We start from the raw sequence: 144,179 nt of genomic DNA, 5'->3' as shown, positions 1-144,179 counted from the left end.
AAAAACTGGAAATCAAAGAAATCTTGCCACATCAATCATTGGACAGATTTATTTTCAGAACACATTTCTGTGTTTCAGAACACAGGAAGCAAATATCAGCCTTTGAAGACACCCCATTTTTGACATTTCTAAATTCCACAAAAACATAACTAGAAGCCTTGTACATTACCAGATACATACCTCCCTCTTCCTTATGTAAAGTTTATTTATTTTCTTTTGCTTTTGCCCCTACAGCTATCACTTTACACATGCACATAGCCCTATCCACACTCATTTATAACATGTTTCCAAACCAAACTCCTCTCCCCTCAAACACTCTAACCATGACCAACTAATGTGAATCTCAGATCATTCTACTCAATCGCTAATAATACGTCCTTGTGTTTCTCAACTGTCTTGTCTCTCTGTTGTCTGTCTGTCACCTTGTTGTGTCTTATATGTTATGTGTTACACTCTGGACGTGGTGCTATAATCTCCCCTCCCCCTATATACCGGGCCAAAACAAAATATATATTTTACCTTGCACGGCAGACTATGAAAAATTGTGTTACCCTAGCCTAAGGTGACATCTAAGGAGCATGACTGAATGACCACAAACCAGCCTTTATGGTTGCCAGGGTAGATGTCATTTACGCAATAATTTACGCAGTATTCTTCAATGCAGCATTCTCTCTCCCCATCCAAAAATGGCTATGCAGACTATAAGGAGACTCATCAGTATAAACAGGTATTCTTTTGTAACACAACTTTTGTAGTTTACAGACTTGAGTGTGAGTGTGCAGAGATTATACTTCCTGCAACAGCTAAGGAAGTTTAACCTGCCTAAGGAGGACCTTTCATGGACAATATGTTAATTTTGAGCACCAGCATTACCAGCAACATGTTTCAAAAAAAGTTGGGATGGGGGTAACAAAATGCTGGAAAAGTTGTGTAATGATAAAGAAAACAATGATATGATGATAAAGCATCCCAGAGAGGCAGGGTCTCTTAGAAGTAAAGGTGTGGGGGTATGCATCCTGTGTGCACAAATGATTTTTTTAAATTACATTTTTAAGATAAAATTGTTAAGTATTTGGGGAGTTTATCATGTACAGGACATAATATTATTAAAACATTCAGAGAATCCAGATAAATCTTTACAAACAAGGGAAAGAGCTGAAAAACAAATTGGATGGCCATGGTCTTTTGGACCTCAGATGGCACTGCATCAACACCAGACCTGTTTCCAGACCTGTCATTGTATGGGCTCAGGAAAACCTCTGATAACCATTGTCTATGTGCACAGTTGATCAAATTGATATTCAATTCAAAAACTGCAGCCAAAATTGTAACAGCCAAAACAGCCAAACTTGTACTAAGACATGATACAGAAAATACCACTGTCTTATCTGGGCCTAAGCTTGTTTAAAATGGACTGAGGTAACATGGAAAAAGGTCCTGTGGTTAGACCAATCAAAATTTGCCATTCTTTTTGGAAATCATGGACTTATCTGGGCTAAAGAGGAGAGAGCCTATCCAAGTATCCAGCTATCCAACTTATTTTAGTGGTCAGTTCAAAACCCAACATCTATGACGGTGTTGAGTGCCTACAGCATGGGCATCTTGCACATTTGGCAAGGCACAATCAATTCTGAATGATGTATACAGGTTTTGAGCAACATATACTGCCATCCAGGCAATGTCTTTTTCAGGGAAGACCTTGAATATTTCAGGAAAACAATGTCAAAATGAATTCTGCATATATTTGGACAGTATTTCTCCATAGATCAAGAGTCCAGGTGCTAAAATGGCTTGTCTGGAGTCCAGATTTGTTCAATTAAGTGAATAATGGAATGAAAAACATGACTAAGAATATTCCATACTGTCGAGCAACTGAAATCCTACACTGGGGAGAAACAGGACAACATTTCATTCTCAAAACTCTAGCAACTCGTCTCCTCAGTTCCTAAACATTTACAGAATTCTGTTAAATGAAGAGGTGAAGCAGCACAGTAGTAAACATGGTTCAGTCCCAATTTTTTTTAAACATGTGACTGGCATCAAATTCAAAATTAGCATATATTTTCCATGAAATAGTCCAAATGTTCATTTTCAACATTTGATATGTTGACTATGTGCTTTTTGCTGCTAAATATGGGTTTACGAGACATATACATATTGTCACATTCTGCATATTTTATCACCCCCCACCCCCGGACAATTGCACTACACTATCCCACCCATAGTATTCTATTTATTTACATATGTACAGTACATACTGTAGTTACACTTATACAAAGCCATACTCTACTCATACTATTCATCCTGCACATACACTTATTCTCACTACAGTATTTTTATATCTCTTACTGACCTTTCTGTTTTTAATTTTTTATATGTTAAGTGAGTGTTGTACTTTTGAGAGCAAAGATTAACCGGAGTCAAATTCCTTGTTTGTTTCGCAAACTTGGCAAATAAAGCTGATTCTGACTTCTTGAGTGGCGGAACTCAAGTATGCCTTATGGACCAAGAACCTCCAAGAGGGGGAGACTTACTTAGAACCCTTCTCCAACAAGAGACATTTTGGATCAGCACACTCAAGGTCACATGTGATTTCTCTACCTTTTTGTGAATTGTGCTTGCTATATAGCATGTCTTTTTTTTTAAAGGTGCATTGTGATATGTGTCTTTTAGACTGTGGTTTGGACGGTTTTCTGAATTATTTATGATGATCTACAATTATCTCTGTGTCTGATCTGCTTGTTGAACACATTACCTGTCACACAAAAAGGAAGGCATCACCCATCCATTCAACACCTGTGGGTGCCTTTTTAAACCTTGCCCTGCCTTCTGGCTCTATGCCCAATATGGTTGCATCGTGTAGGCCTATGTGCTTTTAGCCAGTTGCCATATTTAATAAAGGCTTTTTTTCTATTATTTTGAAAATAATAGCCTTTATTAGCCTAATAGTGCCTTTATTACTTTCTTTTAAGGAAATATGAATGAAGAAAAAGAAAATATTAGAGGGGGATACAGAAGGGGGGCAGGAAACTCCCACTAGGAATTCTACTGTACTGAATGTATGTGGTGTTTCAAAATACCCATCTTTGTGTAATCACATAATTACATAAACATGAAATTGTGACCTGTTACAGAGACACATCAGTGGCACACTCACAACCTCATCTGCAAAGTGCTGATACAGCAACAGGAAAATCCTCCACTGCTAGCCCTGCTCCTTGTTGCCTTCATCCTGTCTTTTTCAACATATTTGTTACAGTATATCTATAACCATAAGTCTTTAGTCTTTAGTAAATTAGCAAGCTACCAAGCGAACAATTAGAAAAGACTGGTGCATTCTCTCCTATGTACATGCAATATGTGTGCTTGATGTACATCTGTTTAAGTTCTTTGTATCCACTTTCCTTTGCCACCTAATCACTCCAATATTACTATTAACGTTACATAAGTTTAGAGGCACCCGTGTTTATTTTGATTAGTTGCGTCACAAAACAATAGGCTTTGTTAGTCTACTTTTCAAATTATAGTCAGGGCTACACTTAAACCATTTGGGGCTAAAGCCACAGCCTAGGACTGTCAGAATAAAATGCCAAAAAAATTATTTATTAAATATAAAATCATCACAGATACTCTCAGGGCACGTTTCTAGACAGAGTGGAGAAATAAACCAATTATATGTTTTATGAAATAGACAGACAGATAGACAAACAGACAGACATATATATGTCAATCATCCCTAAAGGGACATTAGAGTAAATTAAATAAAGTACATTAAAGATGTTTTCCAGATCAAGTACTACTACCCATAAATTGAAAAATGTAACAGACCTACAACCGTCAATTTCTAATATTCTATAACTGCCCATTCTAAATACACCATTGGTTGCGATTGCTGCAATGTTGCTTGGACCCCTGTGATTGCCGGTTTTGGCTATATTTTAATATAGAAATATTTGTATCAGAAATATTATAACAGATTATATGGCTATATGTTTTAGTCATTTACTGAACAAAATATTTCATTTTATTTTTGAAAAACAAATTGTAACATGATCTTTCAGCAGCATGTGCTGTCCTTCAAGCCCAGAAAAGAGATACCTAGGTAAGTGAATTACGCTCAATGATATTTTTAGTAGTCCAAATCATGCTTGTTTCCCAAATGTGATATTTTTAAAAGCCACTAATTCCATTTTCCATTTGTGTGTGGTTCCCTGAAACATCTTACATTACCATTTCTTTTTGTTGATAAAATGGTGCCTTTAATGAATTTATAATGAGTTAATTTCAGGGACTTTGTAGTAAACTCTATCTGATTAGCACATGTATAAGCGGTGCTTTCATTATGAATACTTACAGTACAGATTCACACGATTCCATATCTAAATATATTGCAAATGTAAAATCATTCAAAGCACTGAAAATGTCTCCTGTATTTCATGGAGTTTAAATATGATTTTAATGATAGGCTACTGTTATTGATGTAAGTAGAAACTGTTCTGCGTTGATACCCTAAACAGAACCTTTCTGCAATATGTAGCCTTACAGAGATTAGCTGCCAGAACCAACTAAGGGAAAGAGAGCTCGTGCAGGGTCTCATGCTCTGCATTGCTTGCAATGTCCTTGGTGATTGGGAGATGAGTGTATAGTACTGTATACATGTGCTGCATTGCCTGCTGCAAAGAATGATAAATTCATAAAGCAATTGAAAAAAAATAAATAAAGCACACATTATAATAATCAATGCAACATCGCATGCTCCAATAGAATTCCATTGTGATTGAGATAGTGTCTTTTAAGTGATTCTACATCTGTATTCCAAAACACTGTGACTGATTAAGAGAAACCATTTTCTGTGTGTCTGGGAGTTGGCCTTCTCAGTGGGGCACATATAGGGGAAACATTTTCATTCTGTAAAAACAATTTCATATACTGTGATGTATCTTATTTGTTCAGTTTTAGATCTTGAATTCAGATCATTCATTTCCACCACATACCATAGGAACCTTTTACACAGTGATGATCCTCTCAGGTCTGTGTGACGTACAAACATGTAGTTGTGTATGTGAGAGAGTTCTAAGGCACCACCAAACTGAATTCTAGGGAAACACCTACTGTCTCCCCCATCAGCATGTCTTTCTCATTCACTCCACTTAGTAACATGGACCCCAACTTGTCAAGTCACAATTGGGACCCATAATTTGGACTAATAATTACCAGACCTCACCACAACATCAGTGTCTCAACTTCTTTGGGCTTAAGTGAATTTTAATACATTTGGAAAAGGTTGGCCGGAGGCAGGAAGGGTCTTACACTTATGGGGGTTGGGAGGTTACATGGACATATGGAAGCACTTTCTAAAAAGTGATAAATGATTTGAAATGCACCATGCACTCCAGAATGGAAATTAGGATGAACAGGTGTTAAATGGGAAACACTGGTGCATTTTAATCAGCAGGGAAGAAGATTATACTTCTAGAGCCAGATGTGGCTATGCTGTACTGCTGTGCATTTTCTAACAGTGCTCCCTAACTTTTCCAAAATGGTACGATAGTTGTTCATGTTTACCCTTATCCCAGAGGACCTTTATCTTGCCGTTACAAAATTTACACAGACATGTATACTCTTCATTAGGACCACTAGATATTAAGCCACTTTTTTATTAAATCCTAAGCCAAAAAGCACAGTATAAATATAAACAGGATAAATGTACCTGTATTATGTTTATTTGTAGCCTTGCCTTGGTTTCAATTGTCAACCTCAACAACTAATATTTTAACATTTTACATATAATTGCTATTGTTTCACCAATATCTTTGGATCATAAGTTGTAATTACGAATACGAAAATTAAATATATAACATTCCAATTATATAATGCATACCTTAATACGATCACCCTGTCAAGGAATCACTTAACTGACATTACACTTATGCCTTCATTAAATAGATGCCTTTTACTCCACATTTTGGAATAAAAGGTTTGGGAAGAAAACAAGGGTGGGGTCACTATTGACATGAGTGTGTTCAGGACCATTATACACACATCATTTAATTTAAGGAAAGTGCTTAATGTTTGCTTAATTCAGATGATCCCCTGACACTTTTACACACTATTGTCCCTTGATGCTGTCGATGAATATTCTCTCCTGATTATGACCATGTGACAGATTTGGCCATTGGTTTGACTATGTTTAAATCCTTTTTCTTTCCTGTGCTCCTCTGTCTCTCACCACTCCACACAAATACCATTTGGTCTATTTAACGAAAGATGTCTAAAGCTCAATGATTCACTTGTTTTAGATTGAAATGTTCTCAGGTAGTTTTGCCCACCTGTCTAAACAGAGGGACTACATATGATAATCGTTTAGGGGTTGGTCTGATGACGACATGTCATATTACCCCCAACCAACAGCTGCCCTACAACGACCCCAGAAACCTATATGTTCTGTAATCAAGAGCAGAGCCTGAGGCAATGGACAACATGCAGGAATAAAACTATTTTCATCACTTACATAATGCCAAGACAGAAACTTACTCTGCCTGTATTTACAAATAACCCTACACACCCTACACATACATAGGACTGCATTTAGGTATAATTAAACAAATCCAAAAAAATTGTGGAGGACATTAATCTTGTTGTAGGCTTTAGCATCAAATAAGTTTTATTCATGATTAACATATACATTTCTCACTCTAAAACCAAAACATGCTAATCTTATTATTAGGCATAAGGAGGATAAATGAAATAAACATTATAGTCATGTTAACATCTATGCATGTGGCTGTAAATTTGGAAAATACTAGTCCGGTGAATATCTGAGGTCAGAATGTATAACTGTAAAAAAATGTGAGAATTGTAACTCTCAGGGAGCTGAAAAGTCCATTTAATTCTAACTATCCTGGTAAAACAACTCAGAATCTGGGCCACTTTCTGTGTTTTTGTAAACATTTGAAGCCATGTATACATATGAACAACTGCTAAAGGGCCTTTAGTGGGCCAAACAGACCTGCATTTTTCCTTTTCAGCATTATCTATTCCCACTATGTTACAACATTTTATGATATAATTGAATGCACAATAACCTCTCACATTTCTCTTATTTGAAAACACCTTTTAATTGGACTTAAAATCCTGTTTCATTTCCAACTCAGGCATATAATCTCATTGTGGTAATGAGCTATTAATTAATCCAGGGCACCCATTGCCTTGCTGACAATCTAATAAATAAGAATTGTTGATTTTTGACTCCCTGACACCATTAAATGAATCAATATTGGGTTTTCAGTTTACTCTATAGCTAGTTTTCCCTTGGTCTTTTTCAAACAGATGTACTGAATACTAATGAGGGATTTAACAGCCACATATTGCGCTTGTGTTCCATCAAACAGATCTTTATCAAGGGAGAGAGAGGAGACTCATTTGCATGGGAGACTTTACTTTGTTGGTGAAGATTTCACAATATGTCATTCATTATGCACTCCCACCCACCCACCCACTCCCCCACCATTCTCTCTCTCTCTCTCTCTCACACACGTGCACACGCACACAGAGACACACACACACACACATGCACACACACAACCTCTCCACTACTTCCCCACTAAAAAACAGCAGCTACCAACTAGCATGTTGCTGACTGGGATGCAGGGGCTGGCACATCTTTCAAATTACTGCCTTTCATCTCGGCTCAGTGTTTCACTTTTTTTGTCTTGATATTCTTACAAGGTCTATCCTTTCTTTAAAGCAATTCTGATAGTGTGTTCAGACTATAGCAACCTTGTTTGCAACATCTCTAGACCACCTATAATCTCATACAAAACATCATGTTTAACGTACACAGTGTTTAAATCATCCATTCTGCTTTGTGGCCATGGAGAGTCAGCCACAGCGTTTGTGACACTGTCAGTATAAAGGCCTTTGGTGGTTTAGTGTTAAGTCATATTGTTGCTGAACATAATTATTTTCCTCTGTACAGACCCTGTTTGACTAACATTAGCTACGTGATTTTGTTAGTCCTTTATGTTTTGACAACATTTTATGAATATTTATTGTTCAGTTACAGTTCAGTGAAAGAGGTCCATCAATGAAGTCTCTACCATAAAGAAACCTCACATAAGTCACAGATATCATGAATAATGTCCCCTCCCTTTTCTAAAATAATTATCTAACCACGTTTTAAGTTTCACCAGGTGTACTGACAAGGCCAGAACCACTTATTAACTCTACCACAGTACACCGTCTTCCCTTCAGCTCCTCTTCAGATGACTGCTCTGGTAAAGTGAGTGACAGAAGCGCCCTGTTGTCTTTGTGCCATGTGTGTGGTCGCTCTATAGAACAGTGCAGCAAAGTAATACAGGACGAACGACTCTGCATCTTTTCTCATGGATGGATCAGAGCACAGAAACACCCTACACCTTTCCCATAAAGCCAGATTAAGTGTTGTTCCAGGAGGTTACCTGTCTGAAATGTGTGTGTGTGTGTTTGTGTGTGTGTGTGTGTGTGTGTGTGTGAGAGAGAGAGAGAGAGAGAGAGAGAGAGAGAGAATATAAGGACCTCTAAGTTCTGAGACCACAAAATGACATAAAGCCTTTGAGGGTGGGGCCGTGTCTACCCACCTCAAGGATGCCTAATGAGGCAGATAACTAGGACAATACGGTTCCAATCTTGTTGTGTCTGGGACTAGATCAAAGAGTGATTTCTGTCATGAGGTATGAATGATGTATGCATGAAAAGCAATCACTTAATTAATACAGATGATTCTTGAAAGGATTAGTTTAAAACAGTGAGGCACATTGGAAGAATGTTTAGACTTGATAGATGATTACCATGGTATGTACAGAATTATTGTGCTTTAGGGATTAGCCACTACAAAGTAGCAGACATTTTGTGGGACATGGTCTCTCTCTTGATTGATGGTCTCTCTCATGATTTGATGGAAATATGAAAATGGTAAAAAATAAAAAATAAATAAAAAAAAGACCAATTGTTTGAATAATATTGGTCCAGAATATTTTTCAGCTGTTGTTATGGACTCATTTCCCATAATTTGTTTCTGTATGTTTAATTCCCATTCCATAGCATTTGTTGACATGGTGGCAATAGTTCACTGCTTGGCGTGGGCAGCTCTGGTGGCGTGTGCTCCGTCTGGAGCATGCTTCGCAGGGCTAAATGGCCCTCTATCTGCCCACTTCCGTACCATTAGGGGTGTTTTCACATATAATCCTTTTTAAACTAAACTTAGCCCTCTATAAGTGGACAAGAAATGGCCCCAGCCAAAAAAGTTCTGTTTTAGGGCCATAATTGCTCTGGGTTAGCTGTGCAGACACTTTTATACGAAGCGACTTGCAACGGTGGGTTGCTTTTTTTTATTTTGGGTGGCATACAATTGCCATAATCAGAAAAATTGAGTTAGCATGTTGTCCTTCGAGAGGGGTCATAAAGTTGACCAGATTTGGCTCCCTAGTTAACATTTATTTTTCATTTTTCAACTTCAGACATGTCCTGAGGGGATGGTAAAAGAGAAATCTAACACTTGAAGTTGTCTACAATATAGAATACTATTGCAAAAAAGAATTGAAAAATTGGGCTTGCATTTCATCCTGCCCTTCCAAGAGGGTGATAAAATTGATGTTTTTTAGAAGAAAAAAGGCATATTTAGGCCAACTTTAAGGACAACTAACCATCTCAAATTTTTTTAGGTAACCCCTGAATGCAACCATGGTGAGGGGTGGGACTCAAGCCAATCAGCTTTAAAGCTACAGTTGGCAAGATTTTTTTGATCATATTCACTGAAACCGACATTATGCTCCGACAGAACAACATAAACCAGTTTTAGAAACAAAACGCACTTCTACCTCCACCTAGAGCCTGTTATTTGTTTTGCAAAAATCCACAGCTCCCGGTTTTTCTGGTCCAATCAGAGCAGGGCTGTGTGAGATCTGACTGTCAATCACAGTCTGGTGCAGTCTGGTGCGCACTGATGAGCACAAACTCGATGAGAGGGTGCTCGGTGGTAGTGGGGGAGGGGCATGAGAGTTGTAAACATTCAAGTCCCCTCAATCTGTCAGACTTGCCAACTGCAGCTATAATTTCACTCAGGCACTTAGACTCTGCCGTTGCTTCTCCTGGAGAATTATTCTGCTCATGCGCAGTCCTACTGCTACTGACGCGCGATCACAACATTTTGGAGGTAAGCAATAGCCCCTGCATGTCGCATTGATGGTGCCCTTTTCGTCACACGCTCAGCTAGCACCGCATGCAGTATGCACGCGGTGCTAAACTTCCCCAGTTTGTTATTGAAACAGCACGTCTACATAAAAAAGTTACTTTAGCTAATTCAGCTAGCTAATGCTAGCTACCAGCTTTCTGCTACCTGAATGTTTCACCTGATGCCGTTTTAACTGACAGAGATTTTCCTGAGACCTGATGCCTTTTCATCTGATGTCTGACATCTGATGATGTCCTAATATGCAGAGGTGTAAAAGTCCAACTTCAGAAAGAAAAAGTCCTGCCACATTTTAGTTCCATTGGACCATTACATTGAAATGTATTACATATTTGTGCAAAATTAACATTCTATAAAAGGTAGACTATTTTTTAAGAAATAAAACACTACTCTTTACTGTGCTTGTCTTTGCACTGTGTTTACAGTACTTTTATTAATATTGTGAAATGATTGAACATCCATATGGCTGTTTTAGGTAGTAGATATACAGTGTATCTGAAGCAATCAAAATCTTTGAAGAAAAACATATGGAGCAATTCTATATCTTTCAAGAAAGTTATTTGCATCAATATGAATTAAAAATTAATATAGAAAACAACATGCCCCTATAACATGCCCCACATTCTTCAAATTGACACATTCTTCAGTTTGGAAACCATATTGTTTAAAATGTTTTGTGCAACACAATGTGATTCTAAATTTAAAGTTGAACACATATTAAAGAATAATAAAATGAATATTCATACAATAATACAGTATACATAAGTAATAAATAAAATATGAATACAAATAGATTTGATTGAGCAATGACAATTGGACAATTCAGATTAGCTAGTAGCTCCTCCTCACTATGGATCTGCACTGACAGAAGCTCAATACTATTGCTACTACTACTAAGCCCCACTATTGCTCTATCTAAAACAATGTTACACTATGCTGTGGCTAGATAGTGAACTGCAACCAGCCTTTGAGTCAATAGAACGTTGAGTCAGAAAAAAAGTCTGACCTGACCAAAAAACTCTTAAGCCAGGTAGATAACTGAAATCACCTGTGTTAAACGCACAGGTAGAACCAATACATGGCAGGACTGTTACAGCTCTACTAATATGTACACTGTATATCTGTCAACCAGGGGTGCATTGGTAACCGTGGTAAGACGCAACTTTTGCTTAAACAAGTGTCTAGAAAGTGTTGTTGTATGTTTAAAATAATAAAAAAAATTGTCCAGTGTTAATGACATCAGGCTATAAGTTGATGGTAAACAAATAGGCCTGCATATTTACCAGACCATAGAGCTACATCATACCAAGAAATTGTTGATGATGTGGACACAGTTGTGTCTAACCACCATTGAAATCTCCGTTGTTCCACCCCTACACTCAATGAATGAATTTAAAACGTTCAACAGTCAATTTTGTCAAACTAATGCAATTAAAACTTTGACAACTGCAAAATATTCATTAACAACTTCAATGGCTACTCTCGACCTGTCATTCGAGACGCCAGACTTTTTGTGAATGATCATTTGAATGACCCTTTCTGGAAATACCAGATCAACTAACTACAAAGATTGCAATAGAAGTTAGCCAATGACCCTTTCTTGAACCACACCCCTGGTCAAAATGTGGCGGCAACGTTACGTTACCTCACGGTACCAAATGGCAATGTTTGCAAGTGACCATGGCATGACATCGCAGCAACATTATCCATTGTCCATTGATCCATTATCCTCGGTACCAACTGACAACATTATCATTTGACCAGGAGTGCGTTTCCCATACAACTACGGAGGTTAGCTTTTTACTAACGTGGTACGATGCATCGTTCAACTAACCAACATGTAAGTGATGACTGTTTCCCAAAACTGCCGTACTTACATAGTACTTTGTAAGTTTGGACCATGATAACAAATAGTACAAAGTACAACATATAAAGTAACGAGTTACAGTAACGTAACTACTTTTTCGAGGAAAAAGTAGTGTAACGCGCTACTACTGAAAATTTGGTAATGTAAAGTAGTTCCTTTTTCATATCGGCGCAATGTTACTTTTCCCAGGGACAGATTTGACAGCGACGCTGCTTTCTCAGCTGCGCGCTTGCGCAATAGGCACGAGCTCCACACGGCAGCCTACGTGACAGAGGCTGGTAGCATGAAGTGCAATTATAGCTCCACACAGTACGTGACAGAGGCTGGTGGCAATGAAGAGCAATCATAGCAAGCGAGACACAGCCAAAAAGCGTCTTTGTGTGTTAGGGTGTTCAATTTTCGGTAATCCACGCAGAAGCGCCAGGAAGAATCCTTCTTCTTGACCAAAACAATTGGCGCCGTCCAGGGGGAGGAGCTTTCTCGGATCACCCCAGACTCCAGCATGCCCTTCAGCAAACTGCGAAGTTCAAGGTAGAGGCTGGGCGGCACTGGCTGTTAGCGCTCCCGGCTGGGTGGTGCGGAACCAGTTGAGATCTGATGCTGGACGACCCCATTCTGCCCAAAGTCTTCTTCATGCTTTGCAAACACAGCACTCCAGGTGTCTATCAGGTCTTTGGCTCGCTGCCGTTGTTCTGCGGTTATGCCCTCACCCAGCACCAGGGCTTGAAAACAAAATAATTTTTCAAACGTTCCGTTCCGAACGGTTCAGGTAGGCCTATGTTTAACGTTTTCGTTCTTGCATGCGTTCCGCCACCAACATATCGGTCCTGAACCGGTTCGGAACGCAAAATATCGTTCGTTCTTAAAGTTCCGGCAGTGTTTGGCGGGCCTATCAAGTCTATTTTTGTGGACTTTAGAATAGACGTACTCATTATTTCCCCTTGATTTAGCCTATACCGTAGCTATGCCCAAAAATAATAAATCACAGGCGGCATCCAAAAACATTCAGATGGGCTATCCATCCCATAGCCTACAGACTTAATGTAGGCCTAACCTATGCCTATAAATCATTTCTTATCAAATAAAATATTTCTGGATACGTGCTAAACTCCTTACCTGGTTGTAGCCTAAGTTTTGCATATGGAGATCTTCAAAGGCTTGCGCTATAATTCCAACCCTGTTTATAAACGAACCTGTCTGTTGCTGACAAGGCCTATCTCAAATTTCCCGTTAATCCCGTTTGCATAGAATAGGCTATAATTGCGCAAACATTTCAAATCCCGACTTTAAAACGACAAGGCGTGGACAGGCAAAATAGGCTATTACGCATAGGCTACAAGCAATTTCCAAATCAGTTTCAGTAGCCTACGCTACGAGCTGGCCTAAGATCCGAAGTGGCAGACGGATAGGTTACATTACAACAGCAAGACAAAATATACACATTTGGACCAAATGTCCATTTATTTGGGGTTTTTTTTTCAAACTGCAGAAATCAAATGATTAGGCTGTTCGCCTACAATCAAACGAGTAGAACACTTAGGATATGCTTTTGTGAAATTTTATAAAATATATAGAGAACGAAAAAAAACATTATTAACCGGTTTTGTGGATTTCAGAATAACGTTTCTGTTCCGGAACAGTTGAAGACCATTTTGTTTTCGTTTCCGTTTCCGCTCCTCGTAAAATTCCGTAAAATTCCGTTCGTTTTCGGTTTTCGTTTTCGTTCCTTGAACCGGTTCGGAGCCCTGCCCAGCACTGGGGGATCCAGGAGGCCATCTGACTAGCAGGCCTCAATGTTGTGGATGGCGACCTCTACTGCCCCATAGTCCTTTCCCTGCAGGAGAAGTACCCGCTGGCCCTGAATATCTTATGCCGACACTTTGTGGAGTTCTGCAAGGATCGTCCTGGGGGAAATCTTAACATCTTAAGGGTGGGGATTACACAGGCGGACAGGCACATAAACCTCCCCAGTGGTCACTAATGCTCTACCCACCCGCCATTCTACATCATGTTGGAGTACAGGTTCCACCAGCAGGGTGCGCCCTGAGGATGGACACCCCTCACTTGTCCGTCCCCACACTAGGATTTCGGATTCCACAGGAATAACAACAGTTTCAGCTTTCAAAAGCCTCACCTGTCTTTGGAACGGCGGGGGAGTCCCCATGCTAGCTTGACGGCACACAGAGAATGCCCTCCCCCATTCTCGCTCCGCCTTCGGTGGCAATTGGGCACGGGAAGCGGCTTCCCCGGGATGAAGCCCAGGCATCAGCACCAGCTCCTGCCCACAGCCAGCGCTGACGTTCATCCCCAGGATTGCTCGGTCAGCCTAGGCGCGAGTGGCACTTTTGCGCAGTATGCACACGGTAGGCCTAGGCTATAACTTGACACACGCACACAACAGACAGAGATTTTTCATAGAAATTGATTCCTTTTTATTTCAACATATTATTGATTGCAATAGTCCATATTTCATTTCAATTTCACAATACAAAGAAATAGACTAAACAATTTAGTCTAAGTACCATTCTCAATTTCAATTACAATGTAACTAATTTGAACCATCATCTCAGATAGGCATTATCCATTTTACATCAACCGTTTTATGTCTTAAACTAATACAGCATAACCATCTGGCAAACTGAACAGCAATACATGGGCTGCCATACAATTTGACAAGTATCTTAAAATCTTTACTTAGTAAGCCTATTTCAGTATATCGACTATCTGACTTAATACAACCTTTCCGAAAAAATTGGGATGTTCAGTAAAATGTAAATAAAAACAGAATGGAATTATTTACAAACATGTCAGCTTAATATTAGATGAGAATAGTACAGTAGAATAGTATAGTAAAGACAACATATCAATTGTTGTAATGTTAGTGTTTTTTGGGAAAATATATGTTCATTTGGAATTTGAAGCCAGCAACCCATCTCAAAAAAGTTGGAACAGGGGCATGTTTACCGCTGTGATGCTTCAATTGTTCTTTTAACAACAGTCTGTAAATGTTTGGGAACTGAGGAGACCTGCCAATGGAGTTTGGAAAATGTCTAATTCTTGGCATCTATAGGAATTCAGCCGTTCATCAGTCTGGATTCATCTTAATTGTGTTTTTGGTTCCATGAGGCACCCGATGTGACAGGTCAGGGATACAAGCAGGCCATTTTAGTACCTGGTTTACTTCTATTCAAGAGCCATTTTGTTGTAATATGTGCACAATACAGTTTGGCTATGTTTTCTTGAAATGTCAGGGGTCTTTTGGCTGACCCACCACTGTTTGTGCTTAGGATCTTTCTCATTGTAGCAATGTTTAATGGATAAATGCCCCATCAGTCAGCATGAAAGGACATGATACATGATACAGTGATTTTAGAACAGCTCAGGGGCGTTTTTAGGCACGATGCGCAGTAGAGTGTGAAATTATATTTTAACCTGCAGAAATGCCAACCATTTGTTTTGCACAAACAAGTCTCAAATGTGCATAAGAATGCTCATAGATTTCATTCTTACCTAAGAACTAGGAAACATTGGTGAATGCCAGTGAAAAGTGGACACATTTCTTTGTTGGTGAATGAGGCCCATTGTTCTTATATTCTTGCATTATTCCATTAGAAATTATTTGCCCACACAGATTTTGAAAAAGTGATGAATACCTCCACATCTTTACTTCTGAGAAGACTCGGGATGCTCTTTATATACCCAATCATTGGTGGCCAGTTAACCCTCATTCATCCCTGTTTTCTTTAGCATTACACAACTTTTCCAGCCTTTTGTTGACCCTGTCCGAACTTCTTTGTGACATGTTGCTCACATGAAATTCAAAATGAGCATACAGTTAGGTCCGGAAATATTTGGACAGTGACATAATTTTCATAATTTTGACCCTATACACTACCACAATGGCTTTGGAATGAAATAATCGAAATATAAACCTTGAGCACTTCAATCTCTACAGTTTGTATTTACCATTTAAAAGTAGCTTTCAGTTGTTTGGTTTAATTCACTTTTTTCCTGCTGATTTGATTAATCTTGCTCCCATAGTATAGATAAATATGACATTGGTATGCACTCTCTTTCAGAATGTACGGTCTGGACAGCTCAGCTGTCTCACCTAGGTAATATTTGGAAGTTATAGTTTACTACGATTGCGATTCCGATTTCTTCATTGTCATTGTACAATATACAATGAAATTCAGGTGCACTCAAGAACCAGGCTCAGTATAGAGTAAAATAGATCAAATAAATAATAAAGTATAGTCAAATAGACAGTAAAATAAGTAATAAGATAATAAATACTCTGCCTCCATTTACTCATCTTCCTATTTTCACATCACACATACATTTATATATCACACTTATTCATGCCAATACAATTAAAAAGAGAATTATTGTGATGTGTTCTAGTTTGCTTTCAGCTCAGAGTTATGGTGATGGCTTTGGGATAAAAACTGTTCATGAGTCTTGTGGTAAGTGTTTTATGGTGCAAGATAAGGTATAGGTAAACTACTCTGAAACCCCCCACAGACATGCATATGCTCACATACCATTAACACATAATGTTAAGTTGCAGAATTGAAACAGTTCTTAAGTTGCAGAATTGAACAGATATGATCACTGTGATAAGAAAAAAACATACATTTATCAGGTCTACCACTTGTTAAAGAGGGCTGTCTCCTTCAGGTGACATCAGCAGAAGGTTGCAATTGGAAACAGGTGTACAGCCTTGTACCCGCAGCATAAAGCACACACACTCCTCCACGCCTCCTTGAGATTAGTGAAAGGTTGGAGGAGTCTAAAAGTAATGACAATTAAAAAGCTTTGGGTCAGTGTCTGTACAATGGATTGGTCTGATAAAAAAAATCCACCACAGGATGTTATACAAGTCCCTAACTAGAACTGAATTATTGAGTCACAGGAAATTAAAAAATTCCTGCAATACCGATCCACCTCTCAAAGCCAATCTGTCCTGTTCAGGACTGCCCCTTCTCTGAACTCAAGCCATTGTGGGGCTATTTGTTCAACTGTTCATGTTGGTTAACCATTCATACCACATATATTCTTATTCTTCTATTGCAGGTGGGACTCCTCTTTTCACATACAGCTGTAGAATTTCAGTACCAGAATCATATAGTTACTATAGCTTTATGTAACTGTTTAATTTGGCACTATTTACTTTTGCAACTACTTACTTTTACCGCCACTTTAAAAATAATTGTGCAATAGTAAATGAAAACTATTTCAAAAGCGGTCGCAGAAATTCAAAATAGCTGTGTGTTAGCTTGAATTCACTTAACAAATAAGCAAGTAGCTGACTTAAAAAATCGCTTTGAATTGGTCTGTATAAAAACTTAAATGTTATCCTGCTGTGTCACTGATGGGTTGTCTTGTAATCATAACATCATGCCTGGAGGAAAGTGAAACCACCTGCTTTCTATTAATGTCAAGGGTGGTCTGAAAATATCTGTTCACTGTTCACAAATAAAGTTTTATAGAGTAGGCTTTAGAGATGATTTTTAGAGATGCACTTTTTTTCCTGAATCTGTTTTAAAATATTAACATCCATATTTTGCTTGGATGAGTTAAGAAAAGTATGACTAGTCTATATTTTCTGGGATAACATTACATACTTTGTTAATCTAGGTCTCAATTAAGTGAAATGTAGACATTTAAAAGGGCACAGACATGTACCATGTTATTTCCTTCTGGTGAATATTTCATCTCACTTTCATCAAATAATCACTAATAAGTATGGTGTGCTTTCAAAGCCGTGGTCAGTCTTGTCAATTTTCCCACAGTCAAACATACCATACCACACTGTACCCTTGCTGATTTTGATTACCCTTCTGTTGGTACCATGGTTAGAACAGGTACTACAGTAAACTGTAGTATAGGCAGAAACTACCAATTATGAACTGGTTTTCATTCTGCTCACTTTAATAAGGGCTGTATTCTCCCATTCAAGCAGGAGGGTTGTTTTGCGCTCCTCCACTTACATACATTTCAGTTCCACATTAGATGAATGAGTTCTACATATTATTCCCTATGGGCTCCGATCGCACCCACAACTCTTGGCTTCAGAATAAAGGTGGGTTCATGAAAAAAAGTAGAAGCAAACTTCATTTAGTTTGATTGTCACATAAACTAACAATTAAAATAACAAAATGACATATTTGCGAGGAGGCCTATTCATAAAAAGGTGTTTGAGGTGTTGAGATTCATGATTTAAACACTCATTGTTGAAGGGAAAACTTGCCCCATGTTTGCCATGCCTTTTATTCACAGCACTCACTGATGACTGAAAATTATAAAAGACGATATGAACATCATAACTGTCGTGTTTTTAATTAAGGTTGACTAAAAGTAATGTATATTTTAAGTTAAGCAAGAGCAGCCTCATATAACAGGCGGGGGGGGGGGGGGGGTGAGGGTGCTCAATCACCTGCCCCATTTGCCTTTTTGAGAAGGCCTACCCGTGACCATTTCATAATTAGCGCAATAAGCTGTGAACGTTTCATACAAATGTATAATTTATAATAAAAAATACCTGGCTGCCCCCGGTCAGTTTATATCACATCAACATGAGCTTTTCCTTGCTTGATGCACACTGGCGACGGACGTCTTGGAGGAGACGTTGAGCAGGGTAAGTTCACTTTATTGAGAAATGTCTGTTAGCATAACAGCAGCTGATGTAGAAGATTAATCTTCTCATAGTGTCATTCTTTGAAAAAGGCTATATGCAGCATTGGCTTGACAAGACACATTTTAAAAGGACCTGACAGCGTTATCACTTTATTTCTTATCCATCTAAACAGCTAAACTCTCAACAACTTTTTGAAATGGTAAAGGGAAAGCATAGTTTTCAAAACATTCAGTTGCTAGTTAGGCCTACATTTTGTCATAGGCAAATGGGTTTTCAGTCCATTCCTCGCTGGCAGTAGTTCAGGGCAACAATGTATCCCCTTATCATTGGCAGAGGCAGACAGAGTACACAGCTTCATTACTTGAGTAAAACTACAGATACCCTTTGCTAAATTTTACTCAAGTACAAGTAAAAGTACAACAGTCAGATGTCTACTTAAGTAAAAGTACTGAAGTACTTGTTTTTAAAAGTACTTGAATATCAAGAGTACAACAGTAGCCTACATTTTCTAAATATTGCATTACTACTGCCATAGTGCTTACATTTATGTATAGAAACGTCCTACATGGAGTAATGAAAAATGTTAATGTTAATACCTTGGCGAATGTAAAAGGAATTGAAAGTAAAATCAAGTCATTTTCATCTTTTTACCATGTTGCCAGGGATGGGCAGTATTTCTAATACATGTATATAAAATATGTGTTTCAAATACAAAATACAATTTTGTAATTGAAACACTTGAAGTCCATGGTTTCGTCTCTTATCTAAATCTGACCATGGAGTTGACTTTGGCGGAAAGCTGAAGGTTGTCCCAATCAGTGGCGCCTGCACAATCCAATCACGTTTGAGAGGGAAACAACAAATTGAGGGTTTCCGAGATTTTTCTTTTTTCCTTTTTTTTAGAAGACGCAATGGGTACTCACGGTTATGGATAGATATGTAATGGAGTAAAGAGTACAATATTTTCCTTTCAAATGTACTTGAGTAAAGTCATGAGTACTCCCCAAAAATGATACTCGAGTAAAGTACAGATCCCTCAAAATTGTACTCAAGTACTGTACTCAAGTAAATGTACTCTGTTACTGTCCGGCTCTGATCATTGGTAAGCCCTAAGCAGGCTAATGAAATTAATTTCTTCATCTGACTGTTCCCTTTGGGTTGGTGGTCCATACATCTATACACTATATTTTGAGAAAATAATCTTAAAGCATGCTATCAGCTTTTGCCAAAGACAAAGCTATAAAAAGTTGCAGTTTACATTGTTAAATTGTGTGTTGCCGTCATTAAGAGTTCTACAACAGCTCAAGGTAAGCAGGTTTTCTGGCCCTTTGTGGCATTGGTTTATTACAGTCTCAAACACACACACACACGCACAGGTTAGATAAAGATTTCACCTGTTGGGGTACAATTATGGTATGATGTGGTTTGTTGTAAAATTCTGTGTTGCTTTTTGTTTAAATATGGGTTGCTATAATTCAAAACTGTAAAGGCCTGCTGTAGGCTATAGTTTGACTGACTGCATGACCACATAAGTAGGATACACTTGCTTTTATTTGCCATCACAAATAATGGCAATTATTGCCAGCCAAATCTGTCAATTACTGCCAGCTGAGTTTGCCAAATATAGGCCATCACAAATAGGCAAAAAACTTTTGTCTTTGTTACACCATATCTTAAAAATAATTTAATCTTAAAGGTTGTATCAGCGATAGTGGGGATATGTCACTTCTGTTGATGTTCAAACAAAACAGAGCGCTAGCTCGTTACTTCCTCCCCCTCCCCCTCCCTCCTGTGCAATTAAAACTCTCCTAAACGTGCATCTTGTCGGTTATTGGTTGAAACACTTTATTTTGCCTTTGAGGGGTTGCCAACTCTTGTTGGTAGCAATTGTTTTTGTGTACAGGTCTCGGAGCCTAGGCTGCCTATAGAGACGCGTTTTTTTGACGACCTGCTTATGGGGCAAGCAGCTAGCGGATCGTTAGTAAAGATTAGATGAATGTGATCATTTATGTTTGGGCCTTTTTTGGGCCTGAAATCGCTGATACAACCTTTAATAGGAAAACATAAAGGACTGAAGATCACTTTGTATTGAGGTAGTTCAAATTAAATTGACTCCTTGGACGTGTAATACAGGAAGGGTCAAAATTCCTGACACTTGTTAAACAATCCAAAAACTTTTGTCCTCCAGAGCTCAATGCTCCATCAGTCCCAAAGTCAATGTTAATGAAACAGTTCAAATGTAAATTTAGCTCCAAACAAAAACAAGATCTTCCCGAGAAAGTCAGGCTGCATGAATGGAGAATAGAGATAGACAGTGCAGGAAAACTTGAGGACAGAAGAATTTAAAATAAAGTTAATTGTGCTTTTTGGTAATAAACATGCTCCTTTTTCAAAAGCAGTTTTATTTCTTAATGCAGAGCTAATCATAATAGTGGTAATAAACAGTCAGCATATTTACAGCCAATAGGAAGTTTGTGGGCCCCAAGTTTGGCAGAGATGTCTCAGTGTCATAAAGGCTTTTCTCCCGCTCAAGCGGGGTTCACATTGTAAGCCCAAACGGCAGCACTGCGCTATGAAACATTATTTTCAATGGCCTGCACGCAAAAGAACCAAAAGCAACCTAGCAGCAAAATGTCTCTGGCGATATCAGAAGTTCGGGAAAAGCTTTGTCAGGTGGGAAATGGGTGAGACCTCTCTGGTCAAGTGAATTTGAATAAACCAATCACATGCAACAGCGTTAAATTATGATCTAGTCTTTATCAGCAAATAAAACATCCCTTTATGGTAAGAATGAGACATTCTGTTGTCCTATGTATGGGATTAACGCAACAGAAGTACACAGAATAATGGCTTTCACTCTTGATAAGACTCTTGTTATTTGAACAATGCATCATACCAGGGGCATCCGTGGCCTACTGGTCAGGGAATCGGACTCGTGACCCAAGAGTGGCTGGTTCGATCCCTGACTAGAAGGGTGGGGGGAGTGATTGAACAGCACTCGTCCACGTCCACGTCCACGGAGGAGGTGCCCTGGAGCAAGGCACCTAACCACCAACTGCTTCCTGAGAGCCTGATCAAGGGCTGTCCACTGCTTCTAGTGTGGGTGTGCTCGTAGTGAGCTCACTGCTCTGAGCGTGTGTGAGTTTTCACATAGATCTCCATTTCTCGTGGTCACCAAGTACTGTCAGTAAGAAAAAACCTGAAAACAATCGGTTTTACCTCGAGTTGCTGCAGCCAACAGCTTATCCAACCAGGCAGCTACAGGGCTACACTCTGAGGGCATGTCCGTGAGCACCCATCTACCTGCCCACAGAGAGTAGTGCTGCAGCTGCCTGGTTGGATAAGCTGCTGGCTGTAACAACTCGAAGTATGTGAAACCGATTGTTTTCCTTTGTTTTCATACCGACAGTACTCGGTGATCTATGTGAAAACTCGCCGGATTTCTCCTTTAACTCATTGAATGCCAAGCTGTTTTCGGGAGCTTTGTCCTAGAGTGCCAGCAATCTAGACCATTGTTGATGATTTTTGTACAGCCACAGCATATTCTGTATTATAGCTATGAACACATACAATGGCTCGATTAAAAGGTGAGACTTTAAGCTCTCGGTGGGTGCAAACCGTGTATTTCTACACGCCTCTGTTCCTGAGAAATCCCAAGCTAAACAGTGGCTAGTTTTCATCAAAATCACTGTTTTTTTTCTAGAAATGGAGATATAACGTCTTTCATGAAATATGAAGTGTTGCCTGTTACTTACTTGTGTAAACTTTCCGGGAAGTGATCAGCGAGACCTGGCGAGACTGCCACCTAGTGATAGACCCACGAAAATGGCCTGGTTTTGACCTGACGTGCATGCGTCACTGATTCGACCCAAAGCGGCAACCGAGTTATGATAAAATGTCCAGATAAAATGTCCAGATTGTGTGTTTTCATGAGTTTTCGATCGTCATGTATTTAATTTCCATTCATCACAGAGTTCCCAAAATCACATATAAGGTGTGTTAGAGTGTCTAGTTTCGTAATTTGAAAAAAAAAAAGCTAAAAACGTAATATTATGTTTTTGGAACTCAACGCATGGGAAGGAAAAACTTAATATTACGTTAATATTACGTTTTTGGCACTCAATGAGTTAAGGCCTCCTTACACTCAAAGACTTTGCAAAGATTCGGGGGGGGGGGGGCGGGGGGGGGGGGGGGGGGGGTGTGGTTGATTGATCCTCTCACATCAAAAGACAAGTCATCGAGTTTTGAAGTCACAGACTAGTTAAAGACTATGATTTTGACTAAGGAACTAGCAGGGTCACTGATTACAAGACTGCCACTAGATTCCTTTAAATTATTTTCCATTGTGCACTAGATATCAATAGGAACTCAAACGATAGTTATATTTTAATGCTTTTGCAGCATTGTTTAATGTGTGATATCCCTAACCTTAGAGTTGTTCTGTCACATGGAATAGCCGATTAATAATTTACAAGAAACGAAAATAACAAATTATCATATTCATGGGTCACAGGAGTATAAAATCAAGCACCTAGATTATGAATGCAGACTGCATGGTGCTTGATTAAATGGAATTGGTGAGTCTCAAAGTCACACATTTTTTCTCCTTAAGTTTATGAATGAAATGTTTTTCCAGATTCCACTCAGATATATTGGTAGCTACCAGGCTACCAACATTCAAATGCAAGAACAAACTAAAATGTCAAACTGGTCATTACATGCTTCCATTAACAAAAACAAGGTGATTATTAATATAAAAACGTATTAGGACAAGGGAGACTATTCCTATCTTGTGGTAAAGTATGTAAACTCTTACCCTGTAAAGACTCACCACCCCCCTTACCTGTCTGTCTTTCTGTCTTACAGTGTATGTACAGGTACAGTATAGGTGGTGTTGGCACTTTAGTGCAAAACAAAAAAGCAAAACAAAGCAACCAAAAGAAACTCAGGGCAAAACAGCAACCGGCTGATGGCACACCTGCACACGTCAACATCAACAGACACAAACGCGGAAGTGGGGAGGCTGCCAGTCATCAGCAAAGTCATATGTGATCTGATAACAGGGAGAACAATGCAATGACAACAAAGCTCTATATGGTTTTTGTATAAAATAGCAACATTGTGTTGTAAACATAACAGTATGTATTGTGTAATATATGTACATGTTTTGAATGTACTTATTGATTAGTGCAGTGGTTTTCAAAGTGGGGGCCTCAGCAAGTTGTAAGGAAAAATAAAAGCAACAAATACATTTAAAAAATCTAAAATATACTTATTACTATGAGGGTTCTTATACAATGCCATTATAATAATTTGTCGCATATCTGAACATTATAGGCTATTTTCCATGATAATGACTGGGAATAATAGTAGAGTGATAGCTCTCATATAGCAGAAAGCCCCAAATGCAATTTTTACACACTGTATTCTATTCTCGCGAGGTACTTGTGGCTAAAGTAATTATTAGGATTAGTTTAATGTATTTTCTTTACATTTGCCGTAGTATTGTCGATGGGTTTAATAACACATCAAGGGGCCCTTGGCCAGAACCTAGTGGTATTTGGGGGGCCTTGTCGTGGAAAAGTTTGGGAACCCCTGGATTAGTGTAATGCATTATCCATGATATTGTATTGTGTATTGAGGGTTAATGGTTGCTTCTGGGCTAGTGAAATCCCCGTGTTTGAACATGGCTCTTCACTCAGGGTAACTGCAGGGTAAGCTAGAGAGAACACCCCAAGACTCAGCATATTGAGCACTGTTGGTGCACATTTAAATTTGAGTCATTGAGTTAATAATTGATTTATGGTTTATTTACATTTTACATAAAATGTATTCATTTAGCAGACGCTTCTATCCAACAACTTACATATGTTAATTATATTACAAGGGCCGTTGTCCCCAGAACAACGTGGGGTAGAGTTCTTTGCTCAAGGGCACACAACAGTGGAAGCCAGGAATGGAACGCACAACTTTTCATGATAGCCCAGCTCCTTAGCCACTACGCTACCACTGCCCCCATAATTGATTAATTGGTCTATGACATTTTATTTTTCTATTTTGAGTTAAAGAGAAACTATGCAATTGTGGCCATTTTTTCACTGTTTTCTCGCTTTTTATTGGCAGGTTTCTCTGCAGAGCGCCCCCTACAGCCTCAGAGTATATGATGATTTACGACACTCCTCAATCGCTTAGCCCGTCGTTTTCCTCTTTCCTGTTTCCTCTTCCCTCCGACAACGGTTTACTCGCTTTCTGCTTCTTTTCGCTGGCTCTGCCATGACACATGTCTGAGAAACTCCATTGCTTCCTTGTTCTAGCTGGTGCCTGGCGTGTATGTGTGTAAATGCAGTGAAGCAATTCGTTACACTCGTTATACTTCCTGACACTGAGGCCGTCGGCCCGCCGGCCCACAGTTGCAAGGGTGGTTTTTCCGCTCACAGGCGCTAGGGGGAAGCAAGACGGCCACCATTCAACCCGAAAAAAGCCATATAACCATTCCAATGACTCCGAAGCTGTTAAGTTAAGGTAAATTAAGCTAAAAAACCTTTTTAAAATACCTTTATCATTTAATTCAGATGGAAGTTTTTTTGTTTGTTTTTTTTTCTCTTCTTTCCTGGGCTGTCCCTGAACCCTCATTTTGGCATCCATTCCGGCACAGTTATTCTGTTATTTCCCACCGCATGCTCATCAGACTTACAGGACTCTATACGTATTCATCTGTCTCTCTGTACAGGAATTCCCTGGATCAACATGGCTTTTTGACATTTACACACATACATGCATACACACACACACAGGTGTGCACACAGAGACGTTCATTCAAGCACACACAAGCACACTGGCAATGCACAAAAGTTTGCACACAGACAGACACAGGCACACACACACAAACGCACACACGTGCACGTACACACAAAATGCACACTCACACATGCACACAGGTATAATACACACACCAAAAATCTACACATACAGCACAGTGATGCGGAATTTGACTGCCGCATAATGGTAGAAGTAGTGTACTTGTGCAATGCTAATACAGACGTGCATTTGGGTGTCAACAGATATATAGATATGCAAATCATATAGAAGATTTGCAAATCGTGTAAACTCGTATTTATTTCAGAACAATGCAAAGACAACATACCAATTGTAGAAATTGAGGGAAAAATATTGTTTTTTGGAAATTACATGTTTATTTTGAATTTGATGCCAGCAACATGTCTCAAAAAACTTGTGACAGGGGCATGTTTAGCCCAAAGTTGGAGACCATGTAGAAATTTGAAAAACAGATTGCTCTGGAATGCTTCATTTGGAATGCTTTACATCTTTGTGTTCGGTAAGGTCTGCTGTTTATTTTGATATACAGTTGCCATGTGTTGAGTGAAGAGTTCAAGATGGTGAAGATATTCCACCGAGAGTAATGGGTATGGACACAGAGCTGTGTGCAGAATGTAAATATAATTAAATTTCACATATATTCAACGTTAATTTTCAAAGCTATTTTGAGCCTTAGGCTCAGAGAGCCTTCATTCGCCCCGTAATGAGTCATTTAACCATATACCGATTTACGAAGATGATTAATTAACACGAAAACGTTGCCTGGTGTCCCTTTAAATGAGCTTGCACCAGGGTAAGACAGACATTTCTGGATCATGTCTAAATATGATTTATTCTTTTCATGGTAGTGTTTTAACCAGCATTTGTTGATGGAGCATAAAACTGAATTCATAGACAATGGTCATCAGCAGTTTTCCTGAGCCCATACAATGATTTTCTTTACAGGAATAGGTCTGTTTTGACACAGTGCCATCCGAGACCCAGAAGAACACAGCCATACAATATTATTTTTCAGCCCTGTTCCTTTGTTTAACAAAGATTTCTCTCTGTTTGAATATGATATGCTATATATGATGAAATCTCAAAATTCAAATTCAAAATGAGTTTCAAAATGAAATCAGAAATTTGACTATTTCATGATTTTTCATGAAATAGTCAAATTTGTCAGCCATTTATTGGCTAAATGCTGTTCCATCCTCTGTCGCTTGTCAGTGTGTGGTGGTAGCTTCAGCACTGATCACTGTGCTTTTAACATCAGGCAACTTTTTAAATTGAAACTTTTCACCTACAAGCTCCTCACAGTTCCTCTCCATTTTCAGCTAACTCAGGCAGTAAAATAAACTCTCTGGCTTGCGGCTTAAGGTTTTGCGGCTTCTGTTACGTGACATCAGCCCCCCACAAAGGAAGTAGGTAAACAAAATGTGTTAATTCCCTGCTGAAAAAAACAGCTAGAAACCAGCTTATGCTGGTAGCTGGTTTTAGCTGGTCTTTTTCCAGCTCTTGCTGGTCTTCGCTGGTGTAGCTGGTTGGACCACCAGCTGAATATGCTGGCGTGACCATCTGAGGAAGCTGGTCATGCTGGTTTGACCAGCCTGTCGTGTGGGATACAGCTGGTGCAAGATGGTCATGCTGGTGACCAGCCTGCCAAGCTTGACATTGTTGGTGTAAGATGGTCATGCTGGTTTGACCAACATAAGCTGGCACGGCCAGTTAAACCAGCAGTGTAGACCAGCAACACCAGCTAAAATGACCAGCTTGAGGTGGTACGACAAGCAAAACCAGCTGAATTACCATCGTTGGGTAAACCAGCTAAAGGTATGTTTTCGCAAGAGATTTGCTGGTCTAGCTGGTCAACCATCATAGGGTGGTCAAACAAGCTTGTCAACAAGCTGGTCAACCAGCAAACCACCTTTAGCTGGTCAGGCTGTTTTTTTTCCAGCAGGGTTGTGTTAATATTTTGTAACATGTTATGTATTTCAAAATTAATCGTGGCGATTAACGTGTTCATTTTGACAGCCCTAGGCCTACTACGAACATTATCAGATCAGGATGCCCATTAGTCAGGTGGCAAAATAGGACAATCTTGGCCGTGTGATTTATTTAGGTTCTCATGTACACCAGACGGCCAGTTTTAGACGTTTTAGTTCGGGTCTAAAAACAGAAGGACAGCTAAGTTTCACAAATTTCACAGCACAGGTATGACTCAAAGGTGTGAATGGTTGACAGATATGATTTACAAGCACGGTTCTCAGTATAGTTCTCAGAATAAGTCTCAGTATAGATTTCAGAAAAAGTCTCAGGATAATTCACAAAATAACTCAAGATCTCAGGATAAGTCTCAGTATTGTTCAAATCTATCTGTACAGATATGGTTTGTGCTCAGATATGTTCAGTTATGATGAAACGGTCACAGATATTGTCACATATGTTTGTAGTTATGCATGTTAGAAGGTATGTTAATAGCAATCGTCAGTGATGTTGTCAAAGACACCACCTTGGTCTGGTCTGGTCTGGTCTGGTCTGGAACAAGCCTAAGACAAAAGCAAACAAGTTAAACAATGCCAAAAACAAGGAATGCCTACATTACAACTTAAAAACTAAACAACTTACTTTGTAAGGGGTTATTTTTGCTGCTGGTATGTTAATCATTGTTTCCACAGATTACGAAAACTTCAGAATACTAACATTTGGGTAGCAAGCTGGAAGTATAGCACTAACACTTTCACTAGTTAGTTTGGCTAGTTTGCGACCACTCATTTCATATAGGCAACATAATGTTTGACGACATAATTGAGGCTCAAAACGGGAACATTTACCTTGGCTGTAATTTGAGGAATGTACCTCAAAAGGTTAGCAGACAATAAGGTTCACAGCTGCTGTAGAATGTAAGGCTAGATTACTTTTAGCATGCACGGTGTTAGATCGTTTCCAGCTGGAAAGCTTAATTAACAGTCATAGCAAAGTCCTTTTAGACAAGTCCCTCCACTCGGCGGCCATTTGACAACGCTTTTTGGGCACTCGTCGGGCATCCATTTCGGCAGAAATGCACGTGCGCTAGGCTTCACGACACCAATCTTGCTCTAGCGGCGAGATCACAACACATGATTAGCACGATGTCTTCACACCATATGATTGGCTCAATGTATTCACATCACACCACACGATTGGCTCAATGTATTCACATGTCGACGTTTTGCCGAGGAAGGGGTGGGATGTGTAGACAACGGCCATATTGGTGTGACAAACTAGCCCCATGCATTTCTATGGAGTATTTTTTGAGTGCTGTGTCTCCACATTAGAAAGTCTCTGGTCATAGTCAGGATACACACAGACTCAGGTCAACAGGATCCGTTCAAAGCATCACAGTTGTCTTTATTAGCAGAACAAGAGTCTCAGTCAAACTCAGACGATCAATCCAAACTGAACAGGGTAAATGAGGCATCCAAAAACACAGAAGATCCAGAAACAGCATAAAAGGAAATCCAAGGAGAGTCCTCAAAAGCACAGAGGATACTGACTTAACTGAGGGAGTAAGAAAGTCCAGGATCAAGGGCAGAGAGTACTGGTGTGACAGCCAAGGGCACCGATCTGCGTCTCTGGTAACAGTGACGAGGACAGACAGGCAGCACAGGTCTCAGCTGCTTAAAAGAGTTTGAGTGCGATTACCTCAGGGGAGAATGAATGAGTGGCTGCCGGCGATTGAGGAGTGGGTGTGGCTGAGGCAGAACCTGGCATGGCTGTGACATTTACCCCCAACCCCCCTCCAGGGGGCACTTCTGAGGACGAGGGGGCCTGATGTGGTCGATCTCGGCAGCGAGGAGCAGGTCGACTGGGATGGGCATGATGGAAATCCACAAGCAAAGCAGGATCGAGGAAGTCATCTCGACGGACCCAGGAGCTATCCTCGGGGCCATATCCCTTTCAGTCGATTAGGTATTCCAGTCTTCCTCTACGCCACCGAGAGTTGAGGATGTCCTTGACGGAGTAGACAGGACCATCGTCCAGGAGAAGCGGCAACGGGGGTTCTGAAACAGCTCCAGGCTCTGCGGAGGAAGGAGAGATGGGTGAGTGATACAGTTTCAGCAGAGACAAATGGAATGAAGGATCGATCTTGTAACTAGGGGGGAGTTGGAGACGGTAAGTTACAGGAGAGTCAACTGCCCGGAACATCAGATGGTTCGCCTGACCAAGAGAATAATGGGGGTTGATGGCTGAGTATACACTGAAATGGTGTCAGACCCATGGTTGGCTGCCACAAGGAGTTCTGCGCATACTCAGCCCAGGGAAGGAACTTGCTCCAGGAATTCTGGTGGCGATGGCAGTAAGTCCGCAAAAAACGACTGATTTCCTGAATCTTTCGTTCAGTCTGCCCATTGGTTTCAGGGTGATACCCAGATGTTAAGCTAACTGTTACTCCCATCAGACGGAGAAAGGCCCGCCAGAAACGCAAAATGAACTGTGGTCCTCTATCAGACACAACGTCTTCAGGAATTCCATAATTACGGAAGATGTGGGTGAACAGGGCATCAGCAGTCTTTAAAGCAGTTGGAAGCCCTTTTAGGAGGTAGTAATTTGCAGGCCTTGGAGAATCGATCCACAACGACAAGGATGCAGGTGTTCCCATTGGAAGGAGGAAGGTCGGTAATATAATCGACTCCCAGGTGTGACCAAGGTCTTCTGGGCACGGGTATCAATTTACCAGCCGGGAGGTGGCGAGGCGTCTTCGATATAGCACAATCAGGGCAACCGGCCACGTATCTTCGGACATCACCAGCCATTCCTGGCCACCAGAAGCGATCCTGGAGGAGAGAGAGACAAGCTTGGTTTCCTGGATGCCCAGTTTCCAGTGAGGAGTGTGTTGTTGTGAGAAGGTGGGTTCGTAGGCTTTGTGGAACATGGGTGCGATCTGCTGGAGTGTTCAGTGGTGCTGGGTCGGTTGTAGTGGCATTAGCCAGCTGTTCCTTCCAATTCCACTGGATGGGTCTCACAATTACACCCGCTGGTAGGATCGTTTCCTGGGGCTTGTTGGTTCCACTGGGGTGGTGGACAAGAGAGAGGGCAACAGCTCGACAGTTTTGAGATCCTGGCCTATAACTGATCTTAAACCACTTGCCACTCCTCCAGGGCATGCTTGATGGCTCTTCTGCCCTGTCTCAGGGCATGCAGCTTGGCCTGGGCAGTGGAATTACCCTCTGGGAGCCCAAAAACCTCCCAAAAATGGTTCAGTGTCATCCACTGACCGTGTCACAGGGCCGTTGAGGGTCGAGATACTTTCTGCCCATTGCAGGGCACGTCCAACGAGATATTATGTACGCAATCCGTGAGGGAATCGGTGAGCTTGCATCTCTAGGGCCATTGAACATTGCAAAATAAATCCTTTACAGGCCTCAGGAGAGCCAGAGTAAGGTGTGGGGTTTACCACTGGACTGGCAGGACCGGCTGGTGTTGGGTTTGCAGCTCTGAGAGCGTGGCACAGTTCATCCACCAGGTCCTGGAAGTGGTCTGCTGTGACATCTTACGGTCTGTTCTTCGGTCAGGACACACAACGGTCAACAGGATCCGTTCAAAGCATCACAGTTGTCTTTATTAGCAGAATAAGAGTCTCAGTCAAACTCACAGAAGAAGAACAGAGTAAATGAGAGGCATCCAAAAACACACAGAAGATCCAGAAACAGCATAAAAGTAAATCCAAGGAGAGTCCTTAACGTATGTTCAAAAGCACAGAGGATACTGACTTAACTGAGGGAGTAAGAAAGTCCAGGATAAAGGGCAGAGCGTACTGGTGTGACAGCCAAGGGCACCAATCTGCGTCTCTGGTAACAGCGACGAGGACAGACAGGCAGCACAGGTCTCAGCTGCTTAAAAGAGTTTGAGTGTGATTACCCACAGGTGTGGGTAATCAGTATTCAGGGGAGAATGAATGAGTGGCTGCCGGCGATTGAGGAGTGGGTGTGGCTGAGACAGTCACGTAACAATGCACCATTAATGCCACAGCAGTCTCAACGTTATCTCTATGAGAGTATATCTGCTCTTTTATCACAAATATCTCAAAACGTGTAGAGTTCATAAATATGAACAATACATAGCACACCTATCCATAAAAAAGACCTCTGTAGGAGTGTTTGAATGAAGTCAAACGGTTCTGCGGTTTCAGTCGTATTAAATCCTGATTTTGGTCGGAAGAAGAAGAAGAAGAAGAGGCACAGGGATAATAGTCCATTCCACAGCATTCCATTGCATACCTTCTGTGTTAACATCACAGAACAAGGTAAAATGCTCAAATTGCTGGCATCAAATTCAAAATTAACATATATTTTCCATCAAATAGTCCAAACTTTCATTTTCAACATTTGATATGTTGTCTATGTCTTTTTTGCTGCTAAATATGGGTTTACGAGACTTTTATATTATCACATTCTGTTTTTATTTGCATTTTACACAACGTCCCAACTTTTTCTGATTTGGGGTTGTAGAATCTGGGTAAGTAAATTTTAAATCACACGGTTGTTTGTCACCAAGGTGCAGAGTTAATCAGTGTTGCACCTGAACGTGTTCATTGAACGAAATTTCATGAACTCGTTCATATTTTGGGCGAACGTGAACTGAACGTACTGTATTACTGCCTGATGGACGTTACTGTGAACTTGTTTATTCTGGTGTCTGTGAACTGCACGCTCTTCCAGTTTAACTTCCTTCAATAGTGTGCCAGATTTCTATGGATCCTTCCAGGCGAAAACCCGGCTAAAACACACTGTAAACAGGCCTTAATATGTAGCGGCTAAAACACACCGTAAACAGGCCTTAATATGTAGCGGAAAAAACATCCGATCTGGCAAGGCCAGCCACCAGTGACGCACCGCCACATGCGTCATCAAAACAAAAGCATCATGTAGGCCAGCATTTCTCTATGGGCCGCGGTCCGCAACGTGGACACTGCTGGTCTGCGGAGTAAAATTATTCCCGGGGCTTCATCTGATAATTTGCTGCGCATGTGATCCAGGAACGGCGGACCAACAGAAAAAGAAAACAAATGTTTCTGTAATCAGTAGGAAATACTTGCTCATTTTGTCTCATCAAACATAGAGGCATAGGCTACAATTAAGTCGTGGTATGAGCGTTTATTCAATGCATACGTGTGCACATCTGCGCAAGAAACCACTCGATAACGTTGGTATAAAGCTCCGCTTCAACCTATTGGAAGGCTATTTAATTATGAAATGACATTTAATAGAACGATGTGGATTTATGCAACTTCCTGAAAAACAGAGCACAGACTGTATAAAACACTGTCTAGCATTAAGTATTAAAGTCAAATTTGAATATAACGTGACCAAAAGCTATTCATTAGTCTTAATTACTAAGATCTCCAGATCAGTGATTTAGGCCTATCTAATCCACCATTTACAATTCACAAAAGCTGGTATTGTGTTCCCTGAATCCTTACATTCAGGCATTCAAATGAAATAGGTGGGCCCTATGACCCCAAAGTATGCTTTGACTGGGCCTCAGGTCAAAGAAGTTTGAGAAAGGCAGAATTGTAGGCGACAAAGCAGCAAGGAGGCGTCGTATGATCATAAAATTAGTTTTATGACAAGGTCGGTGAGGATGGGGGAAATGTTATATTTCTGTGCAAACTTTGCCCGCCGGCTTTCAAAAAGAAAATCCGCACTTCAGTCACATCCACAGCAAACCTGAAACAGCACATTGAACTGAAGCACCCGGCTAGCCTTTCAAGGTATGTGCAATCCAATTAAAAAAATCAAAAGACAGTCAAGACAGATCCTTGACCCTAATCCCATTAACTGCGTTCTATATGGGCTCTGGTAATAATTTTGAAAAATAATAGCTCGCAGCAACATATTAAAAAAAGAACTATGATCTAGTTCATTTTTTGGAACTGTGAACTTAGTTCAAAATTTTGATATTTTGATATTGAACTATTTTTGATATTGAACTATGAACTGAACTAGTTCATTTTAAAATTTGTGAACTGAACTTTGAACTAGTTCACGTAGAAAGTGAACTTTCCCAACACTGGAGTTAGTGTTCAGTACGGTGGCAGCTGCAGGGAAGAAGCTTCCTCTGAACCTGCTGGTCCAGGTGCGGAGAGACCTGTAACGCCTCCCGGAGGGGGAGTGGGGTGAACAGTTTGTGATTGGGGTGAGAACAGTCTTTGATCATGCTGTGCGCCTTACGCAAGCATCGATTGCCCTGAATGACCTCGATGGAGGGGAATGAGGAACCGTTGATGCGTTGGCCAGTTTTTACCAGCCTCTGCAGTGCTTTCCAGTCAGAGGCAGAGCAGTTGCTGTACCATAATGTGACACAGTTGATGAGGATGCTCTCCATAGTGCAGTGGTTGAAGTTCACCAGGATCTGAGGAGACAGGTGGACCTTCTTTAGTCTCCTCAAAAAGAAGAGACGCTAGTGAACCTTCTTGATCAGGATGGAGATGTTGAGGGTCTAAAAGAGATCCTCAGAGATGTGGACACCCAGAAACCTGAAGGTGGTGACCAGGGTAGGAATTTCACGGCGGTCACGACGGCCATGGCCTTCGTTGCCCCTTGCGTTGGCCGTGATGCCCCTTTGAATATCAGAGGTTTACAGGCCACAGTGGCCTTGGTGCCCCCTTCTTTCAATATTTTGCTTTGCGTCCAACTAATAGCGATTTTTATTTAGCCTGTCAAAATAATCTTAGCATTCACAGCGCAAATTCATTTAGTCTTTTACGCAGTGGAGAAAGTGACAGCGCACAGCAAGAAAGAAAGTGCGTCCAAATTCACCCATTCTTCACATGAAATAGCTTTTTCTCAGCTTTTAAACTATGTTAGCCGCTAATTGCTGTGGTGAACGGTTCGCGAGAAAAGTGACAAACCATATATCAGAATAAACAGCAGACCTTACCGAACATGAAGGTGTAAAGCAGTCCTCTGTACAGTTAGCCGTTCCAGAGTCATCCAATTTTGAATTTGCAGCAAATTTCGATATGCATGGATGTCTCCAAATTTGGGCTTTAAGTTTTACAATGTGTTTATATTGTTCTACATGATTTCATAACAGGCCAAATACAAAATAAATGTTACAAATATCCCCTAGATATCGGTAAATCAGAGGACAGCTGACTAAGAGTTTGTGAAAGTAGCCTTAATGCTATGCTTAATGCTTTGTTCACAAAATGCTAAGCATGCATCTAGGCTATCTGAGTTTCTTAAAGCTGAGCTGTGCTTAAATTGTTCAATACATGATTTCATAACAGGCCAAATATAAAATAAATGTTAAATATAACCTAGATATATCTGTAAATATTAGATGATCAGATGATTTACAGTTCTATGTAATATGTCATGTTTCATGTTTTTTGTAATGTTTCATACAGTGATGCAGGTCTACTGAATAGGCTAAATACAACTTTGATCATTTTTATAGCCTATTAACTGTAACTTTGCTTTGGCCTTGGTGCCCTGACATCTGGCTTTTGTGCCCCCCACCAAATATGCCCAACTGAAGGCCAACTGGCCTTGCCCCTAAAATGGTGAAATTTCAAGCCTGGTGGTGACGCACTCCACCTTAGTCTCGTTGATGAGAATGGGGGGTCTGAGCCAGCTTTTGACTTCCTGTAGTCCACAAAGAGCTCTTTGGTCTTTTTAGTGTTGAGAGCCAATTGTGAGAGACGTGTTTTTGTTTAAAATATTTATTTCTTTATGAGATTTTCCTTTTTCTCAAAATAAATTTGCTTCCCTTCAAGGTTGGATTTTCCTAATTTTTTTCATTGTGAGATTGCAATAAATCACCAACAGATTATTTTTTATACCGGTTTTTAGTCAACTTTAGCAGAGGTGCCAATAATTCTGGAGGGTGCTGTAGGTGTTGCTATTGACAAGGTGGGACAGAGCGGAGTGAAGTGCCGTAGAGTTGGCATCCTCCGTGCTCCTGAAGTAGTGTTAATTTTGTCACCTATTTTTAATTTAGTCTTAGTCTTAGTCTTGTGACGAAATGTCCTTTTTAGTCTTTGTCATATTTAGTCATTCAAATATCATTTTTGTTAGTCAAGTTTTAGTCGACTAAAAGTCTTGTCATTTTAGTCTAGTTTTAGTCAAAAGAAAACTAAAGGTATCTTAGTCTTAGTCAGTTTTAGTCAACACATTTTAGTCTTTTTTTTATAACAAATTATTTCTGATTACCATTTGAGTCATAGTGTTTCACACATCTCAATTTTCCAACAATATTGTGTGTCCACAGGGCTACTCGTCTGTTATAATTACTCGTTCTGATTTTTTGTCAGTCATTATGTTTACATGCACAGGTAAGTCGAGCTACAGTTATAGCTCGGCTGGGATTTGACCCATAGACAGTAAAAGATTTGACTGGACCACTGTCATATTCATAGACCAGTGTTTCTCAAAGTGTGGTCCGGGGATCACTGGTGGTCCGCAAGCTATCCCAAGTAGTCCGCGAGCAGACGTGGGAAAATGTAATATAGATGAGTTGTTTGCAATATTGAACCAACTTGTATGTAAAAACAGTTCTGCAACACTGTCTATGTAAGATATGCCAGTTTAAATCATACAGTATGAATCCACACAATAAGCAAAGTGCAAAGACAATAAGCAAGGTGGTTCAGTGAGTAGGCCTATTGTGTAGGCCTACTCACTGAACTATACTATAGGCTACTGTTGAAGTAGGTCTAATCTTTTTTTTTTTTTAGCTAGGGTTAGTTAAGTGGTCCTGAAACTGAAAAAGATGGCGATATGCGCCCAAACACAACACATTCCCCAAACAGACTCTCCATCTTAGCCATAGCTAACTTGCTAGCGAACTTTCCATAATAGCTTACTTGCTAGCAAACTTTGCATCATCAGTCTAACTAGTTAAATAGTTGACATTACATGATGCACATCTTCGTATGGACATTCTGGGGCATGTTAATTTGTATAAGAGAAGCTTCAACTTCTGGGTATGTAGCATTGTGGCATAAAGCTTAGGTAGTTAGCTTGCTAACTCTGGCAGAAATCTCCAGTGTTCTTGTTCCATGTAGTTTCGTGTTGCAGCCACAGGGTTGCAGCAACAGCACGTAGACTAGCCTACAGGAAAGCATAACAGCTAGATATTCTGTCTTCTTATTTTGTAGACGAAAATGAAGAGAGATTTTATCTTAGTTTTTATTTCATGCAAAACATTTTAGTCTCATCTTTTTTCGTCAACAATAATGCATCTTAAGATAGTCTTAGTCAGTGTTTCAGGACATTACTGCCGTCTCATCATCGTCTCGTCTTAGTCATGAAAAAAAAGGTCGTTGACGAACATATTTCCTCTCGTCTCGTCTGATGAAATTAACACTAGTTCTGAGGGTAGGTGAATTGGAAGGGGTCCAGTGAGGGTGGTAAGCAGGTCTTGAGATGGGCCAGGACCAGCCTCTCGAAGCACTTCATGATGATGGGGGTGAGTGCAACTGGACGGAAGTCATTAAAGCATTTATACTCTCATTCAGGCGTAATAATCCAGTCACTAACCAATTTGTCTGCTGCAGCTCAACCTTGTTGCTGGAAGTTAGCCTACGTGGACTATTTTCAGGTGCTGCATGATGTGCTGCTGTGCCCATGTTGTTCCTCGATTATTACGCTGGAATTAGAGTATTGTTCCATGTCAAAACAGCCTAGAAAATCACCACGTTTCATTCTTCGTTGGTCTTATTACACTTTCTAACATGAGAGGAGACAAGTTTTAAATAGGAAAAATTACCAAAAATCTTAGTCACTTTTAAACGTGATTCTAGCAGGCGAGAAGCTAATGGTCTAATCAGATTCAATGATCTATGTAGGGATGGGCAAAGCGAGGCTTTATGAAACACTGAAACGTTCAAAGCAATTGTGCCGAATTGTTCCGAAGCTTCGAAACAATTCCGACACCTCAGAGCTGTTTAGGGTGAAACAAATCTGTCAAATGCTTCGTTTTGGAGATGTAGTTGTTAAAGTTTGTGGCTCGTTGTGTTACCTGTGTTCAGTCTTTGTCAAAAGCTAAGCAGTCATGCCCTTGGTCAATTACTGGATGGAAGACCACATGAAGTCACAATAAAGAGAATCTTATTGCTGCCACTAGTGTTTTCTAAATCACTTTCTTGTCTCAAAACTTTTCAAAACTCTCGATTTTTGACCATTCTGAGAGTTTAGTTGAAACTGTGTGGTTAATGATAAAGTAAGAAAACATATTAAACAGATACGATCTGAAACAATAGGCTACCTTACAAATCAAACGGGGATCGAACCACATTTGAGCAGCCTGAGGGGTATTTTTACAAAGGCAGAATTAAGACATCCAAGATAAGTGATGAAGCGAAGTTTGACATAGCATTGTCTGGTCATCCTAGCTCAACTCGTTTCAATAATGCTAATCCAGGATGAGTAGGAGTGACTATGTCAAGCCAGGTGTAAGTAATTCAGGATGTGTGCGCGTTCTCGTTTCTGCTCCAAAGTGCCCACGGTTGGAATTAAAAAGACGCAGAAAATAGCGTCATTCACACAAAGTGAAAACCGCTTTTGATATAGACTAACAATGAAGTAAAGTTGTCCTTTTTGGAATGGGGAATCATGGCTATTTCTGTAAAACGGCAGGAGTAGGCGTGGTAGACCAACTGAATGCAAATTTACGTATGCACCCACGTGTGAGTGCTTCCTGGTCTCGGCACGCACCGTCATTAAGAAAGCGCTTGCCACTGCAAAGATGCACATTGTATGATATACCTTAATATTATAGTTGAAAATACCTTCGAAAACTTGCCCCTCTACTTCCAATCAACTACAGTAGGCTATTCATCAAACATCTATCAATAAAATAAGCAAACAATGAGTACCTAGGCCTATGTTAATAATTATAAGGCTATCACAATTAAAATAATAACCATATGGTAGTAGGCAGACAATCTGTTTTGTTTTGCGAGCAAATACATTTAGCAAATAGTTTATAAATGGAATAAAGCTCTTTAAAAATTAGCACGGATGGCCCCCGCCGTGACGCAACTTGCTGGGGCACCTGCAACATACACCGGCGACCCAGGTTCGATTCCCGCCCCGTGGTTCTTTCCGGATCCCACCCAGATTCTCTCTCCCAATCACTTCCTGTCATCGGAGTCGGAGGTCTGATGTGAATGACAGCTAGCTGAACCAATAAGATGACATAATTACCATTAGAATTAACTTAGCTTGGCTGTTAGCCTGGTCGGGACCAGGCTAGGTGCAGAGAATAAAATGGTAACTTATGTGCCATCTCTTTTGTTCAACCAAGTCAAGGCTAAATTCATCCAGGATAACCAAAAAATCCCAGCTTAATCCCTTATCTAGGTTTCGTGAAATCACCGTGCAAAAAACTACACCATCATGGTTATTGCTTAAGAAAAGTCTACACTGTTAATTGAACGAGCGGGCACGCCTGCAGACACCAGTGAAATGCACCGAAGGTTCACTTAACTTTGGTCACATGACATGGGGATTTTGAACGATAGTTCGAAGCAGTGGTCACATGACATGGCTGTTTTGAGCCACGTTTCGAAGCAGTGTTTCGGAACACTTGTTCTTCGAAGCCTCGACACTGATTCGAGACGTCGGTTTCGAAAGTCACACCCCTAGATCTATGCTAGGCTGGAGCTAAAACTGGTATCGCCAGACTCAGAGAACGGCTGGATGAACTGGAAAAAGGTAAAAATCAATTGTTTAACTCAAGGGGAGGTGGGAAATTAGTGTAATTTCCCAAATGGTGGACGATCCCTTTAACATCTTAACACCCATTAATATGGCAAGTTAAAATAACGCAAAAAAATGCACACTTCAACTACTGTTAGCCACATAACATCTACGAGCGGGACATTAGCGAACTTAGCTTAACAAACAAACATGATATGCAATCAAGCAAACACAGCTAAACATAATGACAATTAACTCTTTATGGTCTACTGCAAGTTATCCACAGTTATCCATAGTTACTCCACTGTTATTTCAGTCATGCATTCTTCTCAATATGTGCTAGCTAGAGATAGAGATAGCCTGGCCATATTCTACTATCACACAGGTCTGACTAAATTCAACATTCTTTCCAGAAACACTTTGTGGGAGCTTATATGGACCTGGCCAGCTAAAACTTGCGATTGTATAGCAGGCTTATCATTTACGAACTGTCATGGTTTTTGGGATCCATTAGAAAAGCATTTATAGATGAAGGGCCAACATAACTTAACTATAGCCTACCTCTGACTCGTCATCGGGGAATAGCAACGTCTCCTTCACTAACGTGACCCACAACTTTATTTTCATGTATTAATTTGATTAACAGGCTACATTTTGATTAAGCACATTGAAGAGGCTTTCACATTTTATTTTCAGTTGTCAAAAGTGGTGGGGACAAAATTAGTGATGGCAAAATCCCCAGCTAAACTGATGCATGTCAAAGCTGTTGTTGTTTTGAAAATCATGCACAGGTATGACAGGGGCATCTTTTGTTCCAATGCGTTACTCTTTACACCCAAAGTTGCACGGCACGCTTCGTTTTGCTGTTTGGTCCTGCCTCCTGGCTCATCATGCTGGCTTGTATGTGAACACTCACACTAAGGTGGCCATTTTCACCTCCTTTTTAGACAGATAATGCGGCATAAAGACGTCTCTTCTCCCCATTAATTTTGTGCGGTCTCTATCTAAGAACAGCTTTTGACTGTCCTGACTGTGAGTTTCACACATTTGATGAGTGCTGTGTTCTTAGGCAGTAAAAACAATGAGAGGTAGTCAGATTGTCCTAGGTGGGGGAGGGAAATGGCTTTGTACGCTTCAGCCATGTTGTAGACATGGTCCAATGTCTACCCAAGGTGATGTAAGTAATATTATGAAATCTCTTAAAACAGATCATGTCTGTTGGCCTGAGCTATAATGATGTGCTTGTGATTATAGTTTTGGACCTTTTCTGGTGAAGTGTATACATATTACACTTCATGGATAGGCATGCTGTGAGCAGAAAAATAACACAACATATAAAATACATAGTTTTTTTCATTTAAAAAACACCAGCATATCATCCCTCCTTCTCTTTGAAATTGTCTTCATGCCCTGCCTTTAATTAAGCAAATGGTCCTTTATCAGACATGCCCCCACCTACTGATTGAGCTGCTGCCAGGTTTCAGACAATGCCAGGCCTGGCAGCTGCCTCCCTATAACCAGTGGCCACTGGCATTAAATTGTGGGGGAGAGTTACATAGCAGTCCCATGGGAGAGAGAGGTGTTAACTTCTAATAGCTTTCCTCACAAACCAATGGAGAGACAGAGATGGCAGGGGTGGTTAAAAAAATAATAGAGCTGATGTGTCTCACACAGAGGAGAGGAATGGATTAATCAGTACATTAAGGCAAGCACCAAATGGGAAATTATTATGGGGCCTGACAAGGTGCAGAGGTGCCAATACCAGCTCCTTTTAGGAATGGCTTTTAAAATTCAGCTTAATAACCCCTCAGATGTTGGTGCTATCTCATGTGACGAAATTAGAGGCAAATGAGAAAAGTTTATCTGGCATTTTGGAGTACTGAAAGAGCTTAGACGCTATAAATTATGTAGTGTCTCTCTCTTTCTGTGTGTGTGTGTGTGTGTGTGTGTGTTGGAGGGGGGGACAAATCCATGATGAATTATAGGTACATCTTTTTGAGTGTTGGTATATGTTTAGCAGAGAATACAGAATACAGAGTGTTTTGTGTGTCTATATGGATGCAGCAGGATATATTTATGGTGAGATTATCAGGTGCAAATGGCACTATCATGGTAATTCATGTAATTAGTCAGTGGGTCTTATAAGAGCAAGTAATAAAATAACTTTCATCCTTCATATGTTAATACATATGATGGAAAAGCTTGAAAGAATCTAGAAGCTAGAGTTTCCTTGGCATTGTCTCAGTTCTTTTATAAATACGGACACAGTAATTTTCATTAAAGTGCATTATGCAGGTTTTTTGTTTTTATTTGTTTTAATGTAAGTCTGTTCTTACAAATTACCACTCTACATGCATTTGCATTTGAAACTATTCCATTGATTTGCACATGAAGATTGCAATAGAGAAATGTGAATACATTTTTTCCCCACATCTTTATATTCTTATTCTAAGCCAAGAATGGACTTTACTGAAGTTGCATTAACTCTTGCAGATCACTTCCAAATTCTGTGACATGTTTCATGTCTTGACTGTATGTACTATGGATTTACCCACATTTTCAATCCTGCCAACGATTTGAGACTGCAGATCCAAATACTGGTCTTTGATTTTAATTTTAAAAACATATTTTATTTTGTGGTGTAATTAAAGGTATGCTTTGAATCATTGAACCATTTGAATCTATATAAACCAACATCTTATAATTGTTTTTGGACTGATATGCCTACATTTGCTAATATTTGCCAATATTCACAGAAATTGTCTGTGATAAAAGATGGAAATAGCTAGAGACCGTCTTATTTTAAGTATATTTTTTGGGAATTTTTCTTTATTCAGATGGGCCAGTTAAGAGTGACAGGAAGCGAGATGGGGTGGGATCGGGAAATGACCAGGGTTCAAATTAAAACCTGGCCTGGCGTGGTAGTATACCCAAATGTAGTATGGATGTTGTAGCTGCTTGTGCCTCAGTTGCTCCAGAGACAACCTTATCTAAATCAGGATTTGCAATGTATCTTTGGAGAAGGCAGATGAAACAATAGGTGAAACACATCACAGCACATCAATGCAACAGCAACATCCATCTTCTTTGTTTTCAAGTAGAAGGGAATTCAAGCCAAACCGTTGCAACTCTGCTATCAATCATTATGTTAAGCCCGCCTAACGACTCTATACACGATTTGATTGGCCTGATAGAAGTTTAATTTTTCAAGCTCACAAGCTAGACTAGCCCTGGAAGCAAATGTAATTTGCTGCCGCTAGGGTGCGTCTAGATTTCTAGGCTAAAGAAGTGTAACTTTTTGTCTGAAAACATAAGAAACATAAGGAAGGACGGGGACATGGCAAGAATCCCCCTCTATAATAGGCCATGTTATTATAGCACATAAACACAATAACACATTTAGCCTAGTTCATGAGGGACATATGAAATGAAAGTACATGAACATTAATACCCCATTTATGAGTTACCAATCTATGAAGTCAACGGTGTGTGTGTTATTTACACTATAAACAAATCTAGCATTCAAACATTTTAAATTTAACATCCATCTACAGTTAAATCTGATCTGCCCAAGTTGTGTTCTAGACAGGTCCAAGGCATTTTTCAAAGACCGGTAGCTCATACCTGTAGTTTCTGCCTTTTGTAGTTTGTCGTGTGATTCTGAATTTCTTGTCTTTTCATCTTTACATGTCTGTACTGCTTTCTCTGCTAATCTGAATGACAAAAAGTGTATTTAATATGCTGTATATCATGTTCCTTTAGGGATGCCACACATTCTGTACTTGTTGACACATCTGTACATCTGTGGTTATCTACGCAAAGTGAAATCTCTTAGCCTCTCTATGACTGTTTGACTTGTCAATGAAGTGGTAACAAAAAATGCTACATGGTACACAGATGCAAGGGGCTGGGAAATAGGAATGACCATCTTCTCTCCCCATAGCATGTTAACATTTTTGACACCACACTGTAACTGGTTCTGATTATAAAGCCTTCACTTTCCATATAATTTCATAATTATTTTTTTCACTTTTGATAAAATGATGTCCATGTTCACTTGTCCATGTTCACTTGTCCATGTTCCCTTGAATGGCTGTCCATGTTCACTTGTTTTGTTGTTCCAGCTGAAAACAAAGGGGAACCTGGGCATCTGTCATTAAGGGGATCTCCGGCTGATTTTAACATAGAGCCCTGTTGTTCGAGGTCAACGAGTACTGTTGGTGGGGAAAAAATGAAAAAAAAAACTGCTATATAGCTCGACTTATCCTTCCAGAGGCCAGCACAGCCAGGCAGCTACAAAGCTATGCTATGGGGGCAGATTTTAGACTGTCTGTGCCTCTTAACAGACTTAAAATTTAATTACAAGTGCTTTGCAACACAAACTGGATCCTTACAAGACAACACTATGCATGTTTAACTCAGTAACTGTGAAGAAACAATGTTTGTATAGGCAGTCACATACCTCTGTTTCCCTCGGTCGCTTCCTGTAGTCCAAATTGTGAAGAAACTGTATAAATCCTGTCTTTATACAGTTGTGAGCCACTCGAAGGTAGAGGACAAAAGAGTGTTGAGCAAAACGTCTGCATTTCAGACTTCTACATCCCCACGAGAGTTTAACAGGTGCGATAATTCAAAATCCCCATGTTATTTTCCCATTGGAAAAATCGCAAGATACTGGATCCCAAAGATGGCAGGTTTTTTGTAGGCAAACTTCAGAGGTCTATTCAACGTTCCTGGAAGTGCTGTTCTAACATATGCAGCTTGGACTTCTCTTGCTTGATCTAGGCACAACGTTAACATAGAGGCAGGTTTGTGGCCGGGATCAGAGGCGGACAGAGTACACAGCTTCATTACTTGAGTAAAAGTACAGATACCCCTTGCTAAATTTTACTCAAGTACAAGTAAAAGTACAACAGTCAGATGTCTACTTAAGTAAAAGTACTTGTTTTTAAAATTACTTGAGTATCAAGAGTACAAGAGTACATTTTCTAAATATTGCATTACTACTGCCACAGTTCTTACATTTATGTACAGAAATGTCCTATATGGAGTTATGAAAAATGTTAATGTTAATACCTTGGAGAATGTAAAAGGAATTGAAAGTAAAATCAAGTCATTTCCATATTTTTACCATGTTGCCAGGGATGGGCAGTATTTCTAATACATGTATTTAAAATACGTATTTCAAATACAAAATACTATTTTGTAATTGAAACACTTGAAGCGAAAACTATCATTAACTTCAATCAGCAAATTGAAATAGTCTGGCGAGGTGGGGCCACGGGTTCGCACATTCCCGGCATCCAGTAACCTGCTGCGACTTCATCCATTGTTTCGTCCATGGTTTCGTCTCTTATCTAAATCCATGGAGTTGACTTTGGCGGAAAGCTGAAGGTGATTGCTGATAGGCTGTCCCAATCAGTGGCGCCTGCACAATCCAATCACGTTTGAGAGGGAAACAACAAATTGAGGGTTTCCGAGATTTTTCTTTTTTACTTTCTTTTTTAGAAGAAGTAATGGGTACTCACGGTTATGGATAGAAATGTAGTGGAGTAAAGAGTACAATATTTGCCTCTCAAATGTACTTGAGTAAAGTCATGAGTACTCCCCAAAAATGATACTCAAGTAAAGTACAGATCCCTCAAAATTGTACTCAAGTACTGTACTCAAGTAAATGTACTCCGTTACTGTCCGGCTCTGGCCGGGATTCATGGCTGAAGGCAATTGAGGCATTATTGGTGTTATCTGGAGGTTGGTTCCAGAGCTGAACCACATAGCAGCTAAACAATAAACATAAACAAGTAGTAGTGCTTTAAAGTAAATTCTCTGACATGTTGGAAGCCAGTGCAGGGACTTCAAGGGGTTATGGAACAGATGAACAAAGTATTTTATCCTGTTCTCTGATGTTAACATAGAAGGTATGCAACTTTGATCTGTCAAATGTCCTCAAAAATGCTCAGCTGCTATTTTACAAGTTAATTTACAACCCTATGATTATGCTAGGGAATACAACTGCCCATTTTAGCAGATATCTAGAGCCCCCTCATGGTTTTCTGGCAGCCAACTGAATAATTAATTGCCTTGCAGCCAATGACTAGTCACAACAGGCTTCAGTCTTTACTTGAATCTCCAACTCAAAGTGGTAATATAATATTATGTTCCAGACAGAGCTCATTTACTGGAATGATAGACCCTGGAGAACATACATATTCAGCCATATATGTTTGAGCCAGAATCAGAGAAGGAATCAGATACTGAGGACGAAGTCCCTCAAAAATGTTTTAAATGTTTCTGAGTGTCAAATATTGTTTTTTGTATGTTTTCTCTACTAACGCAGCACTTCAACCTACACTAGATCTAAAACCAGGACACTTTGCGCGTGGCCGTAGTGTGCATGCATGGACACATGTTTAATGTGAACATGCATCAGGTCAGACATAGAGACAGTCATTAGGCTCAATTTTGCGTTTAGCTCAAAACTTAGGAGGTCTGGCGGAGTCAACCCTGAAAAAATGTATTAAATATTGTGAAGTAGATAGAATTTCTGCACACTTTCAGCCTTTCAGCACTTTCAGAGAATAGGCTGAATTCAGCACTAAGTTTGTCTCCTGAACTTTCCTCACCCATTATCTAGACAGGCATGAAAACATTTAACTCAGAAAAGAAATTGATATAGCTATAGGTTATTTTGAGAATGATGACTTTCTCTTCGGCATTGTTGTAGCATAGCTAGCAATATAACTGCTAAAACGAGGCAGATATGAAGAGGCATTGCAACAACGTTTACAAAGATACATTCTAACGGCTGCAAAGATTATACAGACCGCTACAATTGACTGACACACACACACACATTGTCAAAATCATACACTGGACGCTTTATTAGTCTTTCTACGTGGGTTTAGTTAATGATCGGGCTATAATAAGATACCCAGACAGCATGTTCGGTCTTACCGACGTTGGGAATTGGAGGGAACCAGCTGCAAAGTATCGGAAGGGTTTTTTTCCCCTGCATGCCAAATAAAACTTGTCAGTTTAGGTGGGTAAACTATCGGCGGGATGAGTCTACAGCCACTCCAACATGCATGCGCACTCCGTAGATCGGCGGAGGAACCGTGAAGAACCATTTTGCCGATCCCGCTTGTTTTTCTTTTCAAAAGTGCTGCTGGCTGCCTAGATCTCTACGCAACCGTTGGTCCTCCACATCAAGCGACAAGCCGGCAATGTAAGCGTGAAGGTATGTTGAGCTTGTGTAAATTCCGTATGCCGTATTTATATGATGATATATGATATGATATGATATTTGGTAGAATGCATAGACTAATCCGGTGTAGGCTGACTTTTTGGAGAGTAACGTTAAGGTTAACATTAACGGTAACGTTACAAAAGGTGTTTCTCAAGCAGGGTCCACCCTTTATTACGACATGACGTTATTACGACATGCCTCTATTTAAACATGCCCCTACTCTGATATTTTTAGTACCGCTATTGCGACATGACCTATCCTCATTTTTTTAATCAAATTTTTAGTAGGCCTACCTCTATTCCGACATTACCAATCCTCATTTTCAATTTATCTCTGCAGTTCCTGTATCCTATCAAATTCCAACATCCTAGATCAGTGGTCCCCAAACTACGGCCCGTGGGACAGATACGGCCCGCCACCTCATTTTGGGTGGCCCCCCAAAACATGTCCGTGGTATATAGCAACCGGCCCGCACGGGAGTACGACATCGTCAAACTATAACCTCCGCAATTTCCCCCATTCATTCTCTATGGCGAGTCTTAACAGTACACATGTAATACTCTTTTTGTCCACTGGTGGTTGTTTTGGCGCTGTTTCGCGTTTGCCATCAAAAACGGAATGAAATGTAGTCCTACCTGCAAACAATGTAAGAGGCCTATGCTGACTGCATCAGTGCTCAAAGTATTCTAAAAGTTTATCAATGAATTGTTAATAACTAACTAACTTATATTCAAGTCATATTTCTGGGACTTTCTGGGATAATTATTTTTATTTGTTCAAATGTTCATACAATGTTCACAAGTTCAGGTGAGTGAAAGTTAGAATGGTGGTCATTTCAGACCACTTCAGCACTTCATAAAATTCTCATAGTTTGAGAACTTTAAATTTTCAGAGTTCAGAGTTCACACATTTTTAATGAAATATACTTTTGGGACTACCTGCTAATACTTTTGGGAATGCAAAAGTCTTTTTATTAGTATTATTTAATTTGAGTTACATTTTACACATGATGGCAATATAAACACAGCTAACAATGGTATTCAATTGCAATAGCCTATAGATTAAATGTAATGGAATATTCAACTAAGGTAGACTGCTGTTGTTCACAGCACTAAGCTATTTATGGTTACTGATATACTCCGAGTCTCTGGCCCTCTCTTAGTAAGCTGGCCCTCGGAAGAAAAAGTTTGGGGACCACTGTCCTAGATGGATGAGCTGTAGTCATGTCATCTGCACTGCAGCTACATCAACAATCCATCCGCCACTCCAAACAATGTTCTTCCCAATAATTGATATCGGCACACATTTCAGTCAAAACCTTAGGTGATTTTGAACTGGCCATGTGAATAAATGTTACACGTTATCTAAAACACAGATAGCTCTTCTCATTTTTATTCTGCTCTCAGGGGAAACTCCATGCATCAAACAAACTCTGTGCATGCAGGCCAGGCTACGAATAAGGCTCTAGGACCTTAAGTTTGGACTTTTTCGTTACGAACAATAGTCCTTGACTGATTCTTGCGTGTTTTGAGGGAGTCTTTTTTATATCACGACTCTCATGAGACAAGCATCAAGAACAGAATAGGCTAATCTATAGCACACCCGCTGTCCAAACCCCTTTCGGGAAAACAATTGACTGAAAGAAATTACATATTTTTGTGTCGGTATGGTTAAATGAACCCCATGATGGTCATTGTAGAGCAAAGAACCTACTTTACATTTCGTTCGTTGTCTTCATCTTTTTTTTTTATTCAAAACAATTCTTAGGTATCCATACTAATGTCTAATTACCACCAGACACAAATAATCATCACCTAGGTTATATGCTCTCTCTCTCTCCAAAATCTCTTCCTCTAAGATGCACGCGCTATAGGCTATAATTTAGGCTACCCGACATTTCAAATGTGACTCTTTAAACAACTTTTTTTAGCTCTTAAACACGAAAAATACACTGTTCAACAGAGCTGGTGTGTGTGAGGCGCACTCTTGGACTCCTTGAGATGCGACTAACCTTCCGGTTTCATTCGGTTAAAGTTCTTGTGCGTAGGCTATTAGGCTATAGAATCCAATCCTGTTGATGCCCCTGCTATTTATCAATGTAGCCTTTTATTGTTTTTTTGCCATGAATCGTCTGAGCTGTGAATCGTGTGTTGTTTAAAGTTGGGACGATTGCTGTAGGCTATAGGCTACTGCCCATATATTGGAATAAAAAAATAAAGGCCCATCCTACTTCGCAAAAGTCCACTGTTGAAAAATCCTGGCTACGGCACTGTTAATGACCTCATGTCGGAATGGCAGGAAGTTTGAAAAAAGGTCAAGTGCCGCTACTCCGACAATGGAAAAACAAATTGTCGCAGTAGTGGGACGCTTGAAAATGAATGTAAATGCCGCCACTTCGACAATTAGACACCAATGTCTAAGTAGCGGCATGTCGGAAAAGCAGCATGTAACCTCTCAAGCTATCTAGTTACGTTAGCTGCTAACTTACATACTGTAGGCCTATATATCTATGGCTAACTTAGGATAACACATAAGTAAACTCATTGTAGAAGTGGTTTTAATCAGATATTGTATTCTATGACGTCTGTTGTGGTTAGAAAGTGCTTTAACGGGATGTGTTTTCAGCAAACGTTAGGTATGCTAGTGTTAACGTTAGCTTGCCACTTCGCTGGCCATAGCAGGGAGTCATAGCAGAGAATGAGTGAATTTCGGCACTTCTTTTGAATCTGAGGGACCAGAGGTTACATATTTGGCATTTACGTTCAATTTAAACTGAAGCAGAACTTCAAGCGTAACTTGTTTTTGTGAATGTACCGGAATCAAACTTTCGTTTAAAACCATAATTACGTCCGAAGCGCCACTTTTAAGCTTCTCTGAGTTGTCATTTTCGGGTGAGGTGGCCTTTTGAATGCACTACTATTTTGATACATGATCGTGGTAAAATCGCTATTTTTAAAACACTAAGAAGGCTCGACACAACTTCAAACTTTGATCGAAGTATCATCAGTGTCTCTACACATGAACTCGGGCATTGAGAACATTATTTGTGTACACATAGTTTACTAAAAAGAAAGGGTTTGGACACAAGTTTTATGTTGTGTCCAGCCTTTTTAAAATAGTGATTTGATGCGATCATGTCTCAAAATAGTAGCCTAGTGCCCCTAGCATCAAAAGGCCATTTCACCTGAAAATGACAACGCAAGCTTAAGAGTGGCGCTTCGGACGTAATTATGCTTTTAAACGAAAGTTTGACTAGGTACATTCACAAAAACATCCTCTACAATTCACATTGCACAGTAGCCTAGATCACAACCTGGTCTAATACATATTTGTGATATTATGTATTGATTGCAAGGTCCTCAAATTGTCTATAAACTAATGAAAGATATAGACTTTTGTGCTACTGTCTTATTGTTTCCCCTGTTGCTTTATTTTTTTTGTTTAGGTGCTGTGTTAAAAAATCCTGCCCAACAAAAACTCCACTGAGGCTGATGTACAAATGACTGTGAGAAACTGGCTGCGGCTGAGCAGGGACAGGAATGGGGGGCGGCAAAGGCGGGGCGAGCAAGCATCTTAAATGAACTAATTGACTGGACTGAACTGACTAACTGACCGACTATTTTTCTTTTGAACTGACTATTTTCTTTTAGACTAATTATTTTGGAGGGAATTTCTTATTTGTGTTGTAGTTTTCTATGTGTGAGTGTATTAAAATAAATGTTTTGATACTACTTTTGTAAAAACGAAGTAAAAATAAATGTTCACGGTCATCTCTGTGCCCTGCTGTTTTGTTATTTCTCCAGTAAATCTCCCGTAGCCTAATTTGCATTGACCATCAAACTTGATTTTAAAATCACTGATCCATTCTATTTTTTCTGTTAGACTGACATTTCCCAGGTTGTCAGATTGTGTATGAAATGATCTGATAGCAGCTAGCCTAAACAAATCAATAAGACCTAATATAATGGTGGGATCCTACTAGAGCGGCGAAAAGCATTTAGACACCTCTGTCCCTTTGACTTAACTTTGGAAGGGCTGATATTCAAGCATGCTGTGGTGTTACCAGCGATGCAGCCGAAAATCAGCTGTTCCAGTGTTAAGTCAATGGGAGAGAGAGGCGACCGAATGCTTTCCTCGCTCTAGTGGGATCGCGCCGCATAGGTCATAATAATTATTTCGGGTTTATGTTGGCTCACGGTCTGCGATCATTTGGTTTACGTTGGCTCACGGTCGGTGATAATTCTAATGCCGACATCTTACCGAGGCACTTTATGTCGGGCAGGCACACGCGCCCAGACGTCGGCAAGACTATACGCTATAGATTTGAAACCAAAAGAGTAGTAGGAGCAATGCCTGCAAACGTCAAAAGATGCAGTTGGAAAAATGCAGAAATTAATTTACAGCAAAGGTAGGCCCGCATAGTTTGTTTCCTGACTGCTGATGCTGTTTATTGTCAGTTTGTAAAGTTTAGGCAAAGTAGGAAGTAACGTTAGGAATCTCTGATCTATGTAATTGGTTGGACCAATTATTTAAAAGTTAATGGTATGTCTACGCCTATCACCATGCTAGCTTGTAAATGAATCCCAATCATGAGTGACCAGACTCTATTCACTTTGTGAATGAGTCTTGCTTTGCCTGCGGCCTCCTCCTCCTTTGCCTGTGGCCTCCTCCGTTATGGACTGTATCAACTTCAACATCAACAGTGTCACCACCCTCAAACAGATTACCACTTTCCCTAATCAGAAGCAATGGATGAAAAGTGAGGTCAGACTCCTGCTGAAGACACGAGACATTGCGTTCAGATCAGGTGATGCTCAAGCCTATAGCTCATCCAGGGCTAACCTGAAAAAGGGCATCAAAAAGGCCAAGCACAACCACAAGCTAAGGATTGAGGATCACTTGAAGAACAACTCTGACCCCCGACGCATGTGGCAAGGCATCCCGGCCATCACAGATTACAAAACTACTAACTCCACCTCTACTAACTACTGACTCTACGGTGATTGGTCTCATCAGCAACAACGATGAGCCAGCCTACAGGGAGGAGGTCCAGCACCTAACATCATGGTGCACTGACAACAACCCCACTCTCAACACCAAGAAGACCAAAAGAGCTCATTGTGGACTTCAGGAAGTCTAAAGTTAGCTCACACAACCCCATTCTCATCAATGGGACTGAGGTCATCAGCTTTAAGTTTCTGGGTGTCCACATCTCTGAGGACCTCTCTTAGACCAGCACATCTGTTAGGTATTTGACCTACTGAGTTGACACTTGAGCATGAGAAATACTCAATAAATACTCAAAGCATACCTGAAGCCAGGGAAATGTGGGGGGAAATGCTCCTGGGATGGCTTGTGAAGTAGCATCGCAAATGTGAGAAAACTTTGAAAATTCCACAGACAGAGAGCGCTCTTGAACCAGTCGATCACGAGTGGCTCAACAGGTAGATCTATAGATAAACTCATCTTTCAGGCATTTGACAAATGTGTAAATCTAATTGAGACCTATCCACACAGGCCCCATGATTTAACTGTGGCCCAAGGTGCATCTACTAAATACTGATTTGAAGGGGGGTGAATTTATGCAATCACTTATTTTGCATTATACTTTTGATTAATTAATATTACTTATATTACTAGTAGAAATCTGCTTTCACTTTGACATTAAAGAGGGGATTTTTGTAAATTATTGAAAAAAGGGCCAATTAAATTGATCAAGATTCCATTTATAAAAGTAGTAAAAGGGGAAATATCCAAGGGGCTGAATACTTTTTATAGGCACTGTACCTTATTCCTGTTCAGTTTGAGTTCTTGAGAGACGTTGGCCTATTAAAAAGAACCTTGAATGAATGGAAAGATATCAGATGGTCTTTCATTCTCTCTTTTTTGGCATCTCTAAATCAAAACGTTCCTCATAAAGCTAAAACTAAGACTAAAATGAAATAAAAACTAAACTGAAACTAGAACATTCTTGAAAACTGAAACTAAACTAAACCTGCAATTGCACTTGTAAAACTAACTAACCCATTTCAACCCACACACACACACACACAGAGACATACACGCGACATGCGCTTTGCTCACTGCTCTCACACACCCACCTGCAGATACACACATGCAAACACACACACACACACATATACACACACACACACAAACATATACACACACACACACAAACACACACACATATACATATAAACACACACACACATGCACGCACGCACACACACACACACACACACACACACACACACACACACACAGACATACATATTCACTCACATATACATACACTTCCTGTCAGAATACCCTTATTTTAACAAAAAACCTTTAATTAAGAATACGCATATTATCCCACTTGTGACCGGTAATAAAACACACTTTTTCATCTACTTCTCTACATTAAAAAAAAAAAATATTTCTTGATTATTTCAAAGGGTTGCTAATAACACATGATTTGCATATTTGCATGTCTGGGACAAATTTGGGCTTAAATGGGCTAAAACTAAACTGAAATCAGAAACCAAGTTGAGAGACTAAATCAAAATAAAAACTTTCAAAACTAATAATTTTGCAAAAAACAAATCAAATTTCTAACATGAACTTCAAGGTCAAGGTCCACCAGTATCTGATCAGACCATCAGTTCCTTTTTGGACAACAGAGGGCTCCCTGGCATGGGTGTTGTATTGGGGAAGGGGGAGGCTGACTTACCAGGGACCCAAAGCTCGGAATAAAATGTTTGATTTCGGTTTGGGCACAAAAGGTGCAAAATGGTTTAGTCCGCCCCGCACTGGATTCTTCTCCAATGCAGGCCAACTATAGGTCTATATCTAATCTCCCTTTCATGTCAAAAATACTAGAAAAAATAGTGTCCAAACGAATTGGTGCCTTCTTACATATGAACAAAATCCAGGAATTATGTCAGTGGCTTCAGAGCTCACCACAGTACTGAATCAGCCTTAGTTAAGTTTTTAATGAACTTCTTCTCATTGCCGCTGATAATGGATATGTATCAATACTGGTCCTCCTAGACCTCAGCGCTGCCTTTGACACCATAGACCATGACATACTACTTCATAGGCTTAAAAATTTGATAGGCATCAAAGACTCAGCACTCGCTTGGTTTAGATCATACCTTTCTAACCGTCAACAATTTGTACAGGTGCATAATAAACCATCTACCCAGACTATGGTAAAATATGGAGTGCCTCAAGGCTCAGTACTGGGGCCCCTGTTATTTTCTCTTTATATGCTTCCCTTAGGCTCTAAAATTAGGAAACATGTCATTAATTTCCATTCTTATGCAGATGATGCGCAACTAGTCAAGTCAAGTCAAGTCAAATTTATTTATATAGCACATTTCAAAGCAATAGCATTGCACCAAAGTGCTTTACATAAAATAATAATAATAATATAATAATAATAATAATAATAATAATAATAACAATAATACATATACATACATATAAACATATACAAAAAAGGGAGAGGTGAGGGAGTCAGGGAGTGTTAAAAGCTAGGGAGAAGAGGTAGGTCTTTAGGTTGGATTTAAAACTACTAATAGTGGGGCAGGATTTCACAACATCAGGAAGTCTATTCCAAAGCTGGGGAGCATAGACAGAGAAAGCTCTGTCACCTTTGGATTTAAGAGAGGCAGAAGGAACACAAAGAAGACACTGGGAAGATGATCGAAGAGGTCTAGGAGGACAGTAAGGAATTAAAAGATCACATAAATACTGAGGTGCTAAACCATGTAAAGCCTTGAAAACAAACAGAAGAATTTTAAAATTAATTCTTTGTTCCACAGGAAGCCAGTGCAGTTTAGCCAACACAGGTGAGTCACGTTTCTTAGATCCAGTCAGTAATCTGGCTGCAGCATTTTGGACCAGCTGGAGTCTGTTTAGAGTAGATTTAGTTACACCTACATACAGTGAGTTGCAATAATCAAGCCTAGAGGAAATAAAGGCATGTATAAGGATTTCTAAATCACTGTAGGAGAGAGAAGACTTGAGCTTTGCTATTGTCCTAAGTTGGTAAAAACTTCCCTTGACAACGCTGTTGACTTGCTTATTAAAAGTCAGAGAAGAGTCTAGGAAAACACCTAGGTTCTTGACCACACTGTGATGGTTAACAGACAGAGGGCCAAGAGACTTGCCTACATTGTTGACAGAATTTGGTGGTCCAAAAATGATTACTTCTGTTTTGCTGTCATTTAGCTGTAAAAAGTTGTTAGCCATACAATTCTTAATGTCATTAAGACAAAGAAAAAGGTTTGTCAATGAGCAGGAATTTTCAGGGGCCACCGGTATATAAAATTGGGTATCATCTGCGTAGCAGCTGCGTAACTAGGGTTGCAAAGGGGCGGAAAAATTCCTGGAAACTTTCCGGAAACTTACCATGGGAAGTTAAGCTGGGGAATTTTGGAAATATTCCAAATTGGAAACTTTCATGGAATTAAAGGAAATTATGGGAATTAATGGGAATGTACGGAAATTAACATGGAATTTTGGGTAATTCATACAAACTGTTTCATATACAAACATTAACATTTTGTTTCGTAATAAGCAATATGATTTGTATGTTCGGATTTTTGCTTAGCTTTGCATACAAAGCTAGCTAGCATGCTAGCGGGAATCCCATTCTCTGCCTATGGTTTACTAGTGTGCTAAACTAGCAACACTGAACTGCCCAAGATATACTACACCACTCAACAACAAAATCCAATTGGTTGGAACATTTTTTCCCCATGCATATGAACGCACCATAGATTTCCTTTATGTCTAGCAGCCTATGCCGATTGCTGTGTGCATGTGATTGACATATGTGCAGGGTAGAAATTTGACTGAAATTGCATTAAATCAGGTTGTTTTAACTAATATTATGCTGCAAGATGGGGTTTTGTCCACTACATTTAAGTTCCCTGTTATAGACTAACTTGCCATATTATAAATTCCCAGTTTATTCCCATTAATTCCCGTTTATTCCTGTTAATTTCCATATATTCCTGTTAATTCCCATGGAAAGTTTCCAACTTTGAAAATTCCCGGAATTTTGCAACCCTATGCACAACTAACATCTCCATAAAACCTGATGAATTAATCCTGTTAGCCAAACTTGACACATGTATAAGAGATATAAAGACATGGATGACGAACAATTTCCTGCTTTTGAACTCATATAAAACAGAAGTCATGGTTTTAGGTCCTAAAAAGATGAGAGATATCCTATCCTCATCACAGGCTACATATAGTGATCTTCCATTGACCTCAATCCACAAGTGTTAAAAATCTAAGGGTTATAATTGACCAGGACCTATCAATATATATTTAAATATATATTTAAATAATCACATAAAACAGATCACCAAAACTTCATTTTACCATTAAGGTACATTTCAAAGATAAGGAAGTCCTTATCCTTACCAGATGCAGAGAAATTAATCCATGCTTTTGTCACCTCAAGGATAGACTATTGCAATGCTCTATACACTGGCTGCAATAATGCCTGTCTAAAGAGCTTACAGCTTATACAAAATGCAGCTGCTCAAACACTCACTAGGACCAAAAAATATGAACATATTTCCCCCATCCTAGCATCTTTACACTGGCTTCACATTGACTTTATTAATATTACTTCTAACATACAAAGCCATAAATGGCCGGGCACCTGAATATATTAAAGATCTCCTAGTCCTATACAACCCACCTAGACCCCTACGATCAAAGAATACTGGACTTCTTGTAATCCCAAGAATCTCAAAAACTACAGTAGGAGGCAGAGCTTTCTGCTACCGTGCATCACTCCTCTGGCATAATCTCCCTCCCTCTATTCGATTAGCAGACACCCTATTTTTAGGTCTAGACTTAAAACATACCTCTTTAGTGCCTCCCATAGTTAGTTATGGTGCAGTGTGGAACTTCAACCACCTCAGGGTTTTTGGAATGGACCACCCTGCTGTGTTCTTGTGTGACTGGCACCCCAGTCATGCATGGGATGGTGGTCACTGACCATACCTGCGCTGGTGTTGACTACCCTTCACCATGCCTTAGTTATGCTGCTATAGCATAGTGCTGTCATGGACTTTTCATGTGTCATGCCGTACAAACCCTCCTCTCCCCTCTCTCCCCTTCCCTCTCTCTCTCAACTCTCACTCTGCCTATTTTCACTATGGTATAACACTATATAGTACCAATGATATACTTGATATTAGCCGTTTTGAGTTGAGTTGAGATGATTTATAGTAATACTAACCCACTCTATATCTCTCTCTCTCATCCCCTCTACCTCACTTGTGAGGTATACCATTACCAGTCATCAGCCATCCTTGTATTTGGCCCTCATCTCACTCATCTCACCTGAAATCCCATCCCTACGACTGCCCTATCATTGCCTATTGCTGTCCCCCTGCCCGGATTCCTGGCCTGCACAGCCTAACGACCCACTACTTGCCCTATGACAACTCCTAATCCTCTTGGACAATTCACTCTGGACTATTTGAATTTTCTAAAACTACATAAGATTCATGCATTATCATACTGGATATGTAACCATCCCACCTCTTTGTAACATACACCTCAGGTGGCTTTAATATCATGTAAGCAAACCTTACTGTTCTGTACTGACCCAAGGCAGATGGGTCAGGCCCTTGAGTCGTGGATCTGCTTGAGATTTCTTCTTGCACGTATCTCCAATTCTAGGGAGTTTTTCCTCGCCCCTGTTACCCATGGGTCCTCTCTGATTGTTTAACACTGTAAAGCGCCATGAGACATGTGCAATGTTTTGGCGCACTATAAGTGATATTAAATTGAATTCTTTTTTAATCACTACTATTTCATTTATTCTCTAGCTAAGCTGGCTCTTGAGCACAATACATGTCATTACTGATAAATACATGACAATAAACTTGAACTTGAAACTTGAACTTGATGTGGTGGCTCTAGCCAAAGCTATGCTGACAAAAATGTCATGTTAAAGGCACCCTTAAAGGGTCCCCCTACAGTTGAGAAGCACAATAATAAAAAAAAAAACGAAATATGCGTCTTTTGCAACAAAGTATGAACATAACTCCAATATAATATAGAGGGAATGCACCAGGGGGTCAGGATTTGGAGGGTTAGCTTCAGCCAATTAGCATGGCATTTGGCCGCCGACATTTTTCAAAACATGGCGTTACATGATTGCAACTTCCGGCACCAGTTTATACATATTGATTGGTAGATGACAGCTCATGCACGAGTTTAGTGTTGGGCATGAGCATCCTAGCGCGTCCATAGACCTCTGAAGTTCTCCTACAAAAAAGATCCAACACGGCCATCTTTGCCCATATAAGGAGATCCGGTTGTTAATTGAAGCTAACTACCTATGGCAAATTGCATTGCAAGTTAGCTCTGGGGTAGCAAAAATCTAAGTGTGCCCCCTTCACTTACCGGAGATAACAGTATCCACTCGAAGGCAGAGGACAAAAGTGTGTTCAAGGAAACGTCTGTATTTCAGACTTTTTCATCCCCACGAGACTTTAACAGGTGCGATTATTCAAAATCCCCATGTTATTTTCCCATAGGAAAAATCGCCAGATACCGGATGTCAAAGATGGCAGCTTTTTTGTAGGTGAACTTCAGAGGTCTATGTCGGCTGCGTTGTCCATGACGACAAATAAAACGACTGCCTACTTGGAATAAACTACTGATACTTGACTTAATGCCTACATGGTTTAGGCTGTATTATCAGACTTTGTGGTAAATAAAATAAAAAAAGTATATGTCATATTAGGCTACTATTTGCCATATTTGTGGGTTGACAAGGTAATTGACTATGGCAATACATTTTAGCAGATGCACAGCAATGACCTATATCCAATTATTAGCCTACTCAATGCAAAACACATAGGCTGTAGTTCCTACCTGTAGTCCACGATAACGCAGCGTCAGGATCATGTAGGTATAAGCATGTCTCTCCAAGTGATTTAAAACGAAATAAATGTCTATGACTTTAGTTTGCTTTCTTGCAACATTGACAAGTTTCTTACATCCCATGCCTACCTAAGTATAGTCATTTTCGTTGGATAGACTACATGTTGCGCACTTATAGCCTAGGGCTAATACAGCCAGTCCAAAGCATTTAGGGATCATTATTTGTATAGCCTAAAGTTAATCCTTAGGCTACTCAATATTGACTCGCCATGTTTATTATATATGAACATCACATTACAGGATTTCGAGACAAGGGGCAAACTTCTACACCAGCATCCCTAAAATGTTATCCCAAACCATGAAATACATTTGCACCTATAGCGAGGGTAGGTGAAGCGCATTCCCGAACAACTTCTTTTCCTCTGAGAGAATGTCCAATCTTCATCAACGACACACCGATGTACCTTGTGTTGTCTCCGTCTGTAACGTGGAACTTAATAGGCTAATTCTAGCTGGTGCCGGAAACGAGCACCCATGAAACGTCATTTTCATAAAGATGGCTGCGGTCAATTTCAAACTTTTTTGGCTGAAGTGGCTAGCCTAGCATTGGCCATTGAAATGAATGGGGGCAGGACTTAGTCACTCTCTCCAGTTATATATAATACCTCCATGGAATGCACCAACAGCAGCCTGTAGAAAAAGATCACAGAATTTCTTGTTGCCTAGAAGCTCCTTTCCGTTTCAATTTTGGAGGGGGGATGGGTGCAGTTTCCTACCCGAAACTAGAAAGTTACTAGGTTGGTAATTGCCTACTGAGGGCCGCTCAGACAATGGCAGAAGTGCCGTTCATCATGTTATGAGGTTATGTGCCATCAAAAGGATTTTGGATACGTTATGTTAAGGTAAAAAATACTGTTAAGGGTGCCTTTAATGTGGAGGGGTCAGCTGGAATTGTGACCATGTTAAGGAGCAATGCTAGCAACAACAAAACACTATTCCAAATAGTGTAACTTGTGCTGTGCTATTTGATATTGACTGAAAAAGAGACCACAACAGTAGGTGACAATCCCCCTTTATGTCATCATTACAATTATATTATCCTATTAACATTCATCATCATCAACAGCAGCAGCAGTAGCATGGCATGACACCCAACCCTGCTCCCTCCCTGAGAGCCTGTTAATTATGAGGCTATAATGCTTGCCGCATCCTACACTCTCCTTCAACTGATCACTGTCCCCTCTGTAATATGTTTGCTTACCTCTCATTCTTTAAGTTCAACCGGACCGGATGCTGACATAGGCTACTTGCAGTGTTGGGTACTGGTGAAGCTACTAAAGTAACATGTGTGTTACTTTGCACAATTGGCACCACCCCCCTTAAGCTTACCTGCCACAACTTCGACAAGCACTTTGTTTATCCATTTTGACGCACTGACATAATTTTGGGTCTGAGCCAAAGTGGGAGGGATGGGAGTTGTTATTGGGCCAGTCTAGTGTCAGTATAGAAAATGAACCAATGGGCCGATGACTGTTCTTCCTTTTTGTACTGTCTTCTGTGTATGTCTTGCATTGTGTATGTTGTACTGTCTGTACTGTCTTGCTGTATGTTCTGTCTTTTGTGCTGAGCCCTACAATAAAACAATTCCCAGGCAATGTTCCATCATACTGGCAATAAAGCATTCACTTGACTTTGGGCACATTCTTGGCCATTTTTCAAAATGATAAAAAATAAAAGCTAGATTAGGAACTCATGTGTTCAAAAGTCAAGAGTCATACATGCGATCTGATGAAGGCCTTGTAGGCCGAAACGTTATCTTTACGTCTTATCTTACCTTAACGTCATTTTTTTCATTTACTCGGAGTGTGCGGCACCTTCCTTCTCTGACTTAAGTTATACACACTGGTAGCCAGCACCTCATCTTGGTGTGCGTTACATCTCTCCTACATAATCTTTCAAAAGTCAAGGACATATGAGGCCTACATGTAATGCAGTTTTTCTGTATATCTAAAGTTGCTTGAAAGATTTCAGTTGGTCACACAATAGGATGGACTAGATGGGTATTCAATCTCACAGGGGCAAAGGTTCAGATCACATGAGGTCCGACATGTAATTAAGTGTTAGCATGATATCACAACATCAAGCAGCTAGGAGATTTTTCATTGATTGTGGCATAGTTCATCTATGTAAAGACTTCATGAACTGAAGGGCATTATGGCTAGGGTCAAGCTCACATACAGTGCCTATTTCTACAGTCACATTCTAGGCACATACCACTTCCATTAACACATTACCTGTCAACAGATTGTATACTCTCTGCTTATACTCACACAGCTGGTGGCATACATGACCCCTGCTCAGAGGTCAAGATCTAGTCCACTTGAGGGCATACAAGGCTAAAGTGGGAGGAGGCATACTTAGCACTTACGGTTTGTTTTCCATTCACTTGGTGGTGCCACTTGACAAATGAATTGTAATGAGCTAAGATAACGCCCATCCTAGAGGCCAGCATGCCATCATTTTTTATTTGATTTATTTTACAAAATGGTTCTGAAGCCATTTCTCAAAAAACATACCAAGTTTTATGTGAGTTGGAAGTCTATGTATCACTGACCAAAAAATATTGAGAAAAGGAAGAAAAACTAAAGCTTTTATAAACAATAACACAGTGTAACAGGTTATGCTATGTTGCGTCTTCTGTCTCACTGAGAGAAAAACTGCTCATCCACAGCTGATCAAAGCATGAATGGCATTCAGCTTTGTGTGCAGGCTACCCAATCAGAAGATATTTTGACTGTTTCAAAATGTTAGCTTATTAACAAAGTGAGAGCCATCAGAGGAAGAGGCCATATGGTCAGTATAATTCCAAAACAAGATAGCTAACTCATAAGAAACAAAGTCTGAATGGTGACCAAAGTGATTCTGAAATCACAGTATTAATATGCTATTTAATATAATATACAGTGTCCTATTCAAAGACTATCTTTAATTCAGTGACAGTAACTAGTGCAATGCAGCTAATTGGTTCCAAATACCATTAAAATTGGACAAAAAACACAAATATTTTAATTGCCCAATGATTTTGTGATAAATGCTGAGATATTTTACCAAAATCTGATGTTCATATTGCTGTGTGTTATTCTGCTTTATTTGCTGTTATTAATATTTTTTGTAAAGTTTTGTAAGATGCAAAAGTGTCAAATACCTATTATCATCATCTTAATTATTTTAAGCTATACAGTACATGTATAAACTATGAAGTTGTTACATGATTTTGTGGCATAGTCTTTTGTTATTTGATGCTTCTATGATGAAAATATGTGCTACGTCACAAATGTTTACCTTCAGGTTTACATGCAATTCAATGACATTGAAATGGTTTCAGCCAGTTTAAATTGACAGAAATCTTTAGAATTGTGCATAAAAGTCTGTGCATCAACTTAAAAGGCTGATGTGCTTGACAACTTCTTACTTCTGTGACCTGATTTAGTCAAGATTGTTTTTATCTTTCAGTCAAAACCATTGTTGACATTTACTCTAATACTAATACTAATACTGCAACACCCAAATGTTAAGAGATTATTTTTATGCAGAGCTGTATTCATGCATTTTGTCAAGTCCATAATCGAGTAAAGTGGTGTGGAATAAGGGTACTGCCCAAACATTGTTACACATTCCACCACTATAATTTGAATTGAACGTTCATTCTGGTCTGTGCCATTTAATTTTATTCTGTCAGTTGTGTGTCAACTGTGAGATCTGTCATTAGTAGTAGTAATCGTAGTAGTAGTAGTAGTAATAGTAGTAATAGTAGTAGTAGTAGTAGTAGGTCATTATAGTATATTATATTATATTATATTACATTATATTATATTGGGGGGGGGGGGGGGGGGGCAGAATTATTGTCTTGATCATAAGCATTATGTTTTTTAGGTTTAGGAGGCAAGGGGTACATTCATCACACAAGAACTTCTATTTAGAATGGCACTTCATAGAATGTTCACAGAATTGCTGTAGATGGGAACAAAGATCATTAAGTTCTACAACTCCCACAGCCTAAAATTGTCCTTTTTATGATGTAAGCCATTCACAAGTTACTGGCAGCTGTTTCAAAACCCTGCCCTCTAGGAATGGTAGTATTGGAAAATGTCCTATAACCTTATTGGACAAATGTTTAACATTTCTAGAACTCTATATTTTCAGTTTTATACAAACACTTCAATGTCCATAAATGTCTTGGCCAGAAAGCAGTAAAAAATATCAGGAATGGAGGAGCTGTTCCTCAGACTTCATGCAACTTCTAGTTCAGTTAACAGCTCCCCTTGCTGGTTGTCTTTTTTATCTCATTCAATATGACATGCAAAGGTATCCATTTCAAGGATGTAAAATGTTGTATCAGAATTCCCTTGGTTATTCCATTTTACTTGGTAAAGGCAAGGCATCTTACATAAAAATAAGGGGAAACAAGTCAAATTAATACTTGCTCTGAGTCCTTTGTTTGTTTCCACAGTTAAGCTAATTCAGACCACTACAAAATACTTATTTTTTTCATTTGTATATAAACCATGCAGCTGTGATTGATTGGTTGTGGGCATCATCCCTCCAGCTTTCTCTTCACCTGAGCTGAGGTGACATTTCCTAAAGGGTGTGTTGATCGTTTGAGGCAAAACAGGAAATGAAGAGTCCTAGGCCTGTCTGTCCAGCTTGATCCTATCGAGGTTTGAGGGAGGGTATGTGGGTTCTGCAGCTGCCCTCAGAGACGGGGTCACAGGTTCAAATCCCAGGTGCTGTGCCCTGCAGCAGGGCACTTCCAGTCTAAACAGTGTAAATGACTTTCAGGAATGCAAACTTGCACCCCAGATCAAAAGACAGCTACCTGTCTGCTAACTCAGTAGGGTCATCCAACTTGTCAGTATACCCATTTAATCACTGTTCTTTATTGATATCATTACTTTTTTAGTATTGGAGTATTTGCAGTGACATTCAGAAACAGTAACCTTGTGCTACTTGTACATGTAAAGGTGCTGTTTGCTGTTTTTGATGTTGAAAAATACACAGAGATGTTTTGATGTTAAAACTACACAGAGCATATAATGCATAATGGGTATAGTATAGACCTATAGTACATTTTACCTGTAGAAAAGTGTCACTACTTGTAATTTTGAAAGATTTGATTTTTGAAACAGATTTCACTAACTCTGAAGTAAAATAATATGTGTAATTTCTGTGTGTAAATGAATGTGTGTGATTAAAGTTATTAAAGGACAATTATTTAATTCTTCAACATAAGCAAAGCCACTCTTCATAGGCACACATCAGTATGCAGACAGGTTTTGTGAATGAGATCTATTGTGTATCATGCCCCAACATTCTTGATGTTTTTAATTTAATTTCCATGTCTTTCATTTCTCTTATTTCATTATTTCCCTTTTCTAACAAATTGAACATAATGGAGAAATGTCATTTTCTGCATAGCATCACAATCTCTGTATAACATCATCTCTGTGCCTGAGCAGAAATCTCAATGCGGGATAATGAGATAAATATGCCTAATTGAGGCCAAGTGAACTTTCTTTATCAGCACTACAGTCAACAAATGTAAAGTAAATGAGATAATTAGAATGGAGCTGTCTTCCCCAGTGAATTTTGAGTGGTGTGTCATGCTGGGCGAGAGATCAGCCTAACACGCACCATTCTATTAAAGCACATTATCAGGTCATTCATTTTTGATTAAAATCTCTGAAAGCCTAAATAAATTTCGGTAGAATGATGTTACTCAGGCCTACTATTCGGTACGGTATGAAGTCAGATGGCATATCCTATCCACCTAATGAATATATCCATTCATATTTAGCACTATCCTCTGACACCCTGAGTGCTAAACACCATATAAGCCAGAAATGTACTAGAGCTATACAGGTGGTTACTGTAGAATTTCACAGCTGTTTTGAAAGTAATATCATGCTTCTTCTTTAAACATTACTTTCTCATCACCCTTAAAAGTCATGATGTTGGTTGTGGAGGGAGCGGTAGTAGACAAAACAAGTATAGGCTATAAGCCTATACATTATGAGAAATCCAGCACAAAAGCCAAAAAATCTTGATATCTCTTCTGCAGAGCCACTACAGGCCTCTTTCCATGAAAGATGAAAATTGCATTCTTCGTTATTCTTCGGCAATTTCCTAAAGGGCATTCTCCCTGGTCATTGGCATGGCCTGCTGCACTGATGAGCCTGGACTGCTTAACACCCAAGGGAGGCCTTGTCCTAATTACTCCATTGTGCCTGACAGAATCCCCTTAATTACAAACTTCATTAGCTCATTGGTCCTTGTTTTTCTTTTGAAAAGGGTGGCTGGGCTGGGGGATGGTGTTCCATTGAGAGGATAAAAAAGTAGTTGATATTTTAGCACCTTTTTCTCTGTATGCAATCTTATTCCTCGTTTTCGCTCCCTTCTCTACAGGAAAATGTTAAGACCTCAGTCTGCAATCTAATTAGGCTCACGGTGTGAATCAGACACTTTTTAACAAGCCTCTGGAGCCCTGTAAAAGGACAGCGAGTTGCGAGGTTGGAGAGCAAGAGCGTATCAAACACTCACACACTCACTCACACATGAGCATAAACACACTAGCTTTCATGTGAGAAATGACCTGCTTTGCTTGGTATTTGCCTTCAAATATAACAACTTGAACACCAATATAACAACCATTTTCAGTCTGCTGCCTAAGATGAAACCAATGCACACACCATTTATCAGTTTGCTGTAAAAATGAAGATCTGGAATGCTGTCATCACTGACCATTATTTGAGGAAGTATCGACACTCAAATGTAGGAATTGCTCCTCACTCTCATGGAGAAATATTTACGTTGATTGCAATGTTGAATAGGCCTATTCTGTAAGTTACACAGATAACTTCCATTGAAGCTTCAACAAACATTCAGAAGCAGTGGAACATAACATACAATAGAGCACAAATTTAAATTCATGAAATTACATGTACACTTCTCTTGTGCAGTTAAAACTACTGGAGTGATAATTATCTTTGGAGAGAAGATTGATGAGAAATTAAATCTTTTTGAGGCAATTTCAGTCCATACTACATGGGGTTGGGGTGGTAATAGCATACTTTCTTTATATGTACAAGTCGAATGGTTCAGTTCTGACAAAAATATATTGTTTACCTTGGTTTGGTTTATTGTTTTCTTGGTGGTTTTCTTCTAGTTTGTTTCACCTACTTACATGTAATTTTAATTTGGTTTCCTTAGCAGTTTTTTAGTGAGCAATTTTTGAAACCATGGCAAAATCTTCACAAATAACTAATTCATATTTTTTACATTTAACACCAGACATAAAGGTAGAATTCTGGTAAAAAGGTTCTTGATATCTGGACTCAACTGCCAAATATATCACACCCTTTGTTCCTGAAGGCTGGAATTGTTTATGGCTTGGTCTGAGCGTTTGTTCACCATTAGGAACACCAGATTTTTTGAGAGTAGGCTATACACTAAATGGACAGCTAAACATGAAGAGGAATTCAGGCATGAGGACTTTGACTATATGTGTATTGGATTTAAATAACTGACTGTGCCTTTATATGCATTTTGTGTGTGTGTTCATATATTTAATTTGACAGCTTCATCATCATCTAGATATAATATGATAATATTCTTATAACAGACAAAACAATAAATAAAGTGATGCTAAACTAAGCTAAACAAAATACAAATAAATAAGTTCTAAAAGTTCTGTGTATAGGAACACATTTCCTAAGTGATTCCAGGGTCTGTAGAGCTTTCCTGTGATTAGGGAGAGCGCAGTGCAGGTGAAGAGGAAGCCTCTGTCATTGGCCATAATGAACTTGCTGTTTGGGACTGAGTATGGTTGACTATTATTCTGTCAGTGCTTACAATGGATATTTGGTAAGAGCCACTTTCAAGCAAGTGATTGCTTGTTTGCATGTACTACAATGCCAGGTGTAGAATGATGATTTTAATCCTTAAGGGACAAGAGACCCAGTGCAAACAAGGAAAAGGAGTAGCCTACTTCTCTGGTACCAAAAGTTGCAGACCACATAGGCTAGATTCATGCATTTTCACCAACGGGATGTACATAATGGCCCCATAATGGACTACCCCCAAGACCCCAAGTGATTCTGAGTTTGCTTTCATCATGTTGTTCTCCTGACCTTTCCTTGACTTGAAATATCATACGTGATGTAAAGAAAATAGACTATATGTCAAAGTATCATACAGCATGTAGTGTCCAGCTAGCATATCCAAAAAAACGGCATTATATTTAGAAGGAGGCCTAACATATTAGGCCTACCTTTAGTAGTAGTCCACCATATAATTTAGACCAAGTGTTAGAAATGTATTTGCTCATATTGCGTCATGCAGCAGTTGAACTGTCCAAAGTGTCGTTTAGAAGGACTGTCGTTTAGAGGCATATAGGCTAATAGAGCGTGGTGCTCCTCGCACAGTAGCCTATTCAAACTGTGTTAATAAATGGAAAGTAGCCTAATAGCCTATAGCCTATAAATGATGTTAGATTGATTAATGGTCTTGGCTGTTTGTGCCACTGCAAACAAAATAGGGTAGCCTATTAATAGAATATAAAATTGCCTGTATACATTAAAGCTACAAGTAACACTGTACATTTCTAGCTTAGACTAGGCCTACTAATGAGTGTAGCCTTGGCTAAGCTGAAGCGCATGTGTCCTATCTTAATTAGGCCTTGCTCTTAGTTTGAAAATATTAGATGAATTTAACATATCTTTTTTATGATGTAGGCTAAAATATATTTAGCCTTTTTGTTTGTTGTTTGTTTTTGTTGATGATGATGGCAAGACCAGTAGCCAATGACTTGAGAAAAAAGCAAGAACGTCATAAAATTAGTAGCCTATAGCCTATTACTCTAATTGATAGCGTAGGCTATATGTTGATAAAATGGACATGAAACAGGCCTAGTGATGTGTGCAATCAATATTGTGTGACAAGACAACAGACCAAACTAGTTAATTAGGTAGGACTTTAATGCCGCGTAACACACGACAACAAGAGGGATTGGGATTGAATATTCCTACCTTGACAATGCCGGTGCAAAAAATTGACTTGGCTGCAGCTTTTGGTCATTCTTGAGCTTTCTTGATTTACAGTTATCCAGGAGTGTCTATTACTTCCTCGGTCCAGGCATCACGCAAGGTCACTTTTTTCCAATAAAACAATGATAATAGGCAGACAAATTAGCCTACAAATTCAAAAACCACCACTTTTAATATCAATCATTCGTCTAGAGAGGTTTAATTGCAGTTATTTCCCACAGTCTCAAACGAGTTACATACTGAGTTATATACTGGGACGTTGCCCAGTGTAAATAATAAATAGAGGAACATTCTGTTAAAAGACGTGAGTTCTTATTTTGCGAATATGAAATCTACATTATTTAATATTAAGGTAGCCTATTAGATACTCAATATTAAGGTGAAAGGTGCGAAAAAGCAACCATGCCAAAGCCTAAACATGTTGGTCTATTAGGCTAATCGCAGAGATCTTCGGCATAGGCCGACGCCATAGACATGAATCAGGATGCCTACAAGATTAAGTAGTCTAACAACAAGCTACAGTATTATTTTGACGTTTTCCCTCATAATTCAGTCGCCATTATTTCAATTAGACTAAAGCTTAAACAAGTCAAGTTGCCCAGACAGCAGGCTATTAAGCCTGTGTGGGTGGGTGTTACGGTACTGTGGTTGTGGCTAAACATAGGCTATACCATAGAGCCTATATTTCAACATAAAACGACTCCTTGTGCCGACAGAATCATACAGATGATCTCGTTATATTTTCATATTTTGTGGTGGCGTAAGCAACAATCGACACAAGGAAATGCATCCGTTTGGTTGAGACAATGGAATGTTTAATTCATCATTGTAAGCCATTTAGTGGTTCATTATATGATAATTGCTCATTAGTCCTGTGTATTTATCGCTTTTCCTTATGTCAAAAGCACGGGAGCTGTGTAAAGCTCATTCTCTCGTTTCCAAGATCAGTTTCAGAAGTAATTTGTGTAATAGGATAGATCAAGTTTGTTGTGACGTCAGATTGGCCAGCGCTCAAGTCAACTAGCTTAGTTGGTAAAGACAACAGTAAACACCTGGTATTGGAAGTAGCCTACTGTAGGCTTCTATGCAGAAATGAAATGCCGCTATACATTTTCATGGAGAGTATTCTAGTAGGCTGTAAAATGACCTACATATTTGGGCATTACAAAGGCACAGGGCTGAACCCCAGCTGTTAAAGTTTCGACCCCGGTTAAGCAATGAACAATTAGCCTAGGTTTCATAGGCTATTGTTGATTTTATAATTATGCCCATGGAGTAATTTCTTAAGAAAACAGACCATGCCCAAAATCAGGGGTCGGGGGAGTAGTCTACGAGCAGGTTCATTCGAGCAGGTGTGAGTCTACAGTCCCTGTAGTGATAATGCGTCACGATGTCCATCTCATGGTTAGTCCGCATTCTGTGAAACCTCACATTAATGGAATCGTGGGGCGTAATTAAAGCGCGTAATTGCAGATTAGGGGGTTCGGGTCAATTGGGTTATTTGATACGATGACATTTTAAATTAAAGGTACGCCTATCTTAGCATAATAATTCAACACAGTAAAAGAGGACTAGATGTTAAGCACATTTTAGGCAAGGCCTAAATATAGCCTATGCTAAAATCTAAGGTTTCAATGGGTTTTAGAAACCGATTTAAGGATTAGCCTATCCGATTTTCAAGATAGTGATTGATCACTTTCTCACTCCTTCAGTGTCGTATAGTAAAATGTTTGTATTACACGTAGGCCTTGAACAAGTTATCACAGCATGGGGTCACTTGAGCAGGTCAAAAGTTCTTCAGTAGGTCACTCAATTTTCAAAGCGCAGCATGCTTGTCTAAAAAAATAAATCGATTGATATATGGGGTCGAACTCACCAGAGCACCACTCACCGCCACGACCTTGAACGAAGGAAACAGTTTCAGCACTTGACGACAGGGAACTCACAGCATGGGTCGACACACCGTCGCAATGAGCCTCTCAGGAGAGATTGAATGCTCGCCAGAGTCGGTAGCTCCTATACATAAGTTTCGTTCATCTTATCAGTAAAAATAGATGTCTCCTCATCCACCAGTAGGCTAAATAGCCTAGGCTATGTTAATTATTTGGCAAGGCTATAGGCCTATGTCAATAGTAGGGTAGGCTACTAAACAGAAAAGAACGTGTAAGACCTGTGATTTGAAAATCAACCTGAAACATGTCTATAAATTCCCACAGGCTGTGTAGCCTAGTGTGTTCTTTTAACAATACAAAATGGGAAAATGATAACTTGACAACAGCATATTTCTGATAGCGAATTATGTCAAAATGAAGCGGTCAGACAAGACTGTTCTAGGGCTATCCTTTTCAATGTTGTCATGAATAGAATTGTAGGTTCAAGTGAAACAAATATTTTTATTTCGGGTAATTCAATCACATTATCTGTCATTAAAAGAAAATACATGTGCTAAAATTTGAAGTGTTAAATTAATGAAAGGGGATTGCGCTAATGAAGGGGCAGGCATATTTCGAGCCACGACCGAGGGAGAAAGTGCGCCAAATTTGTTTGCAGCGGATCAAGGCTCACCGCCTTCACTGCACTTTCTTTATCTAAATTCCAACTTGAAAAGATATAATTATCTAGTTTGAACAGGACTGCTATCAAATCCTTCTTTAGGCTGGATAGGGAAAAGCTCGAGTGGATTGCGGGCTCTGAGCCGCTCGGTGTTGCCCGAGATAGGAGTAATGAAGTTGTGGAGTCCGGAGATACAAAGGGCATTAACCTCATTAGCATGAAACCTTTTCTTCTAACTATTGTGGGACCCTTTCAGCCTTCTAATCCCCCCTTTTCAAAGCTGGGTTTGTAATAAAGCTTTTAGGGGGTTTTCAAAGCTAATGGTATTCTCTAAGGATTTTTTTTCATTGCTGTTAGTCTTGACCGTTTAAAAATTCCCTATCCGAGTGGGTCTACAGACCTATGCATAGAAAGCACCATGAAGCTTACAGAGAGTATAGAAAATTACACACGTTTCACCTTAAATGTCTGAGTTATGTTTTAATGAATAGCTAAGTCACAGCCCTAAGCTATCAAATCATATGTTTGTCTCCTTCACATGTCTAGGCCGGTTTAGTGCTTGGTCGGGAGGTTTTTCTTTAGTTTTTGCAGTGGGCTAGCCTATTCTAATTTCAATTTATGAGACATTTTACTATTAAAATGTGCCCTTTTCAATGGGCCATGACAATTTTCGGCACAGAATTTAAGACAATATTCGCACACGCTAATTCCCTTATGTGGGCACGCACGCCCGCATATACACACGCGCGTGCGCGCGTACTATCAGTGAATACACATCCGAACCGTAGCTGCTGGAGACAAGGCTTTAGACAAAGCTCCTATTTTGCGGCACATTGCAACCTTCCCTTATCACGTTGTGAACGGTAGTCAGATTGTGCAAAATTATGTCCAACCAGACCCCTTTGGATCCACGGATTATGAGATTAAAGTGGACCACTGGGCAATGCATCCCCTTTCCCCTCATATTACTCGTATGATAATTGCCTAAACTGATTTGCACTCTCACAAAAGCTCATTGGTCTCTTTGTAGCACGAACAGGCCAGACGCAGCTCTTCTATCAATTGACAAACTGATTAATGCAGACTGAGAGGCAAATACAGATTCGGGAAAATAGCGACTTCCTGTCGGAAAAATTCCAGATATAGGCTATTTTAAAACAAGATTCTTCACGTTTAACCTACATCAACACTTCCTCACAATAAACAAAACATCAAATGTATGCCTACTGTCCACTCATGTCATAAAAATGATTTCAAATGCACGGTAAGGAGCCTATTTCCCAAAGCAAGGGACAAAATCTTTAAAGAAACAACCTCAGCCAACCCATTCAATTTTAATACACCGTGCTCTTTATGCAATGTTCGGCCAGAACTATCCACAAAACTAAAATTCAGAAGTAAAAGAGGCATCCGAAATTAGCGTTTTATCGCATTTCTCTTAGGGTCTGGGAATCATACTGATAAAACTTTATTGACAAAATATTGACAATTACATACTTCTTGGAAGTATAGTCTTTGATAAAATTGTAGCAAATATAACACAAACACAAATTATTTACATTCTGCTAAAATAAGATTCAACAGAAACATTATTCTTAGTGTCTTTATACACGGATTATGCTCAGTGCTTTAGTTTTACTGCCCAGGCGTTCTTATTTCAGCTCTTATGTGGCAATTTTTGCTACCATTACGCTCGGAGATTCTGCACACATTCAATCAATCTTTCGGTTAAAGGAATGTCCTGGATTGGTTAATTGTAGGCTAGGTAACTTTATCTGTGAGATAGTAAACCTTAAATTTAGTTCATCCGTTACATCTTGACAACACTAATTCAGCACTGCTACTTCGTCTCACAATCACTTTAACACGAGGATCAAAATTCAAGACGTCACATTTAAAATAAGGAAGAAACAACATCTTTGAAATGAAAATTTGTAAAAGCAAAGATCTGTTTATGGAAAGAAAGTGTCAAGTTAAATTATCTACCAAAATACTTTCGTCTACCATGCAATTCAAGTTTTACAAAAAAGTATTTTGGTATTTTGGTGTTGGAACTTAGTCTTTGTGTGCATACAGGCCATGAACATTCCTATTGCAAATGTTTACGGCCAACTGGAGCTATGTTTTGTGTTGTGGAATAGTGGTCATTGATGCTGGGGAGGGAGAATGCGATAGCCTAGGCTACCTCTCGAACACCTTGCCCTTGCAAAGTAGAATAGGCTATTAACAGTTTCGTAGCAATGACAGTCACCAATTACATCTCAAACACTCAAGCTGCCAATCTCCGAAAAGCGAAAGGTGAACATTGCCTTTACCCTCTTTCAGTTTCTTTCTCACAGAATCCTTATCCGTGTCATCCTTTACGCCACGCTGCTGTCCCGGATTCAAATATTTAAAGTCTCTCAATCGTCTGATGTGACATCAATTTCCTCCGGGCTCCCTTGTTTAGTTGCCAGTCTCCATCGGTTAATATGATGCGTTCCCTTCTTTTTCTGCTGTGAATCCGAACCCTCCTCCTCCAGTTTCTGTCGTTTGAATTTAGTTCTTCTATTCTGGAACCAAACTTTCACCTATAATATATATATATATATGTATACACTATTAAATAGATATAACAAACATAAAAGAAAACTTGCAACAATCAGTTAGTTTTGAGACACGCAATTGTAACAGTTTTGAAATAATAACTAATATAATAATTTGCAAGCATAGAAATATATAATTAGCGGATGCTTATCCGTTATGAGAGATTGTAGCCCATTAAATTGACTTATAGGCCTAGGCAATGTGAAGGCAATCACTCATGTCTTGCACATCAGCGTACTAATGCTATCCACAGGCATTAACGATAGGCTAAAATAAAACACAAACGACCTTCAAGCAAACCATTTAAAAGAACCAACAATATAGAATAGGATAATAAATATGCCCTATCGCTTTCCTACACATTTCTCTTTCGGTATCCGATCATTCGCTGCATTTAGGTTAAACTCAAATCAGTAGCCTAGTACATGCTATCTTGCAGAATGACTGAAGGATTTAATAGGTCTACGTTTGCGGTGTGTCAGTTGGTTTTCACGGTAAGCTATGCCTAATGACCTCTTGAAACAAAACCTTTATGATCAAGTCAACATTGACCCGACGCAATTTCACAAAACTCCGACAATTATAAGTGTTAGCGAGAAACGCGCTTCATACTGCCGAGAGATGTGAGCTATTCAACAAGTAAATGCCTAAGGGTTTTGTGTTTAAATAATCTCTATAGGCCTACCTCAGCCGGCTATTGAGATCACCGACGTAGAGGACCTTGAACTTGGATTTGATCCAATCCCATTTAAGAAGAGCCTTATTCACCGTTGTGTTTCAAATTGGCCTAGGCATAATAATGTAAAACACGGCCTAAATGGTATATTTCAGGACATATATTGCTGATGGTTGCTCGCATAGCCTAGGCTATAACCCAGGACTCGTTGGTGACATGGGTGTCACAACCTTATTCAGTGCCCTGGACATTTCCTGGAAGGGTTTCCCCCATAGTTTCCATTTAAGAATAGGCCTATGGGAGAATTTAAGTAAATTCGACTGAAAGCCGAAATCATTAAACCTTTTTCTATAGGCCAAGGCGATTTATGTTATTATTTTTCTTAGCCTATGTAGGCTAGGCCTAAACGTTAGCCTAAATAGTCTAAAATATTACAGCCTGTTGACCCAGATGAAGTAGAAAATGTAATTTATTTTTATAGGCCCATTCGTTTGTAATCAAAATGCTACAGCCTAAATCGAAGGACCACATGCATTACACGTTGGCTGTGTCGATCTTGCAGCCAATGCCAAGATCATGCTCTCCCCTTAGGCCTACTGATCTGTAGCCTAACAAAATGTCTAGCCTAAGTTTGTAAAAATAAAACAAGACACTGTCTTACCTGAGTTTCTGTGAGGCTAAGGCTGTGCGCAAGCTGTTTTCGTTCAGCACCGACCACGTAATGGTTTTTTTCAAAGGCGTGTTCGAGTCGCAAGAGCTGTGATGGAGAGAACGCTGTGCGAATTCTTTTGGGTTTTCTGGCCAATGCGTTGTGCAAGAGAAAGCTTTCCGGACTCGTTTCATTGCCTGCAAATAAAGACGGGGTTCAGTATATGATCAGTCGTGGCATTCTCAAAATTTAACGTGCGTTCACAAGAGAAAGGACACTATCGCGGAGCAACTTTAAGTAGCCTAATCAAGTAGGCTAACTGCAATGAGCAATGGTCTATAACCTAAGTTGTCAACAGTTCATCGTGGGCCTAAAGACACAATAGCCTATGTTATAAGCTATAGGAATAGCTTCAAATATTTTAGCCTATAGCTGATAGTCAAGCGAAAAGAACCACGATAAAAGCGTGATTAAAAAAAAGTCTGCAATTGCAACACATTATTTCATTTGTCAGCCTATTAATGTATAGCTAATAATTAATAACACAGTCTAGGCCCATAGACTAACCTATATACCTATAGGCAGAATTCAGCCTAGGCCATAGCCTTGACAGATTTTTAAAACGACCCTCGAAACTTTCTCATGTCGAGGCCTTTGTGATAGGTAGCCTATTTCAGGGTGTACAGCTAGGCCTACATTGGTTACAAGAACATAAGGATGTAGCCTAGGCTATATTGTACTATTCTGAATCCAGTAGCCTACTTTAACATTGACTGAACGCCTTGCAAAGTCAACTGCCGAGGTTTTAATGAATTATAAAAAAAATCCTTAAAATTATTATTATTATCAATTTAATTATTTTCATATTATTTAACTCTCCAGTTAAATGTAAAACGAAATTTCACGAAAAACACAAGATCAATTGGAGATAGGCTAGATTATCCTGCAATTACAATTTAATCTCAAATTAGCCTAATGTCAAACTCTCACAATTTATGTAGCCATATGATAGCCTAATATGCAGGCTATATGATCTTAGCCGAATTGTATTTATTGGACCTAGTGCACAGAATCCAGACAAATAGGTCATCAGCACTGTCACAATTATTTCTATGTCGATGTTGACCTAAAGCGTACGGAGTAGCCTAAGCCTAGTTGAATGCACATCGCTGAATATAAATTATGTTCAGCGTGTGACTGTAGGCATGGGCTAGGCTACATTAAATATTTACTGATATCCTATTTGAAATTCTATTTTAAAATATTTTAAAACAATCATGACAATCTCTTCGATCTTAACTATTTTACTATTAAAAACCAATAAGGCACTTACATTCTAGGCTATATTAGCCTAAAGTCCAAACAGAACAAATCGACAACTTAAAATCCTGTTAAAGTTATTTGTAGCATATGGCATAGAACTAACATTTTAAATTAGACATTAAAAACTAATGTTCCTGTCGCCATGGCCTAAGGTTTGTGTAGAACATACCAAAAGGAAAACAAGCATTCATCAACCCTTTTTTAAGTCAATTATTTTTCAACAGCTAAAATTAGGCTTTATGAAAAGAAAATATGTGTCCATTGTGCGCAGACATTAATATAAATCGCAAACCTACCTTGGAATCTGTGACCCAAATATCTGTATCTATGTATCAACCACGGATAGAAAGTTGAGGGATCCCTTTGCTGGCTGGCAAAAAGAGGATGCGGGCCATGCGAAGATGAAAGCGGATGTGCTGCTAAAGCATGTGGAGGAGGAACGGGATGAACTGAGACAGCGGAGTTTGGAGGATGGGAAACCGCTTCAGTAAATACCAGGTCCGGATTCGAGTAGACGCCCCGGCCGCCGGAGTGAAAGCCGTTTAAAAAAGGGTTTATCTGACTCGAGTTTGCGTAACTGAGAGCCGCTGGTCGTATGGGCTCCTCGGATCTCGACGACGGCAAAGGATTATCCTTTGCCACCAATGATTCTATAGTAAAACACCTCTTCGGTGTGGGTTGAAACATAGTGAAACCAGTCAATATTCTCCAGTTTAGTGAAAGCCGTGCTGGGGTTCCCGCTCAGAAATACTCCACACACTAAAGTGAAGTTCTTACAACAATAAATAACTTTAAAATGGTGGACGCAGCCCTTTGAAACCCCTTGAAAAGAAGACAAAACCGCGACTTGTCAACTAAAAAAAGTAGTCGACGTCTCCAGACAATCCATGGATGCGATCGGTTCCCAGCCAGTTGTGTTAGAGATTTGTTAGTTCATGAGCCTAATTAGCGCCAGAGTCATATAAACAGCTTCCTCTGAAGCCTGTAATGGCTTGGTGATTGGTCGTTGCAACTCGCCTTAAGCTTGAGGGTAGAGTCTTTAAGTGCGTCAACAGAAACGAGCAGAGAGGCGGATTCAAGCTCAACGGAACGGATTCGTCCAGGACTGGAGCTGCGGGGGCATTTACATTAGCACATCGAGGAGCTCAAGGTACCATGAAGGCTATTTATGTCCGACGACAGACCCTCAAGACAAATTCTATTATGGGATTTGGCTAAAGCATTTGTTTAAATGTTGCAGATCACATCATAATTTAAATGACTAGATTGTTTGTCAATGTTTTGTTTTAGGCTATTGTTGCTTGCTCTAAATGTTCTAGGCTACTGTGAGAGAATTATATTTGGATTATGAAAAGTATAGCCTAAGTATCGCAATATAAGTATTTGTATCGTATTAAAACTCATGTGAATGGCACAAAAGTATCCATCTTCTGTCTTTCTTCGGTATTTTGCGTCGCGCGTTATTTCTCTTGCTTTCTCATTTTGAGACCATTTAATCTGCGATTAGTAGTAGTCTAGGTAGGCCTATAGTTTTCATTTTCTCTTTCTGGAGACACCAAATGATCGATATTTTCTGATGTTTGTCTTATGAAGAAGAATAGGGTTATTTTTCCCACAAATAGCTTACTCGTGGAATTGGGAAAACTTGGCACATACTGTAGCGCCAGTGAAATACAATGTGTTGTTGGTAACGTCAAAAGTGTTACTTTTTTACATATTTGCTTCCATTAACAAGTAATTTTGAATAGGCCGTTATTAACAGGTACTAAATAATAATATTTTTGAAGGAGTGGTTATGCATTTGCAATAATAATTTGCAAGATAATGGATATGCGGACCATCAGAAATAGCCATGTGCACAGTTTTCGCAGTGATGTAATTTCCCTCCCTCATAATGAACAGGCAATGAAAATGTAACATGTGCAAAAAGCAGTCTACATTGTCACGGACACTTAAAGAATTTCAGAATCAGTCTAAATGTAAAATCCTTAGGCTAGCCTACTGCATGCGTGGTGGAGCAGCTCCAACGAGGGAAACGTGCGAGCCCGTAGCCTATGGGAGAAAAAAGGTCTGAGATGAACCATACTTACCATAATCATAATAGCGATCAATTAAATATACGATTTTGTCAATTCCTCTTCAATACGTATATATGATATAGGGTAATTATTTTGCTTAGGTCTACTTGTTCTTTGCTCTCACTTATTGAAACCACAACTTATTTACGTCTTAGCAAAAACAGTCTAGACATAGGCACATGACTACTAGGTTACTAGAATACTAGGCCTAGGAACAACAATAACAATAATCACAATAGGCCTAATAATAATAATAATAATAATAATAATAACACTGATTAATATCATTATTATTAATAATAGGCCTAATGATAGTAATAATAATATGGTTATGGGATTTGGCAGACGCTTTTGTTCAACTGTAGGCCTATTATATTATATTGCGACTCAATACAATAGTTAAATTAACAGTGATCAGTTTTAAAAAGTTGGTAATACTACATTAAGAGTAATAATAATAAACAATAATGTCAATGCAATAGCCTATAATGACCAATAATATAAAGCCATATATATAAGCCACAAAATCCAGTAACCTACCTAGGCTATTTGACCTGGTGGCCTAATACTTACGACCAAAGCAGAGGCTATTTATAAGCCTACAATAACCTACAGTCTAATATAATTATTCATAGGCTGATGATACAAAATTATAGCTATGGCATATTTTAGCCAATGTTTATCGGTTGTTTTTTGCATGTTTACTATGAAACCTTTGCGTTATCCCTCGGTAGGCCGGGTTACTATTTACCTAACCTAGGCTATTATTAGCATTTAATGTAAGGTGGGCCATTGGGTTAACGTTAAGTTAGATGAAACAATCATTAGGCGATCGGCCACAGAGCCAGGACTTCAAGAACAGTGGTTCACAACATCAAAACAACTTGGAACAAGCTCTTCGGTTAAATATCCTACATTTCCTTAAACACAAAGCCACAGAACCTTTAGTGGGCCTCATAGATTATCCCATAACATATTTTATCTGCCGACAAAACACTGAATTTTAGGCTGCTAGGCTAATAACCCTATTGACAAAATTAATGCACAAATCTGTGATCTGCAATCAACAAGGACGCATGAATCTCCTTGATTCAGAGAGCGCACCAAGAACAGGAACAACTGGCACATCAATCTCGGACAATCCCTGAGAAGAGGTTACAATTTGTAATTTGATCATGGAACTTAGTTTCCCTAGAAGTAGCCTATATTATAGTTCTTGCGCATAGGTCTATTCACATTATGCAAGTCTATAGTCTAAAATTTAAAAACCCTAATTAACAGCCTATCATGATGCGTAGTTTGGCCTAGTCCAGCTGCACTGTTGCGAGATCGTTGGGTGATAGGGTAGCATGTGCAGCGCCGTCTTGTCAAGGTCATTGTTTCTGTAGTCGATACCAGTGCGTCACCTGCTGGCAAAAGTACAAATCACAGATGATCCATGTTGATATGAGCACAAGCCTACACAGAAGTTTCGCCCGTTCTTCGCAGAATATAGGCTACTCAAGCTTAAATATACATTTTAATTGGATTTCCCACTCTCTCATCGCTTTCACTAAGGGAGTCTAGGCTAGTTTTAAAACAACTTGGCAATCTTCATTCGTTTGGAAATAAAATCTTTTGACTAGGCTTACATCAAAAGAATAAATTGGGGAGTAGGACTAGGCCTGTATCTCACCGCTCCAGTGCTTTTGTGACCTATTTTGCAATTTTTGAATCCTTTTTAGAAGATAGATCTGTTATATTCATTTTAACTCCCTCTATACACAATCTTCCACCGCCAGTTTAAATAGGCCTACTCAAACTAAAAATTCACAATTAATTTGATCACCATTCAAACAAATAGCCTGCCAGAGCTAATTCATGACAATTTATTGTGCGATATGGCTCCTCAAAAAAGATTCCCACATGGCATTTTCACCCAAAGTTGTTAAATAAACCTATTTCATTATGCCAATGATTTCTGAAAATTGTTTTAGGCTACAGACTGATCACGCTCTGCTGCATAGTTAACAGGCCTACCAACAAGGCATCCAAAGTACTTAAATAAAAAAAATACATAAATCAAAATCAGGCCACTATTCAGGCCCCTATATCTCCGAACCTTCACGTAAAAGATCTATAGTAGGCTAGACCTAATACTGTAAGATTTCAATAGGCCTAGTAGTTCTATAGTAGCCTAGTGCACAATTCCTATAGTATAAAACTATCATATTTTGTTCCATACAATAAAATTCCTAGTTCTTTTTTCATCCAAGTGCTTCCATTTCTCTCTTCCTCTGATAATAGTCTGACTGTTAATCTTGAGAATGAACATGCCTAGGTTACCTTAGGATGCAAATAGTAGACATGTCTTTTCTGTCCTCCCAAACAAGCTTCCATATCTCATGAACACAGTCATGTTCATTGTATGTTCAGGCATGGATCCTATGAAAAATAACTATAATAGCTTAACCTAATACTTTAAGTTTTCTATGGGCCTAATGTATAATGCTTTTATTAGCCTATACCCTTACCCTCCATAACGTTCCTAGGTTTACAGTCTTCTAGAAGGCCTAGCCTATTGTATGGTAGGCCTAGACTAACTGTACCAAAATGCTATAAGATTCATAATCTATGCTATAGTATTCCTAACATTATGTCCTAAAATATTTTAACATTCCTGTTCTTTTTCGTAATGGGGCTTAGTCAGTAGAAATTGTGTGTGTTCTACACAACTCATAGGCTGCAAAGTCACTGGGCCTGGACACTAGGTTTTTATTATAAGGACACAGGCTAGTCTATTATGCGAAACAGCCTATACCTCAATGGGCTGATGATGTAGCCTACGCCAGAGCCTATATTCCTCTGTTCGACTACGGAATTATACCCGATTGGCTAATCTGGTACAAATAAATGGACGATAGCCTATATAGCATTCGTGTAGGGCGAAGTTAATACATTTGCTGTGTAGACCACTTGCTATCTATTCGATTTGTGTGTAGTCACGAAGAAGTTTGTCTAAAACTAAGATGCAAGTGCGCTCAGTTAACATTCTTTCGCGATACAAGTCCATGCTGCGCTGTTGTCCCATGCTTGGGGTTAAACTGGTCACTAGCCTATAAGGCTATGCGAGGGTCGGTAATGAACAAGTTATTTGCGAGTATAGCGTGCGGGCAAACGAGTGCAAATCCCTTATTACAATGTTTGATTTTTTTTTTGAGTAATTTGATGTAGGCTAGGCCTAGCTCATTCATATGCAGTGTTTTGGACAGCTAGGCCTAATAGCCTACTGCAGAGAAAAAGGATTGTCCTACTTAATGCAGTATTAGAAGCGCTCTTAGCCTATACCACGGCTACAGTGTCCTATAGCCTTTGTAAAATAATGAGATATATATGAGATATGGGTCGTACGTCGTAGGCCTAAGACTAAAGTCCTTGTCTTGAGTCCCAGGTAGACTACTGATAGGCCTAATGTGCATCGAGAATATCATGCCATCAAAAGTGTGAAAAATCACCGCACAGTAGAGTATTAACTGATTATTTTATGTTATTGGCGTGAACGACGCGTTTCGCTGTTGCTTCGTCAGGTTCACTAAAATGTATCTTCTGAGATATGGGCAGGCTTTATAAAGGTTATAACCTCAATGCGGCAAGTTGAAAGACGTGCGCCTCGCGTCCCCTCAATAAACTGGCAAATTGGGCACAATAGCCTACCGAATACCAGGCTACCAGGTAGGCCTAATGGCCGACACTTTCACTTATGCAATTTGTCATTGCAGAATATCAGTAAAGAACGTGAATGGGCTTGGGCTCGTAGCCTAAGTAGGTTATTTTGTTATGCGATGTTATTTTTTTTTCGTTGTGCAGATGCAAGATAAATTCAAACTGATGTTGGTAATGTGTAACCTATGGTTTTACGCATAGGCCTTTACAAATCCATGGCAAAGGCGTAGGCTAATCCAGTTGGGAGTCAAGGCAAGACGTTTCTTAGACATTGATTTCTATTAAGCCATTTCGTACAAAGCGTTTTATGGTAAAGCTTCAAGTTAGTCTACTGTCCAGGTTTATACCTTGAAATGTTCTAACTACGGTGGACAAAAAAGTCCCACTCACAGTAGACTAGGCCTCAGCCACAATGCTGAATGAGTAATGGACTAGGGAAGAATATTTGAACACAATAGCTCATTACGCCATCTACCCATTTTCTGCCAGTCGGCTAAAGATGTAGCCAACCCTCCCCATGAAAGGCATCCCATTTTTCCAATCTATAGTTGACATCTACTAGAAATATGGTTGTTAAGTTAATTTTTGGTAACAATCGGATTGTATGAACATTTTGCAAATAACACATTTCTCAGTTTCCCAAAGGAGTTTACCTGCATGCACACTAGTCTTTCTAATGACCTACATTTGGCCTGCACGGACTTGCAAACCTTGTCTTTCAAACATTGAACTTCTAACTAACCAAAATATTTTCACACAATACTTTCAAGTAGCCTAGTCTTGAAAATTTCCATATTCCCCAAACATTCTGGTTTCTCATATTTCCATAGCTAGACATACAAATTAAGACATAAGAAAGCCCTATTATTATAGGGTCCTAGCTCCTCATAGTAAACAGACAGAAACGAGAGGGCAGACTTCAATGAGTTTATTTTTCCCCCCTTTAAAATGCAACAAGATATGCAATTGCAAGGGCAGCGAGCTAGAAATGAGATGTAATATCTAAAGGAAAGATCTTGAAACAATATTTCTGTAGTCAATCAAGAACAACTTGGATCTGGGTTATTATTTCAATTTCAAAATGCATTACTCCCAAATTAAATGCATCACAAACGGTATATTGAACGAGAGCAATTTAACACTTTAAACATGCACAAGATAGGAATGATTTAAATTCAACACTAAGCTGCATAAAAACCTTTCTGGAAAAGAAGCTACTACATTAAGTTTCCATGCAGAGTTAAGCAAATCTATACTGTTAATTTGTAAATGAGTGCCACAGCAACAGCAGTGAAAAATTAAAGATTGAGGAAAACTCCTGACACTGAAGCCACACTAAGGATGGTAAGCAACAATGGTGTGTTGGCCTAACGACGAACTGTGGTCCATCCATCATCATCTATCTCATTCTTAGTACGACGCTGGTTGTCTTTCTCCTTGTCTGATCGCCAAGTGCTCTTTTCCACATCACGATCACGCTCTCGTGGTCTGGCTGGAGCCTCACGTTCCTCACGTTTGTCATCCCCACCTCTTCTCCAGGAGCCACCTATATGTAAAAGTAAATTATATGAAAATCTATAGCACTGTCTGGGTACAACAATTCTAATTTCGAAATTAAAAGACTGTTTCATCTAAATATTGCTTCAGACACCCATACAATTCTGCAGTAATGCACCATATTCCTGAGAAGTCAAAAACGGAAGACTGAAATATTTGAAATGCCCCCCAAAAAAACATACAGATAAGAAATCTCCCCTGATCTATATAATTAGATCTAAAAGAATTATCAAATGACACAATCCACCATCTATCTATTAATGACAGGAACATCTGCCTGTCTGTGTGTCTCATATTTGCATATCTCTCGAGCAGTTTGTCCAAACTTGACAGGTGTCTTGCTAAGGGCACGAGTGAGTGCAGTGCCAAGTTTGACAGTGTTTGGATAAGAAATGCAAAATATATAGTTAAAAGAAGCACACACTGGCTTTTGTTGCTCTAGCCACTGTGGCTACTCCCCATCTCACACAGTGCAGCACTGAATCAGAGCACATGAGTAGAAAGTCATACAAGTGACTGCTGTGTTGAGAAAGATGTTTGGATGTGAAAAACGAAAGATTAAAAGGGAAACTTGGCAGGATTTCCCCCTCTGCTGGAGAAATTGTGCATTATGCTATTTCAAACTGTGGAAAAAGGTAACGATAAAGCACATGGATTTGTTTACAAGCTAGCAAAACGGTTAGCATAAGTTCGGCAGACAATGTGGATGTTACAAGGTAAGAAACACAACATTTTCACCGGAACAGGTCATTTAACCATCCAAATGATTTCTAAACGGGTTTATTACGTTGAAATAGTTGCCAAGTTCCCCTTTAAAGCACATCACATCTCAACAATACAGAGACTGCCTCTAGCTGCAGTTTGCTTGCATACAATTATTTTGCAACATGCCTACCACATAAACATGCAGTGCCTATTTAAAGCAACATAAAAAAATTATACATTCATAAACTGCTACAAACACGTTGAATACTTTGGACTAGTGCTGTCATGATACCAAAATCATTGTTTTGATACCGATACCAAGTCAAGAATTGCGATTTCGATACTCCCCCACCACCTCGTCAGTAATATTGAATATAGTTTGAATATTCACACCAGTGGCCATCCTAGATTCTGCTTGACACTCTCTCCACACACACACGGAAAATGATGGCTTATGTCATATGTTTCCAATTCATATTAAGTGTATATATTTTGTTAATAATTTATAGTATTTTATTATCTCCATAATTACTAGTAGCTAAAAATATTCAGTAATTTGAATACTTAACATTGATTTTTAAACTATTACACTTAGGCATATCATTAATGTGGTGTGTAGGGCTAACCTGAGACTTTGTGATGACACAGCACTCAAAAAATCCTCCATAGAAACGCGTAGGCTTAGTTTGTAACGCCAATATGGCAGTTGTCTACGCACATCACACCCTTTCCGCGGCAAAACGTTGACATGTGAATACATTGAGCCAATCATGTGCTGTGTTGTGAATACATTGAGCCAATAATATGGCGTGTTGTGAAGACATTGTGCCAATCATGTGTTGTGATCTCGCCGCTGGAGCAAGATTGCAGTAGATTGGTGTCGTGAAGCCTTGCGCACGCTCATTTCTGCCGAGATGGATGCCCGACGAGTGCCCTAAAAGCGTTGCCATATGGCCGCCGAGTGGAGGGACTTGCCTAAAAGGACTTTGGGCTAACTGAGTGCACATTGGTGGTGTGTAAGTGTAATTGAGTGCCTGTCACTTTAAGAAATATGTGAGTGGTTAGCCTTCAGTCACACGGTTGTAGGCTAGTGCTTAATAGTTGCGCATAGTGCATAAGGATATGTGGATGCAATTCATTATGTTTTCTCTGTCATTAGATAAAATAAATGTTCAAAAAACGAACAAGTCGAAGAAAATCTTTCTGGATCATAGAAGAGATAAGTGTCTTGCAATATTCATTAATGATTTTAGTGAGTACAACACGAATGACACATGACCTGAGCTAGCGGAACAGTTAGCAAGGAGCTCTCTAAGTTTGCCAAGGTTGCGTAGCCTATTTCTAAATTACATTAAACCCAATAGTAGGTCTAAATGCCCTAAATCCCATAGCCTAGATAGGTTAGCAACACAAACTTGAGAGATGCAAGTGAGCAAATCAACTTGATATTAGCCTATAATTGTGTGTTACCGTAGCATCACTTAAAACTAGCAGCCATGTCTCGCTGTTTATGGCACGACAGCTGCGCATACGTGTGTGGAGAAAAGACGCACAGCCACAGGCTAAGGGAGGAGGCACTAGAACGTACGCATGTTGCTTCAAAAGAACATGGTCATTCTTAAAAGTATCGATACTAATAAAATTAGGTATTGTGACATTTTTCATTTCAGGGTATTGTGATACTTTTGTAGTATTAGTGCACCGTGCAACACCACTTTGGACCGTCTGTGGAATTGTCGCTTGTTTCAATGCGGGACAGTGCAGTTGAATTGTTTGTTTATTCAAACTGCTAGGTCCCGAATTTAAAGGACAATTCCAGTGCAAAATGAACCTAGGGGTTAATAACACGTGTACCGAGTTTGTCCGTTCTCTGGGATATGTTTTGATGCTAATCAAACATGACCAGTTTTACCACAAACCGCTAATAAGCGTTTAACACTAGTCTTCGGGGCACACGCAAAGTGAAAAGAAATCGCTATTTCTATACCACTAACAAGGCTCAAAAATAGCACCACACTTCCACGGTAGCATAATGAGGGGCCCTACATGTAAACCGAAGCATTGAGAACTTTGTAAGTGTACAGACAGTTTATTAAAAAGATAGCTTAGAAACCATACCGTTCACATATACAGGTTGGCGCAATCTTGGGAAAACAGTCACCTGACAATTCAGCTCACGTTGCACAACGTTGGACTGAAGCAACGCAAGCTAATGGCCTCCTTATACCAAACAACTTTGACAAGATTTGGGAAAGATTCTTGAAAGATTGTAGTCTTTTAACTAATGCCCCCCCCATTCAAGCTTTACTCAAAAGACTACAATCTGAAAAGGCGCTATGGTATTGATGGTAACTGTCAAGAAAGAGCACAGGCTTTCAAGCCCGCCACATGACTGACAACATTTTTCTCCTCAAAAGTTGTCAAGCACTTCAAAAGGAGCAAAAAACATCACCAAGGCCAGAACGAAGGCTTTAGATATCTGCTCAAAGTTCTTGAGCTAAGGTACAACATCCCTCATGGCAACCTTTCAGTCCTACATTCCAAACTTCTACACGAAAGTTTGTAATGAAGTTATTCAGGGTGTGATGAGTGCAGAGTAGCCATAACTTCCGAGGACAGACTTTGTTTTGTTGTCTTTTTTTTTTAACAGTCAATAGGCTAATTGGCCATACTAGACCTGCACAGTAAGCATTAGACTTTTATTTTTTCTTATTACAATTTATCTGATTGCACATTATTTTACTCTTTTTACCTGCAGTAATTGTTCTATTTGCAGTGCATTGAGCACAACTGCTATAGTGTAACATATACATTATGTGAATAGAATACTGTTTCTGTATTCTCAATAAAAGGCAAATTATTTATTAATTGATTCATTTGAAACTTAATAGTTATCATGTAAAAATATTGAGTATTGAATCGTATAGTGGGGAATTCTGAAGTATCGAAAATAATCAAATAATTGGCTTAAGAAATCGATATCATACCAAATAGTCATGAAGGCTCCAATTTACACCCCTAGTACCTTTACATCCCTCGAGTCTAGGATTGCCACTGGTGTGAATGATCACACAATATTCAATATTACTGATGGCGCCAAGGTGGTGGGGTGGGTGTGTTGGGTGAAAAATTGAAATTCTTTACTTTGTATCAAAACAATAATTTTGGTATTGTGACTACACTACGAACTGGCCTTTAGTTTTTTCACTCTTTAACTGAATTTATACTAAACTGTGGCTCACACCAGTTCAGCATTAGCAGCTAGCAAGCTTGGTTTTAGGCACTAATGCCATTGTCCGTGCCAGTATCCTGAAGATACATCTTGGGATGGCACGATACCACTTTTTCATGCAAGATACGATACAGATATGACAACATTGAGTATCAGCCGATACCAATCCGATACAGTCTTTCCCCTCTCAAAACAACTGTGCTATTAATACATTTGCCTGTGTACATGCTGGAAAGGCAGCAATGAGTTCAATCCAGCATTCCCATTCCAATTGCATATTCCTGTGAATTTGGATTATTATTATTATTAGGGCTGTCAAATGATTAATTTTCACTTAATCGCTGAATTTCAATAGTTAAAGCTGCAGTTGGCAAGATTTATTTAATTATTCACTGACACCGACACTATGCTCCGACAGAACATCATAAATCAGCACTTCTACCTCCACCTAGAGCCTGTTATTTGTTTTGCAAAAATCCATAGCTCCTGGTTCTTCTGGTCCAATCAGAGCAGGGCTGTGTGAGATCTGATTGTCAATCACAGTCTGATGCGTACTGACGAGCACAAACTCGATGAGAGGGTGCTGGGTGGTAGTGGGGGAGGGGCATGAGAGTTGTAAACATTAAACATTTTGGCTAAGTCCCCTCAATCTGTCAGACTTGCCAATTGCATCTTTAATCAGAATTAATCACGTTTTATTATAGGATTAAAATTCTTTTGCAACGCCCATAGTTACAATGGAAAGCAATTGTAGCAGTGTATATTGATTGGGAAAACAAAAAGTGGATCTTTCATATATTCTAGATTCATTCGATATAAAGTGAAATATGCCGAGCCATTTTTGGTTGTAATCTTGATTACGGCTTATAGCTCATGAAAACCAAAAATGAGTATCTCAAAATATTAGAATAAGGAGGTTATAATCTAGAAATGTTGACCTTTTGAAAATAAATGAACTAATCTGACTAATCTTAAATAGTTAATTTATACACTCAATACGTGTTCTGTCTGCTTTTGCACAAATTACTACATAAATGTGACATGGTATGGAGGCAATCAGCCTATGGCACTGCTAAGGTGTTATGGAAGCCCAGGTTGCTTCAATAGCGACCTTAAAGGACAAGTTCGGTATTTTACACTTAAAGCCCTGTTTTCAGATAGTTTATGATTCAAATTTGGACACATGCTGCTGGTCTGAGAATTTTCGGTTTCTGTAGTAGCGCCCCCCCCTCCTCCAGAACGCTGCATAGGTGCACTGGAACAATCCTTCCTAAAACGCATTAAACTTTCGTTTACAAAGATGTGAAACTCACCGAGTGGTCAGGGGTGTTCGCTGATATGCTCACACAAAAATCGCTGCAAAAGATGCTTTCCAACAGGTGTTTATCATGCGTTGTAAAACTGTGGAGCTATTTTTCCAAACGCCTCACACCCGTACATTCTTCCGTTGAGAGCTTGAATAATAGACACTCCAGCCCAGTTGGTGGCGATAATGCACCTTACACCTTCTTGCAAATTACAAGCAAACCACTGGCATTTCATTGAATACACAGAAGAAGCAGAAGATCGCTGTTGAAGTATTTTGCAACAGACAGCTAAAAATGAGGCGATTTTGTGCAGTTCCGAATTGCGGGAAAATTCGTAGCAAAAAAGTTGTCACAGACTTCCTTTCAACGATCCAGAAAGGCTAAAGTTGTGGCTGGAATTTCTGGTGTTGGATGTGAGCACACCTGTTGAGAATCTGCAGAAAGCTGATCACTGTGTCTCTGCGGTCTGCATTTTACTGAACTTCGCTGGAGGTCGAAAGAAATCGCCCAAAATGCTCTTTCGCCTGAGAAATACAGCGTTTCCCACATTACCTCCTGGGACAGAGTTGGAAGAACTTGGGGTAAGGTTGACATTTTGTAACGTAACATTTGTAACAGGCGGAAAATGAACTTATTTGTTATGTCCATAACCTGTCATGTTCACATCATAAGCCTAATACTAACCCTAGCCTACATGAATAATTTGGCTACATGATTTCGTACTGTACGTTGGCTGTGGAACTTTCATGATGAAGACGTAATGATTCACGTAGGCCATCATTCACATCGTGCAAGTTTCAAGACATTTTAGCATTAGCCATGGTTGGACGTGACAATTTGGTAGCCATAGGTAGTAGCCTACGATACCAACTGCATAAGACTACAGAAAGAATACAAACAACCCCATATCCGTTTCCGGCAGCGGAGTAATACCCGTACCTCACAGCACATTTAATACAAGTCAATGGAGTTGGACAAAAACTACGATAAAACCTGTGGGAAAGAATCTTTTGCAGCGATTTTTGTGTGAGCATATCAGTGAACACCCCTGACCACTCGGTGAGTTTCACGTCTTTGTAATCGAAAGTTTAATGCGTTTTAGGAAGGATTGTTCCAGTGCACCTATGCAGCGTTCTGGAGGAGGGGGGGGGCGCTACCACAGAAACCGAAAATTCTCAGGACAGCAGCATGTGTCCAAATTTCAATCTTAAACGTTCTATTTAATCATAAACTATCTGAAAACAGGGCTTTAAGTGTAAAATACCAAACTTGTCCTTTAAGGATATCTGTATTATTGGGTCTGGTGTCATTTTTTTTCTTGACACTAAACCATAGATTCTCTATGGGGTTCAGGTCAGATGAGTTGTCTGGCCAATTAAGTACAATAATACCATCGTAAGCAAACCAGTTACTAGCAGTTTTGACACAATGTTTTCTTCAGAAATATAAATCGCTTTAAATTTAAATAAATGCTACAGCATAATTTCATTTACAAAATGTACACATATCATTAATTAGTGCATAACAACAACAAAATATGCCATATCTTCATTATGTTTGAGTTCAGTTGAAAATAAGGAACTTGCAAAATTTAGAAATATTTTGTTCAGAAATTCTAAAACAACGATGTTTTTTAACACTTCAAAATAACATTTACTAAATGAACCTTACATTTTTCAGTAGCCATAGTTGTGTAGATTTGAACAAAATATGGTTTGGTTCTTAACGGGAGCATTTACTGCCTGAAATATCCGATTTTGTTTACCACGCTCGGAGTTATAGTGCTGGCCTGATGGGTCGCCTATTTACACCGTTTCAACGGCACATGGACGGTTAGACCGAGAATTCTCGTCGTGAAATTAAAATTCCACTGGAGCTCCAAGCGGTTGTGTACACGCAGCCTTACAACACTGTTTACAGCTCCTCGAGTCACGGTAAAATGTCATTTTTGGTACATAGCTAATTTAGATACACCTATGTTGTGCGTGGTTGCGTTTCTATAGGAGTCCGCTGTCTTGGTTTGTATAGAAATGGATATTAAGTGACACATACACGCAAGACGGTGGAAATACGGGACCGGTGGAAATAGGGGGAGTTACGATAGAACTGTTTTTTCCCCCTTTCATCGGTGACCTCCAGAAACAGATCTAAGTGAAAAAAATAGCCAGAATTCTTCTTTAAAGCAGTGGCACTGAAGTATTGTGGATAACAAGGGGGCAACAAGGGCAAAAAAAAAATCTTTGTAAAACATTGAATCAGCACAAATGTAGCAGTTGCCATTTTACCATTATGAGACAACATTGAATGTTAAATGCTGCTTGCTTAGGTATAAGCTACACCAGGCGCGTAACTGAAGCGTTCCGTTCGCGTAGAGTCTGCTGCAACAATTAGCGGCCACTATAATCAATGGAAGTAGCTACACCAGATGTGATGGCGGTGCGTACGTTTGAAAAAAAAAAATAAAAAAAATAGACCATTAATTTAAAATGGATTTTACACGTCGCGAACGGAGCGCTTCAGTTACGCGCCTGGTGTAGCTCATACCTTAGCCTTGTAGATTTGGTTATGGAAGCTACAGATTTCCATAAGGTAGCACCATGAAATGTCTTGTGAGGCAGTGCTTAAGTCTCACCTTCTTCATTCTCTCTTTGAGGGGCTCTTTGTTCACGCTCATCCCTTGGGTCTCTGACATCACGACGATCTTGGCGCTCCTCGCGATCCTCGCGGCGAGAATCTCTCCAGCTGCTGGTTTCCTCTGAGGTACCTCCACGCCTCCAAACTCCCCCCTCCTCCCTACACAAGCATACAAACACACATTGTTCAGTCAACAATCTTTTACTTCAGTACCCACAAATCACGATTTAGAAGTCTGTTCAGTTCATTGTCAGTATGGTAAGCCTGTAGGTACTGCAAGCCTACAATTCTGACATATGGTCTGCCACTTAAAGGAATACAAGCCAAAGAGCTCTACAATAGCCTAAATGGATTTTTTTTTTTTTTTATTATGCATGATTTACTTTTTTATAAAATTCGTAGGCTGATGCCTGGCAGCAACAATTGTGTTTAAATGTAGGTTACTGCTTCAGCCTCTGGCAAGCAACTGGTAGCTTGAGAGCGACGTGTTGGAGACTCATGGTGTAGGACAATGACTTTTCATTGGCAACAATATTAAACCAATAAGCAAGACCAGCCAATCTATGAAAAAAAGTGTGACTTATAGTCCGGAAAATACGGTAATCAGTCAGGGGACTTTTGATTTAAATTACGCAAACCTGGGTGGTCGACGCTCTCTAGTACGCTCACTCTCCTGGCGTTCTTCCAGATCAGGCTCCTCTTCATCTTGACCAGCTTCATCCCGAGGGGGTCCCCAACTCTCTTCACGGGCCTTTTCTCTTTCTCTCCACCCACCTGACAAAAACAAAAGGACTTTAATAGGTGAAAATACAGATAAAATGTGAGGCAAAATAACACCTCCATTGCAGACGGATCCTGTACCTGGCCTGCCTGAAGGTTTCCATGGCTTAGGATCATCACCACGACGTGGCCCAGCATCATCCATGCCTCTGCGGCCTCCCCTTTCATCATCTCCACCCCTTCTTGAACCCCAGTCATCATCAGCCCCACGCCTGAGGCCCCTGGGCTCATCCATAATTCTACGAGGTCCTCGGTCATCATCAAAGCCCCGGCGTGGCCCTCGCTCCTCTTCCATTCCCCTGCGAAGGCTTCGTTCATCGTCTAGGCCACGCCTAGGACCACGGTCATCATCAAAGACCCTCCTGGGTCCACGTTCTTCGTCCAGGCCCCTTCGAGGTCCACGGTCTTCATCAGTGCCACGACGGGGCCCTCTATCATCATCAAAGCCACGACGGGGAGGGCGGTCATCTGAGCCCATGCGACGGGGTACATCGCTTGGTCTCTTGACAGCTGGCTCTTGTTCACGCTCCTCAGTGTCATCACGGCCTTCCTGTCTCCAGTCACTAAAAAGTTAAATATTTTGCATCAAATATGGATCACACAGCTACATATTGCCTGAAGACAGAGATGTGCTTTAAACCACTAACCGATCAGGTACAGGCCGACGCCATTCTGACTCTCCTGGTTCACCACGTTTTCGCCATCCTCCACCATCTTCTCTCTCTGCCCAGTCCTGTAGAAAGGGGAAAGGAGCAATTAAGCCAATTTACCATGTGAGGTATACAAGAAATGTTGTGTGAGCATGTGTAAATAACACGAGGTTGTTTACCTTGGTGGGTTTCTCCTCTGGCATTTTCCTTTCCTCTTCCTTGCGACGCTCACGTTCCTCTATCTCCTGTTGGCGGGCTCGCTGTTTTCTCTCCTGTTCCTCAAGCTTTCGTAAACGTTCCTGGTACTCTCTCTCCTCCTCCTCCCTCTGCTCTTGCTCCAGGCGCTCACGCTCCTCACGTTCTGCAAAAAAACAACAAAAGCCATACATCTTTGTATCTTTCCACAAATATTAGCCTGCCAAACCTGGTACTTCAACTCACACCTTGAGTTTTACAACTCACACCTTGAGCAAGTTTACACTGCTGGTCTAGACTTAAACTATTCTTAACCTGAAACCCAAGCAATAGCATCAAACCAATCTCATTAGGGCTGGGCAATTGAAACAGACATTTTGACCTTCTCATCAACTTATAGGTGCAGTTAGCAATTGTACGCGATTTCAAGGCCATAACTGTATCACTGCCATAATTGTATCACATTCACAAATCATCTCCTCACAATCCGCTAGCTGCCCATACCGGGAGTACAATGAAAAAAAAAAAAAAAAAAAAAAAAAAAAAAGGCTTTGTAGGCAGCCCAGGTTCCAAAAACTGGAAACAAACAAAAACAAAACAACTCTCTGGGAATACTGAAGGGGTGAGCTACCACTACGTTGTTTTGGACAAAAGCATTTGTTAATAAATTTAAGCATTCGCTGACTGCACTTTAAATCTTGCTCATGTCAAGTAACTGGCTAAAGCTTTGCCCAATGTGTGCAGTCATGAACCATCCCTGTAAAAAAGGGTTTCATGTCTTCACCTGGTACAGGTGACTGAGGAACTTGTGGTAAATAGCACTATTTTCATATAGACCGGTTTCAGGTCCCTAACAACCGTGGTTAAAGACTAACTCAGAGGACAAGCAAACTTAGAGCCTTATCACAAGACATTGAAAGAAAGACGCAAGGTGCTTGAATTAACTTTTGGCAGAGAAGAGCAGACTGAATTTCCTTTGTGCAGTACTGGAGACATCTAATTTTTTTGTGATGTCAGTTCAAAGCTAAAAATGTTTACAACGTCAATAAAGTAGGTTATTGCTCTGTCTTCAAATAGGCCTAAGCAGGGTAGGAATTTTTGAAAATCAGAGGTTTACAGGCCACGGTGGCCCCTTCTTTCAATATTCTGCTTTGCGTCCGACTAATAGCGATTTTTATTTAGCCTATGGCCAGTCAAAATAATCTTAGCATTCACAGCGCAAATTAATTTAGTCTTTTACACAGCAGAGAAAGTGACAGCGCACGGCAAGAAATAAAGTGCATCCAAATTCACCCATTCTTCTCAGTTGAACTACTCGTGAAGTAGCCTACTCATCACAGACATCACAAGTATCACATCACATGAAAGAGCTTTTTCTCAGCTTTTAAAAGATGTTAGCTGCTAATTGCTGTGATCAGTTCGCGAGAAAAGTAAATAATATAATTCAATTTAATCATAAATTCTACTGAAGGTTCTGCGCCCACCTCCGTCCCTACCCATTCATCTCGGTGGAATACTTCACTTCGAACCCTTCGTTCAACACATGACAAACCATATATCAGAATAAACAGCAGACCTTACCGAATACAAAAGGTGTCAAGCAGTCCCCTATACAGTTAGCTGTTCCAGAGTAATCCAGTTTTGAATTTGCAGCAAATTTCGACATGCATGTTGTCTCCAAATTTGGGCTTTAATTTTTACAATGTGTTTAATTAGATATCTGTAAATATTAGATGATCAGATGATTTACAGTTGTAATATGACATGTTTCATGTTTTTGTGATGTTTCATACAGTGATGCAGGTCTACTGCTGTGAATAGGCTAAATACAACTTTACAACTTTAATACAACAATAGCTTACTACTGTATAGTTAACTTTGGCCTTGGTTCCCTGACATGTGGTCTTTGTGCCCCCCACCAAATATGCCCAACTGAAGGCCAAGTGGCCTTGCCCCTAAAATGGTGAAATTCCAAGCCTGGGCCTAAGTATTAATAGGCTAGACATTTGGATACGAAGCATGCATTATTGAAGTTACGAAGTTATGCCACAAATGTTATCTTCATGCTCAAGTGGAAAAACTGAAATTATGTAGGCTAAGTAAAATAGAATAGTAACGTTAACATATCTTTTAACGGAGGCTAACGTTAGCCTACTTTTCAAGAAAATTACAAGATGCAGGGTAGCCTAAAGTTAAAGTTGACACTCCATTTGAGTAGATTGTTTAAAGAAAGTAGACATGGGCTTGCAAGTAACGTTATTGGGATAGGTAGCCTATCTTAGCAAATCAGTCATGTATGTATCTATAGGCTTCTTTCCTATCAGTTAACATCCAGCACAATGCATTTTGTGCATTGTATTTCAGTCAATCGTTCAATGTGTGGCCAGAAGCATAGGCTACTTTATCAAAGTAATTATCCTCTGACCTCTGGGGGAAATGATTTCCCACCCCTGCCATTATGTAGCCTTTGAGTAGGTAATGTTTTCACTTAAATCCAAATCTAAACTAATTGTTTGTGCAGTCGAAGCCCTAGCCTAGCATAACCCAATTTCACAGTGACTGGCCAAATGTTTAGCCTACCTTCCGTAAAACATCAGTTTCTTTTTCATAGGTAAACCCGCTACACCTCTAGATGAAAACAATCCAGACTCGGCTACATTTAACTATTTAGGCAATATGCTTTTAGTCTTCATCTTTCATCAAGTTCAGCCAGCTTGCTTTCTATGCGCTGTCCGTGTAAACAAACTAGTGCTTGTCCTCCGAGTTCGTTCTTGACTACGGTTGTTAGGGACCTGAAACCAGTATAGTCACTTATAATGTTATTGTCAAAAATATCATGACATATTGTGATCGTTTGTGTGATAGTATTTGTGATAAAAGTGTATACATCCCTAATCCTTGAGACGTCTTTCCTCGTTGCATTCATTTGTTTCCTTTAAGTTTTAATTAGTTGGAAGGTGGTCCCTGGTTCACAATCAGTTGAAAACCCCTGGTGTAGATAATACTGTATGTACTAGTATTGAACACTGCATTGAAGGCGAGGTCAATGTTACCTTTCTTTAGTTGCTCCTCGTGAATTCTCTGGGCCTCCTCTTCTTTCTGACGGTAGTAGGCATTACGTCGGTCCTCTTTGCGCTGCCTTTTCCTTTCCTCAAGGCGCTTCTTTCGCTCCTCAACCAGGCGCTGTTGGAACTGTTTAAGTTTCTCCTAAAGGCATTGAAAAGGAAAGAGGAAAGAAAAATTCATACATTTCACTTAATCAACCACAATTGATTTGGAATATATAAGAATAAAGAGCAGTGCAAAAAGCAGGGGGAAAAAAAGCAAAAAAACACAACAGTGTATAGACTGCACCATGTATTAACCACAGTTTATTAAATATTAATTGTTATTGTGCAATCCAACTAAATTCCAAGTGGACACCGGTGTCAAGCTATCAGTCTTTTTTTGGGCCCCGCCATTCTTAAATTTACAATATTCCAAGTCATTCTTGAAAATGTCCTTATGATGTGGGCATGATGCCACCATCACTTTCATCATACTCTACTACGCCTAGGGTTGGGTATCGTTTGGGTTTTATCCGGTACCGGTGCTAAATCGATACTTTTAAAACAGTGCCGGTGCCGTAATGGTGCCTGAACCGGTACTTTGTATTTAAATTAAAATGGTCTAAAGCATGAATTGCTTTTTTTATTGATGACAAATTTGAACAGGAAATTGAACTGTTATATTCAATTTACTATCAATATCTCATTGCTCCTACGCATAATAGCCTACATTTAAAGGATAAAACAGCTTGCCATGGATGCACACACAATGGTAAGCTCTGCTTTCAAGTTTACCCAGTGTAGGCGGTTTGCCATAAGGTACGTTAAAACCGTTTGCCATATAGAACTGCCAGGTCATGGACAACGACATTTGCAAGGAAGCTAATCTAACAGGGACTCTTTCTGAATTATTTTCCAATTAATTTAGTGTTCCCAAATGCTTCAAGAAATTGCATGTCTTCCCCCATAACACGCAAAAGTTTAAGATGTTAAGCTACATGTCGGTGTTGAAATGTTTAGATTCCCAGCGCTAGGCATTTTAACAGCAACTATGGCTATGCGCTATATCAGTCACCTGAGTTTAATTAGCGATAAAGTACGTAGAGGGTTCCGTAGCCTCTTTGACAGCTTAGTGACATTAGGTATGTAACCTACATATTTATGTTTTTGCCATCTAACTTTTAACATGATCTTCACATTCATTCATGGGAGTTTCAACAACTCCAATCCTTTCTAACAGAGAAGGAGATGTTAGACATCTTCCAGTCTGGATTCCGACCTAAACACAGCATGGAATCTGCTTTAATTAAGGTCACTAATGACTTGTTACTATCAGTGGAAGCAAAGAACTGTGCATTACTTATGCTGCTAAATCTTAGCGCCGCCTTTGACACTGTAGATCACTGCATTCTTTTAGAGCGCCTTGAGCACTGGATTGGAATTTCAGGTACTGCACTGAAATGGTTTGCTTCCTTCTTAGAGGGAAGATCTTATCTGCCCCCTTATCTTATGGTGTTCCACAGGGATCAATGCTTAGTTGCATTTTATTCTCACTGTACATGTCACCACTCAGTCAAATTATGAAAAAGCACGGTATATCCCATCATTGCTATGCGGATGATACAGTTGTGCATCTCCCATTTAAATGTGGTTCCTCTGGTGCTCTAAACCCATTGCTTGATTGCCTAAAAGAGATTAAACAATGGATGTCGACCAATTTTTGAAAACTGAATGAATCCAAAACAGAAATTCTATTTTTTGGTTCACATGAAGCTGCAAATAATGCAATTACTGAACTAGGGTCTTTTGCCAGATATGTAAAACCTTATGCAAGAAATCTTGGCTTTCTACTTGACCCTGATTTTAAATTGGAGAAAAAGATTAATGCTGTTGTCAAGTCATCTTTTTACCACCTTGAAGTAACATATAAAAAAACATATTAAAAAAAGTAAAGCCAAAACTGTTTTCTTTCAAAGACTTTGAGATATTGATTCATACCTTTATTTCATCCCGCCAGGACTACTGCAACTCTATTTTGGTGTCAGTCCACTCTATCCCGACTTCAGATGGTGCAAAATGCAGCTGCTCGCCATCTTGAATTTAGTCACGATATGTTGAGCGACGAGTACAAATGAACAGCTATGATAAGGGACCAGATTCGAAAAATAATTTGTTGTCATATACATAGTCAATACATATTTTAAGCAGCAACTGGAATCCATGCATTACCATGGAATTATTTTTGGAATCTGATCCCTTATCATACCTGTTCATTCGTACTCATCGCTCGACTTATCGTGACTAAATTCAAGATGCCGTTAAACGATACACTTCCTGAAGGTAGGTAGGTATAACTCGTCTTGTAAATAAACTTCCAGTGCTTTTTCAAAGTTCTCAATGTCTCGTTTTAAATGTCAGGGCCCTCAGAAGTCTACCAATGAAGTGTGGAGCTACTTTGAGCCTCGTAAATGGTGTAAAACAGTGCTTTATTTGCATGGCTAGGCCGATGCCAGAGGCACACCCATCGAAAACCTGTTGGTAGCATCGGCTAACTAGCGCCAGATTTCGAAATGTACAGGGGACAAGCCGAGATGAGCTATGAGACAAAAGTTCACACTCGGTATCATGCTTCAACACACTTTAGGTCAATATCACACCAAACTTCTCCATTAAGGCATTTATCTTTCCATTTTATTTTTTATAGTTAATTCCTTTATTAAATTATTATTTGAAACAAAAATAATTTGATAACAATTATTTTTAATTCTCTTTATAATTAAAGAGGCTGACAACTGTGTTGCAGTTGCATTTTTAATCTGTTTGTTGATATTTAAATGTGAAGACGATAGCTATACGTCTTCTGACAAGGACGTTCTAAAGTCAATACTCATTGATAAACCGAACCTGGTTAACAGACAGACAGCCAAGAGACACAATCTTGATAAAGCTGCTGTGCAAGTTCTTAGAGGCAATGGCGTACGTTTATTGTTGTATGTGTATGTTGTACGATCTCAACACTAGGTTGATATAATTAAAACAATGTTAGGAATTAATCTTAGCAGCGACTTTGCTATCGTAGTTTGCATAGCAATGTTATTGGTTACCACAGTAACTGCTAACAATGTAACGTTTTATGCCTTGCTTAACGGAAAATATACATTGTTTAAACTTTAAAGCAACAAAGTTGCACTATGTTGTTGCATAGAATACACACTGAATGTTTTGTATTTTGTACTTGTTCAGTTTTCACCGTATGTCTTTAAATGGAAAAAAAAAAAAAAAAAAAACGTAAATGCTCAATCTTATCACTGTCTCTCTCTTTATTGGCAACGGTTTAACTTGATGTTAAGTCAGTGGAGTTTCAACACACTGCACAAGAACACTAAAACCTGCCTTTTCACATTAGATCCACACCAACTGCTTTTACAATGGCAATGGAGGTCATCATTAGGGCTTTAGAATTCATTTTTTGCAGTGTGGAGAAACCAGTGAAGAGTCTGGGAAGGTGGTATGATGCAAGCCTTAGTGATAAATCACAGGTTGAAGACTTGAGACAGGTCACTAGGCAAGGTATTGCAAAAATGGACAAGTCAGGGCTGCCAGGTAAGCTCAAGCTGTGGTGTTTACAGTTTGGTTTATTGCCTCGGCTAATGTGGCCATTGACAGTTTATGAAGTTCCTCTGTCAAAGGTAGAGAGGTTGGAAAAAATGGCTCGGAGTCCCACGCTGCTTAAGCAGTGTAGCCTTGTATGGGAAGGGCATTGTAGAGTTGCCAATATCTAGTCTGACAGAGGAATTTAAGTGTGCCAAGGCTAGATTGGAAATGACTCTTACTCAGTCCAAGGACCCAGTGGTGAGGAAAGTTGCACTCACAGTTAATGCAGTGAGGAAGTGGAACCCAGAACAGGCAGTTAAGCAAGCTCAATCAGCATTGAAGCATAGGGATATAATGGGCCATGTGCAGCACGGGCAGGGGGGTCCTAGGGGTGGGCGTAGACAGGAGGAGGCTGTAAGATGTACTAAGGCAGTGTCGCAGGCAAAACAAGGGCAGTGGGTGAACTGGGAAGGGGTGGAAAAAAGACGGATTAAATGGAAAGATCTATGGGGCATGGAAGCTGGTAGGATCAGATTTGTGTTGGGAGCACATCATATGTAGCACCTATCTCCCAAGAATTTAAGTCAATGGTTGGGTGAGGATGATAAATGCATACTCTGCTCGTGTGTGCAGTCTCCACCATATCCTATCAGGGTCCTATGCAAGGTAAATCTCACCCAGGGGTGGTCTACATGGCGTCATAACCAGGTATTGAAATGTGTGGCAGCGGCAATAGAGGATAAAAGGAGAGAAGTCGATTCATTAGCAGCTAGTAAAGGGGTAAGGCAAATTAACTTTGTACGTCAGGGGGATAAACCTTGTTCCGTGAAGGCCAGGTGTAAAACCAGCCAGTTGAAAAATGGGGCGGGCTGGGAAATGAAGGTTGATCTTGGCCAGCAGATGGTACCTCCACATAGTGAGTACTAAACTACAACCCGACGTAATTCTATGGTCGGATTCAGAGAAGATAGTTTACTTCATTGAACTCACTGTTTCTTGGGAATACAGAGTGGAAGAGGCCAATGAGCTGAAGAGAGCTAAATACACTGTAATAGCAGAGGAGGCAGCCAAGCGAGGTTGGAGTGCACGATTAAGGCCCATTGAAATCGGTGCACGTGGGTTTGTGGCCAGATCTGCTATTGGCTTGCTGTCGGAATTGGGCATTTGTGGTCAAAGTCTAAGGCAGGTGGTTAGTAACATGTCTTTAGCAGCAGAACGGGCAAGCGAATGGTTGTGGGTAAGGAGAAGTTACCCTTCCTGGGGCGCAAGCTAAGGTAAGCTAACTGGCTCATTTGTTTTGTGTTTGTGATGGACTGTGCCTAGGTTGATGGTACTTGGCTAAGGTTTTTTATGGTTTATGGTTCAGTCCGCATCAACGGGACGGACCAACCTAGCCAACTTAGACCATGCCTAGGTTGGTTAAGGGTATTTGGATGTTTGTTGTGGTAATATGGTGGCAGCATGGGGCATAAGCTAACTGGCTAATTTGTTTTGTGTTTGTGATGGGCTGTGCCTGGGTTGATGGCGGTTGGCTAGCGTTTGTTATGGTGATGGTTCAGTGAGTGTCTCCAGGACGCTGGTTTAAGCCTTCATGAGGTGTCGTGGGCCTAACTTAACGAAACATCGGTGAATGAGGGTGCCCACTTGAGAACCCCAATGACCTGCCGCATACTATATACTGCTGGGCCATTTGTATTGTGTTTGTGACCATTTGTTGGCGGATTTGTGGGTAGTGTGCTTTTTAAAGTTAAGAAGCAGGGGCTTCTGAATGTGTTTTTACCTTGGATTTTGGCACAAGTGATTTTAACATCTAATCCTGTGTATTAATGTAATGGTGCTTTTAAAGCCAAGTTAAAATAACATATGCTATCAAGTGTGGAATAAACTATATATATATATATATATATATATATATATATATATATATATATATATATATATATATATAGAGCATACATACACACAGTGGGGAGAATAAGTATTTGAACCTATGCTAAAGTTTACTAAAAAGAAACATATAAAAACATCTGTTAGAGATTGATCTTAATGCCTTAATTAAAACAAATAGTACAAATCCAACCTTTAAGGACACCAATTTTCTTAGTGAATGTATCGTAAATAAATAAATGTTCTTCCTTAAATTACAGGGGCAATAAGTATTTGACCCCTATGTTAAATTCCCATAGAGGCAGGCAGATTTTTTTTATTTTTAAAGGCCATTTATTTCATGGATCCAGGATACTATGCATCCTGATAAAGTTCCCTTGGCCTTTGGAATTAAAATAGCCCCACATCACATACCCTTCACCATACCTAGAGATTGGCATGGTGTGTTTTTCAGTTAGCCTATTAGCTGGTTTGATTTGCATTGAACCCAATGAGCATTTTAGTCAACCTTAGCATGGGTTCAAATACTTATTCTCCCCACTGTATGTGTGTGTGTGTGCATATTATTTTAGTTTTATTTTCCTGTTGTGCTTTTTTGTGTCTTTATTCATTTTGTCTTCTATTATCTATTTATAAATATATTTATTTGAGCACTTTGGTCAACCACAGGTTGTTTTAAAAATTGTGCTATATAATAAACTCGACTATGACCATGACAATACATAATCATTGATATAAAACTGCATTCAATGTTCAATTACTAACTGCTGAATGATGCAAATTAAGAGATTGCTGACTATGCAGAATTCTTAGCAGCTTAATTTTGAGACATGACCAGAGACATTGGTGAACTCCATATATTTTCCAAAGAGTTGCGCATGCACTCGTTTCTTTCTTTCAATCGTCTAGGACAGTGGTTCCCACCTGGGGTCCGACTTTGACTGCTTTCAAATTGTTAAAATTGTGTCCACATCCACTTATCTATCTGAGACAGCTAATAAAAACAAAAACCCATAACCCAAACCAAGAAGGGCTCGATGTCCACCAGGGCCCATATTCACAAAGCCTTTTATCTTACCACAATTGCACTAAAATAATTTAGCTAGGAGTATTCTCTTAAGTCATTCACAAAGCCTCTCAGACCTACTCTTAGTAAGGAAAAATGACCACTCCTAAACTAAAAGTTGTTACTCATGCACGATCTTGATCGAAGCGACCACCTTGATTGGCTGATAACGCAGGAATGATGCCAAAAACCTCCCCTACGACTATGAGTGACAAGTGACTGGTCTTTGCTGGTGAGCATGTGTGCGCTACAAGTACCGTGAAGGATGGACGATTATTAATAAATAGCCTAAATTAATAAAGAGCAAATAGCCTAGTAGCATAATGAAATACACTGCGGATTGATGAGGTATCTTTGCAACATGTTTTACATAATCTGTATGAAGATACATAGCCTACATTTGTAAATAGGAGAAACAATTTCATTTGATTTTCAATGAAACGTTACATTTATTTTACATGTTGACAATGAGTGGTTTTGGTTGTTATTGGTGGCGTTATTGCATCCCTTAGTTACAACGCACAATTATTCCCTCTTGATTGAGAGCTGTAGCCGCATGTGCATTTCAAAACATTGCAACATGAAATGCCACAAAAAGCAGCAAGAATTGTTTGTGAATAGGTCTTAGTGACTTAGGAGTCCTCTTGACTGTCCCAGACTTAGGTGCTACTTTTAGGTCTAAAATGGTTTGTGAATTACTCTTAGTCAAATAAATTAGGAGTTCTTAAGTTATGAGTGACACGCCCATTATTTTTAGGAGTTGCTCCTAAATTCGTCAGTTAGGAGATACTTTTAGCCTTAAAATTCTTTGTGAATACAGTCCTTAGTTTATCAAAAGAAAAGATCATAATAAAGAGTTAGCATGAATCTAATGAGTCAAAGTGTGTGAAAAATGTGAAATATAAAGGTTTTTTTTTTTTTTTTTTTTAATTTGAACTGAATTTGAGCATCCATAGTTAGATGTGAAGGGGGGCTCTTAGGAAAAAAGGTTGGGAATCACTGGTTTAGGAGAAGCATTTCAAAATTGGTTGTGTGTTACAATGCATGAAATCCCAATTACCTCAATTCCTGTTAGGCGTGGCTAACCCAGTGTGCATTTGAAAGTTGTTCGTCTCGAGTTAAAGACACCTACCAAATTTTGTGTGTACGTAAAACTATATGCCAAGCACAAGACTCTGTGACATAAGGGGGCGCTAGGGGGTCCCTGGGCCACATGCAGGGCCTAGCCTTTGTCCGTAAGTGCTTTATACGACCCGTCAAATTTAATTTTTCGCCCATGGGAACCACCTAAAAAAGTCGAAGTACGGCAGATGGAGACAAATTACCGTAATAATAACTCTTATAGAAACAATAGGGGTTTGCACCTCTTGTGCAGGCTTTAACCCTGCACCCCCTGTGCTCAGGCCATAACAAGATGGGGAGGGGGCTGAAATTCAGCCATTTTACCTCATAGATGAAACTTCGAGCAGCTGTGATCTTCGAAACAAAGTTCTCCTTGTCCTCCAGCATCCTAGACATCCTCTGCTTGTGCTCCAGGGCCTTTTCCCGCTCAATCTTCATGTTGCTGATCTGGAGGACACCAATCATTCAAAAAAGATTTACCATTACACACGATTTTTATACCTGACCGTATGATCATTTAAAATATATCTGCTGGCTAAAGTTGCTCAGTAGAATGGCAACACTTAAAAAAAAAAAAAAAAAAAAAAGTGTTCTGTTGCCTTCATGCATCTTTCAAAATTGAAATGTTCTCACCCTCTCGTCCTCCTGTAGCTCCCAGAGTTCCATGTCTTTGACGCGCTGTTCCTCATAAGCCTTTTTGATGAGGGGAATCTCCTCCAACCTTTTAGCCCTCTCAAAATAGTCAATCTTTACCAAAAGAAAAATAAGATTTAAATAATAGATAAAAGATTAAATTAAATCAAACAAAAACAAGATGCCAGACAGAGCAGCGTGACGCGCCAGCGTGCCAGTCACCTAGCAACATATATAACCTATATGGCTTGTCAGGATGCAGCATTAAGTGCCATTAACTTGAATGGGCCTTCAGAGGTCCAATCTATTTTTTGCTTTGGATTCAAGTAGTCTCTTTGCTTATAGTAATGGAATTTCATTGAAAGTCAGCAAGCAGTACACATTGCTATGGAACATCTGAAACTCATGTTTTACACACAAATAGACCTTGAAACAGTGACCAACATATTGTGTTTTCTCATTTAGGCAAGTGACCGTAAAAGCAGGATAATGTTTTGTTCGCTAGTCATTATCGGATAAAACGAGACCTTCATTTCTGACAATGACGTCGGGCAATATATTATCCCCTTTTCTCATACTTGCAAAAACTCTTTAGTCATTCAGCCACTATATGCATAGCAATTACCACTCAAGCAAAATAGTCCTACTTCAGAGCATGTCTGACACACAAGCTAAATTTAAGGTTGTTCCTTATGTATCTATTCTGGGGTAATGTTTGATGAAGGATCAAATATTCTGAGAGTAGCTCATATTAAGCTCAACTTAATAGGCCATAATAAGTTACTGCAACAGTGACATGACCATTCTTACTTTTTTCTCTTGGTTTTTAAGACGCTCTTGAAGTTCCTTTTTCTCCTTCTCCAACTGTTCCACCTGTTTGGCCATAATGAAGTCTGGGTCTAGTTCCTCCAGATCCTGTGCAGAAAATGTTCACATGTAAACACTTTTGTGTACCATCATATCTTCTATCTTTCAGAACTGGATTTCCTTTCCTTTCCTGAAAGATTCCAAGGTTCCAAGTACAGTAGTCTCCAGAGTTTTTGATCCAATTTGTTTAATTAAACATTTTTTTACAACTGGATTACTGGGCTTTCAAACACCTTGCTTAAATGGGATGTAAAACACACACAAGCGGTCAGTAGGTCCTTTACCAGATTGTTTCTATGAAGGCTAGAGCCGCACCTGGAGTACCACAGGTCATGTCATTTCTTACCTAAAGCCTCATTTCTTACCTACAGTTAAAATGAGTCCACTGTATTAATGTAGCTGTTCATAAAAATGGTTCCCAACATTTTGTTCTAAAAAAATCTTTAAGCTGGTTCACCAGGCTGGAAAGAGCAGTTTGGTTGCTTTGAAACTATATGTTGATTGATTATCGGCGTCTAGTCCATCTCCATTAAGTATGTTCCGCGGGCCTGTATTTTTCTTAGCCAATAATTGGTGGGCCAGAGTATAGACTGCTATTAAATGCACCTCCGATGGATGGTCTATTAGTCCATACACGCATCCAATCAGAGAATGGATAAAAAATAACTTGTGAAAAAAATAAACCATGTATGGGATGGGCCCATTGATGGTATACTTGAGGAATTCATTTCACTTGATGAACTCTGTTTTATCTCCCCTTTCAATATTGTGAATAGTAAATGTGGGCACTACTACACAAGGCCCTAGGCTACAATAATTTTGGCATTGATGCACGGAGCCTGACTTATTCTAATTACTTCTTTGGATAAAGTCTTACTTTTATTGTTAAATAGGCTTTTTGGTTGACACATCTCATGACAATGTTATAATGTGTATTGTTTGTCTACAAGAAATATTAGCATGCAGAGTGAGTAGCGAACTACAGGAGTTAGCTGGGAGAAAAATAGCTGGGCCTATAAAAAGGAATGGAAAGAAAATTTTGCGTTCATCTTACCCGGTTTCATAAATGCAAAGCCCTTGTATCTGATATGCAACAACGCTGTCGCTGTTTGAAAAGAATACCATACCGCACTACGAAACGGAGTGGCACCTTCAAGGTGGCCTATCCGCTCCAAACAGAGGCACAAAAGCGCAATATTGAAGCGCTGGCCTAGGGCTATGCACAGAGTAGGCTAGCATTTGTTTAAGCACCCATCCATGGTGTGATTGGTGAATTGGCTATTTGTAAATCAATATTGTAAAATAAAAGAGCTGAGAGGGAGGTTTTTTTTTTTTTCAGAACTGCGTTGGTGTTTATTATCTTCATGACTACAGGAGGAAGGCAGGCAGAGGCCTACTAGGTGTCTGGCAGTTTGAGAACAAGAAATGGTGCATCTAAGGGTCAAAATAGTAGCAGTCAAAGAGAATAGTTGATAACAGAACAAGTGACTGTAAAATTAAAAATCTTTGGCGGGACGCAATTAAAAAAAAATTATGCTTGGTCTTTAATCGCATTGCAATTAACATGTTAATGCTGACAGCCCTAGTTGTAACGCTGTATGGAACCCTGTGTTAACCCTTTTAACTTAAAACTTAAGACCAATTTTTGTCATGTCTAAAGTGAAAAGTCATATCCAGATATCTATAAAACCAGGTTAAGCAGCAAACATGTGTTTATAAATGTGTAAAAAAAAAAAATGGACTTCATGTACCTCTATGTCAATGTCCTTAAAGGCCTTAGCCCCCAGTTCAGTCTTCTTGATTTGCTCCAGGCGTTCTCGTACAGTCTTCTTTTTGATCTGCTCATGCTCTTGCATTATGCGCTCTTTCTCTCGTTCTTTGGCCTCCAACCGTAGACGTTCTTCCTCTGCTTTGCGCACCTTTTGCAGTTCAGCCTCCCGTTGCTCAAGCTCCTCCTTTTCACGTTGAATGTTTAGACTCTCTAAACGCTCCTTGCGCTCCTCAATGGTTTGCCTGCGGGCCAGGATGCGCTGGTGCTCTTTGCGAGCATTCTTCAGATAAGCTGCAATGGCTTGTTGGCTCTGCTCCTCTCGTTCTTGCTGTCAGAAAATAGTATGTTTGAATTTAGTACAAATATATTCATGGTACATGTATGATACATTTGAAAAAATGCAATCTGCCAGAAACAAAAAGAGTAATGATGACCAATAGAAAAGAATAATGAGCAGTGAAGAAAGTTCTGCATTTTATTCAGGATCAATAATATATCTAAGCTTTTTATCATGCTTGAAGAAACAAATGTATGTCTATACAGCTCAACGTATTCTCACCAGTATGGAGGCTGGCCTGATGACTTGGATGGCCTTGGCAAGAGAGGAAGACATAGCGGTGAGCTGGTTCCTAATCTGCTCTGAGGGCATGTTCTGGAGGAACGGGCCAACAGGCGCGTCTTCTTTTGTGGAATAGTTCAGATCTGACCCAAAACTTAGAGTACGAGAGGTGTGATCAATGCGCACCTAACAAAAGAAAAAAAACCTCAGTTAAACGTTACCATCAATTCTATTGTATTAGTACATATAGGGACATCTGAGAATATCTGTTGTGAAACTGTGGGCCAGAGATTGTGTACTGAAAGAATAATGTTCCATTTAAAATGGGTGACCATCTGATGGACCTATACTAGGGTTGGGCGATGTCCCCTTATTTGGCATTTGACGATGTGTACAGTAAAACATCGCGATGGACGATGATGTACAGAAATAAATGTAGAATTTTCTACATAAAACATAACATTACATAGCCAACAGCAAATGATAAATATATGGCCTGATGAAAGTGGATAGCAATTCATGTAGGGGAGATTTACACAATTGAATATACTGTAGTGTAATCATTCACACCAGTGGCCATCCTAGATTCTGCTTGACTCTCTCCACACACACACACAGAAAATGATGCTTGTCATATGTTTCTATTTCATATGTATTGAAATTCATATAAAGTGCATTTAGTTAATAATGTATAGTATTTTATAATCTGCATTAAAACTAGTGGCTCAACATATTTAGTAATTTGAATACTTCATATTGTGGCTTTAAAGTACCTGCATAATGCATATGCATCCGTTCTAGGCTCAATTTCATTTCCAGGGAAGTTTTTGTTTTAGCCTATATTAAAGCAGAGTCTCAGTCTATAGAATTACTGCGTATCGCATGTGGGGGCGTGGCATCACAATGGTTGCTTCCCATCGTGAATTCGGATGACGGATCACAATGGATGATGACATCGTCCATTGGCCCAACCCTAACATATACTCCACTCTATAATGGCACATTTGCTTTACATGAATATCTTGAGAACCGTACGGCCTAGGATGACCAATTTTTTGCATATGTTTGCCTCCAGGGGTCATGTAAACCCATTCCATATGCACACATGTGCAAAAAAACAGACACACACGCACACACATACATTCACAGTAATCCTACGTATGACACTCATACAGTAGACATATATACGCATGCATGCACACACACAGGGACATAAACAGGCAAACACACAAGCACATGCACGCACACACCCTCACCCACCCACACAAACATAAACATGTACACGCACACATGCACACAATTCAAGAATTTCTCAGAATTATGAACAGGCAAGATGGGGGTGGGGTTGTATAAAATGTATTTTACATGTGAAATCTATGAACTAATCATGTTTTGGTACTTGTTGTCTAGCAGATACCAGTGAGAATTGAGTGTGCAATTCAGTGAGAGTTAGAATCATATATGCCTTTCAGCGTGACATTTTTGTGGAAAACATGTGCTGGACTGGGCGGCGGTTATATTTTGTACCACTCTGCGGTACATCTAGTTCATTATTAGGGCCCGAGAACCGAAGGGCGCAAGGCCCTATTGTTTTTGTAAGGATTATTATTATTATACTAACTTTGTCTCAGAGCGTTTTCCTTTTTTGAGGTGGTTAAGATGGGTGAAAAGTCTTGAAATTTGGCACACACATCAGGTGTCACACAAAGCAGCTAGGTACAAAAGCTTGACCCCGGGCATGGCCCAGGGACTCGCTAGCACCCCTTACTCCCCCTTAGGTGACTGATCCCGTGGTGGGCATATACTTTCAGCTACACACACCAAATTTGGTAGGTGTCTATCTCCCCAAGATGAACAACTTTCGTATGTACAATGCATTAGCCACGCCCAACAGGAAGTGAGGTATTTGGGATTTTGTGCAGACTAATATGTGATGAATCATGATGCCAAAAGAGGTGCTTCCCATGGGTGAAAACGGATGAAATTTGGCACACACATCAAGTGATACAGTGAATAGACAGGGATAAAAGCTTGGCACCGGACGTTGCCCAGGAAATCCATAGCGCCCCCTTATGTCACTGTGATTTGTGGTTGGCATATAGTTTTAGATACACAGATATCGGATATCATTGTGATGATATTCACATTCGTAATTCACAGGCCTAGCATAGCGCCACCATCTGGCCAAGCAGGAAATGTGCCAGAAATGTTCTATGCTTTGAATGAATGGTCTGAAACTTCTCAGGTTAATAGATATTATGCTTATGATGATATCCAGACACCCAATGAGCCTGCCTGGCATAGCGCCACCACCTGGCCAAGCAGGAACATGTGGCAGAAATTGGCAATGCCTTTATTGATTGATCTGAAACTTTACAAAATATTGGATATCATTGTGATGATATTCACATGTGTAATTCACATGCCTAGCATAGCACCACCATCTGGCCAAGCAGGAAATGTGCCAAAAATGTTCAATGCTTTGACTGATTTATCTGAAATTTTACACAAAATTAGATATCATGATGATGAAATTCAAATGTCTTATTAACATGCCTTACATAGCGCCACCAATTGGCAAGATAAGGAATGTGTTTTTTCCACGTCTGTTGGAAATCACCATCAGATTAATCAGATTAGCACACACATCAAATATGTAAATTTCAGAAGCGTACCACGTCGGTGCTTTGTTGGGTTCCGAAATGTCACGGGTTGCGGCCCGCAGGTGCTCGGGCCCGCCATTGCCGCTTGCGGCTATATTTTAATTTGGGTTTTGACCATAGGAAATTGTGGGTCCCAAGGCATTTACACCCACTTTCTTTAAAAAAAAAATAACTTTTGAGATTCTGTCCCATCATACCTGCAGATCGCAGTGTCTAGCAGCATCCACAATGGAACGCTCAAGCTGAAAGGCATCCACAAATGGCACAAGAGAGGCAAGACGACTGAACTCGATGCTCTGGTAGATCTGAGCAACCTAATAAACCATAAAGGAGAATATTTCAGAATATACATTATGAAGATTTAGGCGAGACACTGTACCAAAACAAATACTTTATGAACACCATAAATGGTATCTAGAATTACATAAAGTGCACATACTTCAAAATGGAAAAATCAGCTCAGTACACATTTATTTTCCTGTCTTTCCATACCTCTAAATTTAGTTTGGAACAAAATTCTAACCATGTTTGGGATACAGTGAGCCATTTCATTCAGAATAAAAACAAATTTCACATGAGGTTTGGATGAGGAGCATAGGTGTTTTTGGCATTACATCAACGGTTACATGGTTATTGTTCTTAAAATTGTGCATTCTTCACGGAAAATAAATATAAGCCAATTTTAAGATTGGGTGGTGGATAGATTTTCCCAACTTCACTGAAACGACATCTAAAAATCCAGGAGAAGAATCTGACTCAATGACCCACATATACACATCAAAGCTACTTGACCAAAGACAACAAATACATGTTGAATTGTGATTTTTCCTCCAGTCCTCTTGTCTCAACAGCCCTGAACATTTATGGACACTTGAAATATGACAAAGTATGAGACAATACAAGGAGCTCTCTGGCACATTGAGCACACATGTTATACACAAACAGATCAGGTTTTTGCACAAACTTGTGACACTTGAAAGCAAGCTGCCTTGAAAGCAAAACAAGAGCATGTCAAATAGTAAGACATGAAATGAATGTACACTAAAGTTGCAACTTTTTACTCGAATTAAGCTATTGGTACTGTGTATATATTTGAACTTGTTTTGATGACACAGGAAAAGAATAAAAGACTCACCTGTTGTAAAAGTCTAAGGATGGTATTGCTCTGTAGGTGGGGCACATACTGTTGAAGATCACACTCTTTCTCTGCTTGGTCCTTTATCCAGTTTAACACCTAAGAAAGACAAGATATGTAAATGCGGGCCAAAAAATAATCGAGCGGTCCATTAATGTAAATTAATTCTCAATATTGCCCAATTACAACACTACTGCAATAAATCTTGGTTGCCATGTTGCATGCTCTTCACGTCCTTCATAACACCAAATCACATGGTCTCCACCACAATAAATGTAAAAGGAAGTAACACCTTTACAATGAAATAAAATAAAATGAGCATCAGCAGACACTAATGGGTGTAGAGAATTAAGTTATTCATAGAGAATGGGGCTTGTTAATTTGGGATAAGCGGACACATTTCAGAAATCTCACAATTGACCTGCCGTTAAGCCCCGCCCCCCATTGTTGTGAAATTAGCACTTCGCCAGCAAGCAGTACTTTGTGGGCAGTGGCAGACATTTCACAAATAACCTCAGACTTATTTTCTGGTTACAGTAACTATATCATTGGATTTTACTGTGTACTTTGAACAAAATCTAAGCAAGAAAAGGGCAAACAAATAAGATCAATATTTCAGCACGACAGTCTATGGGGTTTGCCATTCTGACTACCGTTTTCGGTGGTGAGCGACACAGACACAGGTGACTCAGAACCACTCATACCCCCTAGAGTTATGGCGGTGAAATGCGCCGCAATGCAAAACAACCCCGACGCAGAACTTTTTTACTTGAGTAGATTTCTCAGTTGGGAATATTTACTTTTACTCAAGTAATTTTTGAAGGGAGTAATTGTACTTTTACTTGAGTATAGATTTTCCATACTCTACCCACCCCTATCAAACTTTCTAATGATGACACAGCACTCAAAGATTCTCTCATAGAACTGTATGGGGTTGGTTCGTAACGCAAACATGGCAGTCATCTACACATATCCTGCCCCTTCCGCCGACAGAAGTTGACAAGTGAATACATTGTGCCAATCATGTGGTATGTTGCGAATACATCGTGCCAACCATGTGTCGTGATCTCACAGCTGGAGCGAGGTTGGTGTGTCATGATTCGTGAAATGTGGCGCACACGCAGTTCTGCCCCAAATAGATGCCCGATAAGTGGCCACGTTACAATATGGCCGCCGAGTGGAGGGACATGCCTAAAAGGACTTTGGGTATTTGGGTAAAATAGGCTTAGCTCATGCAAAAATGATCCAAGGTGGATGGACCAATTTAGGTAGTAAGAATGTTTAGGTTACTGTAACTGCACGTAAGCAAAATGATAAAGGATTTAGCAAAGGCATACCATTTCAGTTCAGCTAATTAGCGTCGCGACCGTGCAGCAAAAAAGGCTGCATATGGGTAGGTCCTGTAGTTCTTATAAGCAATGGAAACACAACGGCTGAAGGGCTGAATAGCGAGACTGTCCTGTATCTGTCCCCTTTACTCGACTTATTATAACCACAGCCCAGAACTATCGGTTTTAGAAATGCTATTTTTGCCCATTTTGACAGCACTAGCGCTCAGCACCACCACCTTTGGGGCATCACATTTGTAATTGAGATGACTTACCTTAGTTACCCTTCCACAAAGTTTCAGTGGATGGAAGTCCACCTCTAGCCAGTTGTACAGCTCTTTGACTTCTGGTACGATATACTGCAGAAGATTAAACCTCACCTGGGAGAGGAAAAGAAAGAAAGAAAGAAAGAAAGAAAGAAAGAAAGAAAGAAAGAAAGAAAGAAAGAAAAGGTAAGTATGTATGCACACACAAATATATATATTCTGATTTTTTTATATGTAATAGGGGTGTAACGGTTCATGTATTCGTATTGAACCGAAACGGTACGGGCGTCACGGTTCGGTGCATGAATTTACACGGAGAATACACGGTATAAAAATACATAAAACTCGTGTGCGGATTAATTAATGTCATGTCACTGTTAAATAGCCTACCGTACGAGAGTTAAGAGAGTTCTTTAGCGACACCTAACGCTAATCTGTAGCCTCGCCTTAGCTCTGAAGCTCTGATTGACGCCTATGTTTTTTTTTTGTCAGGTCGTCGGTCGAGTCAGTCAGTCAGAGATAGCAGCACTAAGGTGGCGACCCACAAGAGTTAGAGGATCCGCTGGTCTCTAAGATCGCAAGTCTGAGAACTTCAGTTACAGTAGTACAGGCAAGAGAGTGGTGGATAAGATGAAACTGTGTCGGCGTTCAGCAGTTGTTGGGTATGTGAGTGGAAATATAACATGCTACACATATTCGAAGCCATCACCCAGATGATGTAGGCTACTAATCACGGAAACGATAAAAAAATCCAAAAAACTTCCCCTGCACTTTACAAGCCTTTGGATATACAAATAGGGCCAAAACCTATGGCTTAAATTAAATGATTTCGCAATGACATAAAGCTATGTAAATCGCGTGGTAATTACCTTTATGTTGGACTAACTTGTAACTTCTCACATGAGGAGCTGGTAGTGTTAAGGGCATAGACAGTAAAAGAAAGTGTCAACGCTAACCAGGCTAATAAACAAACCATGCTACGATGAGTTAACGTGGAAGGGCAGTGACGTGACTTCTAGTTGTAATCTGTTTATGAAATGAAAGGAGCAATTTCGTTTTTTAAAAGAAAGCAAAATAGTGTGATATTTTCACAGTTAGTAGGCTAGATTATTACTGTACACACACTGAAAAATATTAAGGGCAAACTGTAGCCCCTTCCATATACAACTAAACACAGATGTTGAAGGTCTTGCTTAAGTGGATTTTTACAAATCATTATTCTATAATAATATGCACTTTCAGAAATAGGAGATGCTGTAGGCCTATTTTCAGTTTTATAGCTGATTGTCTTATTTTGTTTACAAGTTACAGATGGAGTCTGGGTACTTATTGTACTGTTTAGCCTACATCTTACACACTTCAGGCTGTTGCAGATAGCTCAGGGAAGAGACTGTATGACACTAGGTGGTACAGCCTGAGACATGCACAATAAAATAAAAAATAAAAAATGCTTTTTGCATTTTTGTTTTGCTTTTCCCTCCATTGTACCGAACCGTGATTTCTGTGTACCGTTACACCCCTAATATGTATGTGTGTGTGTGTGTGTGTGTGTGTGTGTGTGTATGTATATATATATATATATATATATATATATATATATATATATATATATATATATATATATATATATATATATATATATATATATACACACACACACATCATACATACATAACACACACACACACGTATGTACGTACGTGTGTGTGTGTGTATATATATATATATATATATATATATATATATATATATATATATATATATATATATATATATATATATATATATATATACACACACACACACATATATATATATATATATATATATATATATATATATATATATACACACACACACACATCATACATACATCACACACACGTATGTACGTACGTGTGTGTGTGTATATATATATATATATATATATCAGAATACACTTAAAAAGCCTCACCGTCACAACTGTTTGAAGTGGTAAAATAATACTCACCATGTCGTTGATGAGACTTTGGCGGGTGGGAGGGGACTGGAGGCCTAAAAGTGTGGCTAGTCGTCTGTGTTTCTCCACTATAATACCATCCATATCCAGCAATCGTGCAATATCAGTCCTCTCAGGTGTAATGGGGATAGACAGGGTGGCCAAGAGAACTCTGGTAGACATTCTAAGGTAACAACCAATGTTTACAACAGATTATCTGCAAGGTCTTTATCCAGGCAAGACAAGTGACATTGAACAATAAAATAATTGTTTACAGCAGTTCTAGCCAAAAGATCCCATTACCATCTTTGGAATGACATTCCTGTTCGAACACTACACAGCAGCACGACACCAAAACGTCAGAAAAACATTACGATGCTAGAACATGACAGTCATCCATAATCATCTTTCAGGACAATTGTAAAGACTAAGATGGATAGAGACAATAGATCTCCCAACAGCATTTAATCAAATCTAAGTGTAATAGAATGGGGCATTGATTTAAGTCCCTTAAATCCTCTTATGTAAATGTAAGTGGGCATTGTCATTAGGGTAACCAGATAACCTTTTTTTCTCTCAGCTGGGTATTACAAGTCAATGTGGATTATGAATATGAATTTTACCTTTGCATCTCATCCTGTGTGAGGTTCTTGCGCATCTCCCTTGAAAGATGATACAGGCGGTGCAAAGTGCTGGCATGAAAAAGCGCGTTGCCAGATTTCCAGAATACAGTGGACACCTTGTTATAGTAGTTGGCCATAAGTTGAGGCTTAGGGGGCTTTTTAGACAGGGCAAAAAGGCCATGGATATCTTCTACAGCCTTAAAGGCTTCCTGCAAAAGACAAGACACATTGATTGAGATAGGTAATAGGGGTGGCACGGTTCATGAAAAAAATCCGAACCGTTGGGTTTGCTCGAGTTTGAGCTCAGAGTGGGAGAGGAAACTCATTTTGAGAAAACTGCCTTGAAAGACAGCCAATGAGATTCCGTTCTCAGCCTAGACTCGCCTTTGAATTTGAACTTTCGCGATTGGTTGCTGATACAAAGGAAGTCTCTATATATGGATCACATAGCGTGATACAGGAAAAACAGAGCTTTCCAACAGTACTACACATGATATGTTTTGGATCATGGTCGCAGGAGTGCATGCAAGGTTAGAATGGTAACTTTTACTGAATTTAGGATAAATATACAGGCGCAAGTAGGCACAATTAATGAAATAAACACCTAAATGTGTAAATCGGACTTTTTTGTTGTAGTAGTGTGATAGAATACGCTAAGGTAACAAACTAGCTCAAAATCTCGAAATTGACCAGTGCATGAAAAACTGTTTTCACATGCCGTGTCTCGTCTTAATTGAGAACAGTGATGGCCCCGATACCAATACCGGCATCTGGCCAATACTAGGCCTATATACTCATAAAAATTCCACCGATACCACCCACCGATTCTTAGCCTAGTTTCCCCTAAATCGTTGTAGCCGCTACAGTTTTTATGAAGCCTACTTGTGGTACTCATTTGAGTCTTGCACTTGAAAAACATACAACTAGCTAGATTCATGTATCTGCGTTGAATCTATGCAGCTAATACCCTGGTATGTATGGTTTTCTGTTTAAACTATAGCTCAGCTAAGCTATGCATGTGGCATACACTTAGTTGAGTGTAGCCTATTTGTTGTTGTGCGTCACTGGTGTGTTAGTGTAGCTCTGTACTTCACGCTAGTTGGGGATAAGTAGCCTTGCATACAAAACAAACTTGGTGGAGTTTCCGTTTCAGTAGATAAATCTGATTTGCATAGTGTTTTGTTAGCACACATTTTGGTCATTTATACTGAGAAATTTTACCTTCCCTGCCTTCTTTTCAGTCCAGATCGTCACGTTAGTTGGATCATTATGTGCTCCAAGAGCAAAGTCAGCGCCCAATTCACTTCTACTGTAGCCTAAGTCATGAGCTACAGGCAGATGCAAGACATAGTGTGCGAGAAATCACCGCTTTATTCAATGGCCAATAGTTTAGACAATGAATAAGTCTCGTTCACCAACTCTGCTTTGCCAAAGCAATCAGACAGCAGAAGCATCTTCTCTCTTTTCCTCTCTCACAAGATGGCCGCTCGCTCTACACTCTTAAAGGGGCCACAACAATTTTACAAAGGTCTCTACAGTAGATACCACTTAATCACACCATTTCCCCTAAATCATAGTAGCTTTGTGCTGCTCTTAAGAAACTGCCGCTATGCCTTCATGTAGCCTAGTTCACTCTTAAAAATAGTACTATTTTACTATACTATATTCAAGTATCTGCCTTGAATGTACGTAGCCTAATACCCACAGCACAAATGGTTGTCCGTTTAAACTATAGCTCACCTAACCTATGCAAGAGGCTATGGTACACCTTGTTGAGTGTAGGCTGGTGTGTTGGTGTAGTGCTAGTTGGGGGAAAGTAGGCTAGCCTACAATACAAACTCTGTGGAGAAACGTTTCAGTAGATAAATCTAATTTGCATAGCGTTTTGTTAGCTTACAATTTGTACATTTTACGGAGAAATGTTACCCTTTCCTGTCTCAGCTCCAGACTGTAACACGTCGGATCATTATATGCTCCATGACCAAAGTCAGCGGCCAATTCACTTCAACTGTAGGTTGTGAGCCACAGGCAAATGCAAGACATATTGTGTAAGAAATCACTACTTTATTCAGTGGCCAATAGTTTAAACAATGCATAAGTCCCCTTCACAAACTCTGCTTTGGCAGCAATCAGTAGACGGGCTCTGCAGCAGCAGCTGCAGAATCTTTCCTCTCTTGCGTGACAAGACTTTCCATACGGGCCCTGGGGTAAAACCTAGGAGGTGGGAACTTGTCGAGGAACCTGCTCTCAGTCGGTCCTCTCAGTCCTTGTGTTTCCATTAGAATTGAAGGACCCTGGTCGAACTCGCCAGCCTCTGAGTTTGTTACAGGACCTACCCTTACACAGCTTTTGCTGCACTCAACACTAATTAGATTAACTAAAATGTCATCAGCTGCAGCAAATACTCTCCCTACACGTTTGCTTTATTATCATTTTACTTATGTGCAGAGACCGTAACCTAATTAAGAGACAGAAAGCCATAATCAAGATAAAAAAAATAAAAAAAAGTCTTGAAATATTTCACTTTATATTAGGGGTGGGCGATATATATCGTCTGCGATAATAACGTGATTGCTGTTTTAACGATGTGCAAATTGACATTATCAAGTATTTAAATTACTTAGGGCGAAATCACGCATTGAACCCCCATACATTCACTAAGCCAGGAGGTGTATGCGAGAGAAGCCCCTGGCTGCACGTGACGTTGTCACGCGCACGCCTAATGTTTATTTTGTGCGGCTACTTCCTTCAAGTGGCATTGAAGAGTTAAAGTCACGGTATTATATGTAAACATTAGGCTAGCCTTTGAGTATTTTAATAGTCAGTTGCAAACAAAGAAATCTTATGTAACCCTTTTGTAAATGGACTGAAGTTCGCTCTAAATATCAACTTTTACCGATTATGCTGTTAACATCTCTATGGAATTTCTCATTAGCCATAAGCTAATGCATTCGTTTCTATTCTGTAAGGTCTGCTTAGTTTTACAGTGAAACCTAAGTAAAGGTTTGAAAGGAACTTGAGCTTCAGACTTTCTCTTGAGAAAGTGTCAGGCCTATCTATCCTCTGTAACGTAGCTGGCTAGACCATGTCATTGCCACACACACAACTGGGTGCAGAATTGGAAACGTGTCAGAGTGACAATGCATTGGTTTGGTTAAAAAGTCACAGGTTAGGTTATTGTAATGATGCTATTCATAAATAATGAGCTATAAAGTAACTCAGACTTTTAAAAACATTTTTTTAAAAGATGTCGACTAATTATCGCGAGTCAAAATCACAAAAAAATAGATATTTTTTGTCCATATCGCCCACCCCTACTTTATATGTAATAAAACTAGAAAATATGAAAGATTTACTTTAACTAAATTACAGGAAAAAAATAGTTTGACAACATTCAAATTTTTGAGATGGACCTGTATATTAATAGGGCTGCACAATTATCACAATCGCAATATGAACCAGCACAATTACCCAATCGCAAAAGTTACAAATAATCGCGCACAGTTAATTTAGAAAACTTTCTGACTTTTATATATGCCACTTCTGGTTGGTGGGTGTCAGAGTGGCACAGAAATTCTGATTGGTGAGCTTTACAGTCCTTCGCAGGTGCTGTGCTTCTTGTGCACTGGGCGTGCTCACCAATCAGGGGAGGCACAAATTAAAGAGACATTTGGAGTATTGAACTAAATCAATTCATTAACATTCAAAAATCATATTGCAATATCTGTCAGAAAAAAAAAATGCAATTACATATTTCCCCCAAATCCCAATATCAAACAGACCAAAGAAAAGGGAAAAATATCTGGATCAACCCCCCTACCTCCCAAAAAAAACAGCCGCCATTCTTTTTTCGATAACATCCCATGATTCTGTGTATAATAGAATAACCAAATACATAAATATTTGTGTAGTATAGCAGTGAATTAGGGGTGTGAATCTCTCATGTAAAAGACGATACGATTCACATCTAGATACAGGGGCACGATTCGATACAAGAAAAGATACATGTTCATAAAAAAAGATTCAGTACGATGCGATTCGATGCAATTCAAGAATGGAAAGCATTCTGAAAGATTTTTTATCATTTGCTCAAGGTGCACATTAATTTTGTTATCAATTATCATGGTCATGGTTGTCAATTAGGCAAAAAAAAGTGTGAATATGATCATCTAAACTGAGGTTTGCATCATATACTGTATTGAAATGAAAAAATAATAATCTACATTTCAGTCAAACACAGCAGCCAAATACAACATAAAAATACATTTTTATAGACATTATAGATTTTATAGAATTATATCTGTTTTCAAGGAGCTGTAGCCTATTATTGAGGTAAGACAGTACCGAAATAAAATAAAACAATGCTTAAGACACTGTTGGCCTTTTCTCATAGCCTACAAGAATAAAATAGGCCTACATATCAATGAACTCTCTGTCCTTATTTTGTAGACCTAATATGCAAAAACCAGAAACTCAGTGCCACAAGTCTGAGTGAATATGAACAAAATAATAATAATTTGTTCTCGTTTTAGCAGCAAGGGCCAAATTATTCTTTAACATTAAGGAAATCCCTTCATCAAACGTAAGGCTAGAGTAAAAACTGTCAAACGACCGAGTGCGAGTTGTCACGTGCTTAAGTTGCAGTAGATGTATGGGTAATGAGGTCCTTTGACAACTTTGGGCAATGAATGTAGCCCAAAACGAACTGCATTAACCACAAATCCGTGCCATGTGTAGTTTCAAAATCGGAAGTGGGATGAACACGCTGCTTGCAACGTAAATGAGAGTCTGAGCGCGCAGAAAAGGTTGTGAACCGATTCGTAACAAGTAAATCGATATAACGACCGGTTCATTTCAGTTTTATTCCGATACGGGGCTTCACGTATCGATGTAGCCATATCTTACACGTTAAAAACGGATACCGATACGTATTGGTTAATCTTTACACCCCTACAGTGAATGGTTAGCCAGTTGTCTGTGCAAACCCCTAGTTATTATACAAATATCTAATCTTCACTGAATTAACAAAGTTCATACCTGCCAGAGTTCCATGCTAATGGCACTGTCCAGCTGAACCAAACGTGTCTCCAGGTGCATGGACTGGCTTTCAGGATTGTTCAAGTTGATGGCAGTGCTCTGGTTGTGGTGTCTTTGAATCTGGCCCAAATGCATGCGCAGATTGTCACAGAGTTTGCGAAATTCTGCCTTCCGAGTGTACTGCAGGCAAAACTTGAAAGCTACAAAGTAATGAATAGTAGAACCAATGAAACAGACATTTCACAACTTCACATTTAGAGCTTAAAGAGGCATGACTACAACAAATCATAGGGTCAAAGTATAATACATATCAGATAGATAGAGAGATAGATGTATAGATAGATACTGTATTGATCCCCAGGAGAAATTCAAGGTCTCAGTAGCATAGACATCACACACACATTCACTAACAGCAGAAAAAAGTAATTAAAAGTATATAATATAAAAAAACACAACAAAGCAATAAGGACAGTAGAAGATCAAGAATATACTAAATATACTAAAATACAAATTATACTAAATAACACAATCTAAATCAATTCTAAAAACAGTATCCACATAGTGGGTGATTAATCAAGAGGCGCTTGCAATGACTGAGGCAGGGACTGAGCCTGTGATTTTCTGTGCATAGTAAGGTAAGGTAAGGTGCTCTGTGTGAGTGAGTGTCATGGTGATGGTGCAAATGAGTAAGTCCAACAATGCATATCAGCGAGTAAGGTAATATAAAAAAACTAGCACAGCACACAAACGGTGAGGCAGAAAGACAGTGGTAAAAAGTGGCTAGTGGACAGACAGTATCCAAACATGGAGGGGGTGAAGAGGCAGACAGACTATGCAGAGAAGTCTATCTCTCCTCTTCCCTTAAGTGAAGCATTGAACAGTTCAATGGCCCTGGGGACAAATGACTTCCTCAGTCTGTCTGTTGTGCAAGGCAGTGAGCGAAGTCTCCAGCTGATCAGGCTCTTCTGCTTTACAATAGTGCTCAATATCTGGCTCAATTCTGTTCAATTCTAGGGGTGTGTTGAGTGCCTGTCACTTTAAGGCGTTTAGGGAACCCTTGCAATTTTAACACAGTTAAAAGGCTTCTGATATATGTGCAAATCATGCCGCTCATGATGTTTTCTGCGTAGTTAGTTAAATTAAAGGTTCGTACTTCTCCTTGAGACAAACACTTTTGAGTCTTGGAAAACGTTTCCAATTACATCGGGATTTTGCAAAAATGTAGTGTCAGTCAATAAAATTAAGAGCATGCACGAGTAATCTAGTCGAAATTGACAAGCAGCTGTAACTAAGCATGCTAAACTCAACATCCAAACAGTATTCTAACGTTAGCTTAGATATACGGCTTGATTGCATAACTTAGTAGTCTACATTAGCGAGACTAAACTATGTTGTAATAAGACGTTAGCAGAGTTAACTTGAATGCTGCAGTTTTGAACAAATTTTCACAGCATGGTCACGATGCTAAGCAGAATTAATAGCAGTTTAGCACGCCGTCTTCTATGCAATGCCTCTATGTGGCAACACCCATCCTTCAACAATCCTGAAGGTTTTGCTAAATGCACATGCAGCAGAGAAGCAGCGGGTTCTTTACGAGAGAAAGCGGGGAGGAGGAAGGAAAGGCTGTGTGTGTAAAAAGCGCAGCTCAATTAAAATGATTGAATTGGAAAAAATATATTAATTATTTAAATAGTACAACATAGAACATTATTGTGTGATGGCAGGTTGATTTCGTGGCGGCCCGCCACAGATTAGTCAATGTATGGGAAACACTGTATCCACTTCACATTAAGCTGGAAGCCCTAAGGGATTTAGAAATCACTGACCTTGTTGGGCAATATCATGGTAGAGACGTTCCACTTTGGAATTATTCCGCAGTAGGTCCAAGCACTGACGGTAAGACTCCCAAAGAAACTTGACCCAGGGGGTGAGTAACAGTCGGTCAGTACGATCCTGTGTATCCTCTCCACTCACAGCACTCAGCAATACACTACAATCAAAAAATAAACCTTTAGGAATTGCTGCTTTGGTTGCTGACTTCATACATTCCATGATGCTTAATAAAGAGAATCAGTGTAATACATTACTTGAAATTGAAAGTAGAATAGTTAAAAAATGTGTAATAAGTGAAAACTTCCATATTGGTAATTTAAAATGATCCCTCACATATAAACACCTCACACATGATTTGACCAAAACTGTGACTTAAAAGGAACATGCCAACATTTTGGGAAATTCATCATCTTATTCTCAGCTTATTCACGTTAGATAAGTTAGATAAGATGAAACATACTGCCCGCAGAGACAAGAAATTTGTGGGTAACTAAAAACTCTAAGGCACGCACCGTTAGCATAGCTAGAATGCTAGCGCTTCACCAAATGTATAGGGTAGGATAAGTGACTAACATTTGAGAGTTTTAACTTTCTTTACCACTTGTCTAATATGAATGCACAGCTGCCGTTTTCTGCTCATAAAAACTCTCGATGTTGCAATGTGTTTGCTTCATTTTTTGATTTTCTGAGAGTTTCAGGTTGAAGCGGCAATAGACTAAAGACTACTACATTTAACAATTATTTATAAAATTACATAACAAATATTTATCGAAATAACCTTTGCAATGCGCAATTTTAACAAACACCATACAAACTCTACAACACTATACAAATATTTACAAATATTCGTGATAAAAAGTGCTAAACATCATAACTGAAACGAGAACAGTGAATCAATGCAATGTAATTTTAACAAACTATACAACACTGTAGTGCAAAAGAAAGTGCAAAACATCATTTTCAAAATGTGCTAAGGTAAACACTGGAGGTCACGGCTTATGGCAGAGCTGACATCTAGCATCGCTACAGGTTATCCTCCTTGGTTTTAAAAAGAACAATTCAATAGCCCTTTGGTAATTGCACTCTTTTACAAGTGCGGATCATTTATGCTTATTTTCATGCAGGTATCAGACTGTTGCCCTGCAGCCTGTTCCTCAAGTCTGTCTTGATCTAATGCAGGGATGGGCAACTGGTGGCCCTCCTCCTCACTCACAACTCTAGTTTATCCAAAACAAACCAAAAAGGGACTCAAAGTGCTTAATACCATAATGATCCTTTAAATGTTTGTACATTTTCGCACATTCCAACATAAGGAAGCAGTATGGGAAACACCAATGCGATAGAAGCTTCAAACAAGCGGTGTTCCTCGGCAGCAGCCTTCTTTGTTATTAACAAAAACTGCTTCAACGTCGGCCCTATATTGTCATTGTGTAATGCCCGCCTCAACGGTTGTGATTGGTGCCTGGATTTTAGGGACATTGGAAATGGGTTTGAATGGGCTCTTGGCCAGGCGGACCTGCAGAGCAAATCCAAAATTGGCCGGAAGTTCGTCTGGGTTTTCGCAGGCTATAAGACGCCTTAAATGAAGTCAAAATGAGAGAGAGCACTAAGTCAGTTACTTTTTTCTAAAAAACAATACGAACTAGTTTTTGATCTTAATATAAGATTAATCACACTTAGTTAAAAAAGCAGCTTTACAGTATAAATGAGTGGAAGCAAGGTGTCCGAGTGGAGATCTATGGAAAACAGGCATTGTGGGCTGTGTACAAATTGTAGCTCTTCCTAGACGTAGGGGGATGTCCTTGTACATTTTTTTTTGTTGGCTGGCTAACTAACTAATGACAAGTGAGACCAGGCTAATTTAACGTCAGTTAACCATGGGTTTGTTGTACACTGTGTTCCAAATTATTATGCAAATATGATTTAAGTGTCAAACATTTATTTTTTTCAATTAAACTCATGGATGGTCTCAGCGCTCTTTGGATTATTGAAATCAATCTCAGACACCTGTGATCAGTAGTTTTCCTTTGATTGGTCTCACCTGGCAAACTAATAAGAAGGATGTTCCACATTATTAAGCATGCCACAGGTTTCAAACAATATGTGACCTTGCAAGGCAAAACCAGTCGCTTTGCGCACAGTGCAATTTTGAGAAAATCCACGATAAACAAACGTACGGGTTAAAATGTCGAATTTCACGTTTTCGCATAATTCAACAGTATACAGTCTACACTTTCATATTGTGAACAAATTTCACGGATAAACATACGGTTTTGACTGTTAAACCCTGACTTTATTTAGGTGAAGATTCAACACATTAGCAGTCATTTCCTTTGTCCACGCCGCTATAAGGTTTTACGAGCTAGAGCTAAAATTTTTACGAGCTAGAGCTAAAATTTACTCATTACTCGTTACTCAATGTGTCAGCTCTCTATCGTTCTGGGCAGATGTAACCGAATATGAATGTGAAAATCTTGCCTTTTAGAAATAGTTTTCCATTGATGTAGCGCATTTTAAAAGTAGGCCTATACACAATCTGTGTACACAGAACTTCCTCTCCCCTCACTTCCCCCGAAATACATTAATTATATTCTATAGTGACACCTTATGACCATCCCAGGTATTTTAGGGGGCAGAAAGAGACACTCACTCGGTTGATGAAACCATAGACATACTATTATGTCTATGGATGAAACTGGACATAGTCATCCGCTTCAAAGTCACGCTACTGTAAGGCTAATAATAGGTGTCCTCACACCATCGCAGGTGACTATTTACTTAAAAAGGTGATTTTCTCCTCTTCTGGCGTATCATGACAGGAGAACCATGCCAACTTTAGATGCGATTATCTTAGCGGTACTTTTTGCAAGACCCTCGATATACTGTACATATCGTTGGAAAGATTAGTTAATGACCGTTCATGTGAGCACAATAACTTAATTTTGTAAATTTTACCAAAGCGACTGGTTTCGCCTTGCAGGGTCACATATGGGAAAGAAAAAGGATCTCTCTGCTGCTGAAAAGCGTGCACTACCTTGGACAAAGTCTGAAAACATTCAATATTACCCGAAAACTTATGCGTGATCATCGTACTGTGAAGAAATTTGTCGCCGATTCAGAGCACAGGCGGGTTCGTGCAGACAAAAGCATAATAAGGAAGCCACTGGTGCCTCTGGAGTCCCGCGAACCCGCAAGGTCTAGGATCCTCAAGAAGTTTGCAAGTGTGCATAACACAAGCAGAAACGGTTGCAGTGGGCTCGGGAATACATGAAGACTAATTTTCATACAGTTTTGTTTACAGATGAGCGCCGGGCAACCGTAGATGGTCCAGATGGATGGAGTAATGGATGGTTGGCAAATGGCCACCATGTCCCAACAAGGCTGAGAGGTCAGCAAGGAGGTGGCATGTTTTGGGCCGGAATCATGGGGAGAGAGCTGGTAGGCCCCTTTAGGATCCCTGACGGTGTGAAAATGACCTTGGCAAAGTATGTAGAGTTTCTGACTGACCACTTTCTTCCGTGGTACAAAAAGAACCTTCCCTGTTCAATGGATGCAAGAATTGTGAAGGTGATATCAATGAAGGGGTCCTATGTTAAAATGTAACTTGGCCTGTTAAGATGTTTTTGATTGAAATACCTTTTGATTTAATTTATATGACCCCCAATGCTGCAAATTCAACAAATGACTATTTTTAGTTTTTTACAACCTACATGTATATGTTTTGAAACTCTGTTGTGCATAATAATTTGGAACAGTGCATTTTGAGTTTTTTATTTTGAAAAAAATACTGTTATCATTGGGAGGTTTGTTCAATAAAAATCTAATTATATTCTAACGGTTGATGACTTGAATATTATACGGACTGTCATTTGCATCAACTATTTAGGAAAATATGAGATAAATGTAATTTGCATAATTTGGAAGGCAGTGTATATTCAAGGCAAATTAATAAATATAGCTGCAAGCAGCAATGATGGTGCCAAACAGGTAATCAGGCTGGAGTTACCATGGAGCACTCACATTAAGTTTCATGTCACACAACCAAAGATTGGCTGGGATATAAGGTCACTTCCTGTTTGGCGGCTGCTGATTTCCATTGGCTGCAATGGGTGAATGCTTCTGAATATAGCTTCAAAAAGCAAGATATTAGTAAGGCTTAGTCTGAAGGATTATCTGTGCCAAGTGACGAAAGGCAAAAATTTGTGACCTGTGAAAATGCGTTTTCTGTAATATCCAATATGACGGCCGGACTAATTAGGTTGACGTCAAATGCTGGCATGGGTCAGCCTTAGGACCTCCTAAAGTATTAATAGTCACAGCTAAGTTTTAAATCCAAACACATCAGTTACAAGCCAAAATGCATTTTTGCTCATTTCAGTGCCCCCTAGACGTCAAAGGTCACTAAACTTCTTGTGCATCCTCACAATGGGGTCACGACTCCATGTACTAGTTTGATTTTGATACAGTAACACAAAATAGTTCCAAATCGAAATTGGTCTAGTAAATCCCTTTGTGTTAATTTGCATTGATATTTGTACTCGATGTGAATGTACAGGTTACGAGAAATAATTATAAAAAATCTTGAGTTATTTGATTCACTTTTGCAACGACATGCTAGCTGGCATCTCCGGATTACAGCGACTTCGCTAAGCTAAAGCTAACCGGGCCGTTTCTAGATTAGGACAATGGCTGGGTCGGCTATAAAACGCTTTGGCTCACTCATCCAACTCTAGGGACTGCGGGGAGTGACCCAATTTCACCTAGGGGTGGCGTATTCCTTTTATCGCTTCCAGGGCTATTAGCGCCAGGTTTCTGGCCTCACCATTACCCTAGGGCCAACGAGTGTTTGCTGGTGCTTGAGGTGGTGTCAAGGTGGAAGGCAGGGCCGAGTCAGGTAAGAGGATTCAGTCGCAAAACATATTTAGTTTATGTTTACGCCACAGACTGCATTGCTAGCGATTGTCCAATAAAATGATCAGCACACGGATGCAAGGCTTAATAATATTAGGACTAAATCATTTAAGTGTGAGTGAGAACAACCAAAAATAGGTCATGGGCATAAGAGCTAAGAAATTTCGATCTGCACGACTATCAAGGCATTTTAGGGCTTAATGTTACAACAAAGCCTGAATTTGAAGCAGTCATGCTATCAACGAACCCGGATTTTATCACAGAAGACCGAGATCTCACACAGAGCATGACATTTTTTGCCGGAAGGTAATGCCTTATACGGACTTTCCTTCGGGAGGAGCTGGGATTTTCGCTGGAATTCCACTTTAAGTTAGTGTTACATTTTATCCTGCAATGGGCAAATGGGCAAAACGGCCATCAGCTGTGATTTCTAAATATCGGCATCTGCCATAGAAAAACCCATATCAGTCGACCTTCAATAAAAACAATCCCTTTTAATGGCCTTAATTTATGCTACATTGATTTACTAACCCTGTAGACACCCTGAATTTGGTACCTTGGATGATCCTTTCAAGGCCTTTTGACAGATTGGGTGATCAAAATTGGATACCCGTAGCAGCCTTAAAGCATACGCATTGGTAAATGCAAGTATATCCCAGGCCTAATAGAGGGGTAAAACATGTTTGTACCTTTCAGGAGTCTGAATATTGTCTAAATCCTCAATGTCCAAGACCATCTGCTGAGACTCCTCTTTGGCGGTCTCCGTCTTCTCTTCAGCCAACTTCAAGTAAGCCCGGACCACATCTTCAAGAGACTTGATATTCACCTAGGATATTGCATGACCATGATGAGTCACTCTAGCCAGAAGTAATGACCACTAAAAATGTTCATGTAAAGAATCTGGAATAATTAAATGTATATGCAGATTTTGTTTGTACTTCCATACTGCAACAATAAAGCTTAAATCAACATGTTCTCTCATACATGTGGCTAAGGATATACAAATAATTAGTATCAAAAAAGGGCCTATTTAGACTTTATGGTTAATTGTTCTACTTGTAATCCTTAAAGGGGTGGTTCAGGATTTTGGACATAGGACCTCATTTCCAAGTTAGCAAGTGTGATATTTATCAGTGGAGACCGTTTTCAACATGTTTCATCCAGTCCTTCTAATTGCAGAGTTCGCAGGTGCTAGGCTAGCGCAAGTCATCGGTATGTGTTAGCCTGCCACTAAAAACAGTCTTACCCACTCCAAAGTACACCCCAAGAAAATTCCAGACAATCGATGTAAATGTCTAGCAGACTAACACATACTGATGACTTGCGCTAGCTTAGCACCTGCGAACTCTGCAACTAGAAGGACGGGAGGAAATGTGTTGAAAATGGTCTGCACTGATCAATATCACACTTGCTAACTTGGAAATAAGGTCCTATGTCCAAAATCCTGAACCACCCCTTTACATTTTTAAGAGTATCAACCATTAACCAAGTTACCAGATCTATAGCACATTTTCACACACGTACCATAAACAAAAGTACAATTTCAATAACATATAAATACAACAAAAATGTGGAAGTAGCTGTGGCACAAGTGGCTACAGCATCCATACCACATTCAGAGCCAAGTGCCCAGAATTAATGTGTTAAATTGGGAACATATTAACCTGCTGACAGATGTTCTTGTACTGGTACAGCCCCTCCTTCGCCAGGTGACTCTTGCGAAGGTCCACACAGAGCTCCAGATATTTGAGCATGATTGGCTCGTGGATCTTCTGCCATGTTCGGTGCTTTTTGCTCTTAATGACATCATACAGTACATCCAAGGCTGGTTGCTTCTTCCCCACTTCCAAAAATTCTATAATCAAAGGAGACAAAAATGTTGTGTTAATATGGTTACAATGAGGTTAATGAAAGCATACCAAATATGGTTAATATTAGGGGTGGCACAGTTCATGGCATGCGTAATGTAGCCTCATGCCCATATGTGACCTCAGACAGTTTTTCGCCCTTTCGCGTGAAAGGTGTGGAGTGTTGCGGGTCACGTGTAGAAATGGCAAGTGGGAGCGATAACGTAGGCAGCACGGAGTTGGAGGATGCACCAGCGTCGTATAAGTCTGGTGTGTGCGAACATTTTGGATTTAGAAAACGGTAGATAGAACTGCGACTGTGTGCAAGCATTGTGCAACACATAATTATTCTAGTACAGGCCCGGAGTGGCTAATCAGGAGCATTAGGAGTAGGGAACGACCGATATGGTTTTTTCAGGGCCGATACCGATATCAATTATTACCAAAACAGGAGGCCGATAACCGATATGTAAAACCGATATTTCAGTTGTCAAAAAGGGGGGGGGGGGGGGGGGGGGGGGGTAGATAGTAGCCTAGGCGATATGCTGAAAATTCTCATTCAAAAGCATTTAATTATGCTAACTTTTCCTTCTTCTTTTGATACACAATTGTCTTCGAAAAATAGCTGAAGCCCAGTCTACAGTAAGCCCATAGACAGTAAAAGAAAGAGTTTCACCGATATGCTGAAAATTCTAAACTTTCTCTGTGTTCAGTCTTCGATCCTGATTGGCTGAATTCGTGCTAACTAACAAATCAGACGGTGTAGTGGGCGGGACAGTGCTCTCAACCACAGAGTAGCAAATGCAGGGAGTGAGAGACGCTTTACAGACAAAGCAGCGCGTTTCATTCTTTATCCATTTCAGTATCGGCTTATCGGTGGAAAAAATGACCGATACCAATTATTATAAAAATGCTAAATATCGGCCCTAATAATCGGCCCGGCCAATAATTGGTCGACCCCTAATTAGGAGGATGGGCCGGTCTGAATATTGGGAGTTGAAATGTCTGAAGTTCATTTGCTGCCCACTCACGGCATTTTAGCAGCTTAGCCTGTGTGGTCGCAGGCCCTTACTTGCAGTTAACCAAATATCAGCAAAGTAGCCCTCACAAAAACGGTTTGGAAATCGCAACAATGTTTATATTTAGTATAAGATATAGAGTCTTTATTGTCCTATCAGGATATTCTTTTTCACACATTTGCAATAATTAAGGGGAGTAGGAGGCTATTATGAGCGGCCACTCCTCCAGTGGCACGGCCCTGATGAATTCTCATATGTGCAGGGGAGACGTGTAGGCTAACTAGATGTACCGCATAGCGGTAGAAAATATGACCGCCGCTCAGTCCTGTACATCCGTTCCGCGAAAATAAATCACACTTCAATTTGTCTCCATATTTTACTCCATCCCCCACTCTTGAAACTTTTGTGTATGCTTGTTTGGCATGTGTGTGTGTGCGACTGCACAGAAAGTAGCCTACTGGTGCTGAAAAGATTGTAGAGATTGTAGAAAAGATGTAGCATTGTTATAAAACCTTTAAAATCTCTAAACAATCACAAGTAGGGAAGTTCATCACAGTTCATCCATTGCAACTGGATTGATGAAAGGTCACTTACACCTGTAGGCTACATTGTATTTGGGAAAAGCAAAAGGTATCAGCATAATGTTATTTATTTATTTATTTTTTATGTATTTATAAACAAAAACATCTCTGTCAGTTCCATGCCGTTTTCAACAGCTATCAAAAACAAAGGTCATTTTTGGATGGATGGATTTTTTGTGAATGTTTCTTCTTCTACATAAGATTTTAGTCATCTTTAGTTCATGTAATACTTTATTGTCAATGCACAAATTAAGTAACAGTAGTCGGAAACGTTATTGTTAATGCACAAATTAAGTAACAGTAGTCTGAAACGAAATGCTGTTTTACATCTAACCAGTGGTGCAAATAACGGACATGTCCAAATGGGCCTTGATGAAATGCGTCGCTAGACTGTTCATACACATTTTAACGGGCCAAAGTTGAAGAGCTTTTGTCCGTGCAAATACAGGCTGATTCATGTTCCCTTGCATTGTGTAACTGAGGTCCATGGCTAGTCTGGCTTTCATCAGACCAAGCTCAATCTTTTAAGAAATCAAAAATAAATAGCGGGCAGATCAGGCTGGGTTCACCCTGCCTAGTCCATAGGCACCCGATATTGTTTAATTTTCCGATTGAGATATACACGCTCTGGCTATTCTAAATGCAAAAATGCATCAGGGAGTTATGACAAAACGGTAACTAACAAACTAGATCCTAATAGAAAGCTGTTAGCTTCCCTAAGATACAGGTAGGATTAGGCTATAAGGTAGGCCTATTTACAACATAAATTGTCAATAGGCTATGCTGGCGACACAAATAAAATCTCCTTTGGAAACCAATGGCTTACGCCTTACAGTATCAAGCGGAGTTAAACTGCCATATCGTGGCGAAAAGTTGTAATAACATTCACGCAGCTCCATGAGTCAAGGAAAGCGCGAATGAAGTAGGCCTAGCCACTTCTAAATGGGACCCACTACACAGTAGCTTAAGGTGTGTTGCTAAAGCAGCCATAATGAAATGAAGGTGTCATTGTTTGGATACTTCACACACATGTGCTTTTTAATTTCACAGAATACAACTATCAAGCTGGAATCAAAGCACATCGATTCCCCTCTCACACCCTGCACGCACTTAAAACAAAATAAACAGGCGTCTCAGTCTCTCGCATGTATAGGCAAAACTGTATCAGACCGGTGTAACGTTGGTAAATCTTCCATTGCACAGAATGATTTTGTAGCACGTGCAATAAATGACAGTCGAAAGATACAAACAGTGCTGCTATCAATTTGCTTGGTATAACCGCATTTATAGTTTTCTACAAATGCAATCAATCAAATGGGCCTCCATCACTCAACCAACGCTAACGGTAACATTACCTAGGTCCTTATTGATATTACAAGATTAACGTACCTGCAGTAAAAACCAAGCATGTCCGATAAACATCCTCAGATTTATTTCGGCTTCAAGAAGAAATGGGAATTACACTTCATGTGAACATCGTCCTATCCTTATTAGATGTTCGCTGCGGTAAAATACAGTCCTTGTAGGAAGCGTCCATTGTTTTTCCAACCCACTTTTAACTTACAACAAAATTACGTCTCACTGCAACGATGCGCCATCTAGTGGACAAACGACTACTTATCGCCAATACTGAAAATGCAGCCATGATGATGATTAATATTTATTTTGGCTTTCTTTTAATCCTACTGAATTTGTAATAATGTATCGGCCGTTCTAATACCGATAGTATGTGAGTGCCTGTGTGTGTGCATGTGTATGTGTGCACCGCCATTTACAGGCCAATGAGTGTACAGTCACTAAATGTACACATAACCTAATTTTTTTAGACCCCCCCCATGGATGAAATTCTACGAAACTGGGCATACCCCCAGAGAATGCCAGGTCAATCATACACATAAAATTTGGTACAGTTCTGAACATCTTAACTGAAGATAAGGGCGATTAAAGCAGAATAATATTGCATTTTCATTTTTTACCGGGGGGGTGGGGGTGCAAATCACAAATGAGTGATTATGAGCCAGGTTGATGTGGGCCCTTGAGACCAACATACCATAAAAGATTCTTCATCCTCAGTGCCACGGTTCAGGTAGTTATTTAGGAAAAACTGTTTTTTTTTTGCGGTTCGGGGGGCCCAGCACGGGGCAGGGGGGAGGGTTGTGGTGTTGGTCCCCGGGGACGAAATGAAATTTTTCCGTAAAAGTCTAGTGGGGCTACATACCCACCAAATTTCATGTACCCCGGTGGTTCGGTGTCCCAGGTATCAATGACCAAAAATTCAGGAAGTAGATGACGGGAAAAATTCTTGAATTGTGTGCATGTGTGCGTGTACAATTTATGTTTATGTGTGTGGGTGTGTGTGTGTGTGTGTGTGTGTGTGTGTGTATGTGCGTGCTTGTGTGTTTGCCTGCGTATGTGTGTTTGTGCATGTGCATGCATGCGTACATATGTCTACTGTGTGAGTATGTGTCATACGTATGATTACTGTAAATGTATGTGTGTGCGTGTGTATCTGTTTATGCACATGTGTGCACATGGAATGGGTTAACATGACCCCTGGAGGCAAACATACGGAAAAAATTGGTCATCCTAGGCCCTACAGTTCTCAAGATATTCACAGAGAACTGTGTCTGCCCTACCTTCCTTTCGGGGGGTCCAGTCCAGCGGGGGGGCTACAGATCAAAACGAAGAATGACGGTTCCATGCTATCCATGTGGGGGTACATGCCCACCAAGTTTTGTGTACCCCGGTCTTTCAGTGTCCCGGGAATCCTTGTTGGTGTACGTCACTAAATGTACACATAAATTATTTTATTGTAAGGCCCCCCATGAACGAAAGTACACAAAACTTGGCATGCATTCGGAGGGTGTCATAATGATCCTACACTTTTAATTTCGTACAGTTTTGACCTTGTCAGCCAGAGATATTGTGATGAAAACACCTAATTTCTTGCTTTTTAATTTTTAACTAGGTGGCGCTATACATGAAATAAGTGGTAATGGGATGGGTTGACATGCCCCCTTAAGACCAACATACATAAAAAAGGTGGACCTCCTAGGCCCTACGGTTCTCGAGATATTCACAGAAAACGGTCTCCGGCCACCTACAGGCCAGTTGGTGTATAGTAACATATATTAATTTATTGTGTGGCCCCCCATGAATGGAATTCCACAAAACTTGGCATGCATACAGAGGGTGTCAATGATCCTACACTTCCAATTTCGTGCAGTTTTGACTATGTTAGGTCACAGATACCTTCAATTACAACACCTCATTTTTACTTTTTTGTGTTTAACTAGGTGGCGCTATACATGAAATGAGTGGTTTTGGAATGGGTTGACATGGCTCCTTGAGATCAACATACAAAAAAAAAAAAGGTCCCCCTAAACCCTACGGTTTTCAAGATATTCACAGAAAACTGTGTCTGCCCTACCCTCCTTTCGGGGGGTCCAGTCCAGCGGGGGGGGGGGGGCTACAGATCAAAACGAAAAACGATGGTTCCATGCTATCCATGTGGGGTTACATGCCCACCAAGTTTCGTGTACCCCGGTCTTTCAGTGTCCCGGGAATCATTGACGGAAATTTGGGCATGCGAAAAAAAACAAAAAAGAAACAAACAAATCTGACTAAACCTATATGACCGCCGCTTCGCTGCGCGGCGGTCATAATAACTCATTTTACTGAAAGGTAATAACCCTAGATCTCAAAAGCCCTCGAAAATAACATATCATTACAATGTATGTTGGGTCCTCCTCACATGGAAGATCTAACGCTTGGTTTCAGTGAGCAAATAGCCCTGTTGAGAGAAACTAGAGGAGCATTCAAATTCGGCAGACAGGAGAGAAAGTGTGCGCTTACAGGGCTTGTCAATGTTATGTGGTAGCTAGAAGCTATCTTGTTAATGATGTGCTTAAAGTCAAGTCAATTCTTTCAGTTGTGCAAGATTACATGATACAACTATACTAATACTGTAGCCTAAATGGTGGATAATTAAGCTATACATCATATGCTAAAGTATGGTATTTCTGAAGTGTACAGAACCGAAAACTGTGACCTTAAAACAGTGGTGCGAACCGAACCGTGGGTTTTGTGAACCTTGCCACCCCTAGTTAATATACAATTTCGAGTCGAGTCATTCCGTGTGAAATCAGATAAGGTTTTCACAGCACCACCACCATTTTGTTAAAACCTTGTCAAATCATAAATGGGTCCCAAATCCAGGTAACAATGCCAGTATTTTATGTGTAACACTTATATATAAAATATCCCTCTGCCCTCTCAATGAAACCATATTTTTTGCCCAAAATTTGCACACTGAGGTAATAACGTGTGAGTGAAAATGTCTGTCCTACCTTACCATACCTTGCACGACTCTTGTCTTATTGTTTAAAATAAAACATCCATTTGTTTGATAGATATATTTTGTTACATTTTCTTTGTGTTTCGGGAGTATTTCAACCACGATTGCACGGTTATCTCGTCAGCCAAAGTTGCTAGAGACTGATGGACGGTAGACTTACCAAGCAAGCACTTAGGCATAGTCTTTGACAGTCTATGGCAAGATCTGAATACAAATTCATAATACCCTTCAAGTATTCTTTAAATTGAGATGTAAGTAGTAACCTTACTTATTTCATGTTTTGATATGATATGCCTAACAATTTGACTATTACAACTGATGAGAGCATGACAAATAAAGTGACCAAATCTCTCTGCAATATTCTATCCCAGAAATACTTACGGGTGTTAATTTACAGTAACAGTACGATCTAGCTGTCCTAGCAATATTACTGCTGCCATCACCAGCTCAAAGTTGGTCTAAATAGTGATTTTTCTGTAAAAGAAATTCTGTATTACCCTCTTGGAAGGACAGGTTTTCCCCTTGTTTTGCAATAGTATACTACATCTTAACCAATTTAAAAGTGTTAGATGTAACTTTGCTGATTTATCATTCCCATAGACATGCTCAAAAAAAAAAAAAAAAAAAAGTAATAATAACCAACTTCAAGAGCAATAGCAAACTAGCTGCCTTAAGGCTTCATTTAATTCCCATCGCTCGTGTTTTGTGGCCTGCTTAGCTCAGGGATCATTGTTTTACACGGACTGTTACTAGCAACGCGCACACCACATTCAGAATTAAGTTGGTGCGATGACAAAGCCAAGAAACCGTTCATAAAAGGCAGAGAATGTCCCAAGTTTTGGGATCATTTAGATAGATACTTTTATTGGCACAACAATGTCGGTGCTATTTTTGTTACAGGATTGGCTCAATCCAGTGAAGAAATAATAAAGCAAAAATGATTAAAATAAATAAATAATGCTTTTTTGCATTTTCTTTCAGTTTAGTTGTGTTAAAGAGTCTTATTGCTGAAGGATAGAAGCTGATTTCAAACTTAGAAAAGACGACAAGGTGCAATGTGTCTACTGCAAAGCAGAACTGGCGTACCACAGCAGGATGCCAACGATGATTCAACATGAGCCAAAAGCATTCAGTTGTTAACAAAGTCGCAAAATTACAACAGACATGTGGGCAGCCGTGGCCCACTGGTTAGCACTCTGAACTTGTAACCAGAGGGTTGCAGGTTCGAGCCCCGACCAGTGGGCCGCGGCTGAAGTGCCTAATATGCTTACTCTGTCACTTGAGCAAGGCACCTAACCCCTCACTGCTCCCCGAGCGCCGCCATTGTAGCAGGCAGCTCACTGCGCCGGGATTAGTGTGTGCTTCACCTCACTGTGTGTTGTTTGTGTTTCACTAATTCACCAATTGGGTTAAATGCAGAGACCAAATTTCCCTCACGGGATCAAAAAAGTATATACTTAAATACTATATACCATACTTAATTGCTACCGTGGCAGGCCGCCATGGTAAAATCAATGTAGAGGAAACACTGTGCTTACTGCGTCAACTCCACGGCGTAGCTACGCAGTTACTCCTACGGCGTCGTGACCCTTTTATGGTTCTGTGTCAGGTTGCTTTGCATCACGGTGCATTTCACCGCGATAATGCTAGGGGGTGTGTGGCTTCGAAGTTCGGTGTAGCCTGTGTCTGCGTCGCTCACCACCAAAACCATAACCTGTATGACCGAAACGGTACTCAGAATGGCAAACCATATAGACTCCCCACAGTAGGCTGCTTGAAACACCGACTATCAACACACAGTACGAGTTGACCAATCACAGTCCTTGCGGTCTGCGTCGCCTCGACGCGAAGTCACAATTCTTTGGATGTGCACGTCGAGCTACGGCAGAGGGATCGGAGAGGGGTTCGCCGCGACACAGAGGGGTCTCTTAAAGTTGGTCTAAATAGTGATTTTTCTGTAAAAAAAAATCTGTATTACCCTCTTGGAAGGACAGATTTTCCCCTTGTTTTGCAATAGTATGCTCGACGTAGAAGCATAAAGGGCTCAAAATGCTTCTGCATCAACTACACAGCGTAGCTACGCCGCCACTCCTACAGCGTCGTGACCCTTTTATGGTTCTGTGTCAGATTGCTTTGCATCGCGGTGCATTTCACCGCCATAACGCTCGGTGTTGCCTGTGTCTGCGTTGCTCACCACCAAAGCAATAGACTGTATGACCGAAACAGTACTGAAATGCCAAACCCCGTAGACTGTTATGCCAAAATATTAATTTTATTTGTTTAGCCTTTTGGCTTAGATTTTGTACAAAGAATCGAGAAATAGACCCAGTAAAATCCATTGACCTAGTTACTGCAACCAGCAAATAAATCCGAGGTTATTTGCGAGGTGTCTGCCAGCCAGTTTATGTTATGTTAGCAAGCAAACTTTAGCACAACTGCCCACAAAGTACTGCTTGCCAGCGAAGTTCTAATTTCAAAACATTACTGCCATATAGACACTTTACAAACGGATAACCCGTCATTGTAACCAAAACATATGTGAGATTATTTACAAAGCTTACGTCAGTGAACTAGCATGTTGCTAATCTCCACAGTAGGCTGCTTGAAACACCGACTGACCATCAACACACAGGACGAGTTGACCAATCACAGTCCTTGCGGTCTGCGTCGCTTCGACGCGAAGTTACAATTTTTTGGAAGTGCACGTCGAGCTACGGCGGAGGTGTCGGAGAGGGGTTCGCGTCGACGCAGAGGGGTCTGGGGTGGTACGCCGTCGATTCGACGCAGAAGCATAAAATAAGCTTAAAACAGCCTTTAATAGTTGCAGCAGACGCAACGCGAACAGAACGCTTCAGTTACCTGCCTGGTGTAGCTGCTAGCTTAGCCCTTACTCGGTTGATACTATGACCAGAAACCGCACAAAAATCTAAAAAGTATAACAACAAATATAACGTATAAAGTCGGAATACATTAATGTTAACGATTTTTAAATATAGATATAAATATGTATATATCATAACTCAATGAGCTTTTAACTTATTAGCAGGGCATGTTGACTATGTTAACATAGTCGGCCAGCTTTGTTCCACAAAACTTGTCAATGCCATTTCAGAGTAACGTTAGCGTTGTGTTGAAAATAATTTCCCTCTGACAAATATGTTAAATTCGACAATATGTTCCCTTCCCATAACGTTTTAGTAAATTTGAGACATTGGACTGCATTTACTTAAGGAGTGTCTGAGCTACCTAGCTAATGTTAGCTAACATTAAAATAATCCAAATGACTAGGCAATAATACAAATTACATGTATTATTAACAAGCGTTACGCTACTGTTTAATTTTGTCGTATATGCCTAGGCTTAAGACCTACATGTTCTACATCGATTTCGACGCCAGATCATGGCATACGGTCTGAAAAGCCGAACTTTACAACATGGCTGACACCGCCATGCTGCTTAAGTTAGCACTAACGTCAGCTATCGTCGTTAACTATGGAGGCAATCACTCACCATTTGCTCTTTTCAGAGCGTTTTCGGGTCTCTGAAAGTACGCCGGCATGGTTGCAAATCGATCTCAAGAATAAACACTGATATCTTAACAGGCACTCGAAGACTATAATACACAATCCCTCGAGCCCATCCGCGTGTTCAGCCCTCACGTCCTGAGGAGTTCCGACCAAGGCGGCAGCAGTAGCAGTTCCAGTGGTCATGTGAGATCGCTATACTTCCGGGTTATTCACCTTAAAAAAAGAAGAAAGAAAATTAACACTATGGATCGATGGATGTTTAAAATGATTGTGTACAACTCAATACATTCCATTTGTTTGTGGCTTTGAGTCTACAGAGTAAATCAGTCTACAGAGTTTTGCAAATTTATTTCATAATTAGCCACAAGACATTTTGTTATCCAACAATGCACTCACAAATGGTGTGTGTATGTGTGTCAAATGCACATATCTGATGTGTGTAGTATTTGTTTTTGCAAGTTTTATACATTGGAAGAGCAGCGTTTCGTGAGCAACGATACGCAAATTAGTGAGCTTCTTCTTTTTTCTTTGGCGGTTGGCAGACAGCTTTTAGGTTCATTACCGCCACCTTCTGAATAGGAGTGTGGGTCTGAATAATACATCACCAGAGCCATCACTTTAAATTCTATGGAAAATTGTTTGTATGCATCTAAAACAATGTTCCCCATAATGTATTTGCAGTATATCTGTTGTGTTCAGACTTATTTTTACTTTTGCTAGCTGCTCACAAATGTGTCTGTCACAAATGAGCAGGATTGACTTCCGGTCACGATTTATCAAGATAAAAGTCCCGCAATGTAGAGATAGGGCAGAGAGGATTAAAGCGGAGCTAGTAATCAAGGATCTTTGAATATAATAGGGTGCCTCCGAATAGTCAGTACATACTTACGTCGGTTAGAACGTACTACTGAACCGTCAATTTAGTACGTTATTTATGCGAGCATCGCCTAAATTTGTGGCCGTTTAATGTCGAATGCCAGAGTAAATTACATTCCAAAACGTACCTTACTGAAACTCCACAATTTATAAAGGAACGAAGTTTAAAAAGAAAAATACAAAATATCAGATGGATTACACGAATAATTGACAAGGAAGTACAAGATTATTCGACGGTCGCTTCTTTTCTAATAAATGTAATGGGCTACATTACATATTTCAGGCCACTAGATGGCGGCATTTCACTGCACTTCGGCCCTTTTTTGGATGGAAAAGCAAGCAGTGAATAAATGGCGTCATCTGGTGGCCGTGCAGTGCCATGAAATATTTAATTGGTTTGTTCTTACTAATTATTCGTGTAATCCTTCTTATATATTGTGTTTTTCTTTTTAAACTTAGTTAATTTATAAATTGTGATGTAATATGAAGGTATGTTTTTAAATGTAATTACTCTGACAAGTGAGGGATAACGGCCATCAGAGTAACCTGTTATACGTGACTCATGGACAATGGGAAATGCAAAGCACTCCCTGTCATGCAGCGTCAATTTTCTTCCTACTGAGATTTCTCCACGTTGCTTGATCCAAATTCTGTTAATTTTGCTGTATATAAGTTGTACGGTACGAAAATGTAGTTTCTTACCAAAGTGGAATGGTTGCTGCCATAAGTCAGCGGCGTTAGTTTTTGGGTGGTTGACGTTAGGCCGAAAAAAAAGAAATTCATATTTATTCACTAATTAGTTGTGGTAGTGACTAAAATTGTCATATGGTGTTACATTAAAGTTATTGTGTGTAAAATTATAATGGAGTATTTTGTTTTTAATGTGAGTCAATGTATTATATAATCTTCTATCATTACTTCACCAAGATCTAGCATTTCCTTGTGCAAATGTATTACACTTTACAGTATATTTCTTCATCAATATACAGAGTAAGGCATATGTCCTCAATCTTTCAATAAACGTCATATTCATTTTGACATACCTTGATATAAAAGAAAGAAAATGCTTGTGACTTTTGCTGATCCTATTTTCTATCTGTTCCATTGAGATTTGTATGATTTAGACCCCAAAAGCCTTTTTATTTTCATAATTTCTTGATGTCACACCAAATGATATGGTGTCACGCCATATGATAAATAACACCACATAACAATCTGTTAATACAAAAATGTGTATTATATGTATTTCACAAGCAACAAAAGACAGTTTAAGACAGGTATATCATGTAAAGTTCACTCTCAGAAATCACAACTATGTAAAACAGAATGCCACCAAATATTGTATAGCTCTTGGGTTCCCTGAGTTTTTGTCTTCTCAATGGTGGGCTTCAATCTGAATGTTTGTAGTTCCCCTTTGAGTTTATTCTCCTTATATCTGTTAAAAGACAAATTCAACAGTTTATTCAGATAATTTAAAAACATATCCGGCATTATAATCAGATTAAATTGTTGCAATTACTTATAGTGCTAAAGACAACATTAATATTGCTGTTTTCTTTAACACCAGAATTTATTTTCTCAGACTACTATTGATATTTAGAATGTCAAATATGTATATTTTGTATCCAAGGCTGTAGAGTGAGTGTGGGAGTGATTTCTGTGTTTTATGTGTGTGTGATTCACAATACATGCAATAGTTGCACATCTTAAATAATAAATGTTAAATCATGTTAAATATGTCAAAATATATATTACACTTAATTATGAGTTAAACATACAGTATGTATGAAAAAACATTATTTATGTAGGAAAATGCATTTTCTATCATATAGTGTGACAAATAAATCATGTGGTCTGACAAGAAAACCCGGTCACACTATATGATATGGGGTCACACCATATGAGGTTTCATGTACTTAGCATGACATTAAGCAATGTGCTTTTATGCTAACATCCTAAAACCATGCTAACTGCAATATGACAATATAGTTTTAAAGGTAATATCGACTGAAAAGTAATTTCATTTGGGCATTTTTGTGTAAAACGCGTCACACCAAAAGACAGTGCAAAAGGGAACTGAAGCAGGAGTGCCGGATATACTTGATTTTTTTTAAAACATGAAGAGAGAAAACTCACCTTGTAACTTTCAGTGTCCTTCTGAGGTGTTGTTCTTCCTCCTGAAAGAAGGAGGACCCCTACTCCCCAAAGGTCTCCAAACAATTGCCCGTTTAAAAAAAGTAATATGGCGTCACACCATATGATATCCATTTCTGGGACAAAATGTTTTAGTTAAGGGTGGCTTCACAATATTATGCCTGAACTTTTAGTCAAGCAGACTCACAAATAGGCATCTGGGTTATCAATATATGATTGAATAAACAGAAAATGAATTCATTTTCTTGTTTTTATTCAAAATCAAAATTTGTGAAATGTGCTTGGGACAGTCACGCCATATGAGCTTTTTCTGGTTTAGCTGAAAATTGTGAAAAAATGGAAGATTAATCCCATGAATGCTCTGTAGGTTCATATAAAACAGCATTTTCTGAACAATATCACCATAGTTTTTGACATTTTTTTAATAATTTACCTATCTTTGACACATTGGACCAAAAAAAGGCCATGTCATGTCAACCACCCTTTTGCACATAATTGATGTTTTGTTTACATGTGTTCAATGTAAGTCAATGGGAGCCGGAAATCGGCCAGTAGCGGTGACCAAAGATTATTTCTCCGGATGACATGAGAGCAGAGTTAAATTTTCCCCCGCTGTTTAACTTGCTTAACGCTAGTTGACCGCACTATAGTCCAGGCAAAGTTGCCCTGTCTCATTTGGCACAGTTGTGTCTCAGTTGGTCTGTCGCGTCACTTGGTAACAATGACAGGTTTGCTCGCATGACACATGCAACAGCACCTAAACAGATTTTCTAAAATCTAAAAGTTAACTCTTTAAAGGAACTATATGTAAGATTGTGGCCAAAACTGGTACTGCAAAGACTTTCAAATTACTGTAGAGCGGTCTGGTTAAAACCAGGCCATTTTCGTGGGTCTATCACTAGGTGGCAGTATTACGTTTTTAGCTTTTTTTTTTTCAAATTACGAAACTAGACACTCTAACACACCTTATATGGGATTTTGGGAACTCTGTGATGAATGGAAATGAAATACATGACGATCGAAAACTCATGAAAACGCACAATCTGGACATTTTATCTGGACATTTTATCATAACTCGGTTGCCGCTTTGGGTCGAATCAGTGACGCATGCACGTCAGGTCAAAACCAGGCCATTTTCGTGGGTCTATCACTAGGTGGCAGTCTCGCCAGGTCTCGCTGATCACTTCCCGGAAAGTTTACAGGCAACACTTCATATTTCATGAAAGACGTTATATCTCCATTTCTAGAAAAAAAACAGTGATTTTGATGAAAACTAGCCACTGTTTAGCTTGGGATTTCTCAGGAACAGAGGCGTGTAGAAATACACGGTTTGCACCCACTGAGAGCTTAAAGTCTCACCTTTAAAACGAGCCATTGTATGTGTTCATAGCTATAACACAATATGCTGTGGCTGTACAAAAATCATCAACAATGGTCTAGATTGCTGGCACTCTAGGACAAAGCTTCCGAAAACAGCTTGGCATTCAATGAGTTAAGCTGACTGCATAACGTGATTATTTCTGAGATTCTGACGTTTTCAACCATGATATATGCACAATTCTGGGTTGAAAACGTAGCAAAATCTCAGAAATAAACACGTTATGCAGTCAGCAGAGGTCTGGCCTGTACATGTGTGCACGTAGTATGTAATGTTGTGATGTGTAATGTGATGAACCATCTTAGGACATTTCTCAAAGAACCACAGTTCTGTTAAGTAGGCTAACCTTCCGTTTTCAAAACAAAACTTCAAAAATTATCATCAAAAGATGAAGCAAACCCGACCTTTCACGTTTGTGTTGGGGAGTGCAATGTTCCAACATTCCATTTGTTTACTATGCGAGAGTAGGGGAGAACTGGCACAGTCGTAACACTTTTCTTTTCTATCCATTCAAACTCGATTTAGCCTACATAAAGCTGTTAAACGTGAAAGCTGTGAAATTTGCCCAGAAAGGAGTCATACATGTTTAGAAAGAATTAAAAAATATGTTCTAGTTTGTTAAGAATTTAACTTAACAGCAACATGGCCTAGGCTAGCCTAGGACCATAGACTGTAAAAAATAGCCTAGGACCTACCTTTGTTACAACCTGACACAGCCATTAAAACGTGCGGTAGCCTATCATTGTAACATTAGCATAAGCGTCGTGAATGTAGCAGTTCTAAAATCGTGATAGGCTTGTTGATAAACTGCTCATTTCTTTCATGTCTGAAGCATTTGGTCCAGTGATCTTTGAAGTTGCTGCGGCTGTCTAAAGTTTAATTGGCTGTCATGGCGGCACAAAATTCATAATCCATAACCCCCATAATAAATCAGATTTATTTTTTTTTGTTTCGCGGGTATACCGCGAAACCAAGGTAATTTCTTTTTTTCCGACCGCGGTAAGAAAACATCCATACCGTCCCAGCCCTACCCAGTATACGCCTTAATCATCCAATTCCAATATGGGCGCTCTCCAAAAAACTGACTGTAGTATTGGGCCTTACACCCCATTGTTTTCGCCAATTTATCTACAAGCACCAACTTTGGCACGGATGCAGCTGAGGGCATACTGGAATGATTTAGCCAAGGCGCCCGAGCCAATGGTGCCTGAGACCAAGATGGTGGCCATTCCAATATGGCCATCGCCTGAAAGGGATTCGGCTATAGCTTTTGAGCCATCTTTGGTGCTTGTAGATGGGATGGCGTGTAAGGCCCCATACTACAGCCAAAACTGCTTTTTTGGACAGCGGCCATATTGGAATAGGAGGAATAAGGGGTCCAGATGCACCAGGTCATAAATATTAACATTCCTATGTGCTTCCCATGATCAATTAAGCTGAAAAAGATATCAAGTTTGTAACTCATGTGGTTCAAAAGTTATACCCTTTTCGGGCATTATTTTATTTTATTTTTATTTTCTTTATTTAGTTATTTTTGCCGAGATGCCTTAACCTGCATTGGCAACATATTGATCTGTAGGTGGCGGTATGCGCCTGTAACCGCCATTAAACCAAAATAATAATAAGAAGAAGACACCGTCTGGCCAGAGCCCGTTTACGGAGAGCCGGATCACTCCCTATTAACTCGATTGTACCTGCAATCTGTTGCAGTTCCGCTAGGGGCGATCACGAATAAGTGCAAAAACAATTGGGGTCTATGGAGCTAGACGGCTAAATTTGTCTCTTTCACCTGGTTGTCGTTGAAAAATCGAAGATTTGATTGTGGTTTTTGCAAGCTCACTATAGGTCAAAAGTTGAATGAACGAGTACTTACGTCCTTTCGATTTCTTACAGGTTGGATCGTTGTTGCCCACAACACACTAGCTTTCTGCTAATGAATGACGTCATTGACACATTTGAAAGGCTTTTTAGAACAAATAAGTGACTCA

The 144,179-nt window shown here is 39.6% G+C and overlaps 2 protein-coding genes across 2 annotated transcripts; both read right to left on the bottom strand.

The window, feature by feature from the left end:
- Positions 1–71,508: 71,508 nt before the first annotated feature.
- Positions 71,509–76,292, bottom strand: emx2 (empty spiracles homeobox 2). The gene is made up of 3 exons (XM_042066088.1): positions 75,589–76,292; positions 73,982–74,166; positions 71,509–72,628 (listed from the first exon to the last, which is right to left on the bottom strand). The coding sequence occupies exons 1-3, from the start codon at positions 75,977–75,979 to the stop codon at positions 72,461–72,463; spliced, it is 744 nt and encodes a 247-aa protein (XP_041922022.1). The 5' UTR covers positions 75,980–76,292; the 3' UTR covers positions 71,509–72,460.
- Positions 76,293–81,985: 5,693 nt separating this feature from the next.
- eif3s10 (eukaryotic translation initiation factor 3, subunit 10 (theta)) lies at positions 81,986–137,972 on the bottom strand. Its single transcript, XM_042066020.1, has 22 exons — positions 137,767–137,972; positions 128,117–128,307; positions 127,142–127,278; positions 121,535–121,698; positions 119,709–119,908; positions 114,672–114,880; positions 114,061–114,232; positions 112,080–112,184; positions 110,477–110,575; positions 109,539–109,655; positions 106,679–106,864; positions 106,100–106,447; positions 104,292–104,396; positions 103,482–103,595; positions 103,173–103,295; positions 95,186–95,339; positions 92,117–92,298; positions 91,935–92,020; positions 91,369–91,850; positions 91,146–91,281; positions 90,506–90,666; positions 81,986–82,618 (listed from the first exon to the last, which is right to left on the bottom strand). Exons 1-22 carry the CDS (start codon positions 137,813–137,815, stop codon positions 82,440–82,442), a joined length of 3,699 nt encoding a protein of 1,232 aa, XP_041921954.1. The 5' UTR covers positions 137,816–137,972; the 3' UTR covers positions 81,986–82,439.
- Positions 137,973–144,179: the final 6,207 nt, after the last annotated feature.

The sequence above is a fragment of the Alosa sapidissima genome, chromosome 16 (genome assembly GCF_018492685.1).
Source record: "Alosa sapidissima isolate fAloSap1 chromosome 16, fAloSap1.pri, whole genome shotgun sequence".
NCBI classification, from domain to species: Eukaryota; Metazoa; Chordata; class Actinopteri; order Clupeiformes; family Clupeidae; genus Alosa; species Alosa sapidissima.
This window is presented reverse-complemented; position numbering and strand designations above follow the sequence as displayed.

Coding starts and splice junctions, on each gene's coding strand:
- eif3s10 (XM_042066020.1), bottom strand. CDS start 137,815: ATGCCGGCGTACTTTCAGAGACCCGAAAACGCTCTGAAAAGAGCAAAT. Junction 114,233..114,671: donor ACACAGGATGAGATGCAAAG/GTAAAATTCATA, acceptor TTGTTACCTTAG/AATGTCTACCAGAGTTCTCT. Junction 82,619..90,505: donor TCAAAGAGAGAATGAAGAAG/GTGAGACTTAAG, acceptor TTTTACATATAG/GTGGCTCCTGGAGAAGAGGT.
- emx2 (XM_042066088.1), bottom strand. CDS start 75,979: ATGTTTCAACCCACACCGAAGAGGTGTTTTACTATAGAATCATTGGTG. Junction 74,167..75,588: donor TTTGGGTCACAGATTCCAAG/GTAGGTTTGCGA, acceptor CTTTATTTGCAG/GCAATGAAACGAGTCCGGAA. Junction 72,629..73,981: donor TTAGCCTCACAGAAACTCAG/GTAAGACAGTGT, acceptor TATATATTATAG/GTGAAAGTTTGGTTCCAGAA.